Source organism: Rhipicephalus microplus, unplaced genomic scaffold (genome assembly GCF_043290135.1).
Source record: "Rhipicephalus microplus isolate Deutch F79 unplaced genomic scaffold, USDA_Rmic scaffold_15, whole genome shotgun sequence".
Lineage (NCBI taxonomy): Eukaryota > Metazoa > Arthropoda > Arachnida > Ixodida > Ixodidae > Rhipicephalus > Rhipicephalus microplus.
In genome coordinates this window covers 23,713,780-23,857,958 of record NW_027464588.1, presented here as the reverse complement: position 1 = coordinate 23,857,958, position 144,179 = coordinate 23,713,780, and the positions used below count along the sequence as shown (strand labels likewise).

At 45.1% G+C, this 144,179-nt stretch overlaps 2 long non-coding RNA genes and 12 other non-coding genes across 14 annotated transcripts; 1 reads left to right on the top strand and 13 right to left on the bottom strand.

Moving 5' to 3' along the window:
- Positions 1-44,275: 44,275 nt before the first annotated feature.
- On the bottom strand, positions 44,276-53,685 carry LOC142784654 (uncharacterized). Its single transcript, XR_012888712.1, has 3 exons — positions 53,603-53,685; positions 46,353-46,412; positions 44,276-44,434 (listed from the first exon to the last, which is right to left on the bottom strand). It is a non-coding gene; the product is annotated as an uncharacterized LOC142784654 (long non-coding RNA).
- A 23,910-nt stretch (positions 53,686-77,595) lies between these two features.
- On the bottom strand, positions 77,596-77,668 carry TRNAT-CGU (transfer RNA threonine (anticodon CGU)). Its single transcript has one exon. It is a non-coding gene; the product is annotated as a tRNA-Thr (tRNA).
- Positions 77,669-78,050: 382 nt separating this feature from the next.
- TRNAT-CGU (transfer RNA threonine (anticodon CGU)) lies at positions 78,051-78,123 on the bottom strand. The gene has a single exon. It is a non-coding gene; the product is annotated as a tRNA-Thr (tRNA).
- A 383-nt stretch (positions 78,124-78,506) lies between these two features.
- Positions 78,507-78,579, bottom strand: TRNAT-CGU (transfer RNA threonine (anticodon CGU)). The gene has a single exon. It is a non-coding gene; the product is annotated as a tRNA-Thr (tRNA).
- Positions 78,580-78,960: 381 nt separating this feature from the next.
- Positions 78,961-79,033, bottom strand: TRNAT-CGU (transfer RNA threonine (anticodon CGU)). Its single transcript has one exon. It is a non-coding gene; the product is annotated as a tRNA-Thr (tRNA).
- Positions 79,034-79,415: 382 nt separating this feature from the next.
- Positions 79,416-79,488, bottom strand: TRNAT-CGU (transfer RNA threonine (anticodon CGU)). Its single transcript has one exon. It is a non-coding gene; the product is annotated as a tRNA-Thr (tRNA).
- Positions 79,489-79,870: 382 nt separating this feature from the next.
- Positions 79,871-79,943, bottom strand: TRNAT-CGU (transfer RNA threonine (anticodon CGU)). Its single transcript has one exon. It is a non-coding gene; the product is annotated as a tRNA-Thr (tRNA).
- A 382-nt stretch (positions 79,944-80,325) lies between these two features.
- On the bottom strand, positions 80,326-80,398 carry TRNAT-CGU (transfer RNA threonine (anticodon CGU)). Its single transcript has one exon. It is a non-coding gene; the product is annotated as a tRNA-Thr (tRNA).
- An 837-nt stretch (positions 80,399-81,235) lies between these two features.
- On the bottom strand, positions 81,236-81,308 carry TRNAT-CGU (transfer RNA threonine (anticodon CGU)). Its single transcript has one exon. It is a non-coding gene; the product is annotated as a tRNA-Thr (tRNA).
- Positions 81,309-81,690: 382 nt separating this feature from the next.
- TRNAT-CGU (transfer RNA threonine (anticodon CGU)) lies at positions 81,691-81,763 on the bottom strand. Its single transcript has one exon. It is a non-coding gene; the product is annotated as a tRNA-Thr (tRNA).
- Positions 81,764-83,509: 1,746 nt separating this feature from the next.
- On the bottom strand, positions 83,510-83,582 carry TRNAT-CGU (transfer RNA threonine (anticodon CGU)). The gene has a single exon. It is a non-coding gene; the product is annotated as a tRNA-Thr (tRNA).
- Positions 83,583-83,964: 382 nt separating this feature from the next.
- Positions 83,965-84,037, bottom strand: TRNAT-CGU (transfer RNA threonine (anticodon CGU)). Its single transcript has one exon. It is a non-coding gene; the product is annotated as a tRNA-Thr (tRNA).
- Positions 84,038-84,140: 103 nt separating this feature from the next.
- TRNAT-CGU (transfer RNA threonine (anticodon CGU)) lies at positions 84,141-84,213 on the top strand. The gene has a single exon. It is a non-coding gene; the product is annotated as a tRNA-Thr (tRNA).
- Positions 84,214-86,620: 2,407 nt separating this feature from the next.
- LOC119173392 (uncharacterized) lies at positions 86,621-98,307 on the bottom strand. The gene is made up of 3 exons (XR_012888711.1): positions 98,278-98,307; positions 88,665-88,724; positions 86,621-86,821 (listed from the first exon to the last, which is right to left on the bottom strand). It is a non-coding gene; the product is annotated as an uncharacterized LOC119173392 (long non-coding RNA).
- Between the last annotated feature and the right edge of the window lie 45,872 nt (positions 98,308-144,179).

The following is a 144,179-nucleotide window of genomic DNA, read 5'->3' as shown; positions in this document are numbered from 1 at the left end:
TTCCGCATCCTACTTTCCATCTGGCGACCGGAGATCAGGTTACTCGCAAATTCCGATGCACGCAGCTGACAAAGAAAAGACGGCATTCGTTACGACCGACAGACTTCACGAGTTCAACGTTATGCTATTCGGATTATGTAATGCTCCTGCGACATTCGAAAGATTTATGGACTCTATATTGCGTGGTTTAAAATGGCATACATTCATGTGCTACCTTGATGATGTCGTAATTTTTGGACGTACGTTTGAGGAGCACAACACTCGCCTAGACCTCGTGCTCAGCTGCATTGAAAAAGCTGGCCTTTTATTGAATTCAAAAAAGTGCCACTTTGGCGAGCGACAGACATTGGTGTTAGGACATGTCGTCGACAAAGATGGCATTAGACCTGACCCACAAAAGACAGCGGCCGTTGAATCGTTCGAGCGTCCTAAATCTGTGAAACAACTGCGTAGCTTCATCGGGCTCTGCTCGTACTTCCACTGGTTCGTACCCAAGTTTGTGGAAGTCGTTCACCCCCTGACGAGCCTTCTACGCAAGAACAACCTGTTTCAGTGAACCTCCGAGTGTGATGCCGCTTTTCACAAGCTGAAGTGTATGTTAACTTCGCAGCCAATACTTCGGCACTTCAATCCTTCGTCGCCCACGGACATTCACACAGACGCAAGTGGCATCGGTATCGGTGCCGTTCTCGTCCAGCGTTCTGGCAAGAAGGAACACATTTTGGCGTACGCAAGTCGTTCTTTAAGCAAGCCTGAACGCAACTACACTTGATCGAACAGGAATGCTTAGCGGTAGTCTTTGCTGTGCAACGGTTTCGCTCATACATCTATGGTCGCCCGTTCACTATCGTCATAGATCACCGTTCCCTGTGTTGGCTGGTCAACCTTCCTGACCCATCCGGCCGCCTCGCACGATGTGCCATTCGTTTGCAAGAACATGTCTTCACCATCTCATACAAGACTGGCCGTCTACACGCTGATGCGGATTGCCTCTCCTGAATTCCGCTACTATTGACAGATTGTGAAGCCGATAACTTGACCACATTATCGCTTCTCTGTCATCTGGCTTTCGCGATGCCGTGACTTTCGCCGTTGAGAAGCGTGATGACCCAAGCTTAAAAGCTCTCTTCCCTGGAGCGAGAAATTTATTAGGCGAGGCCGATTCTGCGTCCGAAATGGTCTTTACCAGAGAAGCTTGTCTACGACGGGCGCCCACTTTCTGCTGGTTGTTTTTGCGTCCCTCGAAACGTCTGTTCTGCGTCTCACGCATGACGACCCCACCTCTGGCCATCTAGGCACCACACGAACACTTAGTCGCACGAAAGAGCGGTTCTATTGGCCGAAAATAAGCAAAACAATTCAGAACTACTGGGCCAGCTGTACACCGTGCCAGAGCCACAAGCGGCCCTCCTCGGGTTCAGTTGGTCACCTGCAAGCGGTAAAGCCTCTCGGGTCCCCTTTTGAAAAGGTTGGCATTGATCTGATGGAAGCATATCCACGCTCTTCAAAAGGTAACCGGTGGATAATTGTATGCACCGACTACCTGACGCGGTACTGCGAGACGGCTGCCTTGTGCTGTGCCACGGCAGTCCAGGTTTCAGAGTTCCTGTTGCATTCAGTCATTCTCAGGCACGGACCTCCTCGCGTGATAATACGCGACCGTGGACGACAATTTACCGCTGATATTGTCGAATCATTACTTTGTTTGTGTGCCTCCAAGTTCAGACACTCAACTGTGTATCATCCACAAACTAACGGCCTCACCGAGCGCATAAACCGAACGTTGATCAACATGTTGTCAATGTACGTCACCTCTGACCACAAAAACTGGGATGAAGTATTACCATTCGTCACGTACGCCTTCAACACGTCGAAACACGAAACTACAGGCTGCAGCTCTTTCTATCTGCTCTACGCTTGCTCATCCCGACATACGCTGGACACTATCTTTGCTTTTGTCATTCATGACGATTTAACAATTGCGGAAACTTTCGTGCGGAAGAGACACGTCGACTTGCCTGCTTACGTACACTGGCAGCGCAAATGTCCTCCAAAGCTCGCTACGACAGTCAACACAGGCATGTAACCTATGCCCCCGGTGACCTAGTGTGGGTGTGGACCCCAATACGCAGACGTGGCTTGAGCCAAAAGCTACTGGCACACTATGCCGGTCCTTTTTTGATACTCTGTCGTTTCAGCGAGGTCAACTATGAAATTACACGTGTCGCCACTAGTGGCCGACGTTCATGCAAGACAGAGGTGACGCATGTTGCCCGCCTGAAGCCGTTTACACAAAGAATGCAAGAATGACTCGCCCAGAGAGATTTGTCTGAGACAGGAGGAATGATACGGGGTATCACTACCAGGAAAAACAAGGGAAGCGCGAATAGAGACGGAAGACGACGTTGCCTCCACTACGATCTTCCTGAGTGGGCACGAGCCATGGCAGTAGAGATCATCATCATTATACTGTGATCGTGGACTCGGGGCCCATTAAAAAACCCCCATTAAGTTACCTTACCTTGTGTAACAATCAGTTAGAGACAACTTGCAGTTTGGCCTGCAGACAACAAACATAGTTTTCCAGAAAAATATTTATTCTCTTGGCCATCTTGCGCTATAGTACGGTTGCCACCAAGCCATGTAGTGGGAGCAACTTGACATTTTTTTTTCAGGCAGTGTCGAATTCGAGAGGCCATGCCCGCCTCGAGTGAAAACGTTCGGAACTAAGAAAGTCACTGGTGCCACCGTTTCGCGAAGAGCACTTGTTTCCATCATCCGATTTCGATGATTTCGTGTCATTACAAGTTTGCTTTTTTGCCTGAGCTGCTGACGTGCTTGCACTTTAGCGCTGCAATCTAATACAGTCGTGCATGCAAAGTTGGTGGCTCAGCTAGGCTATGCTTAAGTCCCTTGGTGTGAAGATAATTAAGTTTACGTGTGCTGTACTGTTATGCTGTGAACAACGCTGTGCAGTCCACCTAATGCAGAACACAATATACGATCCTCTACGCAAAGACTGTGTTGAAAATAGAAACTAGGATTATTTAAGCCATCACACCTCTTCGTAATCATAACGACTATAAGCACTGATTTCTCGAACACCGAAGCTTCAGTTGAAACCAATATACAGCTGTAGTATAACGCGATTGCCACACTAGAATATCACGGAAACCTCACAAAGACCCCTGAAAAAGTAGTAAATAAATAAATAGGTCACAGCTTTGCTGCAAAGGCGCAGCAATGAACGACGTAGCATCAAGTTGGAACGTCACGTGCAGAATGGCAAGCAGATCGAAACGCACCCCGTGTTTCTCACGCACAAATGACGCATAAAACATGCTCTCAGGTACACTCTAAGGCAAAATTACCCGAAAAAATTCACAGCATATCCGCGGGGTGAATGATGATGAGTGGCCGAAGCTCCGGAGGGGAAATCATCGGTAAAACCGTGACTGTTCAGTGAATGTTCGCCCACTACATCATCAAGAAAGACGTGAGAAGCACTGTGTGTGTATATGTACGTCAGGGTCCTCGCAATGTTGCCGTGACGTTTGGGCCTCTCGTTCTCGAACACTGGGATCTTGGCGGCGGCGTCGCGCAGCTTCACGAAGCGCTTCTGCCTCGCGGGCTCGCACATCGGTATTCTGTCTGCGCGCACGCGCTGCCGCCCACTTGCGCGCTCGCCGCTCTGCGGACTTATCCATCGGGCAACTTCGAGGGCGCGCCAACAGCGAACGGACTTTATTACAACGCTCCCCGCCATCTAGTAAACAATCGAAAAACTAAACTAGAGGTGGCTATATACATACGCCGAGGATGGACAGCCCCACGCCTTAAGGAGCTTCACCCCTAAAAGAAGTAACGCAGCTCAAAAGGCACGCGCGATGAATGGATAGACCGTTGAGGAGGAACCATAGAGGGAAGCGTGTCGCGTGCAAACCACTTAGTCTCCAAGCACGCTCCAAAGGAATGAACCACCAGGGCATTACAGGCAGCCTGCTGAGCGTTGCCAAGGTCACTAGCCATCCTCCTCCGCTCCCGGCTCCGTCTTTCTCTGTATTTTGCTGGCGACGGTTCGCATTGCGTCGCGCTCGGAGTGCTCCACCACGGCCGCCTGGATTCGACGATCTAGGAATTACAACGTGTTGCTTTTGTGTACGCTTGTATCCGCGTGGGCTGCTGCTTTTACGTTTCTCTGCACCCATGAAGTCTGGAGCAAGTCTCGACACGTCACCATGCCGCGCTTTATATCTCTGGCTTCAAGATAGTCACGACCAACACACGACAGCAACAGTTGGAAAGGCCAACATGGCAGCCGAGAAGACGGCAGGCTTATCGGATATATACTTCAGTCCGACTCAGGGCAGAAATCAGCGCTGTATTCTTTCGCAAGTAGGTTACCATTCTTTATGTTACTCTACTTGTCGCATGTGTGATACAGATCACGCTTGCCGGCAATTGCTCGGTCGTGTTGTATATCGCATGCACGAAATGCGCCGCGAAGGTCAGCTTGGGCGTCTGCAGTTCGCCAGTGCTTTGTGACCGCCTAGAAATCGGCCGCCATTGCCGTCGACCTCCCGTACGCGGGCTAATCGAGTGCTCACCTTTCTTCGCAGCCGCGATGAGTTCCGGGCTGACGATATGGGGCTGAGACCTCATCGGTGGGTTGGGAGTCGTCGAAAACACGTTGCGGGTTCTCGCAATGAGCTTGGTTGTAGTATGTCGTGCGCTGTAAGCGCACTAGCACGGTCTGGCGGGCCTTTCGCTGGCATCGGAACTCAGTGATATTTGGTCGCCATTACTGTTGGCTTTCCCGTCAGTCGGTCGCAAGAAGCTCGGCGCCGTCCGTTGGTCACGGCGGCGGACTCGCGTTTGCGTGTTGTACTTACTCTAGTTTGTGGATAAGGGCCGCATTACCGTCGATTTCTTCGGCGCTAGTTCCAAACGAGCTCGGCGCTGTTCGTGGCGGCGGCTAAGCATACGCTCGCTTTCCTGCTCGAAGTTCGCTGGCGGCAGATACTCCACGTGCAGTGCCGTGTTTGGTCTCGCGTTCGCTAGCTCGAGCTGAACGACGTCGCTCGCTTAGGACTCGCTGATTGTTGGCGGCACTGTGGCTCGCGGAGTTGTGGCAGCAGCCGCCGCTTCTAATCTGTTGCGCTACGGGGATCGAAATGAGTCTGACGTTGTGTGACATCCCGACGAAATTATTAGAAGGTCATATCTCACGTATGTTTTTATTTCCCCTTGCACGTATTTTTCATATGCAATTGTGCTTATCCTCTGTCACGTGTGACTCGCTATTTTACATACTTATTGTGCAGCCGTGGGCACACATGGTGCTGAGGGCTGTGTGCGCTGGCTTCTGCGATGCCTGTCATCCATCTCTTTCGCCTGATCAGCTTCAGAAGGACTGTGCGAGATGTGAAGGTAAAGTTATTCGTGTGTCATATTTTACACGCATGTTTTTATATCAACTTACACGCACTTGTCATATGCGTGCATCTTCATCTTCTGTCACGTGTGTCTACCTATGTTTACTATAATATTGTACGCGCAGCCATGGGAACACAACAGGCAGAAGGTTGCGTGCGCTGGCGTCTGCAATGCCTGTCATATATCGCTTCCTTCGGAGGAGCTCCACAAGAAATGAACAAAATGTGACAACAAGCCTGGAATTGTACACTTCACCATGAATTCACTTAAAAGATTGCAGAAACTTCATGTGTATGTAGACAAATAAAAGATTTCGACGTCTCGCTTTTGTCTTTCTTTGTTGCTGTGACTGCGAAAGTAGTTACACATAGGTGGCTAACAACTTTTTTGTGTTCTTTTCTGCACTATTTGTTGCTCACTGGGCAGAAAAATAGGCGAAAAAGTATTTGGCCTGGCGGAAAATACACAAAAACAATGTTTGAACTGGGGATAAAAAGTTTATCTGATTGGAGTCTTTGAGTGGATCAGCCATTCGTCCCGTGAGGTGCAGCTGTGAGCACTAACGGTTGCCAGGTAAGGTGTAAATTTGGGGATTAACAGTCACGCTGTAAGGTGCAAATGAAAGGACTAAATTTTAGTCCTTTGAGGTGAAGTGTGAGACTAACGGTTGCTCGCTAAAGTGTACATGTGAAGACTAAAAGTTAGTTTCTCGAGCTCATTTGTGAGGACTAACTGTTAGACCAGGTGCCGTTAGTCCTTAAAGAGATTATGGATGTGGCAGCCCCGTTAGTCCCCAAAAGAACGAACCTTACACCCTTTTAACGCCCTTTTGCCTTAGAGTGTGCAGATGAACGTGAATAAGCATCTCAGTTCTTACTTCGCTGTGTCTGAAAAATGCGCTCTTTTAGCAAACGGAGAATGCTCATTGATTACAGCGACCTTTGTGTGCCCGGGTACTTCAAAAGAATAATTTGGATGAAAGCCCAAGGCCAGCCAAGGTATACGATTGCCCCCACCGCGAGATTAGCGCATGCGTGAGCATCTACCGTGCCCCCTCTCCACGTGGCAAAGTACGCGTGGGAGAGGAGAGCGCGCGCTACCGTGACGTTACAATGCGGCGACGCTCGCTTATTGCGCCGTTTCGCTGTTAATGCTGAAAACACGATATTTCGCCCCAGGTGCCCGTCACCAACGCTAACTCATAAACTCATAGATATAAATTGTTTAACGTTTAAGTGTTGAAATAGAATCCGTGCGCCGAAGTTTTTTCTGAAGTATTTTTTTCTTGCGTTTTCATATATAGAGATACGTATGCATATATGGTGAGGGTGGCGGTGGTGGTAGAAACAATTCAATACAGGAAATGTACCAGAGAGTTGCGGCATAATGCATGATTGTGTAGCAAGACCCTATTGCAGGATGCCAACGAAGTTGGCAATTGCTAGAGCGCGCCTTTTTTTTCCAGACCACTTGCGTGGTCCGGGTACAGGAGGCGCGAAGCCCGGTAATAGGCAAGAATTTCGCAAATGCGCATCAGATTCGTATTGCCAGATTTCGTGTCGGGACATGGAGGGCCAATGGTCCGGATGAGAAAAGCGCGGGCAGCGGTGTTCGCCGCCTCATCGCCGGGCAGGCCCGTGTGGCCTGGGGCCCATACTATACGAATGAGGTGAGGGTTAAAGCACCAAGAGGCTGCCCGAGGTAGGAGAGCTGCCAGTGGGGCGATGGAACCCTGAAGGTATTGGGAACAGGTTGAGCGCAAGTTCGTCAGGATGATGCGTGAGTTGGCATGCGAGGCGGCCAAAGCAATGGCAACCTCCTCAGCTTGCATCACAGTGTAGGCTCAAAGGAGAGGCCATAAACGTGTTTTCTCTCTGTGATCACGGCGGCCGTGAGGTGACCCGAGGGGGGGGGGGGGCTGAAACGTCTACGCAGAAAACGTCAGTGTGGCCGGAGTGTCGCGCCAGAAGGGCCGCGGAGCGTGCTACTCTACGGCCGGAATGTAGCTCGGGGTTCGTGTTGCGGGGTAGTGGTTCCACCCACAGTTTGTGGCGCCAAATTTCTGGTATGGGCGTCGGAGTTTCTTGATATGATATCGCATTGAGGCCGAGTCTGTGTACTACACGTCGCCCTGAGGGCATCTGCGACAGACGAATAATTTGGCTAACACGATGAGCTTCCCGTAACTCTGCAAAGGAGTTATGTACCCCCAGTGCCGGGAATCGGCAGTTCGAGGTGGCAATCGGAAGGTCGAGTGAACATTTGTATACTGAACGAAAGAGGATGTCCAGCTGTTGCTTGTGGTGACGACGCAGGCGAACGTAAGGTGAGGCGCACAGGACGTGACTGGTCACAAACGAAAGGGCAAACAGCATGGACTTGGTCCCACGGAGGCCGCCATGCTTGGTTAATACCCGCCGTGTCATACAGCTCACTTGTTCAATGGTGTGTCGGCGACTTGCTATTGTTTCCATGGGATCCAAATGTGAAGTGATGGGGAGCCCAAGAACTTCAATTTTCTCAACTGATAGAATGGGACCTGACAGAAGCAAAACAAGGGGTTGAGGTAAGTTAGACACAGAGAGATTTGTATATTTAGCTGGCGAGCACTCTAGGCCATACGAAGCAATGCAGGCGCTCACTGGAAGAGCAGCCTTTTGTAGGCGCTCTTCGATTTGTGCTGGGGAGCCGACGTTGGTCCAAATTGTGATATTGTTGGCATATAATGCGTGGTGTATTCCCTCGACCTTGCGCAGAAGGAAGGGGGGGTTCTTCATGGCCAGGTTAAGAGTAGGGGCATCAGGACTGCACCTTTAGGTGTACCCCGTGTGTCTAATAGGTACAAGACATGTTCGATAGAATCGAGGTGGACGAAAGCGGCGCGATGAGATACAAAGACTCGAGTGTGATTGAAAGTCTTCTGACCACAATTTATGGTAGAGAGGCTAGAAAGAATACTACTATGTTAAACGTTATCAAACGCTGCTTTAAGATCGAGTGCGAAGACGACTTTATCGTTACAGCGCATAGTGGTCGAATCTGTGATGTCGTGTTGAACCTAGATCAGGATGTCCGGCGGCCAAAGATGTGAACGAAAGCCACATATTGTGTCAGCGAAGGACCCCTGGCCTCCAGGTAGACAGAAAGATGTTCGCTGAGCATGGTTTTCATGAGATTTCCGGTGCAGTAGGTTATTGAGATTGGTCTCAGTGCCTCGATGCTTGCCGTTTTGCCTGATTTGGGTATTACTATGACGAGTGATGCCGTCCATTCCGAAAGCAGTGGGGAGCCATCCGTCATCAAGTTTATCAGGTGGAGTAGCGAATGGTGTGCCTCGTCGGGAAGGTTAGTCAGAAGCGCCACTGTGATGCCATCCCCCCCCCACCCCCCAGTGGCCGTGCCGCGTCATATTTTCCCCAGTGCAGCCCGTAAATCTGAAATCGTGTATAGCGCATTGAGCTTGGCGTCAGGCGTGCCTGAAATACATATAATCTGGGTTTATAGGGTCAGTTGTACGACAGGTGAATCGGTCGCACAATTTCGCGTGATTTGATCTGTAGTGCCCTGATAGGTATGCAGATCATGGCGGAGCTGGCGTTGTGTTTTTGCCCGAGTGCTGGAGAGATCCAGAAGGCTACAAAATTGCCGTCAGGTGCCCTTAGAGCTCATCTGGTTCGCCGCCTTTGTGCAGGTGTCAGCCCAATTTGAATTCCCAAGCTGCACACAGTATGCCGCAGCCTCTGCAGTGAGCGCCCATATGCGAGCGCGAAGTTTCCGATTGATTTTGTTACGTTACCAGCTCTTTACAAGCCCGCGGTGAGCGTTCCAGATTTGTAAGAGCTGTTAGTCGATTGCAGAAGTCAAATTAGAGGTTTTGAGAGTGCGAGTGTTTCCCCGCTGCATATGAAGAACGTAGGACGTCCACGCCACGTATTCGACTTAGCTGACCATCATAGCTAATGACTGCATTCTAAATTTAGTCCTGTCTGTGAGATGGTCCAGGCCTCAGTAATGGTGTATTCCCTGCCGCGGTTTGAAGGAAATGCGATGCAAAAAGTATTCACTTCCCAAAGTCTTGCCCAAGTTTTCCAGTGTAGCTTCGCGAATGTTACGAGTCAGGGAGCGGTCGGGGCATTTGTCTCGTGTGACTGAATTGCCGAAACGTGTGGGCTGTGCTGGATTGGTAAGCAACGTGAGGAAAAGCGAGGAGATAAGTTCCTTGAGTTGTTTTCCCTGGGCCTTCTTATTGTGCTAACTCAGTGTTGGCTGGGGGCGTTGAAGTCCCCGACAATCACCAACGTTCGCGGTCTGCCGTGTGCAGCGCCCTATGAAACAGTTTCGTAAAGGAGGCCCTCGCAACACGTGGGGGACAATACACGTTTATTATGTGAAATAATTGTTGGCCTCTCCGTTGAGACAGCACTGAAATCATACAATAGTCGTATGGGAGATCCAGACCGAGGTTGACCTGTATCGCCATGTACGCCTTATACACAAGAAAGCATGCAGTTGTATGAGAGCAGTATCCAGAAAGAGTTTGTGTCGCGCCAGATTTTTGAAGTGCCGACACGACCGGCTGAGAGCCAAGTGAGTGGAGGAAGAAAGAAAATGTGAGCGCTTTCGCCTTTTCCCAAACCCTCTAGAGTTCTACTGTATGATCTCAAATTTTGATGACAACTTGAAAGAGATGTACGGTTGGTAGCCATCATCAATATTGTTTCGTGAAGGCACCCGGGAAACTACCTATTTGAAGACATATTTACACATCGCCAACGCGCAAGGCAAATGGAGAACAAGAGCTGCGCCCTACACCAAAATAAGTCGTCTTTCTTGGCGCCTATCAAACCGCTTTAGTGGGACATTGTCTCATAACATATCCCCTGGGTGCTGAAGCACCATCTCGGTGTATTCTATGATGTTGCAGAGTGATAAAACTTAAGGCGAGATATATGAAAATGTCTGTAGACAGTGAAGGGGAAAGGAGGAAGAACCGAGTGGGGCTATTTCATAGGTCACATCTGTCACCTGGCGCGATACCGGGTAGGCCCTGAGTGGCGGGAAAGCAGTTTTTCAGAAAGTTCAACGCACTTGGAGTCCACAGTACCACAAGAAAACGCGGAGAAAAGGAAACTTGGTGATGATGGGAGTTGTAACGCTGCCGCTGCTGATACTACGATGCTAGAAGGCGCTGACGGGCAACTTCTCGTGCTTTTCGAGCTCTGGTGATAGTATCGCGAGTGTATTCGGTCGTCGAGTCGACGGCTGTCGTAAAGATGGTGTCAAACGGTAAAGTTGGTTCACGGACAAACATGACATAGAAAAATAAAAGACCAGTTGCATCTTGGCGTGAGAAATTATAGGCGACCGTAACGAAGGGCAATGCAACGTCCCAGTCCTGGTGGCCGGACGATACGTACATATCGAGCATATCAGTTAAAGTCCTGGTGAATAGCTCAGTCAGTTCGTTAGTTTGTAGGTGATAGGCTGTCATGTATTTATGTTTAGTCTCGCAGGAGCGAAGCAGGTCATCGACAACTCTGGAAAGGAAATAGCACCCACGATCTGTGAGCAGTCTGCGTGAGGCGCCATGATGAATTATGACGTTGTGCAGGAGACGATCGGCAACGTCCGTAGCACAGCTGTTTGGCAGGGCCCGTTAAATGGCATACCGGGTTGTGTGATCCGTCGCAACAGCTATCGACTTACGCCTAGAAGTGGACGCAGGAAAAGGGCCTAGGAGGTCAAGGCCAAGTCAAAAAAAGGGATCAAAGGGAACGTCAAGTGGTTGGAGGGACCCGGCAGGGCTCACAGAAGGTTTTTTTTTCGGCGTTGACACTGGTCGCATGAAGCGAAGTAGCGGCGGAGCGAGCGCATAAAGACTGGGCCACTAAAATCGAGGCTGTACACGATCATACGTCCGACACTGCCTGAGGTGACCAGCAGTGGCAGGGTCACACGTAAGTGGGAAGATACCATAAGGAGCAGTTCGTGTTCATCAGGGCGGACGTTGTAACGGTGCAATGTGCCCTCTTTGAGCATGAACAATCGAGTAGATGGATCGGGTGCCGCAGAATGAAGCTTCTCGATGTTGTTACTGGAGACAAGATCTCCGCGCTGTTTCTCCGGAGAGAGACAAGACACATGGCGCTTCATTGAGCACCTCAGATTGGTCCACTGGATTCCGAGATAAGCATCCAGCGCATAGTGCAAGCGGCCAGATTTATAGGACACCGAGTGGTTATACTCTTGAATTCGTAATGCCCATCAACCAAGGCGCCCAGTGGGGTCCTTCAAGGATGCGAGCCAGCAAAGCGCGTGGTGATCGGTGGTGACGGTTAAATGCCGACCATGTTAAACGCGGCCGAAAATTCGCTACTGCTCAAACTAATGCAAGGCATTCCCTTTCGGGGATTGAGTAGTTTCTTTCCGCCTGCGAGAGGAGACGGCTGACATAGGCGATAACGCGGGCGCAGCCGCTTCGATGCGGGACCAAACAGAACCAATTCTGTGGCCACTTCCATCTGTGCGGACTTCTGTAGGGGCGACAACGTCAAAATGAGCCAGAACAGGCGGTTATTTCAGCAATGTAATATGTGTAGAGAACGCCGTAGCTTGCGTAGCACCCTATGTGAATGAGACATCTTTTCTCAGTAAGTTTGTGAGAGGACGAGCTACTTTCGCAAACTTGTCCACAAAACGTCAAAAGTACGAGCACAGACCTAGAAACCTGCGGACTTCCTTAGTGCAGGTCGGAATGGGGAAGTGCCGCACGGCTTGCACTTTATCGGGATTTTTCGTGCAGTGAGAGAACAGTGAAGAGAACTCAAGCTTGACGGCCGGGGATAGTAACGCGTGCAGTAGAAACGCCGATAACAGAAGCCGTACCACCATCAGCAACACGAACACTGCGTGAAGGGGCTGGAGTAAGAGCTTCCTTTAGGTGGTCATGTATGTGCATGCTTATCACAGAATTATGGGCGCCAGTGTTTACCAAGGCTTTAACACATAAACCGTCCACTTCAACGTCGATCATGTTCTGATTGGTCGGGAGCGTCAACAGACGAATTCTAGAGCAAGTCGTAGCAGCAGCGTCACCTCCAGGAGCTGCAGCCGTTAGTTTTCTGAATACCGCCGGGCAGAGGATTGGGACAGGGAGTGAGGTGGCGGCGAAGACCGGGAAGATCTACGTCGAGGTGAAGGTGAAAGACTACACGTACTAGGCAGTGGTCGTAGTGGTCGGGTCGTAATTACCTGAACCATCACGCCGTGGCAGTTCCGGACTATAGAGATGTGCTGGTGAGTTTAGATTGTGGAAGCTTGAATTTGCCCGATACGGTGAAACCCACGCGATTCGGCAGAGACGGGAAATGTGTCCCACTCGTTCACATCGAAACCGAATCGGCCTGTCGTCAGGTGCCTTTCACGCATTTGGGTTGCGGTTACGTGGATCCGGGCGGCGATAATGCTGTGGGTGGCTGGAGGTAGATAAACTGACAGCGTCGGGACGGTGCACAGAACAGACCGTGCGAATACCCGTGCTGGCTAGTCCTTGGTGAACCCCGGTCTGTCTTAGCGATATGGTCGGCTGAGCATCACTTAGTGCTAGTGCTCTCAAGGGTGTGTGTGGTATGGCCTCGATATTCCGGCGTACCATTCTCGTGATGTCACCGGAGTGTGAATTGGGCTGGGTCGCTATACGGAGATCCTCGCAAGTTGACATCGCAGCAGTGTTGGGAAGGCGCGTGAAGTTGTGGGCAATGTGACGGCTCTTAGGCTTTTGAAAGCGTTGGCAATCAAAGATAACATCTTGCATAGTGGAACAGTCTTTGCACACAAGGAGCTTAAATGCATCGTCTGCGATGCCCCTGAGCACATGCGCTACCTTGTCGGCTTCAGCCATGGTTCGGTCAACTTTACGGCAAAGTTGTCAGCACATATTTTATATACGTAAGGTAGGCTCTGTGGACGTCTGAACACGTGTTCCAAGTTCTTTCCTAGCGGCCTGCTTGCAGCTGGCAGATTGACCCAACAACTCACGTAACTTGTTCTTTCATACGTCCCAGCTCGTAATCGCGTCCACAATGTTAATAAACCATGCCTTGGCCGTTAATTGCAAATTAAAGATGATGTTTGTCAGCATCAAGGTTGTCTGCCACATGTGATTTTCGCTGACGAGCTCGTAGAGTTCAAGCCACTCATCTACATCCTCGCCCTCCGTTCCCGGAAAAGTTGCCGGAATCATGGGGTGGAGCAGGCACGAGAAAAACAAAGGAGGTCGGTGCCGTTGATGCATTGGGTGTGGCAGTTGACGAAGCGTCGCTACCGGTGGACGTGTTGGAAGCAGCGACTAGGCATCGGCTGCGTAACTCTGTCGTGCGTTGTGACCTAGCACATTCCACTAATTGCGTGAAAGAACCCGGAAAACAAGGCGTTTGAAGACACAGTGCCAACGAACAAGCCAAGATGGAAAACAAGAGCTGTGCCCTACACCAAATTCACGTCGTCTCTCTCGGCGGCTATCGAACTGCTTTACAACGACATCGTCTAATAACAATATCTTAGGTTTTATATTTCGTCTTCCATGTCGTGCTCAGAGGCTTGAGAGGCAGGGAGGGGTACGGAAGCAGTATTGTCTGACGGCAAGGTGGTGACAGCCACCTTACGACGACGTCGGGGAGCTGAACTCGTACTGCAAACCTATGAAGAGCGCGAAAGCGACTCCTTGGGTTGAAACTGGGTGATTGCCCGGGCTTGAATGGCCACCCCACCGATGTGGTCTTGTGGCAAAGGTACTCGGCTGCTAACCCACAGGTCACGGGTTCGTATCCCGGCTGCGGCAGCTGCATTTCCGATGAAGACGCAAATGTTGTACGCCCGTGTGCTCAGATTTGGGTACATGTTAAAGAACCCCAGGTGGTCGAAATTTCCGGAGCCCTCCACTACGGCGTCTGTTATAATCATAAGGTGGTTTGGGGACGTTACACCCCATATATCAATCAATCAGGTTTGAATGGCCTGAGTTACCTCTATTACTATGGTTTGACAGAGAAGTTATCAATGAGGTGACTGATCGACGCTTCGACACGCGTAAGGCGATACTCCACGCGATTGACGCGTTCTTCACTAGGATTAATTGGGTTAGTCGGTAAGGGATCCTGAGGTGCTGCAGTACCTACCGAAGCTTCCTGAATAGGCGCGTCAGCTACTGGAGCCGGAGGGTTATTCAGATTACGCGTAGCGTGAAGGCTAGGCTTGGAGCTTGCCAGCGTAGCCGCCCAGACAGGGGCGGCAGTACCGAGGGGCTTTGCAGAGCCTGCTCGTTGGAAAACTACTTGCTTATTTAAGAGTGCGAGCTGTTTTGTGCAGCTGTTTTGCTGTTTTGCTTTTGAAGCTGCACAACTTACTGGCGAAGGGTCACAAGTTCGGGTAAAGTAGGATTGACAGCGGAGGGACAAATAGGCTTGGGAGCAGCAACCCTTGCCCAACTGCTCACCTGAGGTGCCACCGCCGGTTCGAAGAGCGGTGAGAATGCTTGTGTGTTGGCCGGTTCTGAAGGAGCTGTTTGATTCGGGCGGGTGTCTTCGTTTTGTTGTGTCGAAGATGAGGCTAGCCCTCGATGCGATGTTGAGGGCGGCTTGCGCTTTCGGCACTTTGCAGCACAGGCACTAGTCCCAGTCTCGTGAGCGCCGTGGCAGAGAAGGCACTTGGGGTTGCAGTCATGTTCAGTGAGGCCTTTGAAGGCAAGGGTGCCACACTTGTTACACTGTGTCGGAGTGGGGTACGGGTACTCTTGCGGCCAATGGCAGATAGTGCCGCACCTAATGTCGAATGGAACGGTTTTCTTGTATGGGTGGATAATCGTGGCGACGCAGTGGTAGAAGAGGAAGCGTGACAACTTCGTTCCCTCAAATGTCACCACCACCGTTGCGGAGTCTGCGAGTTTTCGGACCGCGAGGATGGTTCGCCGAAGCCAATACAGTTCCGATTTTATTTTTTCCGTGGTTTCAGCAGGGTTGATGGTGATGGCACCCCTGCACGTATCTTCTGACGCCTTGGCATGGTCTTGGACTGGCAGTTGTCTATCTCCCACTTTCAGCTGGAAGCCACCGAGGAGTTTTTGTGCCATAACAAGCACGGCAGTAGTGCAGAGCAGGAAGTTTTGCTCCCAGATTGGCCAGACTTGCACTATTGTTGTGATCCAGTCATCCAGATAGCTCCAGATTGCGTCGCCAGTGCGATGTGCGCAGCTCGATAGGAACGCGTAGTTATGACTACGATGTAGTTATCTCGTGAGAGACGAAGCGCCTGGCGTGGATGCCACTTGCGTTGCTTCATTGGCAGCGATGAGGGAACAGAGGTAGACGCACCACCAGTGGGTCGGGGCACCGGCGTTCCTTGCACAGATGGAGAATGATGGCCAGCTGCGACGTCTCGCTGTTGCTAGGACCCAGACTTGGATTGCGCTTGCTTGCGTTTCTATATTTGCACCGTGTCCTCGAGATATTCGTCTTCTGATGGCATACCTTGGTCCAGGGGAAGAAATCTTCATGGACACAACTTGCGTTGAGACAGGGTCGTAGCCTGTAACCGCGTCGGCAGCCGCCATCGCTGGGCAGACAGTCGCCACAAGGGGTTCCCCTAGCGAGGTGGCGTAGACGCCGGAGTGAAAATTGTCTCAAAGTGTCGAAGCTGGGTCCACCTGGACAGGCGTGGTGTGTAAGTCAAGCGCATGACATGTTGGTGATGAGAAACCCAGAATAGTAGGGTGTAGAGGTGGTAATCCGCAGAAACTGAAGAAAGTCCATGGAGCCGATGTGGAGTGCGTCCATCACAATTGAGCGCTGTGAGGAGCGTTTATATGGTGAGTGAGAGTGACACCTGCGCCGACGCCGGCGGCCAAATACAGCCGAGAGGTTTGATAGAATCGCTATCACCATAAAAAAAGTTATGATGGTCATATCTTGGCGCCTGAAGCCACTCGTTTTCTTATAGGTTGCTCTGTATTCTGAACCAAGGAACGCTTACCAGTTTGACTGCGAAAAAAGTTACTTGGTCTACCACTGGGGTGGGTTGAAGGAATCGACTACTCGTAAATCCGTACTTCGGCATTGTTGTTGACTATTTTTAATTTCTCTTGATTTTGCAACTAACTTTCAAAATTTTCGTTATTTGCCAAATGCAGTTGTTTGTTTACGGGAGAAGCCACACTTAACGAATTGCCGCCGACAATTTGTAACCGGTTAGATAGCTAACACAGCTTCTGGTACTCTCAATAAATATGCATGCTGGCAACGCTTTCGAGGCATTTATTCGAAAATTGTGCTACCGAATGTATATATTGGGGTTCTACTTGCCCTACCGCTTGAATACATAAATCAGCCTTTTGTTACGAAGTAAATTGAATAACACATCATTTTACCACTTGATTTGAGAAGTATTTCTCAAAATCTGCGCCGCTCTGACATTTATTTTCAAATGGGCACTATGGTGACTGGCCGATTACAAACCCTCAGTTCGAGTTAGGGGGTGAAATAAATAAACGATTGGTAATAATGGAATCTTAGTTCACTAACTACAATTATTGCGGACATAAACAATTACCCGCGCCTACCGCTCCTCATGAGTTACTTCTGACATTTTTGTAGCTCAATATCATAAGCTCCAATTTTTTTAACTCTCGTCAAATCAATACCTGTATTGTAGAGAAGAAAGTAGTGAATCAAGAACAAAACTTTTTGATCTTATTTCATAAGGCGTCTCAAAAAGTTAAGCTGGTTTATCGCTTATTCTGAGCGGGCACTTATACCAATTCGGCGTGGGCGTTCAGCGGCCAACAGTAGTCTTTCTTTTTACAGACGTTATCTTGCACCCTCGCCAGCAGCAAATGAGAGCTGTAAGTGCGTGACGTCATTGAGCAATAAGGCTGCGAAAATGAAGTAGACGATTACGAGTTAAATCCATGGGAAACTGTAAAAGCTTTCCCGATTCTTCAAGCTATTTTTCCGATTACTTACGAGATGTGTCGGGCAAGGCACTGTTTATGGGAGGCATATTAACTTCAAAGATGTAGGCGAGATCGTTGGCCCACAGTAATGAAATAAGAGAATTAGCACTTCAGTTGCGTAAAGCATGCCCAAATAAGCAAATGCCACCTGTTGTTTCAGATTTATAGGCGAAACAATACTGGGCATGGGGAACGAATTTAGTTTTTCATGTTTCAACGCTACTGGTCATTAAGAACGCTCTGCCGCTTCTTTTCTCAGCAAACGGAGCTTGCAAAGTCTCCTGTGCGTTCACTGCATGTAGAAGATGAGTGTGGCGCCTACGTAAATCACTCAATACTAAATCAATTGATGAGGAGATGCAGTGAACATGGTATAACTAGGTTTGTTTTCCTCAGAATACAGGGCACCCAGCAGCGACGGTCGTATAGGCGACCGCCATCAAGCGATATTTTATTACCACTGCTCGACGCTGCTTATTGCAAAACATTCATTGGTCTTCACGATAGGCTTATGTACAAAACGTTTTAGGCCTGTGATAGCCAAGATGGGTGCATAGACGATGGTAAGATGGGTGCATAGACGACGATACGTGATATTCTAGCAAGGAAGACGCAGGAAACCTTCACAACTTCGGAAATTTTTTAACACGGCGTGTGAAAAAACTCTCAGTTGGTGAAACAAATTTGTATGAAATAAAGGAAAGATGGGAATAGAAGTGAAGTTCATCTGTTTAGAATAACCACTATGCTAGCCTACACTGGACAAGTGCCACTTGTATGATATATCGTGACTTAGTCATGAATTTTTGAATCTCGCAGCTATAGAACGAGCCTGATACTTTATTTCTGGCATTCTTTCCTCTACTGAGATACTGCCTAAAGCGGCCCATCAACAGTGTTCGATACCTCATTGTTTTAAATGATTTATTAGCCTGGTACGTACGCTGAAGATGTAAGAGATTAGTGCAGCAATAGCTGTAGCGATAAGAACACGACGTTCTAAGCTATTGAGCCTATAAAATCCAAATTACAACAGCATAGACGGTGACCTTACAGTATAATTTCACGTGGTCACAAGACTATGTTTGCCTCGTTCTGTGGCTGCCTAATCAAAGTAACTCAAAACTTTTACGTACAGGAAGCTTTATGATTATTATCTAAATTCCAACGTAGTAAGGATGCCATTGCGATGATAACCAAATACTGTGGTGCTTGACGAATAGATCGCACATGCGAAACGAGGCAACTCGCGGAAGCGTCCATAATGTTTTGTTGTTGTTTTACCTTTCTTGTTAAAACTGCGTCTTATAATCATTGTTTTAACATTTTTCCCTTCGTATTCTTCAAACAATGGCGCCTAGAGCGCCGTCAGCGCGTTCTACCAGACGCCAAGGATTTCGGCGCCTGCATTGACATGCCTTATAGTTTTCGATCTGGAAAAGTCGCATAGCTTCAGTCTTCTTCGCGTCTAGGGAAAAAGCGTGCTAAAAAACCAAATCAAATATCAATCCCCATTTTGATACAAAGCCGTGATTACGTCCAATGTTACATTGATACAATCGCAGGCGTGCGCCTTCCGTCATTATTTCCGCTCGCATTAAGTCTGGGAAGTGCCATATCGTGTTTATGCCGTCAGCTCCCGTGTTTTGAAGCGTTGCAGAGCCCTCAATTTAGAAGTACAATTTTGAACGCAAGGCTATCAGACACTTCTAGAGCTGTGGCGATTTTTTTGTACCCATTTTAATAATTGCGTATATGGCAGAACACGCATGACATGACATACTTGTAGGATAATTACGAAATACATGTATTGATATAAATATATTCTCATGCATGGAGTGCTTGTCATGAAACAGCGAAACTCAGAAACATCATACGTCGAGACGCCGTTTTGTAAACCAGGTATTTTTGCGAAAGGGCATCGCCTAACGCACAATCGCGACATAAGTGGTGGACCCATGATGATATCAAAGGCATAAATGACGACTTGTTATTGTGAGCACTTCAATAATGGACGTAACAAACTTCACATCGCATCAAGCTGTCCTAGATTAGCCAGCTCTAGAAAGTACTTTGAATTAGTTCCCGCAGACGTAACCTGGCTGTTCATTAGCTATCATCAATTAGCTACCATATAGAAAACACCAATTTTAGCTATATGACTTAAAAGCGAAATCAGTATTGCACATGCAATTTTCCTACTCTGGCTCAATGCAAACACTGCTTCGAACGCTACGACTGTTTTCTATAAAGAGGGTAACTGCCGATTATTATAGAATTAGAATTACATCCATTTTTTTCAGCGTCTAGCCGCAAAACAAATTAAACAAAAAAAAACATATCACCTTGTTATAATTATGTCTTTCTGTCATTATCAGAGTGAGTGGATGATGCTACGTCAACGACAGCAGGATAACAATTGAGCAGGTACCATGAGAGGTAATCGACGGGATGACTACGAAAGCACGATGGAAATAACAAGGAGTGTGCTGAATTGTCAGTGACCACTTAATCACCAATGCGTGCAGGCGTTAGAGGTAATGCCTGCTCCTGCTTTGAACAGACACTGCATCAGCCCCTTCACCTTCAACAGTACCAGATAGTCTTGCAGGACATAGGCTATACAGGCCAAATTTGCAAGACAGCTGTCAGAAGCCCCATAACGAAGACTCGGTGAGGTCCAAAGTTTTCGTCATAAGACTGACGACGACATCAGCCATAAAAATGCAGCCCGTGTGGTTGACAACTCTACAGTGGAGCTTCAGCCTCAACTAAGGGCAGCAATCTAAAGGACAGTGCTAACTGTCACGAAAAGAGCCATAGCCGCGACCGAACACTTGCAGATGTTGTCAGAAAATACAACTTTGTAAAGAGCAGCTGCATTGAAATGGAGCAAGCCCCCGCGGCGTTATGCCTAAGTGAAGGGAATCAAAGGTGACCCATGGCGATATTTCAAGGAACTCCACTCGCGCCACGAATTGCTTCTGATGCTGTTTTAAGCTCATACTTTATGCTTTTTCAGCCGACACCTTCTCAGGGCGGTCTTAAGTTTTCATCTCATGTGGCACGCAATTGTGTAACCCACTTGTTTGAATTTGTCTTTAAAATTTTGATGCCATAGTGAATGTCTGCTTTCTTTTTTATTGTTCGGCTGTTTGTTTGTGGTGTTTAACAGCAAAATTTTCTCGTTTTTTTTATAACCGAGCAATGACCCACACCTCACACCTACAGGAAAAACACACATAGGCACATCTCAGACAGGCGTGCGCTAAAAAAGGTGATGAAATTTTGGGGATGTGAGCCTATAGGGTATAATCTAAATTGAGGTGCGCAGACATAAAGCACTTTACTTGGTCGAGGCTACGAGGGAGACTGGAGAGAAAAGCCCATAGACACGCATACTTCAGTTTCAATATTGGAAGCCCTTTCTTTACTTTTACGCATATTACTCCAATGCTTTCTGGAGTGGCAGCGTGAAATCGTAATATCTTGTAAAACTGCTAGCACATATTTGCTTGCAAGGCTGTATTTACACTTATAGCTTTGTGCTAAAAGCGCGACGACATAGAGTAGTCTTGAATATATTTGTGGAGATAATTTTTTTATTAAAGGAATTGTTTTTTGATGGAATCTATTTTAAAGTGGCACAGAAAAACAATTTACTTTTCTGTGATCATAAAAATATTGAAGAAAAGACCTAAAAAATGCACTCTTCGTAAATCGCTAGTGCCCAGTACTAAGGTTAAAAATGTTTCCATTTTCAAGGAATCTAGAAACAAAAAAAATTGGTTTACATGGGGCAAATGAAATGGGAGAAAAGTGGTGGAAATTTGACAGAGAAGAAATATAAAACATAAGAGGTAAATTGTAGCAAGCAGACACAATTAAAAATAATTATGCATGTCCGCGAAGTGGATGCTCATGATTGAATGAAGCTAGGTGCTAATGTCTATGACGTCTATATCAAAGACGCCAACTAGATTGAAGTGTGCACAACAAATGGACTCCCGCAAGGATGGACTAGTAGACGCATGTACGGAGGGACGCACGAAAGGGCATGTGTACGCATGGACAGACCGACAGGCAGAATGTAGAATGGAGGAGCTGATGCACGGACGAGCGGACAGAAGGATTAACAGATGGACGAATGGTCTGTTTGGAACCATCTGTTTGCTCGGTGTACGAGTTTGCGCACACATGTTTGGCACCCGTGCTTCGACTGTGCATGGCGCATGCGCAGATTGAAACCGGATGAACATCGCGTGGTGTTAACGAGCGTCGCTCCTGAAACTGGGCAAAGATGGAGCATGTAGTAAAGGATGTTTTTTATTGCTACATACAATTGGCCTTGAAGCTTACTATTTTGTGCGTTAAGAGTGTTTCAACTACAATAAGGTAAAACCTGGTAAGGCCCGAAGCGTGCAACGTGGACCGGTGTTTCCCACAACAACAGTGTTACATATGGAAGACGAACAAGTAGCCAGAGAAGATTACGTATAAGAAGAAATACCTGTCTGAGATATTTCGCCACATGGATTTGTGAGAGATTTATTTGATTAGCCACAGGTGGTTCAAACCACCTTGCGTAGAAATACAGCTTACCGTAAGGTGGTTCTGCTTCTGGCCTACAGGCCCGGTTTAAGTTCTTAGCTGCATTTAGGAAATGGTATTGTAGCTCTACTAACGTTATTGGCTCTTTTTTAGGTTAAATGTTGCCTTCTTCAATTTTTTTTATTGGTGGGTGTCACCATCTCTGCAGATTTGTTTCAGGAGGTGGTGGTTGAGGTATGTGGCTTTAACCTATAGTTCCCCCTTTTACGAGCTTTATGTGATCTATATGCAATATTTATTCGAGGATTTCTTCTCCCAGCCATGTTTTGAACACACCTGTGTTCATGTGGGTTTTATGGTAACGGGCCGCTCAAGCTTGTATTTTCGATTCTCTCGGTGCCTTCACCGCGAGACCGTTGACCGCGTGACCTTCACCGCACTGACTATTTTACTGTTTCTTTTCTACAAGCTATCTGCAACCGTAATTGCCAATGTGATTACGCCAATATTAGAACTGAATCAAGCGAAAGACCATGCGTAATTTTATACTGCCTGCTTCACAACAGAACAAAATCGTGCTTTTAATAGGTTGATAGATAAATGTGTGCAATATAACCAACCCATATAGCTATATAGATTAACGTAGAAAATATTAGGAGGAAAAGCACATAAATTCTATAACTTCAAACACAAACATGCCCCGCCGTGGTGGTCTCGTGGCTAAGGTACTCGGCGGCTGACTCGCAAATCGCGGGATCTAATCCCGGTTGCGGCAGCTGCATTTTCAATGGAGGCTAAATGATGCAGGCCTGTGTGCTCAGATTTGGGCGCACGTTAAAGAACCCCAGGTGGTCGAAATTTTCGGAGCCCTGCACTACGGCGTCTCTCAATCTCATATGGTGGTTTTAGGATGCCAAACCCCATATATCAATCAAATCAACCTTCGTTTGGTTTTATGCCTGTGCGGACATGTTCCCACAGTCACTGGAAGTATTTGGCAAATAACTTCGGCATATCTGACGTATTTTGTGAATCAACGTTATGCGAGATATGCGGATAGAAAGTGACCGTGTCGTAACTAGCCAAACGTTATAAAATGACACTAATGGTACGCACCAATGTAGCACACACAAGGTCACAGTCACATGTATTTAACATTACCAGTTAACGCTTGCGCAACGATGTCAACAGCAACATGAGTGTTAGCAACACCAGAAGCGGCAAGCTAATATGAAGTGCTGGTGCTCTGTACACTGTTACATAAATGAGCTGCAGTGGATGAGTGTTTGACTCCAAATGAAGTTAACGGAACGTGATGGCTGTATCATAGCATTGCACATCAAATGTTTACAATATTGGATAGTCAGTATTGCAACCACAATTGACGTTTTGCCAGCATTACGCCTGAATGCCATCTTTCTCCAAAGTCGTATTGAGGGCAGGCGTGGCTTTGTGGTAGATCACTTGATAGTCATGCAGAATGTTCGGGTTCGATTTCTGCTGGGGTCATGATATTCAATCTTCAGGTAAACGCTGCTGTCTGCTTTTTTCTTAACACCCTCGTGTTAAAATTATCAATGTCAATCGTCACCGTGCAGGGTAGACATAAACTGTCAATCACCTGCAGCACATACCCGGAAACCTGTGACACATATTCGCCCATGGTAAACAAGTATGTACCACACGTGTATGGGGGAGAGGGTTCAATGGCGTACAAAACGATGGCGTCACATTCGTGTTAGGACCTGCCGGTCGAATTCACCGGACCATCTTACTATCCTATACTACTTTTGGTTCACCCAAAGTTTGGGGTGATCACAATGGAAATCAGAAGTAGATAGATAGATAGATAGATAGATAGATAGATAGATAGATAGATAGATAGATAGATGGATAGATAGATGGGCGTGGCTTGGTCGCTGCTGCCTCTCCACACTTTCCTGGCCAGACAATGTTAATCACAGCTGTGGCTTAGTGGTTCCTAAGCAATGTAGCGGTAGATTTTTCGGTACCAGACGAATAATTTTTTTTTTCCTTCGAGGTGTGACCACTTAAGCTCATTGCAAACGAACTGACCACATATAACACCGAACAACCTAAATAAATGTGGAGGGTCCGGGATGGTAGAAAATATTGAAGGTAAGTTATAGCGCTTTATGCTCAAGCACTGAGGGATAAAACCTGGTGGTAATTTTCTTAAAACCTTGAAAAAGTTTTGTGGTGGGGTCCACCAGGGCCTCAGTGATGTATCGCCATTCTAGAGATGACTATAAAGAATTTACACTACCAGCAGGAAAAAACGCCAGGCCTGCTTCACAGTCACAGTGAAAGCTAGAAGAGCGGCCTTTCAGATCCTTTTTGAAACACCTATAAAGCACACTTGCTTGATACCCACTAGGATATAAATAGTAAAAACTTTGGTTAGAAGGACTGCATTTGCTATGCTATTATTGAACATTTTTCTGAGAAGCGTAGTATCCGCCCAACAGTTGCAAGGAATTCATGCGCCAATTTTTCCTGCTGTGGCTGATGGTGACGACGAATTGTGGCTGAAGTGGGTATGTGCTACAGTTAATAGGGCAACAATAAAAAGCTTTTGCAATGGGTTGGAGCATTCAATGGCCCATTCGTTAGGCTAATCGCTTTGTACAACTACTGGTTCTTCTTCAGCTCTTTTAAAACGCATTACAAGTCGTACTAACGTGATTGTTTTCCCGGCATCAAGCCTGCCTAAGGCAAGTTTGACAACAAGTCACAAGCACCGGCGTAGCTCAGTGGTAGATTACTGGCCCAACTGTGTAATTGTGGATTGTTTTTTTTATCTAATTTTGCGCGATGTGGTTACGAACAGCGGCGGTGGAGGCGGCGGACAACTGCGTGGGATCGCGTAATTATCTCGTAACAGCTCCCTCTCTAAAATATTCGACAAATTAGATGCATTGTGGTAATCAAAATAGGGCAAACTGCCAGCAAAGTTCAAATCGCGCTTTATATACCATGAAGGACATGATTTATATGTAAATGCCTGTCATTTATGTTTGTCACATCTCGCAATACGAATTTCGGTGCAGCTGAAGCTACAGCCTCGGGTGCGAGCAAACCATGAGCATGACTTGTAACTCGTATTGTCCATCACATGAATGTCATAATTTATTTATTTTCATCCTACAGGCACGTCAGCAGTTGCACGTTTGATGCATATAAAGCTATCAAACTGGACTCGAGTGCATCAGGAGCACTGAAGGTACATCACGCTGAGCATTACGTGCAAGTCATGATTTTATTGTTACCGCCGGCCACTTATGTTCGACATACAGCTATGACGCACAATACCAATATTGGTTTATAACAACTATCAAAACGGCTGGGGGCGTGCCAAAAACGGGGCATAAAATTGTTGCGCATGGCATGTCATGTCTCAGATATTATCGCTTGTCATTTATGTTCGAAATACGGTGATGCCAAGCAATACCAAATTCAAGTAGCGGAACTTGAATTTCTTGCTAGCGAAACAGCCACGAGCGTGCCATGAGTATGGCAAGCAAGTCATGTTGCACATGACGTGTCATGATTGTCATATTACCACTCATCATTTATGTTCGTCAGAGAGTTACTCCACTCAAAACTGAATTCGCGGTATAATATTATAACGAAACGGCCGTGAGATTGTCATTGAATTTTACTTGCGTGAGATTCTTTGCAAGTCACTTTTCTGGTGAAATAATATTACTGCTATATTGCCACTTGTCTATTTGGTTCGTGAAATTCTCCCATACCAAATTTCGTGTATATAAGGCTAGCAAAAACGCTGCCAGCGCACAGTGAGAGTAGCGTGTAAAACATGTTGTACATGACTTCTACGTCATGACTGCGTCATAATTTTCATATTATGACTGAGGTCATGCAGAAAGGCCTCATCATACTAGTTTTTGATGTCAGGTTAGTAAAACGGCAGCAGGAACACCACACCCATGTCCTCTAAACAATACCGTTCTTGACAAGTTATTGATAATTTTTTGATGGGACCTGTCATTCATGTTCACCGTACAGTTATCTTACGCTATATGAATTTCGGTATAAATCCCAAAAATGATACGATTTGGGGAGCACAAATATGAAAGTGGCAGAATAGATAGGTACGCTCAAAGTCCCCAAGTTCGCCAAGAAAAGAGCACTGTCTAAATGAATCAAACCAACAACAATTCATTGCTCGGCAACATATGCCGGGCATGCTTACACTTCACCTCAAAACACTTTTATTTACTTTACTAGGGTCTTTTAGCTTGAACGTTTACTTGTTTACGGTACCGTGTTACCGGATACCAGAAGAAATATGCGCATGCGGGGGCTTTTGCGGAAAGTAAACATTTACGAAACGTAAACTACCCGCCTGATAAGCTTGACGCTTGACTGGGCCACCACGCACAGGGCCAGTCGTAAAATCCCATCCCTTAGAGCATATCCTGTAAACATCTTTTTTTTCGCCGTTATGGACATTAGCGGCATTAGTGGATATGAACAGTGCCGAAAAATGGCGTTTTGAACTGAATGGTTTTACAGTAAAAATATAGTATGATAACGACTTCAATAATAAATAATGCGTGTTAGTAGATGATGCAATTGAGCTGCTAATCCTAGTAGTTAGTCTCTTCTTCATTAATGAAAGTAACAAGTATTTGTGAAAAACTTGTTTTCTGTCCTCGAGATATGTTTTCTGTCTTCGAGATATAATAAACAAAAAGAGAAATATTAGAAAAACAATTGCTACCTTATTTTTGAATCGGCGGGTATTTAACCTAGTTTTTACTCTCGCTACGTTATTAGTTCACCCGCCGGAGCATTTCATTTTCTCAGCCTCTAAGTGAAAGTTACGTATGGCGAAATTTCACAAAACATCTCTGCCGAACTAGAATTTTCAATATATCTGGCAAAGTTGTTTCACCCACTCGTTTCCTTAAAGCCTCGGATGATTGTCTCGCTACACTAACTAGTTCTGAGTCATAGTTTTTTTTATGGGACTAGTATATGTGACTCACGTTCTTCATTCTGCAAACTCCTTCATGCTAAATTGAACTTTCCGAAGGACCTCATCTCCAATGCTGCCATGAGCACCATTTCGCTTCGCCACTTGAAAAACAGTCGAAATAACATGGAGACCTCTTTATAACGTGAGTTTGTGTTCTTGTAATCTTCTAGCAGTCCACTACTCTTCAGCTTTTGTGTATATTGAGGGCCTCTGTAGCATTTATTTTATCTTGTTATATACTTCAGATAGAAGGCTGCTGAGAACATCTGCAAAGCCGACTGGTAAACTTTGCCTACTTCGAAATAGTAGTGCTATGCGCGCACAAAAGAAGCCATGGCATTGGTCTAGGCAAGGCAAATATTGCATCTAGTGCGTATACAAATAAAAGAAATATAGCTAGCTGGTACCCCGCGTACAAAATACAATATATTACTGTGCATCAAAATAAATAGTATTCTGTTTCAAATTAACTACGTTTTTCAAGACAAACTTCTCTCTCAGTACCATGGCACTTAATAGAACCTTAAATTAAAAAAAAAAGTTCTGCAAGTTTAATCATTGTCAAAGCAATGCGTTCTATTAAAAAGATGAGACAATATTGACGTGAGGCTGCAACGCCAGGCTATACGCGTCTAGTAGTATTGTGTCGCAATCAGAGGATGTTTACAAATAAATGCACTGTCCCGATCTTGGTTTCATTATAGTTGAAGAAGCTTTTAGTGATGTAGACAAACAGGTTTTCACATTTCGCCTCATGCATGCTGATAATCTGGAGACTCGATAACTAGTCTTCGATGTTCTAGCAATCGGGCTTGTGAATGACTTAATGTAGACACATGTAATTCCCAAATTTTATGCTTTATTCTTTCCACGCCACGCAGTTATTTCAAACCAAATGCGGGCATTGTTATAGTTGCTGGCAAATTTATACATGTTGGCAACTATCGGCATGCTATTCTTTACTTGCTATAAATTTGCAGCTGCTTGCAGAATTTTCTCTGGTCGAGATATCCACAATACTTGTTTACGCACATTCTTCGCACTTGAACGACTGGCTGGCATTCAGGCATTGATTTTTCTGGAAGATTTGGTCTTCTAAAATTTATATTCATAAATCAATGAGGTTAGTGAACTCCCTGAAGTGTACACGGTTCCTGAAATCATGTTTACCTCGTGCATGACACAGGCAATGAAAAGGAGCTTCCCTGACACACTGCAAGGTAAAATAAAGGAAAACAAAAGACTGATGGTCGCTTTTGTTTGAAGCAGCCATTAGGTGCTTTAGTGTTGCGAACAACTTCGAACTGGACACCCAAATTTCAAGTACTTATGCAGAAAAAAAATGTTAATAAATACAAATAAAATAAAATACTATGACACTTTTGTGCACAACGCACCCTACAATCCTCTTACACAACCTCGATCACACACAAAGTAAAAGTTGAAATAAAGCGACCACTACGCTCTAACAATTTATTCATGTATTTTTATTTATATATTATTTAGTTTTTATTTATTTATTTTCATTTTTAATATAATATAGCAGGTCTGAATTTTAAAGCTTAAGTAGGAGATAGTTTGAAGTCACCACTGCAAGAAATATATGAACTAAGCGCATACAAGCCTTTTGAACAATTTATTCAAGAGTATTTCCAGAAAATATCACTTGGCATGTACATCAGGCAAAATTTTAAAACTGAACACCAAGAAAACCATTGAATTATACTAAACAAATCACAGCATATCCATGCAGTGAATGATGATGAGTGGGGCGAAGCGTTCCTCAGCCAGTTCGTGCTTTCGTCCATCCACGCGACCATCCGTGCGTCCATTCATTCGTCCGTCCGTCTTTCCGTGTGTCTGTCCGTCAGTACGTCTATCCATCTGTCTGTCTGTCTGTCTGTCTGTCTGTCTGTCTGTCTGTCTGTCTGTCTCTGTTCGTGCGTTCATCCGTCCGCACGCCCTCACACCTATCCATCCGTCCGTCCATCTGGTAGTCTGTCTGTCCATCCGTCCATGCGTCCATATAGCGAACACTCCAAGTACCACCATCTCCCATCTCGCATCTCCTGTGGCACATACCCGCTCTAGAGCGGGTATGTGCCACTGGTGGCTACGTAATAGTACAAACATACAAAGGATGTGTGTACTATTACGCCTTAAGGAGCTTCATCTCTGAAACACAAGAAGAAACAAAGCAATATGTCTTTAAACGCAAGTTGCACCTTATACTGAGCGGTGTCTTTTGAAATTCACTAGGATAGTTAAAAACTTCTAGACAAATGAATCATCCTCTCATTTGTTAGAATCCCCAAGGGCATGAAAAAAGTATTTCTCAAAGCTCAATACATATGTCAAGAGTAAATATCGGAGGTCGTAGAGTAGAGTATTGAGCTATGAAAGTTGTTAGCTCGGTCAATGCGTGTTCATTTTGTGCGTTCTGACATCTTGAGCTGCCCGCTCTACGTTTCGATTTAGTTGCCGTTCTTCACGCGGTAATTCAATTGGCTTATATTAGATTCATTCCTTCACCCTTGCGGCAAAATTATGGCTTTTTGTTTATGTTATTTCATAAGTTCTTGTAACATCAGAAGATGAATCAATAGCACTTTAGACACAATTTTTAGGCATCACGAGAACAGCCCTAACAATAATATGCGTCCTTCAGTGTATCGGTACGTCGTTTTAAAGCCCTAGTTGCGAAGTGTGAATTCATATGTCTGGAACGCCAATAAAGCTATTTAGCGTAATTATGAAAATTTGTTTGCAATTTTTTCGGAATTTAGGGTTTGGCTTAGCCGTGCTAAATACAGTTCGAAAGAAAACATTCAAAATACGTAGTTTGCGTAAACTGTGTCACATCCATTTTTTTGCAAACATTTATTAGAAAAAAGTGACTATGGCTTGGATTGATTAATTAAAATAGACGGAGTGCGCTTGAGAAATGCGCTTCGGAGAAATTGTAACAGAAGTAAACATATTTAGTGACAGTAAAAAATATGTTAAGCACTGCAAAATGCAAAAGAAAAGCCTCTTCTGATTGTAAGACAATTATTTTAAACAACCGATGCGATGGCCAATTTGTCTTCGGATATATGCATGTCCACAGTTCTTTTAGCGCAGAACTTCAGGTGGGGCTGGTCTGTCGCAGTGTCTGATCGTATGCTATCATCTTCGCTTGGCGCATACAACTGGAACATATAATATAGCGTAGCCTTTTGAGCACACGTTTGCGCCAAACAGAAGTAGTGCTCCTATTAATATTCGAGTAATGATGATGATGATGATGATGATGATGATGATGATGATATTTGATACTCTGGCGCACACCCACAAAGGGAGATCGGCCAAGAACCGGGCGGCAGGATCTTAACTAAAAGGCTAATGGTTTTTCAAACACAACATAAATTTGGGCTGAAAAAAATATGTTCGAGTGCCTTGATGATTATATTACCGCGCGCAAAACGGCGTATTGAATAGTCATTTCAGCGCTCGCTGCTATCAGACAGAAGTATTCCTAATGTTCGAATGCTCTGACAGTGATACTATGCGTTAGCTCTTCAGGGACTTGAGCTCACATTTGCGGTGATATTCGGTTGTTCTTTGGCATAAAGCTGGCTAAATCTTCCAATAAATTAAAAAAAACGAAGAGAATCAAAAGAAAAAAAGAAAGCAAGATAACAAGAAATAAAAATAAACAAAAATGGACAAAACAAAAATAACATGTATAAAAAGAGGAGGAAAGAAACAGAAAAGCAAACAAAACTAAAGAATGCTGCCCAGTTACGCACTGCTTTCAGGCTTGGCCCCATTATTGCGAAGATACCTTTTTTCAACCACCTAGTCTCAATACTAAACGCGCGTTATACAGTTGAAATATAACGCACCAATCTTGAGCATTAGTTGTAGCATGAAATGGAAGAAAAAGCAGAAACATTTATTGAGCCATCATTGAGCCAACCCGTTTTCTGCATAAACCTCTCCTGAAAATAAATTATTTAACACGACAGTGATTAGCTGAATAATGTGAGATCTGCAATGTAATAATTACTTTGCACATAGTAAAAATAGGGTGCTGGGTTTACGAAGTTCATGAAACTTATATATAGTTTGCGTCCTTAACACTTGTGAGCTTGCACTTATAAAAAACTATTGAAGAATGTTTGGCGCCTCATTTCATTTATCCGGTATAATCCTAGCTTAGCAGTCTCCCTCTTGGCCGTATCGATTTCACCAAATGCTACGCACCCGGAATAACTCATTGCACAAGTCACCAGTGGCTACGAGCATTACCCTTCAGCGACCCTAAAACTCCAGGATAGACGCTAATACATTAGGACACTAGAAGTCCCGTTCCTACTCACGTTCGTGCCACAGAAAGATAAAATTTTTGCCTAATTAACTGGTCCCGGATTCTGCAAGCACGGCTTTAATTACCTACCGGATTCGCAATACGTTGGGCAGCACGACATTAGTTTCTAGGGATGTCACATCACGAGAGCTCATTAGTTGAAAAAAAGTTCTGTGGTGTCGACGACGTTCTGTGTGAGCTGCATTGGTTGGCATATAAATCGCAGCATCGGTAGTTTCCTGGCACTGATAGTATGAACGATTTTCAAGAGGTGTTTCAAAGCGTCCGAAGCTATACGTCATTGCTCTTGTGGATTTTGCATGCTCAAGACGTCTTTTCATCACCTGCTTAGCAGCCTTCGCTCAATGTGCATGTTGTTTTGCTTATAACTTAGTGGTTTTATGCCTATTCAGCAGTAGATTACTGTCTGTCTTTCTCAGTAAGGATAAAAAAAAGAGATGGAGACAATCAGCGAGCACAGCGAGCCTGGCCGGAGGCTGTCGTTTTCCTGTCGTGTGCTTTGACCGCTGCGGTATTGTTGGCAATGTATTGAGTGGTCTTAGCTTTGAGTTTTTGTTTTATAGTCACTGTGGATTATTGGCTTTTGAATTCGCCCGAATCTGTTGTACTGATGTCGACCGATTCGCCTGCTCTGGGGCAATCCGCCAGGTTACCGTCATTGTGACCTGATGAATTGCCGTTAGTCATTTTTCCGCAGTGGGGTCAGCAGCATTACTGCCAAACTGGTGCCTACATATGGAAGTTTCATCAGATTCCTGAACCCCCAGGCAGTCCAGAAGAAACTGAAAGCCACTTTTAAATGCGAAACATTTCTTAGCGAACTTCGGCGACATTGAGCGTATCTATCTATCTATCTATCTATCTATCTATCTATCTATCTATCTATCTATCTATCTATCTATCTATCTATCTATCTATCTATCTATCTATCTATCTATCTATCTATCTATCTAGCCGCTAACGTTTGGGCGCTTTTGTGGTCACCCCTTTAACTTGGCGTGAACCAAAATTACCATGGGAGGATAAGACGGTTTGACGAACGTGACGTGAGGGTCAAGACATGAATATTGTGACAATCCCGCCATGTACGTTATCAAACACTTCCCAACAGGCAGTGGTACATATCCACGGGCGGGTATGTGTCGCTGGTATGCGGGTATGTGCCACAGGTGATTGATATTAAGTATGTACCTATGAACAGCGAGAACACACATTAGAAATTTTAACGCGAGGGCGTTAAGCAGTACTCGACATCGGTAGCGTCGACCCAACGAGAGCATAAACTAAATGTAAGTGTTAAGAAAAACTTGACATAGGTGGCGTGGACCCTACGACGATTGCAAATAATAATTAAATTTCAGGATCCCAGCAGCAATCGAACTCCAGCATTCTGCGGGGCAGTCAAACATTCTACCACAGAGCTATGCCAGGTCTCGGAACTACTTTTCAAATAGACGCTAATCTTCGTGAAACGTCAATAGTCATGGCCGTACTGCCTACCCAATTTTATAAACAATACATAGTATTCCTCTGATACAACGTCAGGTCAGGATAACGCCGATTGTGGTTGTGTAATACGCAGAAGTTGATTTATGCAGCAGTGTCCAGGGCCAGCATCTTCGCGAGCATCACCGCTTCAGATCAGCTTCTGGTGTTTCAAACATGTATGTTCCAGTTGACATCGTTTCGCAAGTGCAAACAACTGGTTATATAAACATCTGCAGCTCACTAACATATGTTCGTGTGTTCAACATTTGTACGTATAATTAGCGTCATTTCATGACGAGTTGCTCAATAAAAAATGCTAACGCGGTCGCCTTCCCTCCACATGCTTCGAATAACGTCAATTTTCAGGTGCGCGGGATCTGCCGAATTTCGACCATTATCGACGTGCGCCCATTCGGACGAGGTGGCATAGTATGTAGGTCACCTGAGCAGGCCTGTGTGCAGGATCTGCGTAAGTGTGTTTTGTTCGCGTCAACCCAGCTGAGTGGTTTCATTCCACCTCACCTTGTGTTTACCGAAGGCTTTCCTAGGGGCACCTATTCCAAACTGAGTCCAGAAGAGACCTCAGTCAGGCTTCCCGGAGCAGGCGTAATATCGGTGTACCGTTGCACTCGCCTTATCAACACAGAGAGGATACCAACTGAACCTGTCATTGCTACGTTTGTGGGCACAACTTGCTCGTCAAAAATAAAGCCAAGGTCTCTGACCTCTCGCGCCGAGCACCTCGCTCCCCGTCGAGACCATTGTAAAACCTGCTGGAGGTTCTGCCACACTGTGGGAGGATGCAAGTTAAAGCTTCGTTGCCGCACCTGCGCTGAAAGCCACGCCTTAAGTAAAGGCGCTAGAACACCAAAAAAGTGCTGCCCTTGTAAAGGGAAAAACTCCCCAGAACGTTTGAAAGGCTCTGCTCGCTCTCAACAAATAAAAGCCTACGGATTATAAACCATCGCTACTGTTCGTGCAGAGAAGCTATTGACATGGTTAAAGACTGGGCCTTCAGATATTCGGGGCAGCAGCATGACACATTTCCAGTATAAGCTCCAACATATGACAGGCCATTTGAATCGGCTATGGAAAAGCAACGGCTAAGGTAGTGTAATAACTATATCGAACCTAATTGACTCGTTAAAGCAAATCATTTCAACTCAGATAACGCAAGGAGTGCAAGCTCAGGTTCCTGCAGTTCCCCGACAGTAAGATATCACCATTGACTACAGTCGACTACGTAGCGTGGAGCTGATTAAACTATCGGAGTGTGTATGTAAGGCTAAACAGCCTGTTTCACAGGTGAAGTCACACCATTGCACACCTCCGCCAAGCACAAGTGAGGCTATAAAAAGAAAATTGAGATCGAACCCCATAAACCTACGAAATCGCCTATCTCTGCAGACATTAAGTCAAAATGTCAAAACAATGAGTTGTGTCAATGCAACAAAAGATACATAGGAGGACGAGGCAGGATCCTCTGTGGTGCGCTTAGCACCAATCCTCAGCTGAACTTATTCAGTGAAACTGCCGTTCTAAGTTCTCTGCCTCAACCAACTTAAATTACCTTTTACACCAGCTTAACGATGCACGATTTTATAATTTTCTGAGAATTGTTTACATCCGCACAGAATAACTTATGTTTCACACTCAGTAAGTTCAAATGATGACAATCAGTACGTGTCTCTTTGTGTAAAGAAGAATTCTGTTTCTTTCACACTTAGTGGTGGATGTTGTAACGAAGAAATACAGCGCCGGAAGTAAAACAGCTATTTATTAATGGCGAATTTGTGCCCGTCAACTAAAATACACAAAGGTTGTAAGCTCACTAGTGAAAACCTCGTCAACTGCTTCTCTTGCGTCTCGCCTCGTGCTGCTCCTTCGAAAAACCGCCAGCCTTCTTTTTCCAGCGCAGGGTGTGGTGACACGTGCAGCCAGCGTTGCGTAACTGCCACCGTCCTATCGGCCTAACAATGGAGGGTCTTCAGTTGTCAGTATATCAGCGGCCTCACCGCCAGAGGTCACTGGCTCTAGTTTTCCCGCCGCGGGCTAGGTGAACGTGGTCTTGGGAGATTTGATGACGGATGAGGACTCGGCGACCGATAGCGCATCGGTGCTGTCGAACGCGATTCCCGTTGTTGCGTGTCTTGAGATGAATAGCGTGAAGACAAGTATTCTTCGATTTCGTAGGGCCGTTCACCGTTCCGTGGGCATGGTGCATTGACTGGAAAACCAGGCAGTCCATATCGACGATACTGGCACGCCCGGTAAAGGTGACCTGCTTCTCCGCAGTGGTAGCAAAGGGGCTGCCGGTCTACAGCGCGCCATACAGCGCTCTTACGTGGTCTTGCTTCCGGCATTGGTAGCGACGTACTCGGAGAAAACGTCGGAGGCATCACAGCAGTTGCAGCCGTCCGATTCATGCGTACGAGGTCCTGTCGTACAACTTGCGCGTACAACAACTGAGGCGGAGGCTCCAGTTGTGTGCGCTGTAGTACCTGAGGTTGTGGTTGAAGAACCGCTTGTCGCACTTCTTCGCGCACAACGTCGGAAAGTGAGGACATCGCTGGATGAGCTTGAGTCATTTGTATTTTCTGAAGTTCTTGCCTTACGACAGCCTTCACCATTTCACGCAAGAGGTCAATGTTACTCGTGAGGGTTGTCGACGCCGCGCTAACAGATGAGACGCTTACGTCCCTGTTGTATTGGCACGCGCGCTGCTGAAGGGTCTTTTCTATCATTGTCGCCTCTAATCTGAACTCAGCAAGAAAGCGGGGTGGATTACGCACCAGGCCTGCGAAAAGCTCCTCCTTCACTTCATGCGTCAGGTTCCGCAGCTTCTTTTCCTCAGCCATGTTCGGGTCAGCCTGGCGGAACAGTCGGGACATGTCTTCAATGTACATGGCGACGCTCTCGTTGTTTCGTCAGTTTCGCGTCTGAAGAGCGGCCTCTGCCTTTTCTTTGCAATCCGTGTTTGGGTAAGTAGCAAGAAACTCTCTTCGAAAGTCGCCCGCGACAATAAGGAAGCTTCGTGGTTTTCAAACCACGTACGCGCAGAATCTTGCACTGTCATGTAGACGTAGCGAAGTTTCCTGTCTTCGTTCCAACCGTTCAGTCTGGCAATGCGTTCAAAACCGTCAAGCCAGTCCTCGGAATCTTCGAAAATATCACCGTGAAATACCTCTGGTATGCGGGGCGGGTCCATGACGATATGAGATGGAAATGAAGTCGCTTGGGTGGCCATTGCAGAGGCTCTGGAACTTACGTCCTCCACTGGTCTCGAAGAATCGAAGAGGGCACCAAACTCGCGCTGCTCACCTCGTAGGCGACGATTCGTGCGTTGGTGTACGAGGGTCAACGTCGCTGGCTCCAACCTTTGAGGTTCAGGGCTCTGTTCCCTATCCTGAGATGTGCTTGGAATCATACCCCGCACCTCCACCAGTTTGTAACGAACAAATACAGCGCCGGAAGCTAAAACAGATATTCAATAATGGTGAACTTGTGTCCGTCAACTAAAATACACAAAGGTTGTAAGCTCGCTAGTGAAAGCCTCGTCAACTTCTTCTCTTGCGTCTCGTCTCGTGCTGCTCCTTCAAAAAACCGCCAGCCTTCTTTTTCCAGCGTGTGGTGTGGTGACACGTGCAGCCAGCGTTGCATGGCGCGTTTAGCTTGGCGCGTTTGGCTTGTCCGTTGGTGTGGCAAGAATTCATAAGAGCAGGAAGCGGCGCAAGACTTCGGTAGGTGCCTAACAACATGCGGCAAATTATATCTCCGTCAGCGCGATTTGACTGCGACAGAATCAAAGACATCTTAATGAGGACCAATGGGCCTTGGATCATCACCGGTGACTTACACGCCCATCACATGCTTTGGGGGAGCACTAGGATGAATTCCAGGGTCAGGAATATTCTTACATGTGCTTCCGACAACGACCTTTCCATCATGAACGATGGTACTTCAACATGTTTGCCGGGTCACACGTATGGCAGTTGCCTTGACATGACAATGGTGTCACGGTGCTTTTCTCACAAAGTTGAATAGGTTAGCGACATTGAGACACATGAGAGTGATCACATACCCACCTACGTGAAGATCGATGGACTCGGAAAAATTTCTCTTCGGTGTTGTAATTGGCACTGACTGGTCGATGCTTACATCGCGTGTTGAAGACGCTTGCCAAGAAGGCCTTGCCTGCAGCCTGGAAAATACCATCGCGGAAGCTATGCAAGCGTCCAAATGTAAACTATCATTCTCGTCTAAAACAACACAGTTCGACATCGAACTGAAAAGATTAAGAGCTATACGAAGGCGTGCCGAACGACGATACTGACGCACAAAATCAATTTAGGACCTGAGGGAAGCAAGACGGCTCAAGAAAAAGACAAGCTGGAGAGCGAACGCTGGAAAACATTTTGCGAATTTCTAGATCCTCATGAACCGCTGTCATATATCTGGAGAACAGTTCGTGGTCTTCGCTCCTTTCCGCAAGAACGGCACATTTTTAACGCTTTGGAACTCCATCACGGAAAAACAGAACTCGAGGTAGCTAAAGAATTTCGCACCAGAGTGGATGGTAATATTGTGAACGAGAACACCAATGCCGTGATCATTCCTGAGACTGTATTACCAAAAATGGACATTTCATTCACGATAAAAAAAGTAAAAGGTGCGTCAGCCGTTTTTTACCGCATGTCATCGCCAGGTCTTCATAGTATTACCTATATTACGTTGGGACATCTTGGACAAAATGCCAGAAGAGAGCTTTTAACATGCTTCAATAACTCCTGGCTCAGCGGCAGTGTTCCCCGTGAATAGAAAATAAGTCGATTAATACCACTTCTGAAATCAAGAAAATCACCATTGGACTTGACAGCGTATCGCCCTATTGGTCTTGCATGCTGCCTCGGAAAAGTGACGGAAAGAATGTTTCTATTTCGTCTCGAGTGGTACTTGGGACGATACACCAACTACCCTTCCTGCATGACAGGCTTCCGTCAGGGCTGGTCTTCCATCGACCGTGTCCTTGACTTATCGACGTTTGTTCAGCAAGAAAAAAGTCGCAAGTGCATATCAGTGGCACTCTTTCTTAACTTGAAGGGTGCATATGATAATGTAGCTCACGATGCCATCCTCACTTCTCTATCAGCAATGGGCATAGGTGAACAAATGTTTCAATGAATAAAAACCAATATGACTGATAAGGGTGTTATTGTGCAAACATATAAAACTACTGAACATTACACCTACTGCGGAGTACCTCAGGGAGGTGTTTTAAGCCCCACCTTGTTCAATGCTACCCTCATTGGTATGGCGGAGGTTCTGCCAAAGTCATGTGCCTATCTATATACGCCGATGATATTTGCCTCTATAGTGCTGCAGTTACTCGCCCTCAGGTTCGTTCACGAATACAGTGGGCAGCAACCCTCACAACAGCCTACCTACTGAAACAAGGCCTGACGATATCAACTGTGAAGTGTACGTTGATTGCGTTTACATGCAAAAAAATGACACCATACCCTGTGTACATCAATAGGCAGAGTATAAAATATGCATGGACGCATCGTTTCCTGGACATAATTATCGACAGAAGTCTTTCGTGGAGCCCGCATTGTGCGTACTTAGGAAGAGACTGCTAGCTATTGTGCATATAATGAAATTCATGTGCGAGAAAGCATGGGGAACTTCTGTGGCCTCCATGCTACAATTGTACAGGGCCCCATTTCTAGGTCTATTGCCCTACAGCTTGCTGGTACTAACTAACACTTGCAAATACAATACTCATTTATTGGAGAGTATGCAGGGTCAGGCGCTGCGTATCTGTCTAGGACTGTACCGATGCGCTTCGGGATATGCCACAATCGTGCTTGCCAAGAACCATACGGTCAGGACATATAGAGTTGTGTATTGCCTCAGAGCGCACATTCGACATACTAGCCGTGTCCCCGACCACCACGTGGCCCTCCAAAAGACCACGTGCTACGCTTTCAGACGTCATAGACAAGCACCTAAACAGCATTCCATCAGGATATACGCCAGCTATGAGAATCGCAGGTCCCTTGTGGTGCCTCGACCAGCCGCAGGTATGTCTAGAAAATTCGGGTGTCAAACACAAAAGCAATCACTCCAGATTAGCATTGATGCAAGCAACACTGCTAATAATATATGAGTTGTACTTGGGCCGAACGCAGATATACAGTGATGGGTCGGTCTCGTCCAGCAGCTCATCAGGTGCTGCTGTGATTCCGGCTGCGGCAACGACAATCAAATTTAAGTTGCACATACGACTACGTCTACGGCATGAGAGCTTGCAGCTATAAGAGCCGCTTTACAATATCTCGTTCAAGAGCGTCTAGGAAAATGGGTCATATTCTGTGATTCGAAGGCAGCACTTCAGAGTTTGCAGTTCGCCGTGTGTAAGAGGAATCATGAACAATTGGTAAATGAAATATGACATTGCTACCATAAAGCTCTAGCTGAAGGACATGACATTATATATTGATGGCTATATGGACATATCGGTAGTACTGTAAATCATTTAACCGATGATGCAGCCCACTCAGCCCATGAAGGAACGCATGTGGTCCCGATTCCTGTATCAAACACTCATGCAGCAAGACCACCTTACTTGCTGGCTCGAGATCTTACACGCACGTTCTGGTTGTCTACCAGGTTCCAAAGTTGTCACTTATAAGAACTGGATCCCTCGCTTAAGATACGGCTACCATCACAACTTTCCCGCTCCGATGCAACACTGCTATGCCGCCTTTGGTTGGGTGCTGCATTCACAAAGGTGTACTTCTTTCGCATCGGTATCGCAGGCACATCTACATGGTACTCCTGCGGAACTGAAGAGACCATCGAACACGTCCTGTGCAGCTGCACTTGCGACGACACGCAGTGATGCCTGCTCCGGATGGTTTTGAACCAACTGGACTCTATACCATTCTCTGTGCAGAAGATTCTGGGACCTTGCGTGTCCTCCTCAAGTGTGCAGAAAGTGACTTAAACACTCCTACCTTACTTGAAGACAACAAACCTGAGCGACCACCTTTGTAGACTGTGTGTGCTCCCTCGAGTGTGCTCGTGATTGCGTGAACCTTTCTTACAAACTCTGCAACCTCTTTTCTCCCCTTCATCACTTCCCCAGTGCAGGGTAGCAAACCGGATGAGCGTCTGGTTAGTTTCCCTGCCCTTCCGTGCATCTTTATATATATATATATATATATATATATATATATATATATATATATTGCGGGAGTAATAATTCAATGGGCCAGTTAGTCTTCGTGCAACAGGAGCATTGCCAACAAGAATAAATATATTTATTTTCAAATATATTTATAAATATATTTCTATATATTTATAAATATATTTATTCTTGTTGACAACGCTCCCGTTGTGCCATATCCCATACCTTCACTATATATATATATATATATATATATATATATATATATATATATATATATATATGAGAAGCTTGACTTACACCTGATAAAAATTTTATTTTACAGGATCTGTTTTTGGTCGATTCAATCGTCATACACCTGGAGGTGATTTAATGAGGAAAGTAATAAGCAAATTACGTCACAGGCTAAAAACAGCTTTCAGAATTTCGAACCCTGATAGTAAAATTATAGCGTTAGATTAGGGGCGAGTATTGGTGTCTAATTGTCCAATAAAATTTGTCTTGAATTCGAGGCTTACTAACAAATATTATTAACAGAATGACGCAATTTGAGCACTATCTGACCAAAAAAGGTTGCCACGTTAAACCCGCTGGGCGTGCGAGGAAAACGCACCTTCTCAATCGCCAAACGCCAACAGCTCATTATGCCCCTAGTAAGATGGTTGGCACAACCACCATCTTACAGCGGCTACGTCTTCTTTCGTGGGCGAGAATTTCCACTCTTGCATGTTTTGTTAAACCTTCTTCGTACCACTCCTTTTTAGTAATAAATTGTTATTTCCCTACTGTTGTTCAAAGTACGAGTCACCTTACAACGCTTTGCCAGTCTGTTAGGAAGAAACGCTTTTAACAGCTGACTTTATTTCCCAAGATTTCTTTTGGGAAAGAAAGACAGACATGTGTGGCATACAGCTGTTGGAGTGGACCACTGTCAAATTTTCCTCGCGTACGACTACCGGGGCGTGTACAGTTGTTCCAGGGGTCAGGCTAGCTCAGTGTTACATTAGATCTTTTGCAATAATGCGAATATGTCATGGTTCATGGTTCACTCTGCAACTAACAGCGACCACAGTCTGGTCGTTTTTGACGTCGCCTGTGTAATAACAACTTAGAACAGCAAATGCGAGTATAAGTCAACCATTAGAAATTTCTAACCTGTCTATGGTCTGCCATCGCGAAACTTCAAAACAACAGTGGTCAGAAAATTACATGTTAGACTGGCTTCATACCAGAGGAATGGCAAAACAATCCTGAGTTTGCTACCCATCGAGTAAACAGCCCTCCTGTCGTTGGTGGAATGATGGATGAACACGCGATTACTGAAGACGGAAAGTCGTTCATAAGAAGCTTCTCTATAATCAATGCCCAACAAATTGGAAAGACTGTCTGTTTTTTGCCTTAAGTGCACTGTCACCATGTGAAAGAAGAATATCGCAGTCTCCATTTCGATTACATTTCCAGATCAGTTAATAAAGTTAATTTGTTTGCATATCTGCTGTCAAGAAAAGTACCGCCAACTCGTTTAACCTTGAAATACTTCATCTTCACGCCGCAAGAAATGAACGCCTCACTGATAGAGATAGCCAGAGCTTTGGAATGTCGCTTCAGTATAAGTCTCTCGGCTATTTGCTACACGCAGGTATCTTCGCATGAACTTACGGAAGTTTATTTACCTGAGGTCGCTCAAACTGACCGACGTTTAGCAACGACAGCCCCTGCGCCAGATGCAATAACAAATTCTATGATAGAAGCTTTATCTGAACAAGTGCATAATCTTCATTTATATATTGTTAAGTACCCATTGAAGAACTCATGGACACCGCTACGCAATGAAGGAGGAGGAGGAGGAGGAGGAGGAAGGGAAGAAATGAAAGGCAGGGAGGTCAACCAGACGCACGTCCGGTTTGCTACCCTGCACTGGGGGAAGGGGTGAGGGGATTAAAGGAGAAGAGAGAGAGAAGTGAAGGGCAACGTGTATGTTGGTGGGACCTTGTCCATTGCACGCTTATAAGCGGTCGCGTAGTCCGGTCGTCTTCAGAAAACTTAGCAGTGCCCGCGTCGCTTTGCTGGCCAGCGACGCGTAGAGCCATGAGCCAAGTATCTTCTCTTCGGAAAAAGGTCTACTGTCTAGTGTCTCCAACGTTTCGCGTAGCAAATTGCGTTCGCTCGCAAAACGTTCACATGAACACAGTAGATGTTCTATTGTCTCGTCAGTGTCGCACGATTCACATCGGCAGCTATCCGCCATTCCTATGCGAAAGGAGTACGCCTTTGTAAAAGCTACTCCTAACCACAGGCGGCACAGTAAAGTTGCATCCTGGCGGGAGAGGTCCGATGGAACTTGAAGCTTTCTCGATGGGTCCAATTTGTGTAGGCGGCGGTTCCTGACACTGGGGTCACTCAGCCAAGTTTCCGACATGGTGTTAGCGAACGAGTGAAGGCCCCTTGCAGCGTCGGTTCTCGACAATGGAATTGGGGTTGTCTGGGCGTCCGCGTGGGCGGATCGGGCAGCATTATCAGCAAGGTCATTACCGACAATACCACAATGTCCCGGTAACCACTGGAACACCAAGTCATGTCCTTTCGATAAAACTTCGTGAATCACTTCTCTTATTTCATTCACTAGTTGTTGGTGCTCCCGCTGTCGTAAAGCTGATTGCAAGCTCTGAAGGGATGCCTTGGAGTCACAGAACACAGCCCATTTTTGAGGTCGGGCCTCCGCAATATAAAGTATAGCAGCACGTAAGGCGGCAAGCTCCGCTGCAGTGGATGTTGTCCTATGCGACAGTTTGAGCTTTATAGTGACCTGGTACGCCGGGATGACAACAGCACCTGTGGAGCTGTCAGCCGAGACCGATCCATCGGTGTAAATGTGGGTCCTCTGGCCGTATTTTTCGTTGAGTAGCGACAATGTCACCTGTCGTAGAACCACTGTTGAATGATGGCTCTTGTTCGCAATGAAAACTAGCTGAAAATGTTCCGTTGCTGAAGAAACAAGTCGCAGGGTATATAGACAACATAAGGCTGATTGCCCTGCCGTCAACTCTGGGGAAATTCAGCGATTCAGTTATTTATGCTCGAATCTGTAAACTTATTTTTGGTAAAGGTCAATTCTAAGTCCCGGAAAATTGGGTTCAGGACCAAAAGGTCAATATGGAATGCTAATGTTGATTTAGGAGGTCGCATACAGCTAGCACTACAGTACAACATATATGCGACTCTAGTCAAATTGAATATCGCAAAATCATACGATACTGTAGTGCGTGGTATTCTGATTGACTGATTGAACTTCCTCAATTTTCTGGCATACATAGTAACACGTATTAACAAATCTCTTTCTAACGGGTTGTTTCAATATTTTAAAGGCGTCTTTTCATTTATTATTCACACACAAATTAGGGGAGTACCGTGAGGCTCAGTGCCGTTCCCGGTTCCATTTAATGTGTACTGAGCACCATTCCACGTAGCCAGGATATACGAACTTGTGTTTATGCAGACGATATCAGCTTCTCTGCAATGGCAGACGCCATTCAGACGTTATACGACCCCTGCAGTCTTATCTTAAAACCTTCGAAAAGTGGTTTGATGACAATCACTTCTTACTGAATATGAGTAAATGTGCGTTTCTTGTCTTCTCCTTGCAATACTCAGTGCACATCTCATGATGTTAACATTCTGAGAACATGCCACAGGTAGAAACTTTAGGCAATTTACAATGCGATTCGTAAATGACGGCAACACATCGAATGACGGAAAATGACGGCAACTCACCTGGGAAAGGTGTATGAGCCACTGGCATGTTGCGTAGGTTAAGCAACAACCGAATAGGCATGAGAAGAGATACAGTGGTAATGATATATCGAATGTGCATTCGTCCTATTCTGAAACTCAGTCACATGTTTTTTCTCTAGTGCTCCAGCATACAAATTCCGGCCTTTAATTCTTTTAGAAAGAGAATTGTTACGCCTACGCCATGGCCTCCCAAAGCGGTTTCTAACTGCGTTTCATACCTAAAGAATCGAGAGTTTCTTCTCTTTCGTGCAGGTTTTGTATCTTGACTGTTCAGACATTTTTAATCTATTATGCTTACGTGCAAATCCTAAATTTAGTAATGATGAAACCAAAAGTTGCGTAGTAAAGGACATCAGAAGCGGCAACGACGTTTCGATTTTTTTTATTTATCAGTTCCACGCTGTCATCCTTCTATTTTCCTTTTTTTAGGCCTAAGCGAAGGGACTACGTACACAGCGGCAAGCCTGATTTCTCACTCCTTCTCCTTTTCTTCGGTCCTTCCCGCTTTGAGAATAGCGTCAAGAATGAAAGAAGGAATCGCTTCGGCTACGTTGGGAGAAATAGTCAGGGCCACTGAAATGGTAAAAAGGCCAGATGTATTAAATATGTACCACCTAATGGATACACATCTTTGCATGGAAACCACTGCTGTTAGTTTTTCTTGAAGTTTTTAATACATCAAACTGTATCACCGTGGGATGTAGTTCAGAAATAAACAACAAATGGTCGGACTAAGCGGATTAGGCATTGACATCTGTCGCGCTAGACGAGTGCAATTGAGCACGGAATGTCAGGCGTCCGTGGCAGTGTTTTGCTTCGCTGTTTGTTTAGTGACGCATGGTTTCTACAGATAAGGAAAAAACGAGTAGCATGTCCGAAAGACAAGACCTAATAAAATTTTGATAGTGCATTTACTGCAACAGCAGTCTTTCATCATTATATAATTCAGGGCATTTCATGCTTTGCTAAAAGAAAAGACATTCCATGATTTCCTTATACAACCCCGCCACAACCTATAAGTGCCTGCTACTTAGACGGCCCATCTTCCTAGATAACCACTTCATGCAATGTTCAGCCTTAAAGCTCCAGGTTTCAGGCTTCTAGGCTGGACGCAAAAGCGGATTCAAACATACTGACGCATTGAAGCACTCTAACACGTTGCCCTTCACTTCTCTCTCTCTCTCTTCTGCTTTAATCCCCTCACCCCTTCCCCCAGTGCAGGGTAGCAAACCGGACGTGCGTCTGGTTGACCTCCCTGCCTTTCATTTCTTCTCTTCCTTCCTCCTCCTTCTATGGGTAACTGAGCCTTTTTATAGCATTCGTTTTGTTGCAAGGGCAATTATAGTTGTTGAAGTGCAACAGTACGCACCTATAAGCGAACGATAAATAGGTATATCCAAAAAACTTTTACATAATAACACCTCAGCAGTTTTAGGAAAGCTAGGAAACGGGCGGCCACATCTCACGGCTAGTTCTATTCCTGTACAGAGTGTTATGTCAAGAAACTGCCTGAAATATTGGCGATAATAATGTAGTGGTAAACTGATAAGATAATAAAAACTATAAATCAGTGTCAAAATGATATGATGCAGAAAGATATAGCATCTCGCTCTTCCGATTGAAGATTTTCATAAACGAAAATTCTTACGTTTTTTTTCGATTTAAAGATCAAACATTACAAAAAGTCATGAAAACAGCAACATTACACTTATAGGACAGATAGCTCTAATACATAAAATATCAATTTAAGTACATTTGAACAGCTGGCTGTATATTGGCGCATTGTAAGCGTGGCGCATTGGCTGCATGCTAGCGAGAGCTGCAATGACATATTCTACGCAGCGCATCCGCGTGCAGGTGTTCCTGTCCTGACCTCCCTTCATCTACATCTCGTAGTCACCTCCCTCTTCTCCTTTCTCAGGGTCTAAAGGCTGCACCGCCATTTAGGCGCTTGTGGCCGGTGCCATTCGTAGTGGTTCAGGAAACACTGCTAGTATCGCTTCAGGGCGAGAGACACGTGCGAGGGCTAGTATTACTAGAACGCCCCTTTCAGGTGAATCAAGGGATGCCAGACCGATCTTCTCTAGCAAAGTTGGCTCTAGCTCACAGCACGGCCACAAGCTGCGACACTTTCTGAAGAGTACATTGAAACACTTTTTTTCCTATATTTCCAGGTTCAAATGATCGCTGTGTGTATCGACCTCCACAGCCGGTCTTTCAATCTAGCTGTAAATATTGGTGACTCAAATTTTGTTTTTAGTGTACCTATAGGCAACAAAGAAACGAGCTAACGCAACTTGGCGTAGTACGCTGAGATTGCCCCGATTGGCGTCCATCATAAGACTTGGTAGTTTTTGGCCTAAGGCAGACTTAATCTCATATGTGTCGCTTGATGATCGAAACTTTATAGAAGTATACAACGCTTTTATAACATTTCCCAAGCCTACAGAAATCGCATTCGTGGAACATTTATAGGAATGTTTTATCTTACCTACTGCCGTAGCATACGCCATGAGAACGCACTTTCCAAGAAATCCGTCCATGTTTCCTTCTGCAAAGACGTAGATTAGAAGGTATTGTAACAAAGTCTGCCCTCTATAGTACGTGACGCACGGCAAGACGAGGGATATAATCTAGCTGTTGAGCATTCAAATTTTTCCTTCATCTGCATTACGTCGAGTATGAACAAATCATTAGGTTTGAACGTGAAGCTTTTAGGAAGCTGAGAACTTTCTTCTCAATTTTGCATTACTAGTAAAACGTCAGAAATAAAAAAAGTACGCAGCTTGCACTACCAATAAAAGGCTGGAATCATAGACACGAGTGTTTTCTTGGAAGTGGCATTTTTTTCTCGCAATACTAAGGGGGGCTAGCCATGGCTAGACTTAGCTAGACATGTCACGTGGCCACGTGTTACGTGATCTTGCAATCTTAGTCACATGGCCAGCTCTTGGGTAATTTCTGGCGAGAACATGTCACCTGAGTGAATCATAGATTGACTGAGTGAGTGAACTTTTATTAGGCCCACAAAACGTGATAAAACGCACACCAGGCTAATCCCACGACGTGGTCGTTATTTCTAGCCTGCTTGTGCGATCATGGGAACGCTCTACGGCCAGACTTTGGTCTTCAAGGGCGGGACACCACAGGAGCACGTCAGATTTTTTTTTATTGGAGGACTTAGGGACCAACGAGCCGCACTTTCAGAACATATGAGACAAAATGGCCGCCTTCCATCAAGCTGCGGAAGAGCTATATGGGTAAATGTCCGGATATATGCTATTGACGGTCACTAGATCTCTGTATGAATAAGTTTGCAGGGGCCTTAGCGTGACCGCCTGCAACCTACTTAGCTTGGATTGAGGCGGTGAAAGTCTGTTCTCTTTAAATAAAATGATTTATTGCACAATGCTGCCTGTTTTTATTCGCATGGCTAAATATTACCCGTCTTTTAGTTTAGTTTACCTGACTTTACGACACTTTTACTCAAAAACAGGGCAGTTCGTGGTAGTTTCTGTAATCCGAGATGATCAAACCTGCGCACGTGTCGTGCGAGCGAAGTAGAACTTTAAAAGGACGAAGCAAGTGAGAGCATGTTCGTCATAATGATGATAATTTTTGTTCATTCTACCCTATGCAACAAAATTCTTAAATTTCCCAAGCGTTGATAAGGTTTTCACCAAAACACACATGAAGCGTAAGTTTGAATTGGTTACACTTGAATCGGTTGCAAAACAAAGCACCAATAACTATAAATATCATCACCTACTGGAGCTGCATGAGCACCTGATTGAGAGTATTTTATTGAAAAATTATTATCGGGCATGATACTATGACACTAAGCAAGACTGTGGTCAGCATTTCCAAGTTTTGATAATTTATTTGGTCGAACTTGCAGCCGGGAAGCGGAAGCTATACAGAAAATATTACACGCTGTCATTGATACCGGCGAACAGTTCATCAGCTGTCTATAGTCTGTCAAAAGTGAAGTGCGTCGGCATTATGCATCTGCCATGGGAGATTCTAGTGTGGTCGCTAGCGGCTGCATAAACACTGGAATAACCTATAATGTTCGCGTTGTGCGAATAATCTCATCTGATGGTTCTCAGATGGTGTAGACGGTTTCGAATCATTCCGGCGCATTCGCCGCAAGAGGACAGCTCCCGTGAAATGAGATGGTAACGTAATAATAGAAAGAAACGAACATGCTTGTCAATATGCAAAAAACTAATGCCTATCGCAACAATCTGGTAGTTTTTAGGAGTGGAGCTCCTCAAGCCGGCATTCCGCCGTCGCCATTGTCGATGGGTGCAGCTCCCAGCGCCGGGCATGCGGGTTGAGCGGAAGAACCGTTGCGCGCTCCTGATGGGCGCAGGCGTGGCGGCAGGTGACGCACGAGACAGTAGCTTCGTCTTGTCACCCACACTGGTTGGTCCGTTGCTGGAGATTACGTCCTGCACCCACCGCAGACGCTCTCCCCACCGGTTGCACATCCTACTTTTATTGTGAAAGCCAGTAACGAGATCAGGTGCGTAGCCTATCATACCTCGGAATTTGTAAAAGAAGCATGCGTCCACAAGGCGCTTCCCGGAGTCACACGGAGAAAGCGCTCGTCGTCAGGCTCATTGTGGGGGAAACAAAGACCAGCGCGGATGTGAGGCATTCAAGCGGAAAATGCGCCACGCCCGGCTTTCGGCAAAACGGACAGTCAGTAGTCCAAGAAATACAGATGAACCGAGCACTTGAAGATGAAACGAAGAAGTGGGCAACCCCGCCTTTAGATGCGAGTTTACCGTCTTTTAGGGGTGAAGCTCCTTAAAGCGGCACCCGTTCGTCCCCCGTCGAAGACGTAGGACGCAATCAGTCTTACGCTTTGACTTGCAAGGTGGTGCCGGTGGGAGATTTCTTCTGTGCGTTGTTGAACAATAAAAAAATCGCAGCATGCGCGTTAATTAAAAGCCGAGTTTTTCTGTCTCTCATTTACAATTAGCAGCCATTGGCATGTACAGTGAGCACTGTCTGACAAGAAAGGGCTGCTAGGTTATTCCCGTTGGGCGTAACCGCCTTGGTTTTAAAAAGGTTTAGCGAGCGTTGGGCCGGAGTGCCATGAATACAGCGAACTAATATATACCATGAACTCAAGGTGGTTAAAGGTCGGAAGTAGACAAGAAGCGCAATCCGTAAGAAAGTGTGCGTGTACCACCTCTCGTTTAGTTCTGGGAATGTCCGCTGGGTGGGGGTACTCCTATATGTAGAATATATGATGAAAAAATGCGAGATGGTGGTACTCAAAGTGTTGACTAGACGGATAAACATACACACAGAGAGGTGCATGGACGGACGCATGGACGGCTGCATGGACGGATGGACACAGGAACGGACGCAGGGGAGGATGCATGGACGAACGCGGCGATGAACGCACAGATGAACGTGCGGACGCACGAACAGACGCACGCACGGACGGGCGGATGGACGCACGGATGGTCACACAGATGGACTCATGGACAGCGGAAGCAACTACGAATGGACGGACGGATGCTTCACCCCACTCTCCATCATTCACCCCGCGGATATGCTGCCATTTTTAGATGCATTTATAGACGCGAGTTTACCGTTTGCACTAGCGGACTGAGTTGCCGCGTATAAAAGCCTAGGAAGAAGTGATTCTTAATTGAAAGAAAAGAAGATAAAAGTGAGCCCCATAACTGTCTGCATCAGAGCGCGACACCTCAACAGTGGCTCACGAGGAAAGGGTATAAGGAGGGATTAAAAAGGGTAGATTGAGAAGTAAAGATAAGTCAGAGAAAATTGGGGACACGTTCGAAGGAGTCCGAGGACGGGGTACCACTGAGCGAGAGCTTCACGGCGTCAGGAGATGGCGGAGGGCGAGCCGGTCGGCCAGAGCTGCGCTGTCGTCGCAAATCGCTGAGGCAGACCCGTTCGACACGGAATTCAGTGAGCGAGTCCCACAACTCCAAGGTGAAAGAACAATCTAATCTAACAGTTTAATCAGTGGTATTCGCAAGGAGGCAAAACGTGAACTCGCAGTCAAGGCAGTCCAGGAAGCGTTCTGCACAGCGGACAACCAAGCCGAGCTTGAAATATGCGGGGCATGGAGTGCTAAATGCTAAATGGTGGCACAACGTGCCACCATTTAGCATAATGAACAGCTTTTTCCATCCGCCGACACCGCATTATTTTCCAAGGCTAAATATTGTAGATGAAAGACTTCTCTTACCCCGAATACTTTTCATATATATTTGTAGGGAGAGGGGTGTTCAGAATTAGAATTGAAAAAAAAGTGATTACCACAACTGTCTGCAGCTAAGTGCGATGCCTCAGCAGTTGTTCGCAGGGGAAAGGGGATGAGGCATAATAGGCTAGAGTTGAGAGAGCCAAAGGGAAGAACAAAGTGAGAAAAAAGATCGAGAAAAAACAAAAGAAAGGGGGAGATAAGTGGCACTCCCATATCCTCCACCGAAATCGCGTGGCGCGAATTCTTCAAAATCGCTCACGCAGTCCACTGCTTTCAACAGAGTCCAGCACTGGAAAAAGAGAGCGTTTGATTTGTCCGCGGCGACTATTTGGGAACAAAAGATGCTCAAATGTGGTCCAAAGCAGGTCGAGAGCTCCATACACAGCGAGCATAAGTTCTCCGTTCGCGTCACCAGCCGGACAATAAAGCAACAGATGGTCCATATATAGTCCCCAGATTGCCGAAGTCTCTGCAATATGTACTGTCAAGCCCAGAGTGTCATTGTCTTCGCTTTGCGGTGTGACTGGCCGATTGTGGTGCGGAGGCAGAGAAGGAAACCGTGGTCACTTCTCAGTAATCCCTTGAGAGGGAGCCGCCTTTTCAAGCTTCGAGGACAATACGGTGTGACAGAAGAGTGCGTCGACAGGCCGTTGGATGTTCAAAATACCCGCAGTGACTTTCTGCGTAACCTGTCTAATTACGTTGACGTGTACGTAAACATCAGGCAGTTTCACATTTCTAGTGAAATTTCGTGCTCGGGACTTTCCAATCAAGCCCCCCCACCCCAAGATACTCCTGCACAAGCAAAAGGCAGCCTTATAAAAAAAACATCAATTGAAACAAAAATATTTGATTAAAATACATTTATCAAGCAGTTTTTAAACGCACATTCTCGTTTGCGACTGATTTCTAACGAGCTTCGCTTATTGTTTCAATGCGTAAAAAAAAACTAGTTCTTTTATATTTTCTGAGTGCTTCTCGCGTAATATACTAATTAAACTAAATCCTAAAGAGCTGCCTTTGATTTCGCACAGAAAGAACTAACATCAAAAAATTTTCGCCATCAATATAGTGAATGCATGATTTTAACAACATTGCCGTATATTTAGGAATATTTAGAATAGAATCAGCTATAAGAAAAGAATACGTGCCTACACTAAGAATCTGTATTGTTTTAACTTGGCAACGGTGTTTCATATAACTGATTGAACGCACATTGAGGAGGTGAAATCTAAGGAGCGTTTCAAAAGTTATTTTTTTAATTTCTTAGGGTGTATTTCTTAAGTCTTCGCCTTTGCGTACTGAATGAACATTCCATGTCCAAACGTGGCTTGCATCACTGTTTCATATAGCTGGTAAACTCCTGCAGGTTCATATGCCATTAGCGAGAAAAAAATACATATCTACTATATGACAGTAGCTCACTAACCATTCGCAAGAGTCATTTCACTTCATATATTACAAGTGCAGAAGTTATCATAGCCCAACTTCAAAGGGTCCTTCGTTTGGACAAACTTGGAGTAAGATGTAAGATAATAATTTATGAATTTATTCTAAAAATGTTGGAATATGTGCTGTACTTTTTTTCAGCCTAACTTACACAGTCTGTACAGCTAAAGAAAATCAGCTAATCACATAAGGTTTCTCACCGGGAAAATGCAAGAACTTCTGCCAGATATTTTTTTTTAATATTAAGCGCCTTTGTATTCACTGGTATGAATGTTTATGTTGAACTATATGTGTCAAGATATGACACTTGAACGAGCATCGAAAATAATTGTTGTGAATACAATCTCGGCTTCCTAATCGAGGCCACTGGCTGTCATGCACCAATAATAACACACATCACAGCAAAAACGGAAAACATGCTCTGACTGATTCAGCGAGTCTTGGGTCGCAAGGGAAGCCTTGCAGAGGCCAAGCTTCTGCGCATATACCACACGTTCCTGATTAGCTAGATCAATTACGTCGCCTCTGCCCACAACTTGATGAAGGAGGTAAAGATAAAGCTAAACACGCTCATGCGAAAAGCATTAAACAAGTCCTCGGTGTACCTCAAAACCCAAGTACTTTCCGTTTCGACCAACTAGGCATGCACAACAACATCGACGAAGTGATCAAGGCCAAGACCACGACCCAAGTGATTCATCTCTCCTACTCCAAGGTAGGCCGTCAACTTCTAAGCGAGGTAGTCATGTCTCTACATCCCTACCTTGAATGTGCAGTAACCCTCCACAAAGCCCTTTTCGCGAAATGTTCAACCACAACACAACAAAGGCGGACGCCTGACGCGTGCTGACGCGATCCTCAACCGTACCGCTGCGAATCGCAACCCTACCGTCTTCGTCGATGCTGCGCAATGCAATAACTCCTTCACTAGCGGTAGTAGGTGGCGACGGATCCCTACGCTCAGCCACCTCGGTTAGGCTAGCAACGAGCGCCATAGCCGAGCAGTTTGCTATAGCCCTAGCGATGGTCGACCCATCAAACACCCATGTCTTCAAAGACTCTCGCGCCGCCATTCGGATTTATGAAAGCAGCAACATCGCTCGGGAAGCAGCCCACATTTTACAAACACGCAAATGCATGGGCTAGCACTACCTCTCTTGGTTTCCTGGCCACATGGGCAAAAAGGTCCACCCACAGAAACTCAACCTCAACGAAATGGCTCATGATCGAGCGCGAGAACTGACCCGCCACGACGATCAATCAGCCACTGAAGAGCTGGGCCCAGACGTTTAGTTTAATGATCCTTTACTCACCCTTCACTAACTTACCTCCTATTAACAAAACGATAGAAGCCAATACCCTTTACCGCTTGAAAAGATCGAACACGCGCAATAGGTAGCTTTTCGCCTGCTACGAACGAGATCATACCAATCTCGGGACCGACTCGGCCATTTCAACTCAGACATAGATTCACAATGCTTACACTGCTCAGAAGTGTACTGTTCACTCGAACACATGCTCTGGCAATGTCCCGCGTTACCTCGGAGCCTCTCACCAGTGAGTCCGACTGGGAGGAGGCACTCAGGAGCCCCAGTCTCAGAAACCAACAAAAGGCGTCCAGAGCGCCCAAGAACTGGCGGAACACCACCACGTTTTCGTCTCGACTCTGGCGTTGCCTACGGTAGCGGCTGCTAGAATGTCCCTCGTGGACACCGTGGTGGCTTAAACTCCTGAGGACCATTTATTAAAGTTTTTGACTGACTGACTTTCTGTGAACACAAAAATATCAATTTTCCGATCGTGTGAAAGGAATACGAGCATCATCTATCAATCTACTTGATATATTCTTTCGCCCTGGTTAGTAATACAGGAGAGCTAAGAAATCTTGTCTGCAACTGTTGAAACTCTACTTGGTGATCTTACAAGTTCTCTTTTACTTTGTGGATCAAATGAAACATATGGTTGATCAAGTATATGGGTGGCACATACTCATTCAATAATAGAGTGAGATACCATGAGAATTGTGTTCGACTTACCACTGAACTCTTCTCTAGAAAGCTTTACGATGACACGAGCGCTGCGCTGCTACTGAAAATACAGATTTGGGGCATCCCTTTTAAAAGGGAGCCGGGAGATTTCCAAATAAACACGATTGCTTCATTTAAAGATGAAGAGTCAAAGAACTAAAATTGAATTTCAGTAGCTAACGGTTGTTGCACGTGCATTTTTTCTTGACAATAACATAATGAAAAATGAATTGTTATGCCGCCACACCTGTGAATAAATCAATAATAAAGAAGGAGGTTATTTCTTGTTTCTTTGTTTTTCTTTCGACTATGCGATGTACAAGTAAACAACAGGACGTTGATTTTTTTAGCTGTCAAGATGGTATTATGCTCTGGGATATCTTTCAGCTAATTCTGAAGAGAAAATTATCCCAGTCACGCATGCAAGGCTATCATGCCGAGCCGGCCATTTCTTCAAAAACACAATTTATTCTAATGGCTATTCTCATAAAGGATGTTATGGTGAATAAGTCGTTTGACCAGACTGGTCGAACGACTAATCCACCATAATTGGGTTTACGGCTCGACCTCTAAATGTTTTCTCCAATAAAAAAAAGCTTAAACAACGTTCGCGCTTGAGTGCTCTGCTTTGCTATCGGGGGACTGCTTTCTTGTAATATTGATTTAGTGCTTATATACGTAGATTGAGCGTACTTCTGTTACATACAATTCGTGCCATTTCCCTGAGCAATCTATTACACATTTCAATAAATACCACGAAGACAATAAAAAAAGGTGGTAGTTGGGCTCTGTGGGGGATCACTTTTTTGCCACGCAGAAAATCTGGGCGCAGCATTTATATTTGTTTATATATATTTAATTTTTCGTTCACGGACAATGCTAACTTTTCAGTCACAATCGATGAGGCTGAAGCGTAATCCGACATCAGACTTTCTGCATAACGGGTTCTGAACTCTCTCAAGTAAAAAATTATGTCGAGTGAATTGAGGCAAGTGTAGCTTCTTGTCCATACAAATGAATTCGCTTCCTTGGTTACATACAGCAGTGCTTGGCCGTCGTGTATCTCCCACATCTTGAAATTACCAAGGGTTTCAAACGCTGCAGCAGCTTTTCAAGAAACATTGCAGCGTTTAAAGCGTAAAGTACACAGGGCAATGTACATTTCAATCCACAAAACAATAACACAATCAAAATCAACTAACCACAAGTCACCTATTCCCAGAACACTGATTTATTGTTGAAGCCTTGTCATTGGTTCATCTTTCCGTCAAGCACGTGGCCAACCAACCGACTAATTACATTCATACAGGAGCAATAGAACGCCACGCTAAAGACCTGAGCAGAAGTTTTTCTGACTGAGTAATAAAGTGCGTCGAGTTGCATTCTTGGATGCTTACGTGAAAAATACGTAGAACTTTTCAACTATTCGGCTACTTTATACATTACAGAATTATTCGAGCACCTATAGGCATGGTTAAGAAGGCATGCGCAATGAGGTTGGATAGTTCAGGGGAAAAAACGAAACTAAAAGGGAGAGATGAGAAAAAACAAACTGCACGTCAGAATTTTTCTCTAGCCACCACTTGAACTGCAGCGTAAAGAGTAAACTGATGTACGCTCTTCCACTGCGAGTCATATGAAGAATGTTATTTTGTTATTTTTTTCATGAAGACCTCGCTCAAGTTAAATGGCATGTCCACCTACATTGAGCCATCTTCTGATATTCATCGCATTACTGTGTATGGCAGGGCATATCGACCAAAAACGCGATTGTTTGATTTCCTTACTGAAAGATTACTCGCATTCTGAGGAGTAAAAGCATTTGTTAACAAGCAAGTGAGAATTCTCAGGGCCATTTACAAATGGCGCCAATGACCAGGCCTACTAACCAATATGACGGCTTATTTGCATCGTGGTTACGCTGTGTATGCATTTTCATTGCAAAGCATTTCTCAGCGAACTTCGGTGACATCAAGCGTATCTATCTATCTATCTATCTATCTATCTATTATTTTTCTATCTATCTATCTATCTATCTATCTATCTATCTATCTATGACTTTCAGTTCTCCTGGCCGTTTCGTTAGTGGTATCAATACCAAATTCAGTATGGCATACCATGACTGTATGACGAGTATAATTGACTGGTCACAAGAATATATATGTCATGAATGTCATGATTTACATTTCATGGCCTTGCTGCTTTTGCGGTGGTTTCCTTCTTATGGTATGTTGAAAACTGGTATAGTATGACATGACTGCATGGTGAACACAAGTGACAAACCACGACGTGGAAATCATGACATGCACGTTATGTAAGTCATGAATCATGACTACACACCCCTCTCAAGGTGCGCTCACGGCCGTTTCGCTAGCTTTACATGTACCAAATTGCGTATTACAGATGGTGAATGGATGACGAAGGTATATGACATGTGCAAACTTGATAATCATGAGCTGCGTGTCATGTAACAACATGACCAAATGCTACGCTCGTGATGCACTCGCGTGCGTTTCACTAGCTTCACATGTACCGAATTCAGTATTACTTCACGTGAACGGAAGACGAAGGTATGTGACTAGTGCAAACATGTTGATCAAGAGATGCGTGTCATGTAACAACAAGACTACATGAAACACTGTAGGTGCCAATATACTTCGATGTGACCTGGTGCGCGTGCGCGCCGGCGTTTGTTTTGTGCGTCACGCCAGCAATTCCACGTCAGGCGCCGATCTGCGTGCCATATACTCGCAGGCGTGCGCCACGCTCCGTTGCTTGGACGCATGCGCGCTTCAGCGTGCCGGTGTCCCTCCATCACAAAGAGAGCGAGACGCAGTGTCATCTGGGTAATGTCATCGACGCGAAATAGCAATGGTAAACAAAGGACGAACCTTTGCATGACCTTATCACTGACCGAAAAAGATATCTTTATCTTAAAAGCAGCCATGTCAAACATTGCAAAACAGGTATCCCCAATAGACAAGCTAGCCGTTTCAAAAGAGTTTGTTTGGACAACAGGAAATTCACTCGCAACTGTGACCAGCTCTTAAAGCATTAACCGAAGAACAGTATCCTTCCCAAATACTCGACGATGCTTTCTGGCGGACTAGTTGTATTGACCATTAAAAGCTCATCAATAAGGACAAGCGATTAGCGCCGCCTTGTCGAACCAACCTCGCTTTAACGGATTCCGCATCTATTCTTAACGTGTCGCATATACTCAGAAATCAAAACAACTTATTGGCCAGAGTGATTGACTTAAGCACATTTTTACTGAATCACTGCGATTTGTATATCGGAGATCAAGGAACTTGCGTGACACTTTAACTTCTTCCAAGACTAGATTCATTGCTCCTGTTGGTTGTCACCCGTGTAACAAACCATGATGTAAAGTTTGCGCGCAGATGACCAATTCGGCTGTTGCTAAAAGCACGGCACATAACGTTTCACTTAAGCTTAACGGGGACTTGAACTGCGATAGCAGCATAATCATTTACTTACTTAAGTTCTCAATCTGCCACATGCAATACATCGGTCCAACCGAAACATCCTTTCGTATCCCTTTCAACAACCACAAATCACTCGTGGATAGTTTCCCACATCTCTCTCAATGTCCAAGCATGTTTATCTACCAGGTCAGTCTTTTGACAAGATTATGGTAACGCTATTGGAATCAGGCTTCGAATCGCCCCATGATCGCGACGTTCGAGAATCTTCCTTCAACCATAAAATCAATAGTGTGTTATCTGGCATTACTAATGTGTGGGCAAAGTGTGATGCCTTTCTACGGTGCCCTGACGTCCGCATTTTTGCAAAATATATAAAAAAACATCCCTGGTGTATTCTTTAATTTATCAGATATATTTGATTTTATGCATGATAATCGTCGTCAATGGTCATTGTAAAACATGCATTTTTGTGCCCATGATTTTGTCTTTGTATTACAATTTATTGGTAGCTTAAAATTTGTTTGCTTTAAAACGTGGTTGGTTTCAAATTTTCGGAACACTCATATGCTGATCGCACGTATTTTGTACTCACGTGTCCATGCCTGCCGTTAAAAGCGGACGTACACTCGTATTTCTGTTCACGCTGACGGAGGCCCGGCTATGGCCGAAAGGTAGATTACAAAAAGGATCCAATATTCGTAAGTCTGCTTCTTTAATAAATGCGAAACCTTTCTTAGCAAACTTCCGCGACTTGGAGCATATCTATCTATCTATCTATCTATCTATTTATCTATCTATCCAACTATCTATCTATCTATCTATCTATCTATCTATCTATCTATCTGTCTATCTATCTATCTATCTATCTATCTATCTATCTATCTATCTATCTATCTAGCCGCCTACGAATTTAAGCTCTCCTAACCGTTTCAATAATGGTAACGATACCAAACTTGGTATGGCATATTATGACTATAATAAGAACATATTAGACAAGTCAGAACATGAAAATCATGATATATAAGCCATGAATGTCATAATTTACATTTTATGGTGCCGCAGCAATTGTGGATGTTCCGTTCACGCGGCATGATGCAAAACTGGTATTATATGACATTATTACATGGCTAGCACAAGCGACAGACCCTAATATGAAAATCATGACATGCGTATTATGCAACAACATGAATACATGCAACGCTCATGATGCGTTCGCGGCCATTTAGCTCGCGTGACACATACCAAATTTGGTATTACGGTACGTGAATGGTTGCCAAAGATATGTGACTGGTAAAACATGTTATTCATGATATGCGTGTCTTGTAACAATATTACTGCATGCAAAAATCATCATGCGTTGACGGCAGTTTCGCTAGCTTCACTTATACCAAGTTTGGTATTACGAGAGGGGAATGGAAGACGAAGTTTTGATACTGTTGCAAACATGTTAAAAATGAGATGCGTGTCATGTAACAACATGACTGCATGCTACGCTCATGATGCGCTCGCGGCCGTTTCACTAGCTTCACATGTATAGTAAAACTCAACCTTCTACTTACTCCTTGTATTCCCTTGAGCATCGCTCTCTCAGCTGCGTAGCAGCTGTTGCTATCGAAGGGAGTGGAAGGTTGGCTGCATGGTGTCTGTCTTGTCTTTTCGCGGCTGCTGCTGCTTGCGAAGGTTGGAGACCAGTGTCTTTCAATACGTTGCAACAACACGACTTTGTGTACAGGAACCTACGTACAAATTTACAAGACTCTTCAACCTTGGAACCGTCGCATGTTTTCTAGGCAGAGCCGCTGGTGCAGAGCACTGTTTTCTGCAACCAGAACGACCATGAGGTAACGGGAGACCGGTTTTAACCCCTTGGTTGCCCCTCCCAATTCTCTTCGCGGCCAACCAAAAGAATTCACTCCGTTTATTATACAGACTGAAGACAGTTGTTGCCGGCCTCTCCTCTCGCTCTCTTAAGCACTCGACCTCTCGGTCTGAGAGAGAGAGATGAAAGGACCGGCCTACAAAAGACGTTCCGCGAACTATGCAAACGCACACGATGGTGGCGCCGTTCCGCTGCGGGCCCATGCCATTACTTCGAGATGACTACGCTGTCGAGCGTGACAGCCGTCCCGGGAACTCCAGTACAGATGGATGGGTGTCGATATACCGGATATTCTCACGTCACCCGCTGGCACTCTGCTGGCCGAGGACCGTCTAGCTGGTTTTTAAAAGCGGTGACCAACGGCGGTCTTCTTACTAAACGGGTGTCCTTACGCTGGGATTATCGTCTCCTGAGGAACGGCTCTGTGGGAAGCGCACCCTTTTGCGACAAAGAAGACTCACTCCCCTAGCCTGCAACGCCAGACCTCACATGTACCAAACTCGATATTACGCAACGCGAATGGACGACATAGGTAAATGAAACATCAAAGCATGATAATCACGAGATGCGTGTCATTTAACAACATGACTACATGCCACACTCATGATGCGCTCGCGGCAGTTTCACTAGCTTCGCACATACCAAATTTGGTATTACGTGTGTCAATGTATGACGAAAGTCTGCGACTGGTGCAAACATAATAAACATGAGATGCGTGTTATGTCAGAATATGACTACATGCCACAGTCAAGGCGCCAATACATTTCGACGAGACGCGGTGCGCGTGCTCAGTGGCATTCATTTCGTTGTGTGATGCCGGCGTTGCCACGCCAGGCAATGGTCCTGCCATATACTCGCATGCGTGCGCCGCGTTGGGTTGCTTTGGCGCATGCGCATTTCAGCGCGTCCGATGTCCCTCCGTCACGAAAAGAGGGAGACGCACTTTTGTCTGGGCAACATCAGCGCGAAATGCTGCATGTTGCATTTCGCACCGGTTGTGGTCGCGCTGCGCCGACGGCAGCGGGTCATGCCTGGCGTCAGACTATAGAGTGCTCGCGTTTTGCTAACGTAGCGTCGATGTGTCCAGCGTGCACGCGCGTTAGCGCTACATTGCAGTATATTGGCCCTTCATGATGTGCTCGCTGTCGTTTTGCTCCACATATACCAAATTTTGTGTCACGTGACGTCAATAGATGACGGAATATATGACTGGTGAAAACATACTAATCCTGACACACGTTTCACATATGAACACGACCACATACCACGCATTAATGTTGTGTCAAAACACGTAAAAAACGAGCCCTTCGGTGTACACTTCTTTCACTTGTTCATTGACGAGGGTCTCGTACTGGCAGACTTGGTGCCGTTAGGTTGTATACGATGGGCTATTGGTCAGCTTTCAGCTCGTAATAAGTTCACGTGCTACGTTACGCCATACAGGCTCATAAAAAGAGGGTGTTGCACTCGCCGCCATGGCTACAGGTGGCGCTGGCTTAAACTCCCACGTTTAAATTCACATATAAACCCAATAAAGTGGCTGGGGGGCATAGCCGTCGTGATAGCTCAGTTGTAGAGCATCTAACTCATTAAACGAAGGTCGTAGGTTTGATTCCTGTTGACGGCAAGTTATTTTTAACCCACTTCTCTTTCTTTCTATTTACAATACATTTGTTCTAATAACTTCCCCTATACATTCCTTGGTATTATTGTCTGTTAGATCTCAATAATATCGTGGGCGTCCCAATCAATGCTATGGCCATGACGTCTGCGAGTTCATTCATGCCTTCTTCGCGCAAACACGTACACGCACAAGGAAAAGAGGCAAACAACATGGGCGCAAACTCACAACTGGTTTATGGTAAACCAGTTGTGAGTTTGCACGTGCCTTTATGGTAAAGGCACGTGCAACATTCCGTCTGCAGATGCGTGAACTCTTCAATTTTTGTTGTGTAGTGGTTCTTATCTTGACGTGGCACTGAATAAGATTTCTTTAGGTTATCGCGGTTGTTCCTGAATCCACCGATGGTGGGGCGTGTGGGCTACGTGAAGATATAAGTACAGTTCGTTGTTCAAAATAAACCAGTTGTGAGTTTGCGCCCATGTTGTTTGCCTCTTTTCTTTGTGTCCGTGTACGTGTTTGCGCAAAGAAGTCATGAATGAGTACCAACTCGCCCAACTTTCAGTACTGTTGTTTGCGAGTCAGAGCTCCTTGCGAGACTTGATTAGGGAGATTGTTCGCAAAGAACTGCAAAGGTTACGTACTCTGGCTGCTGGAAATCCCATCGCGTCGGTCGCTGAAGTCGTACGCGACGAAATCCACCAAGCGTTGTCTACGGCTGGTCCTGATGCTCAGGAACGTCCTATAAGCTGCACTGCCGCTCTCCGATATACACCACCGGCTATGCCAACGCTGTGCCACCAGGTGCCCATGGTCCGTTGGTCTCCGCCGTAAGAGCAGACACTGCATCAACCACCCACGGTACAGCCATACACCCAGCCGTCCACCACCACCCCATGGGCATCGACGCCAGGGGAGATGCTCAGACGTCCACTGACTCGAAAAACAGATGCATGGCGCACAGTAGACAGACGTCCACTATGCTTTCACTGCGGACGTGCAGGCCATATTGCCCGTCATTACTGGCATCGAGGTGATACATTCCGTCCTCATCAACCTTGATTTGACGGTCGACTTGCCAGCCACGAATACACTCCACGCCGTGATGACACCTCTTTCTATTAAGCCCCTTCTCACTTTGAGGACAACTGTACCACTGCAGAGGAGGCAATACCTACTCACTCTTCTCGTTTGAGACGTCGATCCCGCTCTCCGTCTCCCGCGCGTTTGCCTTTGTCGCGTCGCAGCACCTACGCGGACCTTAACACAAAAAGGTCACCTCGCCCATTGCTGGGCAAACTGAGGGCGGTGATCTTCGGGGACAAGATTGCAGGTCATATAGATGACGAAAGAAGCCCCTATCGTATGACGCCGTACAGCCGATAGGCCGTGACAACGAAGAAATTGTGACTTTCGACCTTAGTGTTCTTGTTGACGGCCAGATACTGACAGCTTTAGTCGAAACTGGTGCCGAATTCTCCATTATCAGTCAGGACCTCGCCGACAGCCTCACAAAAGAGAATAAGCCGTGGACGGGCCCTCGTATAAGAATATCAAAGGGCCAGTTATTGATGCCCTCTGGAAGATGTACCACAAGAATTGACATCAGAGGTTCTCTTTTCACTGCGTCATTCGTCGTTATCGCCACATGCTGCAGAGATGTAATTCTTGGTGTGGATTTTTTACGGTAATATTGCACCGTCATCAACATATCAGAGAGCTTGGTTACGTTTTGCAATAGTTTGGGCTTACCCAATTCTCCAGAGGCACGACCAAAACAACTGCCTCTTACTGATGACGACGCAGTCCTCCCTCCTAGGTCATGCATGCTTGTTTCTGTGGCCGCCTCTGCTTAGTTTGACGCCGAAATAGTTGCAGGCCAAATGAGCTCGCTGCTCTTCACCCACGGTATTTGCGTCGCGCAAGGTATCGTCAGAGTTGCTGCTGAACGCACGTACTTGCTGCTGACCAACTTAAGCGCTGAGTGCCGGCAACTTCCAAAAGGAACGGCTGTCGCTTACTTTGAAGATGTATTAGATACTGAAGGCTGTATGGCCGTAGTCGACGAGTCGCTAAACCTTGATTCAGCGCATGTTCTGGACGTTAGCTTTACTTTGCTGAAAGACGATCGACGCAGACTCCTTGAGCTACTCGCAAAATTCAAGACTGCTTTTCAACAACATCAAGGGTTGGCCGCACGTCTCTAACCAAGCATCGAATAATTAATGAAGAAACGGCAAGACATATTCACCAGAACCCTTGTCACGTGGCTTCAAAAGAACGTGAAGCGATACAACAGCAGGCAGACAGATTGCTTGAGGATGACGTCATTCGGCCTTCACAAAGCCCCTGGGCATCGCCTGTAGTCCTCGTTAAGAAGAAGGACGGCAGCCTGCGCTTCTACGTGGATTATCAGAAGCTAAATCAGGTGACCAAGGAAAACGTATATCCACTACCGCGTATAGACGACTCTCTCGACAGACTTCGACGAGATCGATACTTCCCTTCAATGGACTTGCGGAGTGGATATTGGCAAATTGAGGTGGACACAAGACACCGCGAGAAATGTGCTTTTGTAACACCAGATGGATTATATGAACTTAAGGTCTTGCCATTCGGTTTGTGCTTAGCGCCTGCTAACTTTCAAAGAGTTATGGATACTGTGCTTTCTGGGTTGAAGTGGGAAACCTGCTTAGTATAACTGGGCAACGTCACAGTGTTCTCCACAACATTTGACGAGCACCTTGAAAGGCTTGAAGTGGTCTCACGAGCCATACCATCGGTAGGCCTGACGTTGAATCCTGAGAAATGCGACTTTTGTTAGGAAGAGCTGCAATTTATTGGTCATATCGTCAGTCGTGCAGGTGTTCGTTCCGATCTTGAAAATATGCAGCCGTAGAACTGTTCCCTATGCCAACCGATAAAAAGGCTGTCAGACGTTTTCTCGGCCTCTGTGCATATTACCGACAATTTATCACGGACTTCTCACGCATAGAAGCACCGTTGACTCACCTCACGGTAGAAGACGTCACCTTTGAGTAGAATAACAAAGAGGAAGCTACTTTTAATGATCTTCGCCAGCGACTACAAACACCTCCAGTGCTTGACTACTTTGACGAGAGAGCCCCTACGGTGCTTCAAACCGATGCTAGCAATGTTGCTCTGGGAGCTGTGCTTGTGCAGCAGCAAGAGCGCACAGAAAAGGTAATCGCTTACGCAAGCAGAACGTTAACACGCGCTGCGGCTAATTACTTCATGACTGAGAAGGAATGTCTCGCCATAGTATGGGTGGTTACAAAATTTTGTCCGTATTTATATTGCCGCCCCTTCAAAGTAATTTGCGACCACCACTCATTGTGTTGGTTAACAAATCTTAAAGACCCTACCGGCCGATTGGCACGTTGGAGTCTCAGGCTGCAGGAGTTTTATATGGCAGTCGTACATAAGTCAGGGAAGCAACATAATTGATTTGATATGTGGGGTTTAACGTCCCAAAACCACCATTTGATTATGAGAGACGCCGTAGTGGAGGGCTCCGGAAATTTTTGACCACCTGGGGTTCTTTAACGTGCACCCAAATCTGAGCACACGGGCCTACAACATTTCCGCCTCCATAGGAAATGCAGCCGCCGCAGCCGGGATTCGAAACCGCGACCTGCGGGTCAGCAGCCGAGTACCTTAGCCACTGGACCACCGCGGCGGGGCAAGGAAGCAACATATGGACAGCGACTGTTTGTCGCGCTCACCAATTGAATCGGCAACCCTACCCAATGATGAGAAGACATCCTTTCTCGGTGTCCTCGATACGACCGCCATTGCGCAGCAACAACGTGACGACGAAGAGTTGCTTGGCTTAATTACCTACTTGGATGGCAGATCTCAAAAGGCGCCAAGAGTTTTCGCAGGAGTGTTGTCATTCTTTTGTTTGCGGGGTGGAGTACTCTATTAAATAAATTTTTCGTCGACGGGATCTGTCTATCTGCTCGTCATCCCAGCAGCCCTTCGCACTGAAGTACTGGAAGCATGCCACGACGAGGCTACATCTGGTCACTTGGGTTACACGAGAATTTTGGCCAGGGTACAGCAAATGTATTACAGACCAAAACTAACCACAGCCGTGAAACACCACGTTCGTACCTGTATTGACTGTCAGCGACGCAAGTCCCCATCGACTAAACCAGCTGGCCTCCTGCAACCCGTACGGGTCCCAACGACTCCATTCCATCATATCGGCATGGACATTTTGGGCCCACTACCTACTTCTACTGCAAGCAACCAGTGGGTTATCGTCGCGACGGATTATCTGACCCGTTATGCCGAGACAGAGACTATCCAGAGAGGTACGGCAGCAGAGGTGGCAAGATTTTTCATCGAGGATATTGCAGTGAGGCATGGTGCACCAACCCTTGTAATCACAGACAGAGGAACCGCGTTTACGGCAGCTCTTTTGGACCATGTCTTGAGGCTAAGTGGAATGTGACAAAGCCTTCGAACAGTGGGTCGTCCTCTCCAGTGCCTTCTAGTGGGTCGCCTTTTTCATAAGAAGAAGAGCAGCTCGTGCAGAGAGTCGCTCCCCGCATTGGCTGTTGCTGTCGTGAATTATCAGCGAGTGTCCGCCAATAAACGTCTTAACAATTTGGTGGAGGGTGCTGGGCCCTTCAAACATCTTCGGTTCGCATTTGATGCCCTTGGAGCTTCGATCCCGTACCGTGCCTTCTACCATGCACCAGGACGCCGCTCAGCAAACGCTCCCTCCTACGCCGACGCCATGTCCCGGTGTCTTCGCATCCGCAACCCTCCTGTCTTCACCGGCGCGGATGGCACCGACGTCGAGGATTGGCTCGCCATGTATGAACGCCTGAGCGTCCCCAATCATTGGGACGAGGCAGCTAAACTCGGTAACCTGTTTTTATACCTCGCAGGTGTGGCCGGAATGTGGTACAACAACCACGCATCTGATTTCCCGACTTGGTACGCTTTTAAGACCGCTGTCGTCGACGTGTTCGGCCGTCCTGCCGTTCGTAAACTGCAAGCCGAACAGCGTTTACGTGAACGAGCACAGCAGACCGGCGAGTCCTTCACAAGTTACATGGAGGACATCCTTGATTTGTGCAAGAAAGTCGACCTGAACATGTCAGAGGCTGACAAAATTGCGCAAATTCTAAAAGGCATCGCCGACGATGCCTTCTCCATGCTCATGGCCAAGAACTCTCGCACTGTGGCAGAAGTCATTAGATTATGCCAAAGTTACGACGAGCTTCGGCGGCAGCGCTTGATGACCCGTCGACCGCCACTACGTGATGCTGGTCTTTCGGCTTTGTCAGCAGTTCCTGACCACACAACCTTGCTCGCCGAAATCAAGTCATTCGTGCATGAGGAAGTTGTCCGCCAGGTCTCTTTACTGGCTTTTGCTCCGCCGCAACATGCTCAGCAGCCATCAAGTACACTTCTACCTCCGCTCCGCTGAGCCATTCAGCAGGAAATCGCGGCGGAGGTCGTTCCTGAATACCACCAGCCGCCTCCTGTATCTGCGCCACTCAGCTACGCCCAAGTTGTAGCCAGGCCACCCCCACCGATTTTTGTGAATTGCTCCCTAAGTTACACCGACACCACCGCGAGGCCCCAGGCATTCGGAGAAACTGTGTCGCCTACATACGCCGACGTCACCCACGTGCCCCGAGTGCCGCCCACCATGCACTCATATCAGAAGCCGGCTCGCCCATCGCGTTTTACGACATGGATGGGACCCGCGAACAGATGGCGCACTGCTGACAATCGCCCCATCTGCTTTGCTTTTGGTCGCGTCAGTCACGTAGCACGCTATTGTAATCGTGTGCAGCAACGACAGGTCGCCTCTAACTTTCCAAGCCAATCAAGCCGCTCTTATGACCAACCGCCGCCCATGTCACCGTCGTCCCGCCCCGCTCCGTCCACCCGCCGTTCACCATCTCCGCGACGTCGCTCACTGTCGCAGAAGCGGCCATGTCCACTCGAGGGCGACCAGGAAAACTAATCGTCGCAGTCTACGAGGCAAGGGCTGCGACGCTGTCGAACTGTGGAAGCCCTCAGGAAAGCCCATCGAATGTGATAGACGTGCTTGTGGATGGCGTTCGTGCATCTGCCCTTATAGATACTGAAGCCGCCGTATCAGTCATGGACGCAAAACTTAGCCGAATACTGCGCAAAGTGACCACACCACTCTCCGGGCTCTTCCTCCGTACAGCCAGCGCCCAAAGCATTCACCCTACAGCGATGTGCACAGCCCGCCTTAAGATTCAGGACGTGATGTGTGTGGTCGAATTCATCATAATTCCTTCATGCTCCCACGACGTCATCCTAGGATGGGATTTTCTCTCCCGCCATGACGCCGTCATTCATTGCGCAGCAACTGAAATAGAACTCACACAATTCTCTTCTTTGAGGCCAGCCGACAGTCCATCTGCTGCAAGCAAGTTATTCATCAGAGATTACACCCAAGTGCCTGCAAATTCGTCCGCGACGGCGTAGGTCTACTGCGCAAGCCTTTCTGACACCACTGCAATCCTCTCGCCATCGCATCGTGTTTTCCTCAGAAAAGGCTTGCTGGTTCCTTTCGTGACCGTGCAACTCACTCACGGCAGCACCACTATTTTTGTAGTGAACTCATCCCCGTACAGCGTTACGTTGGTGCGAGGGGAATGTCTCGGCACAGTGGAACCCATCGAAGACGAACAAGTTATGGATCAACACGATGACAAGCACTGCTCAAATTACAGTACGCTTAGTGGTGTTTCGACATCTGCTTCATCATCCGATGATGTATTCGGTCCCTCCATTCCAGACAACCTTACGCCAGGCCAGCGTTCCCAGTTTCTGGGCCTATTGGAAGAATTCCGGTCTTCTTTTGATGTCGCCCAACATTCTCTCGGCCGCACATCCACCGTTACGCATCGCATCGACACAGGCACACAGCCACCACTGCGGCAACGTCCGTATCGCGTATCTCCCACAGAACGCCATGTAATCAACGAGCATGTCGAGGACATGCTTCACCGTGATGTTACTCGACCCTCTAGCAGCCCCTGGGCGTCTCCTGTCGTTCTCGTCACAAAGAAGAACGGTTCTGTGTGGTTCTGTGTGGACTCCCGACGCCTCAACAAGATCACTCGTAAGGACGTGTACCCACTACCGCTGGTAGATGACGCGATTGACAGCCTGCAAGGAGCAGAATTCGTTTCATCCCTCGATTTGCTCTCAGGGTACTGGCAAGTACCTATGGCCGAGGACGCTCGACCGATGACCGCTTTTGTCACCCCCGATGGCTTGTACGAATTCAACGTCATGCCGTTTGGGCTGTGCGATGCGCCCGCAACCTTTGAGCGCAAGATGGATACTGTTCTGCGTGACCAGAAATGGCACACGTGCCTGTGCTGCCTCGATGACGTCGTCGTTTTCACTCCAGATTTCTCGACGCATCTTCAACGCCTACGGCATGTTTGAACGCGTCTGCGTGACGCCAGTCTGCAACTGAACCTAAAGAAGTGCCGATTTGCAGCTCGGCAGCTGACAATACTCGGCTACGTCATGTCCAAGGACAAAATTCTACCCTGATCCAGCTAAACTTCGGGCCGTGGCCGAGTTCTCCAAGCCCACATCCGTCAAGGAACTGCGCAGTTTCGTAGGGCTGTGTTCCTACTTTCGGCGCTTCATTCGAAACTTCGCGACTATCATATCACCGCTGACGAAGCTCTTCGGAAGTAACGGGCCTCTCCATTCGCGGTCATCGCAGTGCGACGACGCTTTCACAACGCTCCGTCGTTTGTTGACGTCGCCTCCCATACTCCGCCACTACGACCCTACGGCCCCTACAGAGGTACACACGGATGCCAATGGTGTCGGCCTTGGCGCTGTCCTTGCGCAGCGCAAATCAAGGTTTCTGGAATATGTCGTGGCGTATGCAAGCCGTACGCTTACTAAGGCCGAGACTAATTACGCCGTCACCGAGAAGGAATGTTTGGCAATCGTCTGGGCCCTTACAAAGTTCCGACCTTATTTGTATGGTCGTCCGTTTGATGTTATCACCGACCATCACGCACTATGCTGGTTGTCGTCATTGAAAGATCCCTCAGGCCGTCTCGCCCGGTGGGCACTCCGCCTGCAAGACTACGACATCCGCGTGCTGTACCGCAATGGAAGGCAACATGCTGACGCCGACGCCCTGTCACGCTCTCCCTTGCCTGACGACAATGCCCACAACTCAGCGTCTCACCTTGCCATTTCTTCCATTAGCATTCATACCATTGCTGCTGAACAGCGCAAGGATCAATGGATCGCCTCACTGATAGACTTGCTGGCTGATCCATCCACTCCATCCACTCGCGCGTTGCGTCGTCAAGCCCACCATTTCGCCGTTCGCGACGACCTCCTCCACAGGCGTAATTACAACGGTGACGGCCGCCAGTGGCTACTATTCATACCTCGCAGTATGCGCTCTGACACATGCGAGTTATTTCATAAAGATCCGCAATGTGCGCACTCCGAGGTATCGAAGACTTACCACCGCATTCGCCAACGGTACTTTTGGCGCGGCATGTACCGCTACGTGCAGAAATTCGTTCGTTTCTGCATAGATTGTCCGCGTCGAAAAGCTTCAACGCACCTGTCACCGGTAGGTCTGCAACCTCTACCTTGCCCTGCCAGGCCCTTTGGGCGCGTTGGCATCGATTTGTATGGGCCACATCCACTGACGTTGGCTGGTAACCGCTAAGCCATTGTCGCTGTGGACCACCTCACGCGATATGCCGAAACGGCCGCTCTCCCCGCGGCTACAGCGAGCGATGTGGCCTCCTTTCTGCTCCACCAGTTCATTTTGCGACACGGTCCACCCCAGGAACTGCTCAGTGACCAAGGCCGCGTCTTCCTGTCTGAAGTCGTTGAAGCCATTCTTAAAGAGTGGAACGTTGTTCACCGGAAAACTGCTGCTTACCACCCGCAGACAAATGGCCTCACCGAACGCTTCAACCGTACGCTCGGCGACATGCTCTCCAAGTACGTCGCCGCCGATCACACAAATTGGGATTCCATTCTACCCTTCGTCACCTACGCATATAATACGGCCCCTCAGAGTACCACTGGCTTTTCACCTTTCTTTTTATTATATGGAAGGCACCCGTCGCACACCATCGACACGATACTTCCGTACAAGCAAGATCCGTCTGAGTGGGCGCCTATTTCTGCTACAGCCAAGCTTGCTGAAGAGTGTCGTGAGCTTGCAAAGACCTTTACTGCGCATGATCAAGAGCGGCAAAAAAGCATTCGCGCTGACGCCAGCACTACTGCGCCCACGTTCCTCCCTGGAGCGCTCGTCTGGCTCTCGATCCCTACCACTGCAACTGGCCTATCTTCAAAACTGTTGCCCGAATACGAAGGCCCCTACCGTGTCGTCAAATGCACTTCCCCTGTAAACTACTTGATTGAACCAATCGAACCATCTTCGGACATGCGCCGTAGAGGACGCGACATTGTTAACGTGGAGCGCCTCAAGGCCTACCATGACCCGCTCATTGTAACCACCTGTTAGGTCGCCAGGCGGCTCCCTTTTCGTACCCGGGGTAGTTGTGGCAAAGCCTTGGAACAGTGGGTCGTCCTCTCCAGTGCTTTCTAGTGGGTCGCCCTTGTCATAAGAAGAAGAGCAGCTCGTGCAGAGAGTCGGTCCCCGCATTGACTGTCGCTGTCGTGGATTATCAACGAGTGTCCGCCAATAAACATCTTAACAAGAACAACGCATCGTAAGACCACCGCCTACCAACAGCAAACTAACGGGCTAATAGAGCGTCTAAACGAAACCATTGAAGACATGCTTTCGATGTACGTACACGTTTAACACAAAAATTGGAATGAGATCTTGCCTTAAATAACGTTTGCATACAACACGGCCAAGCAAGAAACGACCCGCATGACTACGTTCAGCCTCGTTCATGGGCGGGAAGAGTTAGATTCAATGTTACCGCACGAAGGCGGCGACATCGTCCCGGACGGCGACACGTTTACGGAACGCGCGGAAGAAGCTAGGCAATTTGCACGTTTACGGATCAGCCAGCAGCAAGAGTACAATGCAGGCCGATACAACGCTCACCGCAGAGCAGTCGTCTACCAAACTGGCGATAAAGTATGGGTTTGGACGCCCGTACGGAAATGAGGGCTTTTTTGAAAGCTCTTAAAAAGATACCTTGGACCGCACCTAGTGCTGCGACGATTGAGTGATGTCACTTACGAAGTTGTCCCCGACAATTCGTATAGTACAAGGCGTCGCCAGCACCATTCTCAACTCTTTAACGTACGCCGCATAAAGCCTTACGTCAGCGAGTGATTGCGCGAAACTTTTCTTGAGAAAAAAAAAATTGGCAGCATATCCACGGAATGAATGATGGAGAGTGGGGCGTAGCATTCGTCCATCCATTTGTTCTTGCTTCCGTCCGTCCATGCGTCCATCTGTGTGACCATCCATGCGTCCATTCGCCCGTCCGTGCGTGAGTCTGTTCGTGCGTCCGTCCCTGCGTTCATCCATGCATCCGCCCCTGCGTCCATTTATGCGTCCATCCATGCATCTGTCTGTGTGTCCGTTCGTCCATCTATTGAAAACTCCAAGTACCACCATCTCGCATCTTTTCATTATATATTCCGCATATAGAAGCACCGCCATCCAGCGGACATTCCAAGGACTAAACGAGAGGTGGCACACGCACACCTATATACGGCTTGCGCTTCGGGTCTACTTCCCACCTTTAACCACCTCGAGTTCATGGTATATGCTAGTTCACTGTATTTATGGCACTGCGGCCCAACGCTCGCTAAACCTTTCTAAAACCAAGTAAGTTACGCCCATCGAGTTTAACGTAGCAAACTTTTCCTGTCAGATAATGCTCAGTGTACATGCCAATGGCTGGCTAATGGGAAATGAGAGACAGGAAAATTCGGCTTTCACTTTCTTACGGCTTGCGCTTCGTATCTACTTCCCACCTTTAACCACCTCGAGTTCATCATGGTAAATACTAGCTCAATGTATTCATGACACTGCGGCTCAACGCTCGCTAAACCTTTCTAAAAATAAGGAGGTCACACCCAGCGAGTATAACGTAGCAACCATTTCTCGTAAGATAGTGCTCAATGTACATGTCAATGCCTGCTAATGGGGATCGGAGCGTGCGCTATAACTAAAAGCCGAATACTCCTGTCTCTAATTCCCCATTGGGAGTCATCGGCATGTACATTGAGCATTATTTTTTATTGTTCAACAACGCACAGAAGAAATCTCTCACCGGCACCACCTTGGAGGTCAAAATGTTATACTTGTTACATAGTACACCGGCTGCGAGGGACGAACGGGTGCCGCTATAAAGAGCCTCACCCCTAAAAAAACTACATTACAGACTTCGCATCAGCGTGATGCTCTTTGAGAGGGAGGCAAATGACGCATGTCTACATGTGGATGAAAACAATGTTGGGGGATTTAGTGAACACGAGGTAGTGGGCCTCTAGCTTCTCTCAAGAGTGAAGAAGACAATTTTGGGGCTCAGCTGTTGAGAACACGCTGCTTCCGTTGTCTCAAGGTGTACCTTGAGACAACGACGGTATATATATATATATATATATATATATATATATATATATATATATATATATATATATATATTGTAACGGGGTTTAATTGCAGCGCAGAACGCAGAAAGCGAAGCAGTCAGCAGCGTCCGGCCAAGCGCAGCAAACACGAGCTTATGCTGATGGCGATGCCCCTGATGCGCCAAGAAATGCCGCTGAAGCTTCTCTTCTTCACTACAATCGCCCTCCGCACAAAAAGACGCCATCCTGGCGGATTAGGGAGAAGAAACGACTATAGGGTCGTAAGATGGCTTGAGACGAGAGACGTGGACAGTGTCGCGGCCGCGGTAGCGTAGGTCTGTGGATGGGATGATGGGCTCCACGATATAGTTGACGAGTGACGTTTGCTCTACAACGCGGTATGGCCCGATGTATTTGGGAAGAAGTTTTGCGGAGCGGCCAGGCGCGGTAGCAGGTGCCCGAAGCCATACTAATGAACCAGGTGGAAAGTTTGGAGCCGAACGGTCCCCAGTCTGGCGGGATTGCTGCTGCCACTGGTCCTCGGTAGAAAAAGAGCGGGCAAGCTGGCGGCATTCTTCAGCATGTCGGGCAGCTTCGGACAGAGTTGTACTTTCGGACTCATAAGGTTTATATGGAAGAATAGTGTCTACTGTATTTGAAGGTTCTCGTCCGTACAAAAGAAAGTATGGCAAAAACCCAGTAGTAGCTTGTACGGCAGTATTATACGCGTAGGTGACGAACGGGAGAATTCCGTCCCAATTTGAATGATCAGAGACGACGTACATCGACAGCATACTGCCAAGAGTACGGTTGAAGCGCTCCGTCATGCCATTTGTTTGAGGGTGGTACGCTGTACTTGTGTGGTGCACGATTCGGCATTTGTAGAGTAATGCCTTCAAGGCGTCAGAAAGAAAAGCACGGCCTCTGTCACTTAAGAGCTCGCGAGGGGCACCATGACGCCGAATGAAACGTTGCAACAGAAACGTTCCAACGTCACGGGTTGTGGCAGTCGGCAGCGCGGCTGTTTCGGCATAGCGTGTCAAATGGTCTATCGCAACATTAATCCAGCGATTACCAGCTAGTGTTGATGGTAGTGGTCCGTAAATGTCAATGCCGACGCGATCAAAAGGTCGACTAGAACAAAGAAGAGGTTGTGACGGTTAGACTTGCCCGGGAGGTAACTTTTGTCGTTGGCACTGAGCACACGAGCGAATGAAATTTCGCACGTAGTTATACAAGCCACGCCAATAATATCTTAGTCGAAGCCTAGCATATGTCTTGAAGAGGCCTGCGTGGGCGCACTGTGGGTCCGCGTGAAAAGCTTCGCAGATGGCAGCTCGAAGATGGCGGGGTATCACAAGGAGACACTTGCGACCGTCAGAAAGGTAGTTGCGTCGATAAAGAAGATCATCCCTTAGGCAAAAGTTGCTAGCCTGGCGGCGGAGAGCACGAGACGGCGAAGGAGTGAGAAGATCAGAAAGAATGCTTATGAGGCCACTGATCCAGGGATCCTTTCTTTGTTCCACCGTCATGTTGCGCAAGGCGGATGACGCAAGTTCAGGCTCGAGGGAAGAGAGGCAAACACCTTCATCCGACATGGGTGAGCGAGAAAGGGCGTCGGCGTCTTGTGCTTACGACCAGATCTGTAAATAACGCGGATGTCGTATTCCTGAAGTTTGAGCGCCCAGCGAGCAAGTCGTCCGGAATGGTCTTTAAGTGTGGATAGCCAACAAAAGGCGTGGTGGTCAGTGACGACGTCGAATGCGTGACCATACAGGTAGGGGCGAAATTTTCCAAGGGCCCAAATAATAGCTTAACACTCTTTCTCGTTCACGGAGTAGTTACCCTCGGCTTTCGTCAAAGTACGGCTTGCGTAGGCGACGACATATTCATCAAACCCTGCCTTTCGTAACGCGAGCACAGTGCCAAGTCCAACACCGCTGGCATCAGTATGAACTTCCTGGGAGCGGCAGGATCGTTGTGGCGAAGGATGGGTGGTGAAGTCAGCAGGTGGCGTAATTTGGTGAATGCATCGTCGCATGCTGGTGACCAGGTGGAAAGGTCCTTGTCGCCGCTAAGAAGGTCCGTAAGGGGCGCACATATGGAAGCGAAATTTCTAATAAAGCGTCGGAAGTATGACGACAAGCCGACAAAACTTCTAAGTTCCTTCAAGTTCATTGGCTTCGGAAAATCGGCGACTGCTCGAAGCTTGGCGGGGTCGGGAAGTATGCCGTCCTGCGATAAGACGTGGCCAAGAATGGTAAGCTGCCGAGCACCAAAACGACACTTCTTGAGGTTGAGTTGAAGGCCAGCGTCGGTGAGACGTGTGAGGACGTGCTCGAGACGATTTAAATGGGTGTCGAAATCGGTGGAAAAGACAACTACGTCATCGAGGTAGCATAAACATGTGTTCCACTTGAGGCCTCGTAAAATAGCGTCCATCATTCTTTCAAAAGTGGCTGGAGCGTTACAAAGGCCGAAAGGCATAACGGTAAACTCGTATAACCCATCAGGTGTGACAAATGCTGTTTTCGGTCGGTCAGATGCTTCCATAGGAACTTGCCAGTATCCAGACCGTAAATCCAGCGAAGAGAAGTATTCTGCTCTCTGCAAACAGTCAAGGGCATCGTCTGTTCGAGGTAACGGGTAAACGTCCTTGCGGGTGATCTTGTTTAAACGTCGATAGTCCACACAGAACCGAATGGAGCCGTCCTTCTTCTTAACAAGAACGACCGGTGACGCCCACGGACTGTTAGAAGGCTGTACAATACCCCGCTGGAGCATGTCAGCAACCTGGTCGTCAATAACACGGCGCTCCGACGCTGAGACTCGGTAGGGGCGCTGCCGTAGAGGCGTATGGCTTCCTGTGTCAATCTTGTGAGATATGTTCGATGTGCGACTGAGGCCAGAAGCGTGGCTGTCAAAAGAAGTACGAAACTTTTGCAGCAGGTTCACTAACTGGCTTCGTTCTGACGAAGACGTTGCGATATCGATGGAGCGGTGGAAAGCGTCAAGGAGTGACTGGTCAACAACAGAGTCAGAAATGAGTGCGCTGAGGTCCGTAGAAAGTAAACTAGATGGAGCGTCAAAAATGTGACGGGCGTCGATCGGATGCACGTAACCGAGACATTCACCATAGAATAAAGATAAAGGCCCTTCTAGCGTATTGTACACGAGCGTCTTCGTGACGCCATGGTAGAGAGTAAGGAGAGCAATGGGCAGTGGAGAACATTTGCGTTGAATGAACAGGGCAGAGGGCGTAAATAAAACATCACCGTCGGAAATAGCGTCACACGACACAGTCACCAGCAGAGAAGAGCGCGGTGGTACGGTGGTGTCGTCGGAAACAAACAGTTTATAGCACGGCAGGGAGGCTTCGACAAGGTCAACATCAGGAAGTGCAGATAGCTCAAGTTCAGCGCGACAGCAGTCAATGACGGCATTATTATTCGCAAGGAAGTCCCAGCCGAGTATCATGTCATGGGAACACGAGGGCAGCACTACGAATTCGACGATACACACAATCCCTTCGATGACGACTCGTGTGGTGCAGGCTGCGAGAGGTGTTACATTTTGTGCGTTAGCCGTTCTAAGAGAGACGCCGGATAATGGCGTCAGAACTTTGCGGAGTTTGCGGCACAAGTTGATGGACAGGACGGATAGAGCGGCTCCGGTGTCAACAAGCGCCATGACGACGATACCATCGACTGACACTTCGATGACGTTAGCTGGACAGGGGCGAGGACTTGTGCATGACGACGGGGACGCAGTTCGTGCCTCGGGAACTGCGGCCGTTAGTTTTCCTGGTCGGTGGGTCCGGAACGGCGACGCATAGGGGAAAGCGAACGTCGACGTGGAGATGGGGAGCGGCGGGTCGGGCCGTGTGGACGATCAGAAGGAAAGGAAGAGGAAGGAGGGCTTGGAGGCGTAGACGAAAACTGAGGGTCGAAAGAGGGCATTCGTCAAATGTTCTGGGCAGCCTGGCGACGACGACAATAAGGTGCCACGTGGCCAGCACCACCACAAGAAAAACATATGGGACGGTTGTCGTAGGTCCGCCATTGGTCGGAGTAGACTCCGACTTGCGGCTGGGGGGCAGAAAACTGCGGCCGAGGTGGTATCGGCATAGGCGGCGGTGAATAGGTCGGCGGTGAATAGGTCGGCGGCGAAAAGGGCGGCGGCGAATACATAGGCGCTGACTGGAACGCAGGCTGTCGAGGTCGAGCAACGGCTTCGGCGTACGTGAGAGGTGCGGCGACTGGGGGTGGTTCACGGGCGGGAAAAAGAACTTGTGCGACCTGGTCTTGAATGAAGTCGCGGACTGTAGACGGCGATCTGCGTGGTTGATCGGGTACACAGGACATCAAAGAGAGCTGACGAGCGACCTCAGCGCGGATGAACTCTTGGATCTCGGAGAGAAGAGGGGCATGGTCTTCTCCTATGCCAAGAGTGGAAAGGCTGGATGAAGAGTCGTCGAGCACCGAGGGACGTCGGGTGGAAAGACGTTGCCTGCGCAACTCGTCAAAACTCTGGCATAACTCGGTCAGTTCTAGGACAGTGCGAGGACTCTTAGAAAGCAACATTTGGAAAGCGTCGTCCTCAATGCCCTTCATGATATGCTTGATCTTAAGCTCTTCGTACATTGACTCGTTCACTCGCTTGCAAAGGTCCAGAACGTCCTCAATATAGCTTGTGAAATTCTCACCAAGCTGCTGGGACCGAGTATGTAAGCGTTGTTCGGCACGGCGTTTGCGTACCTCAGGCCGCCCGAAAACTTGTGTGAGGCTCGTTTTGAAGACCGACCAGGTAGGGAGTTCCGCTTCGTGGTTTATAAACCACAGCTTGGCCACGTCCGACAGGTAGAAAGAGACGTAGGCCAACTTGGCGGTGTCATCCCATTTGTTGTGAGTACTCACTCGCTCGTACATTGAAATCCAGTCGTCAACGTCCTTGTCTTCTGTGCCTGAGAAGACAGGGGGATCTCGCGGACGCAGAGAACCGGCGCAGAGAACAGTAGGCGGTGCCGGTGGAGGAGTTGGAGCGGCGCTTGCGTCGGTAGGCATAATGGATGGTAAAATGCGATTCCGAAGCTCCAGGTTGATCGAAACCCAGCACCTCCACCACTTGTAACGGGGTTTATGTGCAGCGCAGAACGCAGAAAGCGAAGCAGTCAGCAGCGTCCGGCCAAGCGCAGCAAGCACGAGCTTATGCTGATGGCGATGCCCCTGATGCGCCGAGAAATGCCGCTGAAGCTCCTCTTCTTCACTACAATATATATATATATATATATATATATATAAGGGAAAGAAGTGTATACCTAATGGCTCGTTTTTCCGTGTTTTAACACAATATTAATAAGATCTAACAGACAGTAATGCCAAGGAATGTACAGGGGAAGTTATTAAAACCAATAGAATTTAAATAAGAAGAAAGAAAAGTGGATGAAAAAATTACCAACTGTGAGCAGGAATCGAACCTACGACCTTCGAATTACGCGTTCGATGCTCTAACCACTGAGCTATCACAGCGGCCCTCCCTCCATCCACTTTTTTGGGTTTATCTGTGAATTTAGAAGTAGGAGTGACAGTCAGCGCCATCTATAAGCCAAACGACGAGTGTGAGAACACTCTTATGCGCATGTTTGGCGTCACGTAGAACGTGAACTTATTATGAGCGGGCAGCTGATTAATTGTCCCTCTTATACAACCTAAACACACCAAGTCTGCCAGTACGAGACCCTCGTTCAATGAAATAAGGGAAAGAAGTGTATACCTAAGGGCTCGTTTTTCCGTGTTTTAACACAATATTAATGAGATCTAACAGACAGTAATGCCAAGGAATGTACAGGGGAAGTTATTAAAACCAATAGAATTTAAATAAGAAGAAAGAAAAGTGGATGAAAAAATTACCAACTGTGAGCAGGAATCGAACCTACGACCTTCGAATTACGCGTTCGATGCTCTAACCACTGAGCTATCACAGCGGCCCTCCCTCCATCCACTTTTTTGGGTTTATCTGTGAATTTAGAAGTAGGAGTGACAGTCAGCGCCATCTATAAGCCAAACGACGAGTGTGAGAACACTCTTATGCGCATGTTTGGCGTCACGTAGAACGTGAACTTATTATGAGCGGGCAGCTGATTAATTGTCCCTCTTATACAACCTAAACACACCAAGTCTGCCAGTACGAGACCCTCGTTCAATGAAATAAGGGAAAGAAGTGTATACCTAAGGGCTCGTTTTTCCGTGTTTTAACACAATATTAATGAGATCTAACAGACAGTAATGCCAAGGAATGTACAGGGGAAGTTATTAAAACCAATAGAATTTAAATAAGAAGAAAGAAAAGGCGGATGAAAAAATTACCAACTGTGAGCAGGAATCGAACCTACGACCTTCGAATTACGCGTTCGATGCTCTAACCACTGAGCTATCACAGCGGCCCTCCCTCCATCCACTTTTTTGGGTTTATCTGTGAATTTAGAAGTAGGAGTGACAGTCAGCGCCATCTATAAGCCAAACGACGAGTGTGAGAACACTCTTATGCGCATGTTTGGCGTCACGTAGAACGTGAACTTATTATGAGCGGGCAGCTGATTAATTGTCCCTCTTAGACAACCTAAACACACCAAGTCTGCCAGTACGAGACCCTCGTTCAATGAAATAAGGGAAAGAAGTGTATACCTAAGGGCTCGTTTTTCCGTGTTTTAACACAATATAATGAGATCTAACAGACAGTAATGCCAAGGAATGTACAGGGGAAGTTATTAAAACCAATAGAATTTAAATAAAAAGAAAGAAAAGTGGATGAAAAAATTACCAACTGTGAGCAGGAATCGAACCTACGACCTTCGAATTACGCGTTCGATGCTCTAACCACTGAGCTATCACAGCGGCCCTCCCTCCATCCACTTTTTTGGGTTTATCTGTGAATTTAGAAGTAGGAGTGACAGTCAGCGCCATCTATAAGCCAAACGACGAGTGTGAGAACACTCTTATGCGCATGTTTGGCGTCACGTAGAACGTGAACTTATTATGAGCGGGCAGCTGATTAATTGTCCCTCTTATACAACCTAAACACACCAAGTCTGCCAGTACGAGACCCTCGTTCAATGAAATAAGGGAAAGAAGTGTATACCTAAGGGCTCGTTTTTCCGTGTTTTAACACAATATTAATGAGATCTAACAGACAGTAATGCCAAGGAATGTACAGGGGAAGTTATTAAAACCAATAGAATTTAAATAAGAAGAAAGAAAAGTGGATGAAAAAATTACCAACTGTGAGCAGGAATCGAACCTACGACCTTCGAATTACGCGTTCGATGCTCTAACCACTGAGCTATCACAGCGGCCCTCCCTCCATCCACTTTTTTGGGTTTATCTGTGAATTTAGAAGTAGGAGTGACAGTCAGCTCCATCTATAAGCCAAACGACGAGTGTGAGAACACTCTTATGCGCATGTTTGGCGTCACGTAGAACGTGAACTTATTATGAGCGGGCAGCTGAATAATTGTCCCTCTTATACAACCTAAACACACCAAGTCTGCCAGTACGAGACCCTCGTTCAATGAAATAAGGGAAAGAAGTGTATACCTAAGGGCTCGTTTTTCCGTGTTTTAACACAATATTAATGAGATCTAACAGACAGTAATGCCAAGGAATGTACAGGGGAAGTTATTAAAATCAATAGAATTTAAATAAGAAGAAAGAAAAGTGGATGAAAAAATTACCAACTGTGAGCAGGAATCGAACCTACGACCTTCGAATTACGCGTTCGATGCTCTAACCACTGAGCTATCACAGCGGCCCTCCCTCCATCCACTTTTTTGGGTTTATCTGTGAATTTAGAAGTAGGAGTGACAGTCAGCGCCATCTATAAGCCAAACGACGAGTGTGAGAACACTCTTATGCGCATGTTTGGCGTCACGTAGAACGTGAACTTATTATGAGCGGGCAGCTGATTAATTGTCCCTCTTATACAACCTAAACACACCAAGTCTGCCAGTACGAGACCCTCGTTCAATGAAATAAGGGAAAGAAGTGTATACCTAAGGGCTCGTTTTTCCGTGTTTTAACACAATATTAATGAGATCTAACAGACAGATGTGCCAAGGAATGTACAGGGGAAGTTATTAAAACCAATAGAATTTAAATAGGAAGAAAGAAAAGTGGATGAAAAAATTACCAACTGTGAGCAGGAATCGAACCTACGACCTTCGAATTACGCGTTCGATGCTCTAACCACTGAGCTATCACAGCGGCCCTCCCTCCATCCACTTTTTTGGGTTTATCTGTGAATTTAGAAGTAGGAGTGACAGTCAGCGCCATCTATAAGCCAAACGACGAGTGTGAGAACACTCTTATGCGCATGTTTGGCGTCACGTAGAACGTGAACTTATTATGAGCGGGCAGCTGATTAATTGTCCCTCTTATACAACCTAAACACACCAAGTCTGCCAGTACGAGACCCTCGTTCAATGAAATAAGGGAAAGAAGTGTATACCTAAGGGCTCGTTTTTCCGTGTTTTAACACAATATTAATGAGATCTAACAGACAGTAATGCCAAGGAATGTACAGGGGAAGTTATTAAAACCAATAGAATTTAAATAAGAAGAAAGAAAAGTGGATGAAAAAATTACCAACTGTGAGCAGGAATCGAACCTACGATCTTCGAATTACGCGTTCGATGCTCTAACCACTGAGCTATCACAGCGGCCCTCCCTCCATCCACTTTTTTGGGTTTATCTGTGAATTTAGAAGTAGGAGTGACAGTCAGCGCCATCTATACGCCAAACGACGAGTGTGAGAACACTCTTATGCGCATGTTTGGCGTCACGTAGAACGTGAACTTATTATGAGCGGGCAGCTGATTAATTGTCCCTCTTATACAACCTAAACACACCAAGTCTGCCAGTAGGAGACCCTCGTTCAATGAAAAAAGGGAAAGAAGTGTATACCTAAGGGCTCGTTTTTCCGTGTTTTAACACAATATTAATGAGATCTAACAGACAGTAATGCCAAGGAATGTACAGGGGAAGTTATTAAAACCAATAGAATTTAAATAAGAAGAAAGAAAAGTGGATGAAAAAATTACCAACTGTGAGCAGGAATCGAACCTACGACCTTCGAATTACGCGTTCGATGCTCTAACCACTGAGCTATCACAGCGGCCCTCCCTCAATCCACTTTTTTGGGTTTATCTGTGAATTTAGAAGTAGGAGTGACAGTCAGCGCCATCTATAAGCCAAACGACGAGTGTGAGAACACTCTTATGCGCATGTTTGGCGTCACTTAGAACGTGAACTTATTATGAGCGGGCAGCTGATTAATTGTCCCTCTTATACAACCTAAACACACCAAGTCTGCCAGTACGAGACCCTCGTTCAATGAAATAAGGGAAAGAAGTGTATACCTAAGGGCTCGTTTTTCCGTGTTTTAACACAATATTAATGAGATCTAACAGACAGTAATGCCAAGGAATGTACAGGGGAAGTTATTAAAACCAATAGAATTTAAATAAGAAGAAAGAAAAGTGGATGAAAAAATTACCAACTGTGAGCAGGAATCGAACCTACGACCTTCGAATTACGCGTTCGATGCTCTAACCACTGAGCTATCACAGCGGCCCTCCCTCCATCCACTTTTTTGGGTTTATCTGTGAATTTAGAAGTAGGAGTGACAGTCAGCGCCATCTATAAGCCAAACGACGAGTGTGAGAACACTCTTATGCGTATGTTTGGCGTCACGTAGAACGTGAACTTATTATGAGCGGGCAGCTGATTAATTGTCCCTCTTATACAACCTAAACACACCAAGTCTGCCAGTACGAGACCCTCGTTCAATGAAATAAGGGAAAGAAGTGTATACCTAAGGGCTCGTTTTTCCGTGTTTTAACACAATATTAATGAGATCTAACAGACAGTAATGCCAAGGAATGTACAGGGGAAGTTATTAAAACCAATAGAATTTAAATAAGAAGAAAGAAAAGTGGATGAAAAAATTACCAACTGTGAGCAGGAATCGAACCTACGACCTTCGAATTACGCGTTAGATGCTCTAACCACTGAGCTATCACAGCGGCCCTCCCTCCATCCACTTTTTTGGGTTTATCTGTGAATTTAGAAGTAGGAGTGACAGTCAGTGCCATCTATAAGCCAAACGACGAGTGTGAGAACACTCTTATGCGCATGTTTGGCGTCACGTAGAACGTGAACTTATTATGAGCGGGCAGCTGATTAATTGTCCCTCTTATACAACCTAAACACACCAAGTCTGCCAGTACGAGACCCTCGTTCAATGAAATAAGGGAAAGAAGTGTATACCTAAGGTCTCGTTTTTCCGTGTTTAAACACAATAATAATGAGATCTAACAGACAGTAATGCCAAGGAATGTACAGGGGAAGTTATTAAAACCAATAGAATTTAAATAAGAAGAAAGAAAAGTGGATGAAAAAATTACCAACTGTGAGCAGGAATCGAACCTACGACCTTCGAATTACGCGTTCGATCTCTAACCACTGAGCTATCACAGCGGCCCTCCCTCCATCCACTTTTTTGGGTTTATCTGTGAATTTAGAAGTAGGAGTGACAGTCAGCGCCATCTATAAGCCAAACGACGAGTGTGAGAACACTCTTATGCGCATGTTTGGCGTCACTTAGAACGTAAACTTATTATGAGCGGGCAGCTGATTAATTGTCCCTCTTATACAACCTAAACACACCAAGTCTGCCAGTACGAGACCCTCGTTCAATGAAATAAGGGAAAGAAGTGTATACCTAAGGGCTCGTTTTTCCGTGTTTTAACACAATATTAATGAGATCTAACAGACAGTAATGCCAAGGAATGTACAGGGGAAGTTATTAAAACCAATAGAATTTAAATAAGAAGAAAGAAAAGTGGATGAAAAAATTACCAACTGTGAGCAGGAATCGAACCTACGACCTTCGAATTACGCGTTAGATGCTCTAACCACTGAGCTATCACAGCGGCCCTCCCTCCATCCACTTTTTTGGGTTTATCTGTGAATTTAGAAGTAGGAGTGACAGTCAGTGCCATCTATAAGCCAAACGACGAGTGTGAGAACACTCTTATGCGCATGTTTGGCGTCACGTAGAACGTGAACTTATTATGAGCGGGCAGCTGATTAATTGTCCCTCTTATACAACCTAAACACACCAAGTCTGCCAGTACGAGACCCTCGTTCAATGAAATAAGGGAAAGAAGTGTATACCTAAGGGCTCGTTTTTCCGTGTTTTAACACAATATTAATGAGATCTAACAGACAGTAATGCCAAGGAATGTACAGGGGAAGTTATTAAAACCAATAGAATTTAAATAAGAAGAAAGAAAAGTGGATGAAAAAATTACCAACTGTGAGCAGGAATCGAACCTACGACCTTCGAATTACGCGTTCGATGCTCTAACCACTGAGCTATCACAGCGGCCCTCCCTCCATCCACTTTTTTGGGTTTATCTGTGAATTTAGAAGTAGGAGTGACAGTCAGCGCCATCTATAAGCCAAACGACGAGTGTGAGAACACTCTTATGCGCATGTTTGGCGTCACGTAGAACGTGAACTTATTACGAGCGGGCAGCTGATTAATTGTCCCTCTTATACAACCTAAACACAACAAGTCTGCCAGTACGAGACCCTCGTTCAATGAAATAAGGGAAAGAAGTGTATACCTAAGGGCTCGTTTTTCCGTGTTTTAACACAATATTAATGAGATCTAACAGACAGTAATGCCAAGGAATGTACAGGGGAAGTTATTAAAACCAATAGAATTTAAATAAGAAGAAAGAAAAGTGCATGAAAAAATTACCAACTGTGAGCAGGAATCGAACCTACGACCTTCGAATTACGCGTTCGATGCTCTAACCACTGAGCTATCACAGCGGCCCTCCCTGATGGCCCTCCCTGATGGCGCTAGATGGCGCTGACTGTCACTCCTACTTCTAAATTCACAGATAAACCCAAAAAAGTGGATGGAGGGAGGGCCGCTGTGATAGCTCAGTGGTTAGAGCATCGAACGCGTAATTCGAAGGTCGTAGGTTCGATTCCTGCTCACAGTTGGTAATTTTTTCATCCACTTTTCTTTCTTTTTATTTAAATTCTATTGGTTTTAATAACTTCCCCTGTACATTCCTTGGCATTACTGTCTGTTAGATCTCATTCATATATATATATATATATATATATATATATATAGTGGGAGTAATAATTCAATGGGCCATTTAGTCTTCGTGAAGGTATGGGATATGGCACAACGGGAGCGTTGTCAACAAGGATAAATATATATTTATTTCCCAACAGTTTCGGGAGGGGTCCTCCTTTCATCAGGGGATGAGTTATATATATATATATATATATACCGCGCACTAATCTAAACATTAGAAGAAAGTCGGACATGTACAAGTTGCAAAGAAGTGTATATGTATAAATGGTCAACAAGCCGTGGAAGAGCGGAACACAGCCGGGCCAGGACGAGCATCTTGATGTTTGGGGCGGCCTCGCTAGCTAGGTCATTGAATCCCATTATTCGTTCCAAAAAAAGTCACAGCTTTGCCGAAAAGGTGAAGCAATGAGCGCAAGAGCAACAATTTGAAAGGTCACGCGCAGAATGGAAAGCAGATCAAAATGTGCCCAGCGTATCTCGCGCACAAATTACGCACGAAACGTACACAGAGGTACGAATGCACGCGAATAAGCGCTCATTTGTTACTTCGCTGAGACTGAAAAGCACGCGGTTTCTGCGAACGGAGTCTGAATGCAGTGACCTTTGTGCGTCCAGTAACTACAGCACAGTCGTTCTGCGTAAAGCCTGAGGCCAGCCAAAGCGTACGATCCTCCCCTCGTCGCCAACGCGAGATAAGGGTGCGCGAGGAGCGTAGCTCCCCCTCTTGAAACCGGGCAAACCACGCGTAGGAGATTAGAGCAGGCGCCACTGCGTGATGTGGCGACGTGTTCTCACTGCATGATCTTTCTGGTAATGCCAAAAACACAGCAGTGGTAAGCGGTATATATAAATACTTTGCTGTTTGAACAGTAAACGTTCTCCGGGGTGGCTTAGTGGTTAACGCCTCGCTTTCACGACGCAGAGGTGTCACGTTTGATTCCTCGCGCCAGAGTGTTTTTCTCTGCATTTTTTTTCTTGCTTTTTCACGTGTAGAGATACGTATAGATATACGGTGCATCACATCGACGCCGACGTCTACGCCGACGCCGGCGGAAAAATCTAGCCGAGAGTGTCCATATAATTGCTATCGGAATAAAACCAGTATGCTGCCCCTGATTAAGTGCACTGGAGGTGCGAAAGACGAATGTGGCTGCTCAGGGAATGGCTAGAGGTGTCAGTGGATGAAAACGAGTGTATGCAAAGGTGAATCAGAAATCTAGAAGTTGGTGAAAAAGTAAGTTGACATGATGAAGGTAATAGACAAAACAAAAAAAACACAACCATGGTTTTCAAGGCGTAAGCTTCCTATGTATCATAAGTTCGTTCATGTGGCACTGTTGCCAAAAAAAAACAGGAAGTCTGCGCGAAAATCGCAGGCGAGTCAAAGCGAAAGCTAAAATGGCGGCATCTTTAAATGATGATTGTGTTTCTTACATTACTTGCCCTCACCCATAACATTCATGGAGCGAAAATTACAAATACACTCTCAAGGTACCAACTGTGCTACCAATCTTTCCATGTTAATCTTCAAAGTATCCACTACGACATTATTTGCTATTTGGTGGAAAAATTAGCTTATCTTTACACATCCGCAAGACGTTATGTGAACTTTGTTGACGCGGTGCCTGATGACAGCGACCAAATTTTTCTCTACATTATTACTCCTAAATGCGATAGCTTTTTGTTTATTTTTTAGCCTATAGGAAACTGGGTATGCCCACACGTTGTGAGCGACCATGCCCTGGGTGCACTACTGTTTTCTCTTTATTAGTTCTCTTCAATCTTTCTCTCTAATAGTTCCAAAAATGATTGTTGCTCTTAAATTACAAATTTTTTTGTATATTGTAAACATAGATTTAGTTGTATTCAGTCACAACTTTTGCTCAATTTGTTAAAATCTGTTTTCAGCTCCACATGTTTATTTCGATTTGGACAATTTGTACAGCAAGTTTCCTGACTGGATAATGAACTACATGATATGCTGCTGGAAGTGCATGGACGAGCTCTGTCCAAAGAGCAAAAGCAATTGCTTTATTATAGCAATTTTCTTATTTTTTGTTTAAAATGAAGGAATTGCTCATTGCCCTTCGCGGATGAGTATTTGTGTTCAAATAGAATTTAGTACATCACTCCTTGAACTTGTTTATATAAAACATACCTGTTTATGGCTAACACATGCTGTAAATATTTAGGATTTTCATTTCGTTGGCGGCCCAGTTATTAACCCTACGTGCAACTTCATAAATACATTTATGAATAAATTAGAAGTTGCGTAGCAAAGGGAATCAGAAGCGGCAACGAAGTTTTGATTTCTTCCGATTTATTTGTTGCACGCTGTCATGTCACTTATTTCGTTTTATCCAGCCTAAGCGAAGAGACGACGTAGACAGCCGCAAGTCTGATTTGTCAATTCTGGTTTTCTTCGGTCCTTCCTCCTTTGAGAACAGTATCAAATATAGAACCAGGAATCGCTGCAGCTGCGATGTGAGCCATAGTGAGGGCCACTGAAATGGTCAAAAGGACATGTTACGCTTCATTTTGTACTACCTAATAGAAACATGGCTGCGTATTGAAACCGCTGGCGTTGATTTTTCTTTGTTTATTATCTCAACGGTTCTTAATGAAACATACAACTGCATCGTCTTGCTGTCTAGTTCAGAAATAACCAACAAATTCTCAGACTGAACGGATTAGGATTTAAAATCCGTCGCGCAACACAAGTGCAATTGAGCACGGAATGTCAGGCGTGCGTGGTGCTCTTTTGCGTCGCTATTTGGTTATTGACTTACGGTTTCTACGGATAAGGCCCAGAGGAGTGTGATGTCCGAAGGACAAGACCTCGACGAATTGCGATAGTGCATTTAGTGAAACAGCGGTGTTTCATAAGGTATGATTGAGGGCGTCTTCATACTAAGGAAAAAAAAGACATTCTCAGCTTTCTTCGTTCTACTCCCCCCCCCCCTATATCCCCCTAGAATAGCCCATAGGTGTAGGGTTCTTGGACGACACATCTTTCTGCATAATCACTTCATGCAATGTTGATCTTTGAAACTCCAGATTTCAGGCTTCTAGGAGAAAGCGGACACCAAATTGAAACATACCGACCTAATGAAACACTAAGTACTAACTTAGGCTTTTTCTTTCTCTCATTCATTTCGTCGCAAGGCCGATTATAATTGTTGCGGAGCAACAGCTTCTACTTAGAAAAAAAAACAATAAGTGGGAAACTTTAAATGAGTAAACATCCAGGATACATTTACATAATAAAAACACAGCATTTTAATAAAAAATGAAGGCAGGTGGCTACAACTCGTACCTAATTTGAAAACAATATTATCATTTAGTGAAAAATATTCCTGCCCAGAATGTTATGTCGTAAAACTGCCAGCTTAAGGTTGTGAAAACCCGATAAGATATCGAAATACTCCAAATCAATGTCAAGTAATATTATGACGCAGAAAGCTATAGCATCTCGCACTTCTCTTGCAAGACTTTCATCAACGAAAAACCTCGAGCTCTCAACAACATGCAAAACAAGCATTGCAAAAAGTGACGAAAACAGCAAAAATTGACCTATACGCAGCTCCAATACATAGATTTTCTTTAGAGCAATTTTGAACAGTTGGCTGTATACTGGTAGATTGTAAGCGTGGCGCGCCGGCTGCATGCTGATGGGAGCAGTAGCAGCACATTAAGCAAAGCACATCTGGGGGCACGTGTTCCTGTCCTTACCTCCCTTTCTCCACCTCTCCTTGTCACCTCACTCTCCTTATTTCGAAAAGGGCTAGAGGCTGCCCCACAATTTCGGCACTTTCTACCAGCCGAGAGCATGGTACGCTGCCGGAGAAATTAGTAGTGGTTCTGGGAACAATAGTGCAAGTGGTTCGAGTTGAGAGACCAGGGTTACGGCTAGCATTGCTGAGATGCGCCTTTTCGGTGAATAAAAGGACACCACCCCGATCTGCTCTAGCTCACAGCGCATCCAGAAGATGGGACACTTTCTGAATATAAAATATAAATCCCCGTTTTTCTATATTTTCTGCTTTGAGTGATGGCTGTGTCTATCAATTCTAGCCCGCGGTCTTTCACTTAGGCTGTAAATAGTGTTAGAAAAACTTTTTAGTATACTTGAAAGCACTAGGTAATGATCTAACGTAACTTGGCGGAGAACGCTTGAATTGCCCCCTTTGGTGTCCATCGTACGACCTGGTAGTTTTTGGCCCAAATCAGACCTAACTTCAATGGTGTTTGTCACTTGATGATTGAAAATCATTAAAACTTTTCAAGCCTTATGAAGCCCGTCGAAGTCGTGCTCAAGGAACATTTAGTTGTATTACTTTCTCTTACCAACTGCCGTAGCACATGCCATGAGAAGGTACTTTCCAAGAATTCCGTCCATGTTTCTGTCTGCAAAGACGTGGATGAGAGAATAGTGTAACAAAGGCTGCCTTCTAGTATGTGACGCATTGCAACACGAGGCGTATAGTGTGGCTGTTTAGCATTCTACTTATTTACTCGTCTACGCTTACATTACGTATAAACAAATAAGTAGGTTTGGACCTCAAGTTTATAAAAAGTGCAGGAAACGTTCTTCCGAATTTTGCATGTACTAAGAAAACGTCAAAAATAAGATCGCAGCTTGCGCTACCGACCAATACAAGGCTGAAATCACCACACGAGTTAACGTTTTACCTAGATAAGTTTCGCTACAGTAAGCACGAGCGTTTGCTGGCTGGGCTATTTTTTTCTCGCAGTACGACAATGCTGTCTAGCCACCCTTATAAGTGTGGCTCGACAGAGCTATAGTTCGCTAGACATGTCGCACAGCTACGTGTTATACGTGACGCTGCAATCTTAGTTTCATGGCCACCTGTTAAGTTTTGTCTGGTGAGAACATGTCACGTGAGTGAATGAGTGAGTGAATCAACCTTTATTGGGTCCAGCGAAACGCGATAAAACGCACACTTGGCTAATCCCACGACACTATCGGCAGTTCTAGCCTGCCGGAGTGATCACGGGCACACTGGACAGCAAGGATTTGCCCTCCGAATTCAACCAGTATTCGGCCTTCAGAGCATATGAGACAAAGTAGCAGATTCGCCATAGGCTGCGCAATAGGAATTGGGGCAAATGTCTGGATATAGCTATTGACGGTCACTGGATTCGGGTTGGAGCTTATTTGCAGGAGCCTCAGCGTCACTGCCTGCGACCTGCGTAGCTTAGATTGAGGCTGCAGGAAGTGTCTTCTCATTGGGTAAAATAATTTTTTTGTTCAATGCTCCTTGATTGTATTCGCAGGTCTATGTATTGCCTGATTTTATTTCAGTTTACGTGACATACGGCACTTTTAGTGAAATATTAGACCCGTTCCTTCTAGTTTCTGTATTCCAAGACGGGTTATCCTGTGCACGCTTCGTGAAAGCAAAGTAGAAGTTCATCATCATCATCATCAGCCTGACTACGTCCACTGCAGGACAAAGGCCTCTCCTATGCTCCGCCAGTTAACCCGGTCCTGTGCTTGCTGCTGCCAATTTATACCCGCAAACTTCTTAATCTCATCTGCCCACCTAACCTTCTGTCTCCCCCTAACCCGCTTCCCTTCTCTGGGAATCCAGTCAGTTACCCTTAATGACGAGCGGTTATCCTGTCTACGCGCTACATGCCCTGCCCATGTCCATTTCTTCTTCTTGATTTCAGCTATGATACCCTTAACCCCCGTTTGTTCCCTAATCAACTCTGCTCTCTTCTTGTCTCTTAAGTTACACCTACCATTTTTCTTTCCATTGCTCGCTGCGTCGTCCTCAATTTAAGCTGAACCCTCTTTGTAAGTCTCCAGGTTTCTGCTCCGTAGCTAAGTACCGGCAAGATACAGCTGTTATATACCTTCCTCTTGAGGGATAGTGGCAATCTACCTGTCATAATTTGAGAGTGCTTGCCGAATGTGCTCCACTCCAATCTTATTATTCTAGTTACTTCAATCTCGTGGTTCGGCTCTGCGATTATTACCTGCCCTAAGTAGATATAGTGTTTTACAACTTGAAGTGCACTATTACCTATCTCGAAGCGCTGCTCCTTGCCGAGGTTGTTGTACATTACTTTCGTTTTCTGCAGATCAATTTTAAGACCCACCTTTCTGCTCTCCTTGTCTAACTCCGTAATCATGAGTTGCAATTCGTCCCCCGAGTTACTCAGCAATGCATGTCATCGGCGAAGCGCAGGTTACTAAGGTATTCTCCTTTGACTCTTATATCTAACTGTTCCCATTCTAGGCTTCTGAAAACCTCCTGTAAGCACGCGGTAAATAGCATTGGGGAAATTGTGTCCCCCTGCCTTACACCCTTCTTGATTGGTATTCTGTTGCTTTCTTTATGAAGCACTATGGTTGCAGTTGATCCCCTTTAGATTTCTTCCAGAATGTTTATATATACTTCATCTACGCCCTGATTCCGCAGTGTTTGCACGACGGCTGATATTTCTACTGAATCAAACGCCTTCTCGTAATCTATGAAGGCTATGTATAGTGGTTGGTTATGCTCTGAGCATTTCTCTATTACCTGATTGATAGTATGAATGTGGTCAATTGTTGAGTAGATTGTTCGAAATCCTGCTTGTTCCTTTGGTTGATTTAATTCTAATGTTTTTTTTTACTCTGTTAGCAATTACCTTTGTAAGTAGCTTGTATACTACAGAGAGCAAGCTGATCGTCCTGTAATTCTTCAAGTCCTTGTCATCTCCTTTCTTATGTATTAAGATGATGTTAGCGTTCTTCCAAGACTCTGGTACTCTTCCCGTCAGGAGACACCTCGTAAACAGGGTGGCTGGTTTATCTAACACAATCTGTCCTCCATGTTTCAGCAGATCTGATGTTACCTGATCCTCACCAGCAGCTTTGCCCCTTTGCATGCTCTCCAAAGCTTTTCTGACTTCTTCTACCATTACTGGTGCGGTGTAATCTGGGTTACTGCTAGTTCTTATAGTATGAAGGTCGTGGTTGTCTCGGCTACTGTACAGATCTCTGTAAAACTCCTCCGCTATTTTAACTATCCTATCCATATTGGTAGTTATTTTGCCTTCTTTGTCCCTTAGTGCATACATCCGACTTTTGCCTATCCCAAGTTTCCTCTTCAATGCTTTGACACTTCCTCTGTTTTTCAGAACGTGTTCAATTCTCTCCATGGTATACCTTCTTACATCACATACCTTACGTCTATTAATCAACTTCAAAGTCCTGCCAGTTCTATTTTGTCTGTTGTACTTGACACTTTCATGATTTGACGCTTCTTAATTAGGTTCTTCGTTTCCTGGGAAAGCTTGCCAGTGTCCTGTCTAACTACCCTGCCTCCAACTTCCACTGCACACTCCGTAATGATACTTGTCAGATTATCATTCATCGTATCTACGCTAAGGTTGGTTTCCTCACTAAGAGCCGAACACCTGTTCCGCAGCGACACTCTGAATTCCTGTACTTTCCCTCTCAGTGCTAGCTGATTGATTGGCTTCTTGCGTATCAGTTTCTGTCGTTTCTTCTTCAAGTCTAGGCGAATTCGAGACCGTACCATTCTATGGTCACTGCATCGTACCTTGCCAATCACTTCCACATCCAGTAGAAGTTCAAGAGGACAAAATAAGTGAGCGCATGTAACAGGTTGTAATCGCACTGGCTATGCTAGATAGTCGCAGAAAGTCAATATACAGTGACTCCAAGGCGGCTATCAAAGCCTACGAAAACGGGATGGTAGCCCCTTAGGCCCCCCGCATTCTCCAAAGCGTCAAGAGTATCACGCCCCATTCTCTCACTTGGTTTCCCACTCACCTGGGGTCGATTGAGGGCTCTACCTCAAACCCGAACGAGGGCGCACACGAGGCCGTGCGAGGACTCACTGACCGCGCTGCCTCCGCAGTCCCTCTGCCTCACTGAAAACCCTTACTTACGGTAAATGAAATAAGAGAGCACTTTTATCTGTCAAGAAGGGTATTCCTTCTTTCATACCCTGCATTGTGCAGAGCGCAGGCTATTAGACTTAGACTATTGCAAGCCAGTGCGTATCCTAACCCTGCGGTTCTTCATGCCATGTACCCTGAACGGTATCCAAGTGCGGATTGCCCCGCTTGTGGACTGTTAGCAACATTCAACCATGTGTTGTGGAAATGTGAAGCAATCGGCCCACCCTCAGGGAGGACAGGTGGGCTGCGCTCTTACGCAGCACGAACTTAACGATCAAACCCTGGCCGTCCAGAGTGCCCGTGAACGCAAGCTCGGCTTGACGGTTCTTACGTGGGAATAGCCGGGTGCATGGAGTCTCCCCTGCGTCTTCTCAGGACTAAAATAAAGTTTTAATCAATAACAGAATTAAAATAAATGAGGCACAAGTCAATTATTCACAGAACGTTGATTCTTTTCCTAAACGCTTTTTATTAGTTACTACCTATGTCTTGAACGTGGCCAACCAAACAACCAATTACTTTCGCACTGGAGTAATGGAACATCACGCTCATACACTAAGCAGCAGCTTATAATGACCGACCTAATTAAAGTTTGCCGACGTGCATTTGTGGACGCTTCCATAAAAAATACAAAGATGTTTTCAATTACTCGACTACTTTACTTGTATATCATAGATATATTCAGGCACCAAAGGATGGTTATTAAGGCGTGCACAAGAATGAGTGACGGTTCAGGAAAAAAACTCAACGAGAAAGAAAAGATGAGAAAAATGAACAGCACGTCCGTAATTCTGTGAAGTCGCCACTTGCGCTGCAGCCTAAAAAAAGGATGTACTACGTTCCTCCAAGGTGACTCATATAATGAACGCAATGTAATTATATTTTTATGAACACGGCGCTCAAGTCGAATGACATGTCCACCAATGTGAGCCGTCCTCTTCATCGCATTAATCTTCATCGCATTAGGATGTATGACAGAATCAATCGACAAAAAATACGACTGTTTGATTACTTTACTAAAGTAAATACCATTCTGACGAGCAAAAGCATTCGTTAGCGAGCAAGTATGAGTGCTACAGGCCTTTTTCAAAATAGTTTTAAAATGCGCACCTATCCTCTTTCCCGATCGCCAACAGCTGCGTGTTACTCTCTCACACTTGTCTCCTTCCCCCTGCAAGCTCTCGCATCCCCCTCCCTCACCTCTAGGCAATTCTCCTACTAACCAACATGCTGGCATTTTTGCATCACCGTATCACCGTGTATCTTACTAGCTCAGTTGAACTCTTGCTAGCTCGGTTAAATGTTGGCGCAAAGCATTTGCCTGCTTGTTTTGTGCGCCCCACCATGGTGGTCTAGTGGCTAAGGTACTCGGCTGCTGACCCGCAGATTGCGGGATCGAATCCCGGCTGCAGCAGCTGCAGTTTTGATTGAAGCGAAAATGCTGTAGGTTCCTGTGCTCAAATTTGGGTGGCCGATAATAACCAGGTGATTGAAATTTCCGGAGCTTCCGACTGCGGCTTCTGTCATATTCACTTTGTAATTTTGCGGTGTCAAACGCCACATGTTTTTTTGTGCATACCGACAACCACGAGCCCATCGTCTTATCATATCTCTTGGTGATACGAAACGTGTCGCCATTTATCTAGAATCATAGTGGTCCGGCACTTGGCTTTCAGATAGTTCGAGATTGCCGCCGATGGTAGTGAATGTTTAGAGGACGTACCTAGAATGTTATATGTCGCCGTTAGTTTTAGTGAAAGCGACTACGGCACGCATTCCTACTCACCGACGATCTCCATATGCGCGTTGTTTGCTGCCGCCGCAGCCGCGTTGCTCCGTATATTTTAGTTGGTGCAAGTGAGCGAAATATTTTAGTTTTTTTCTGCTAGTGTGGCCTCTCAGACTCGTGTCTTCGAACTTCCGTCACGGTTTCGTAACAATACATGCACTTCCTGACATTTTCACACTTTTTGGTCGCAAAATTTTCATAAGGATATTTTTAGCGTAACTATTGTAGTACGTTGTGAGCCCGTTCCACTAGTGTCTCTAAACATGTAATTGCGTTCTTATTATGAACAGTTTTTTTTTAATTCCAGCCTCAATCCCCATTTAACTATCCTTCCGATTAGCCCAAACTTTCTCAGAGTGCTTCTGAATCCTTGCGACAGACTCAGAACGTTAAAAAGTGCTCACGTTGCATTTTTTTTACTTTTGTGCATTCCCGTCCTTAAAAGATCATATGGTTTGCAGTACTTTATAAATGAATACATAAATAAAAATATAATGACGCTAGTTATGAAGGGCCCGCTGAAAAGAATAAAATATGGTCCTTGGGCGCTCGGAAAAACTTGTAAAAATGGATAAGACAGTAATTTTTTTATCATTCGTTACATTCACAGAGAGGCCCGTAATCTGAAAAAATCGCCAGCAGACATAAGGTTTATGTTGTTTACTTTGTCTCCAAGGAGCTGGCTAGATTGCGTAGGGTAGTTAACCCTAATACTCGGCCGGTACATGAGGAAAGTCTTTCGCCTACCAGTTCCTACGCGAGCGAAGCCAGCGACATTGCCTAAGGTCTTTTGCCCTCAAAGTCTTCTTTTTGCAGAGCAAAAGAAGGTCTTGCCATAGCATATACTCTATATTGTAATAACGGTATAAAAAAGCAACTAGCAATATTCTCCGCTAATATTTAGGATAAGGTCCTTGGCCTGACGGGTATACGCAATCATTTTTTAGGAAGTGCTACTGGAAGCCCACTGAGATGGAAACACTTTCTTGGCAAACGTGAGCACATTGTAGGTTTCACGCTGTGTCTTATTGCGGTAACATGTGAGGACCACGAACTCAACGAAGAGTGAAGGTCCGTCACATGGAAGAGCAATACGCTGACCAAGATGGGCCTGTCAACAATCCTGTAGTACTGATATGCTCTCTAAGACACAATACCAGTAGTCAGAAAGTTATACGAGATGGCAGGTAGTAATATATTCCCTGGAAGCGCTCGCAATGTTTTTACCTGGCTATAAGTCTTAATTGAACACAATCTATTTGGGTTAAACAACTTTATTAGAAACTCGAGGCGTTACCCACCTGCCTTCGCAACGAAAGTGTTGGAGCTTTATCGACTGATTTCAGGAATCTCAGTAGCGCGTGAGTGCGTGGTACGGAAACTCCGACCGTCAGAAGACGACTACCTCGACGGAACAAGCACGAGATGGTCGCGCCCCTTCTTTTTAGCAACTACACAAACGGCTTCATAAAGATACATGATTTGTGTTCTTGAGTTGTTGCTATTCCTGACCATTCTTGAGTTCTTGCTGCTCTACTGACGTTCCACGGTCATCGAGCCCACTGGAAACCTTCAGTCGTGAAAAGAGCAACTTTGTTAGCTCACACCGTGCTGCTGTTTCGATAGATTTGATGGTGCGCTTTCACAGGTCTTTGAATGATGGTCTTTTGACTCATGATTACAATTTACGATTGCAAGTGAGCTGTTCAATATTTCACTGAAGGGCCAACGCACTGCTGCAAGGCTGGCGCATTGAATAAGACAGTGCGCACCCCATCCACTTACTATGGTGAGACCAGGAAACCGTGTCAGAATTGCAGCAAGTCTCTAGCTTAAAGAAAACTGGCGAAAATGTCCCTGGACACCTGAAGCAACAATATCCACTCAAGAACGCCACCGTCCGTGCAATATACCGCAGTTCAACAGCTTGCGCTCGCAGGCAGATTCGGGTGACAACCATGGTATTGGCAACGTGATTTCACAGCCGCCTTTGAAGCCGTGATTTTTGTACATTCGAAGTAGTACCGAACGTATTGAAACCATGACACCGCCAATGGGGGATTTAATAAAACATTACGCATCTACCGCTAAAGGTAACCAGGTGTAGATAGGAAATAGTGGGCGCCAATGCTTACACAGGCGGTGACGCTGACGCTGGTGCTCAGTTTGGCGTGACGCAGAAGAGCAACTCGAGGTGAAAAGCAAGCAGTGATGAACCAGTGTTTTCTACTGCAACAGGCAAATCGCTGCTAATGGGCAGTGAAAGACAAAAAACTCCATTTGGGCACAGAGACACGCAGTGTGCTTGCGGTTAATGCGCAAGCTCCGAACTTTATTGTTCAACAACGCACAGGAAAAATATCCCATCAGCACTACCTTCGAGTACAGGATCCATTGCCTATACGAACGACCATTTGAATGGTCGTGCAGCTCGAGCATTCATTTTAGGGGCGAAGCTTCTTATAGCCACACCCATTCGTCCCTCGTAGTTGTAGTGTGTAACAATTGTTACATTTTGACCTCTGAAATGCCAATGGGAGATTCATTCTATGCGTTGTCCCCATTATTCTATCCCCATTAGCAGCAATTGACATTTACATTGTGCACTATCTGACAAGAAAAGGCTGCTACGTTATACTCGCTGAGTTTAACCTCCTTAGTTTTCAGAAAGGTTTAGCGAGCGTTGAGTCGCACTGCCATGAATAGAATGAACTAGTATATACCATGAACTCGAGGTGGTTAAAGGTGGGAAGTAGATACGAAGAGCAAGCCGTAAGAAAGTAAAAGCCGAATTCTCCTGTCTCTCATTTCCCATTAGCAGTCATTGGCATGTACGTTGAGCACTATGTGACAGCAAAAGGTTGCTACGTTATACTCGCTAGGCGTAACCTCCTTGGTTTTGGAAAGGTTTTGCGAGCGTTGGGCCACAGTGCTATGAATACAGTGAACTAGTATATATCATGAAATCGAGATGCTTAAAGGTGGGAAGTAGACCCGAAACGCAAGCCGTAAGAAAGTGTGCATGTGCCACCTCTCGTTTAGTTCTTGGAATGTCCGCTGAATGGCGGTGCTTCTATAAGGGGAATATATGATGAAATGATGCGAGATGGTGATACTTGGAGTGTTGAATAGATGGACGAACGCACACACAGACAGACGCATGGATTGAGGCATGAACGGACGCAGGGGCGGATGCATGGACGAATGCAGGGATGGACGCACGAACAGACGCATGCACGGACAGGCGGATGGACGCATGGACGGACGGAAGCAAGAACGAATGGACGGACGAATGCTTCGCCTTACTCTCCATCATTAACTTCGTGGGTATGCTGCCATTTTTTTTTATCATCGCTTCACAGGGTCAAGTGTGAGGCACATTAGACGGCTTTCAGCTTTTCCTTAGTAAGGTACCTGTACTCTAAATTGTTCCCCTCTGTTATGGGCGAAGCTCCTCAGGCCCTGAGTCGTATTCTCCGTGTCATCGTCGTAGTAGCCAGCTCTCGTTTAGTCCTGAGAATCACTGCTGGGTTGCAGTACTCGTATATAATGAATATAGGATGAAAAGATGCGAGATGCCGGTACTTGGAGTGCTTGCTAGAACGACAGACGAAAAGACAGACAGCCGGACGGACGCATGGCTGGAGAGGCAGAGAGATGTTCGGATGCATGCATAGATAGGCAGAAGGGCGGACCAACAGACAGACAGAGACAGACGCACAAAATGGTATGTTAGCAGTATTCAAATCTTACTCCCTACTGAACAACACATCTGTGTTCAGAAACGTTTTTTTTTTCTGGGAAATCTAACTGTGGAACCATAAAAAAAAGCTCATCAGGGCATCTGAAGCCGTAGGTGGGCGCGCTGCTTCGACGGCGGCTCGGCATTAAGTGTAATGCCATTTATTTAGTCATTTAACGTGAATGACGTCGTTCGAGGTTAGATTTCAGAACTAGATGTTTTTGTTTAAAACACCCAGGAAGCAACACTTTATAAGAGCCTGCTATATTGCACAAAATAAATTGATTTGAAGTACTCCAACAATATCAATGACTCTTTCATAACGAGCGTTTTTTTTGAACACGAGGCTATAAAATATAGATAGCCGAGCTGATCAGACTACTACAAATTTATCTCCCTAAACTAAATGTTTTGAATCTTGCAGTTCATTCTCATCTAAAGCATTCACTCTGTGCGGAGCCACCACCATGTCAATGCATACTCACAAAGGTAGTCTGTTGAAGACGAGACAGATGCCTTCTGTACAATCCTTTCTGTACCTGCAGTGTTTATATACTGCCCTAAACTTTCGTAACAGGCATTTTAGGATGCAATAACAAAAATAAATAGTCATAATTTAGTCGAAAGCAGAGTGGCAGGCAATTTTTTCGCCGGAAATATTCAGGTCGAGCACAGCTGCAAAAGCGGAGGCTTTGTAGAGAACGTCAGTGTAATTTGAAAAGAGAAATTATAGCCAGCATGTAAAGGAGAGTGCATTGTAGTGAGATATATGTGCTTTTTGTTTACTTATCTTAAAATGTGAACTATTTTACTGATAATTCATAGTCGTACTTGGAGGCAGCCTCGTACTGATATTAGGCATTAACTTTGGACTTTTGCTTTTTTGGAGATCAAAAAGGTGGCTTTCATTCCAATTCATATGGTCTTATTGTAGAACCCATGAGACAATATTTTTAATGAAACTATTGCAATATATACACAATCACATGAAACTTTAATTTGATTTAGGGCTGTGGAACCACTTCTTTGTCGAACAATGGTTAGCTTCATGCGTTATAAAATGTCGAATATCCGCCCCAGACATATGGACTGCATGATCCCGTCCTTCGTTCAATGCTTTCTTGGCGAGGCTGTCAGCCTCTTCATTTCCCTTTATCCCAATATGACTGGGTATTCATTGGAATACGATGTTGTGGCCTGGTACTGAGGTATATTCCACAGTTCCTGCAATACATCGTGCTATTTCACCATTTTTATAAATTGATCTCGCATTTTTTGATTAGCTGAAGGGCAGGTTTGCTATCTGTGCATATCACCCACTTTAATCGCTCAGAATTCTCGCAGATAAGTTTAACTGCTTCAAAAATAGCCACCAATTCTGTTGCCGTTGATAAAGATTCGTGCGATAATTTGTACATTCTATTTTTCTGAATTTCGGGTATAAACACCTCACAAAATGACGCTTCTTCAGTGCATGGCCCATCTGTATATATTGATACAAGTATGGAACTGTCACTCCGGCACAGATGAAATGGCACCCAAAAGGAGGAAGAAAACAACGTGGTTTTTTTGAGTCGGACACTCGAGTTTTCCCCGTTGGCCTGCATGACTGTTCGCTCTTTAAGCCACTAGGAAGACCCGCTTTCGGTGAATAAATCTTCCCCGTAACGATATCTTCGTTTTTATTTTGCATTATATGAAAATGATGAAGTACTATCTGTGCCACTAAAAGAAGCACCATGTCTGCTTTCTTCCGTATGCCATTCATTTCACAAATAACGTTGAGAAGCGGTAGCGTTGAAGGTGATTTTAAAGGTTTCTATCGTTTAAATTCTGGTACTACTGCTCGGAATGATGATACACTACCCTGTAGTTGAGTTGCGATCCTTTGTATTAGTGCACCAGATAAAGGATGCCTTTCATGAAGCGTGAAGGTTTGAAATAGATTTATAGATGTTGCTTTAGCTCGGAGTACTACCAAAAGTGGTCGTCGAGTTACTGCATATACTAAAGCACTGGAAGTTGACCGTGGCAACTCAAGACATACCCTCAAACTCCTTGCGAATAACAAGTGAATTCTTCTTTCTGTAGAGGCTGGAAGTCCGTAAAGCAGGGGCATTGAGTAAGTCATGATGGGCCTATCCACGCAATGTGTAGGGCTAATAGCTACACTGTACTTTATGAGGTTGATCCACAAAGAAAATTTTTTATGGTGACAGACCAACCACGACACTTGGAGACATTATTCGACAGATTTCGCTTGGAAGCAGCATACACAAACAGCTTCCTGCACAAAATACTACGATACAACTCACCGTAATGCCTTGTGGTCGTGCAGAAGAAAATGTTTCCAATATTTTTTCTGGATTGCGTTAAATACGCGAGAGAAAGAGAAAAGTTAAGGAACAAATTAGCAAATTTAGACAGACGTTCCCTCATAATAAAAAAATTACTTGGACCAAGGTCTGCGATGCATCTTCAGAAAAGGGCAAACATCTTCCTGACATACTTTTTAGTGGGAACCGGACGGGATAACGACCTGTGATAGACAGCCAGGAATTGCTGTATATGAAATGTTTGACACAGCGGGTACAAAAAGAAGGTGTGCGTGTAAACAGTTTGACAGTGTAAACTGCTGCATGCAAGTCAGCAAATTCTTTTCCGCATTCACGATCGGTGAGCGTCGATGGTGGGATCAAGTATTTCGTATGGCAGATCCCACGTACAGTGAAAATCGATGATATGCGAAGCACGACTAAGGAAGGGGGATAGGTCACTTTAAGATCAGCACCACGTTAACAGGCGGATGTAAGCTATGCCGTACTTGACTTCCACGCCAAGATTACCTTGCTTGGACGTTTTATTTACCTTCGCCATCTATTAGCGTCACCTGATACCAACTTTGGTACATATGGAGCTTGCGAAACGCCCGCGAGCGTGCTATGAGCGTAGCATTTAGTCATGTTTTACATGAATTCCATATCATGATTATCATATTTGGACTGTCATTTACATTCATCGTTCATTTATGCAAGTATTACTAATTTGGTATATCTGGAACTTGTGAAACGGCCGCGAGAACGCTCTGAGCGTGGCATGTAGTCCTGTTTTACATGAAACACATAATATGATTATATGGTTTGGACGTGTCATTTATATTCATCGTTTATTCACAACCCATGATACCAAATTTCGTATATGTGGAGCTAGCACAACGGCAGCGGGCACGTCATCACGGGCCAATTATACTCCGACGCAACGTTGACGCACGCGCAGGCTGGGCGTAGCGAAGCCACACAAGCAAAATGCGAGCACTCTATAATGTGACGCCAGGCGCGACCGGTGCAACCAGCGTCCGTCGGCGTGGTCCGGTGGACACCGCCGTGAAATTCGACATTTTGCATTTCGCGCCGACGACGTTACTTAGACAGCACCACGTCTGTCTTTCTCCTGATGGAGGGACGCCGTGTGCGCTGAAACGTGCATGCATCAAAGCAACGCAGGGCGGCGCTCGCCTGCGAGTATATGTAGGGAGCCTACATGAACGGCCGTTTTTAGGGTGGAGACATCTTAATAAGTGCCTTCAAAAAACTCAGCCAAAACCAGCGGGCAACGGGGCACGCTGTTGCCAGCTTCCACCAAATTCAGGATAGTTTTCTGTGCGCCGCCATTTTGGAGCCAGTCGCCGCTCCCTTGCAACAACACACAACACCTGGGCTTTTGACAGCGGCGGTTCTCAGTGTCGTGTAAGCGACCCATATCTCAAAGTTAGCGCACGAAGAAATTCGCAGCCCACACACAAACACTTGCGACATAATACTGAGGTTACGCTGACACGAACGCAAGCGTGGCAACAGCTCAGACTAGCGAGCGCGTCTCCGTACGAACGCGCGGACGCGTCCCGTTTGTGGGCTTCCTACTCGCAATGCGTGGACGCAGCAACGACAACTTCGGTTATCTACTCATTCGCCAACACCATGAAACACATATACGTGTGCTGCTGGAAAAAACAATGAACGAAATACACAGTACTCACAGAGAAAATACGAGACGCACTGGTGGGCTCCCAGCCGTCTCGCTTCACTTGAGCCAGCCATAGTTGTCGTCGGCCAGGGCTCGCTGGGAAGCGGAACATTCGCACCCCCTTTCTGTTGTGGTTAGTGCAGAGCGGTACGAAGCATCCAGACATTCTAACGCTTCACCGGCAGCGTTTAACACGCTACCGCAACGTTCGACGCCGTATTATTGAGAACTAAACGCAACCGGGCGTAGACGCAGTGCGGGCACCAAGATGGGGCGACAGTGTGGCGTTGCTGTCTGGCAACATTGTGTTTTGCCGGGCGGCGGCGCGTTGGCGGCATGTAGTGGATCAAAGGCTGACATCACCCTAAAAACGGTCGTTCATGTAGGCTCCCTAGGTATATGGCATGCAGATCCACAATGAAGGTCAGTAGGAAGATCCACTGATCTCTACTAGGGGGTTAGCGGCGCCTTGCGGGGAATCACCGGCGTGACGCGATAAAAGAAAGGGCGGCGCCATGCGCACTGGTTCACCTAGATATGTGTTGGCGCCTTGAGTGTGGCGCGTGTAATGTTCTTACATGACACGCATCTCATGATTATCATACCTTCGTCATCCATTCACGTGACGTAATACAAAATTTCGGCCTATGTGAAAATACCAAAACGTCCGCCAGTGCATCATGAGTGTGGTACATAGTTATGCTGTTATTTGACACGAATCTCTTGATCATCATGTTTGGACTTGTTATTTGCCTACGTCATCCGTTCGCTTCACGTAATGCTGAATTTGGAACATGTGAAGCTAGCGAAATAGCCATAAGCGCATCAGGAGCATGGCATGTAGTCGTGTTTTCACAAGACACGCATCTCATTATTCACATGTTTGCACCAGTCACATACCTTCGTCATCCATTCACGTCTCGTAATACCAAATTTGGTTCATGATAAGCTAGTGAAACGGTCTCGAGCACATCATGAGCATGGCACGTTGTCATGTTGTTACATAACACGCATTTCATGATTATCATGGTTTCACCAGTCACATACCTTCGTCATTCATTCACGTCCCGTTATACCCAATTCGGTATATGCAAAGTTAGCGAAACCACTGCGAGCACATTATGAGTAAGGCATGTAGTCATGTTCTTACATGACAGCATGTAATGTTTTTTGATGTTAGGGTCTGTGGCTTGTTTTTGCCATGTAGTCATGTCATACCATACGAATTTTTCACCATATCTTGTGTATGAAACCCCCGCAAGAGCAGCAAGACCTTGATATGTAAATCACGACATTTATGACATACATATTATAATTTTTATACGACAAGTCAGTTTTGTTGGCCTTGCAGTCATGGTATATCATACCAAACTTGGTACCATTATCAAAACAGTCAGGAGAGCTAAAAGTCGTTGGCGGCTAGATAGATAGATAGATAGATAGATAGATAGATAGATAGATAGATAGATAGATAGATAGATAGATAGATAGAAAGATAGATAGATAGATAGATAGATAGATAGATAGATAGATAGATAGATAGATAGATAGATAGATAGATAGATAGATAGATAGATAGATCCGCTCAAGGTCACCGAAGTTCGCTAAAAATGCTTCGCATTCAAAAGATGCCCCAAAAAGCGCGCCAAGTGTCGTCAGGGCTGGTGCCGGCGCCATGCCGTAACGGTGAGACCACGAACGCGTGTGAAACTGACACCGATTAGTGTACAGCATCTCGCTTGAATTCTTCATAAAAATACAAATATAAAGGAGCTCCCGTGCCGTTCGCGTTTTATTTTTTCTGTCCAATTTCATTCATATGCTCAACAATAGAATCTACAAATTGCACATTGCCTCTAATACTTTTTTAACTTGCTGAGTTAGGCTCCTGCAATGCTCTATATAGCCAGAAAACGCGACACTTTTCTTTTTCGTCTGGTTTCCATGATATAGCCACCAATTCACCAGAACATGGTTAAGAACATATTGTGAGCGAGGTCCTAGCACCAATATATACGTAAAGGAGCAACGTAAGAGCAATACCATTTTTTGTTTTTGTAGGTCACCCTTTCAACCTTCAGGGGTGTGCTTTAACAGAAGAAGGGAAAGTGGCGTTCAATTTCACATTTCCTGTCTTCCGCGGTTTTCTACCGTTGCAAATCTTGACAGATTTATTCGTGAGATCCCAGTGCAGGCAATAAAATTTTCAGCTCGAAATGCCCAGACCTAGTAATGGGGCTCTTTAAGGTGTTCACCGACAGGAAAGTTATTGGCCCTATGTGAGTAGACCTGGCCGACACGAGGCAATCATCATTTCTGGCCTTTTAGCGACCAGCCTATTTGCTCTTGTGCTTCCCTTCTCACCCACGAAGAAAAAAAGAGACCCAGCAGTGTCTGCATTCAACCGTGGAAACTTTAATTATTATGCTAGAGACAAAAAGAAAAACCGCGTTACCAGAACAATGCATGAGATTCATGGCTATGTTCAACCGCTGGCTATGTTATGTTCTGCCCTAGAATGACATTACTTCGTTCCTGTCATTGATACAGGCGACGCATGTCCTTAGTTCAAATAAAGTGAATGTAAGTGAAAATTTGTTGTGCCTTTATTTATACTTTTGGAAGCCTAAAACCGTGTTTCATCTATATAGTTCTGGCGCCTAAAACGCGATTGTTTGTGCCAGAAAGTCCGGCCTCTATTATTCACTTACACCGAAAATGACAATTTTTTGACAGTGCAATGAAAGGCACGCTGATGCAGTGACTATTACTCTTAGCCATTTCTGCTCCTTCTACCATTTTTCGCGTGTTTTAGTCAGCATGAATGAAAAAGCACTGCACATTTTCCGAATTCCGGCATACAACCACAGCTTTGGCGGAGCATCGCCACGTGATATTGCAGACATAAAAAGGCATTGTTGACGTGCTCCTTGAGATGACCGTTTAACCAGCGCCCTTTCTGCTCACATATTTTCTGCCACATATTAAAAGAAACTAACCAACAAATTAGTCTTTACATTATCTAAGCGCACACAATGCTTCGTAGAACGCGTTCGCCCTTTATTAGTGCAATGCCGAATCTCCTTCCAGAATTACGTGCCATACGGCTTAGGAAAAGAAATTCACTAGATTCACCAAGCCACTCAATTCACTTAATTTGACAATAAATTCACTATGGTGCTATGTAGAAAAGAGAACTAATCAACTTTTCTATGTGTTTAGCCTTTTGACTATGTATATAACTCACATACGTTTGAAGCTTTTGCCGGAAATACTGAATTAAATGCACTTTTGCTATCAAGATACGTCATTCTCTTTTATTGTTACTTCTTTGGAGCACACACTGCAGTATTACTGATACAAAAACACCAATGCTTCTACCAGTACTGTCGTAGTCAAGCACTTACAGAACCTTTTCATCCTCAATTTCCGCAACACAACAACGTGACAAACGTCAGAGTAGAACTTCAATTTCTGGGCGCTTATTACAGGATGTGAGAAATACCATGGCCGTCACACTACAACGCAGGGTCAGCAATAAACAACTGACAAACGTTACGGCTCGCGCTATGAACGAGCTGATGATCGTACGCGAATGGTATAAAAAATTCAAATGTGAATGTGACTGGTTGAAATGCACGAAGGAAACGAACGTCGTATGTGTAGTGCAGGCCATTCATCATCATCATCATCATCATCATCATCCGAAATACGCCCACTGCAAGGAAAGACCTCTCCCATGATCAGCAAATCAAACCGGTTTTGTGCTTTCTGCTGCCACGATGCAGCTGCGAACTTTTTAATCTCATCGACCCACCTAAATTTCCCTGTCTCCTCGTGCGTTTGCCTTCTCTTAGAATCGAGTCTGTACAATTGTTAGGGATGTAACTTTCCACGTGATTGGTGTATACTAATGCTGATGCGCGGGAAACATTTCGTAGGCTTTGAAGCGTAAAAACAAATGTAATGAATTCAAAAGCACATTCTGTAGAAACAATACACGATAGGACAACTTATTATGCGTACATTGTGAAAAACAAAACGAAGGTTATTGCTTTGTTAAAACTTGAAAGAAATGCGATGTCATAGCGTCTCACACTTTTTTGTTCTGCTGCCAGAAAACATGCTGACAAGTGGGGTATCATTTTCTCTCAGCCATGTTTGGATTTTATAAAGATGATTTGGTTTTTGTACTAGTCTACAAATTGTCTACTGGAAAGTGTCTTTGCTTACTTCCCCATAAGTCTGTGATCTGAAATGACACCTCTCAAACGAAGGGTAACGCTCTTGCGCTGGTCCTGAAAGAACACGTAGTAACATGGAATTGTCTGTTACCCACAATTTACAAGTGACTCGGGATCTTTTTTGTAGCCCTGATAAATTATTAATATTATATTATCGATTCCCAGCCCTTGAATTCACACTGTTCTGATACCTAATTTTTCGCTTGTTCTTGGTTTCACAACTTGTCCTGAAATACCCCGTTGTACTATACTTTCTTTTAACTCTTTAGATGATGCAGCCCGCTCAGCCCATGAAGAAAACCGTGTAGTCCCGATACCTCTATCAAGGAATGATGCAGCAAGACAACTTTACTTGCTGGCTCGGGATCTCACACGCACGTTCTGGTCGTCTACCAGCTTCCAAAGGTGTCAATTTTATGAACTGGATCCTTCGCTCAAGCTAAAGCTACCATCACAACTTTCCCGCTCCGATGCGACACTGTTATGCCGCCTTTGGTTGGTGTTGCATTTACAAAGGTGTACTCCTTTCGCATTGGTATGGCGGACACTCCTACATGCGACTACTGCGGAGCTGAAGAGACCATCGAACACGTCCTGTGCAGTTGCGCTTGCTACGACACACAGCGATGCCAGCTCCGGATGGTTTTGAATCGACTTGACCCCGGACCATTTTGTGTGCAGAAGATATTAGGACCTTGGGCATCTGCCTCAGATGCGCAGAAAGCAACAAAAGCACTGCTACTTTACCTCAAGTCAACAAACCTGAGCGACCGCCTGTAGACTGTGTGTGCTCCCCGAGTGTGCTCGTGATTGTGTGTACCTTCTCATCTTTCTGCAACCTCTTTTCTCCCCTTTATCCCTTCGCCAGTACAGGGTAGCAAACCGGATATGCGTCTGGTTAACCTCCCTGCCTTTCCTTGCATCTTTATCTCTCTCTCTCTCCTGGCTGGAAGCTCTGCATTTGCTTTCATTTGAAAGGCCTGTATCAGGCTTATCTTTGTTTTAGCCGAACATGTTCTTTGCTTTCGAAAAAGCCACTTTCAACTCCTAATTTGCTGTATTAAGCTTGGCCTTCAATAAATGTACTCAATGTTGGGAACTGTATTCGGGACGTCGTGTTTGTTCTGGTGATGGTGGTAGTCAAAGATTGATTAGCCAATAAATTGTTACAGAGAGGTGATTGGGTTAGGGCCTTAGTGGCCTCCTCCCCTCACAGTACTAGGTAATTTTTTATTTCGAAGCTCCATTGGCAAGCAACGCCGCTTGTTTCTGTTGAACCAGGGCCTTTTGGGTCTTCAGATCCTGACAGGTCAGTAGGACCGCCTCCCAGTCCACTTTCGTGGGGTTGGGATGGCCGGCGATGACTGGATTAGACTGGCATGCTCAGAATATGTTGAAACTGTTAGTCACCTCTCCACTAAAGTCCTATGTGCCATCAAATGATGAATTGAAAGGTTTTAGCAACGTCAGCCGTAGTCCAATGTTGGTAAATAGTTTAGTTCTCAACAGAATATTATCTGTGTTGAAGCTAAGTGCTACTTTTCGTAGACCTTTCGTAGACTTCGTAGACGTTTCTATGCGACGTGCAATAGGCTTTGAAAAAATGCACGCCATAATTTCCCGGCTGAGAAACGAAATCGAATGATAGAATTTGGAGAGCAACGATAAGTAGCGCGTTCAAACAGAACCTTCAAAAATCAATAGCCTTTTTAACAACCTTGGTGCTAATGATTAACGATAAACATTTCCACTTTAAAAAACAATTGGAGCGCGTTGATAATGAAGATCAGCAACGTTGACCCACTGTATGCTGGATCTGCCAATATTTTTTTGGAACAGCTGCAGCAAAATAATTTTTTGTCTCAGGCCCGGAATAGATAAAAGACGCATATTTTTGCCTTCGGAAATAATGCTGTTATTTGCATTCACCATAGCGAATGCAATGCCTTCAATGAATCTATGCCATCTACATTCAGATCTATTTGTATTCTACGGCTACGAATGTCCTATTCACACACCTTCACGACTCAAAGCTACGTATCCCCTAATATATGAATTGTGCAGTCTTCTTTTTATCGTTCCTGCTGACAGTCAAGTTCTTAAGTAGTGAGTGTAGCACTTGCGAATCCAGTTTTCGTTGTTCAGTGTTCTTTCTGGGCATCTTCACAAAAATGCTTGTAACTGTGTGGCCAGACATATAAATTTCCCTGCCAAAATAGGGTCTCCAAGCTGCGTATCAAGAACACACAATGCTGATGCTGCCTGTTAGGTAAGATCGGTTGAAGTAACAGAAATAAACTTTATGAAATGTAGCGTAATGGCCGCGAGGGCATCCCCTAGAGAGGCCAGTGCTGCGATTTGTTCAACGTCACACATAGGATGCCTAGCTGGGGAATACGGCAGCATTGCTTTCGCGACACCACTTGCATCGCTCCCCATGGCTGCACCGGTTCTTACTCACGATAATACAGTGCAAATTAGACACGAGAGTGCCATCGAGGGCACCAATTCGTAGTTTGCTTGCCCGTATCATCAGGTCTTACCTCTTCTTCAAGCCCTGAGCTTCATAGCAAAGGGAAGCACGCACGATTTCCGCAGCAAAAGCGCTGGAAAAGTGGTGTTCTACCATACAAAGCACAACCGCCATCCTATGAGTGATGTCATCACGTACGTGGTGCCATGGTATGTTCTCGAGGCCAATAGCTTCCACAATGTTATGACTAGGTTCTCTGTTTGATGGTATTTCAATCAATTGACCTTGTTACATTCATTACATCTGTTCTAGTCTATTTAAAAGTATGTGAAATTGATATGACAAGATTATTCCTAGTAAAACAATTTGCTGTGGAGTCATACATCTTTCCACAACCATTGTGCAAGAAAGATTGAAAATTGACTTGTGCTTGATGTAAAATCATCAATCGCTGCGTCGCACCTATATGATGAGCACAAACCGTAGAATGGAGTTGACAGTTATCAGAAAGAAAAAAACAACTGATACCCGCAGTAGGTACAGTATTATTGGCATGTAAACCATTTTTGCACTAGCACCACACGTGAGCATATGTTCTGCATAGGCCAGAAAAAGTATTATTTGTTTATTTTAACGGCAAATAATAACGACAACTGAGAACAGGTGAAATTATTATTTATAGGTGTATTTAAGCAGTTTGATTCCTTTCTGAGGTTAATGTTGAGTTGACTGGTGAAATCCATTTTCTCATAGCCAAAGGCACTGTTGAATGCAAATATTGATTACGTGTTAATTGTATATATTGTGATTTGCTGGAACGCTCGTGGTCCTTTAGAACAGGTTTCTCTCGGAGAATTCTCCGCATGAAAATAAAGTGACATCACAACTCTGAACTTCAGGGTTATTCACTATATTTAGCCACTGCTCTCAATTTTCAAGTGCTCTCGAAAAGGGTCTGGTCAGGTGAACCCCCATAAATAAACTGTAATTTTGACACCAAGAAATCTACTGTAATTTAAGAAACAAACACGTGAAAGCCACTCCAAGCAGTTTTAATGCCGCGCCTAAATGCCCCATGCACCCTCTGTCGCAAACGGTATGCGTACGTAAAACATCGATTTTCCAGAAATGCGTTTACTTCATAACTTTTTACTTCAATTTACGTTTTCTCAAAAAGTATTGAATCGATTTCGATTCAACTTTCCAATCGTGAGCTACAAAAAGTTAGAAACAATCTGAACTAAAAAAGATATGTCATTTTTTCGTGTTATTCTAGCTGTCAGACACAGTGCCGAATATTCAAGGCCTCCATTCATGATGTACATAAATGTTGCCTTAACTCACCGTGGCCTCGTCCACTCCGTCTATTAGCTTTGCGCAAATCCAGTCACGAGCTGAGACACGCATTACCCTACAGGCTTTCCTTACTTCCTCTGTCGTTACTGGTAGAATGTCGAATACCTCTAGACTATTATTTTTCTCACGATATCAACCTCCTTCTTGTCGCTTTTGTACAGCTCTCTGTAGAGCCTCTTGGCCACCTCGACGATCCTAATGACATTGCATAACGCTGACAACGCTGGCAACCAAATAATGTTTCTCAAAGTAACTTTGGCGCTGCACGACTTCTGTAAACTAACCGAAGCACTTCCCCACTGCTTAGCACTTCGGTGACAAGAGATGCACCGACCAATCGTTATACAAAAAGATTATTGGTGAAAATTTTCTTTGGCCTTTTATTATAACCGCTATTGAATTTGTTCTTGCACCCATTTTAACATGCATGGTCTGGCTGGAGTCAACGTCGTATCTGGGACACACCATCGAAGTAGGTAATCATGCAAACCACGCACCCATTGCTTTTATTATTTTGCACAAGATTCCATCCTTGCAGTATCAAGATATCTAAGCAATATTTATGAAAAAAAAACTCTCACGATGCACACAACTTTGTGAGAGCATATGCTCTTTTGCTGTATGCAGGCAATAGAGGTTGCAGCACGCTGATTTTCTGAAACCTTCTCGTTTCTTTTTTGCCATTTCAGTTTTTTTAAAGTACGCTTTCCATGTGAACAATTTTGTCATTTACTGTTAATATTTAGAAGTACCGCTTTCGACATCATCTGATTTCATCTGCGGTGTCTACAACCATTTTATATATATTAGAGATCCATGGGGTGAAAAAATAAAAAATAAAATTTCAGTTGATTACATTTGGTGCAAAATGACATAGCAAATCCATAGAAAGGACGAGTACATCACTGAAATAGCTAAAACAGTAGTGGTCATAATGCGTTTGAGAAGTTGTTTTAGCTAAAATTAATTTAAACAGGCCAAGAGAGTGAATATTCAAGCCTACTTTAATTTACCTGAGAGTAAAAAGGGAGCTGATTTGTTTTTTTTAAGCTGAAGCTTAGCCTTGTATGTTGATCATGTAATAGCCAGAATGCCCTACCTGTGATTCTCTGTGCGTTTGTGTGTTATTATGCGAGCACATGCGTTTCTTTTGTCTTCTTTCTATTCTATCTCTCCCTTATTCTGCACCAATTTCTTGCCCTTCTTTTCTCGCCTAAAAGCTCGGTTGCGAACCGGATGCTATCATCTTAATAACCTCCCGGCCTTCCGGATCACTTCGCTTTCTTTTTACATAATGTATATTATGCTGGATGTCAGTGAAATTTGCCCATATCATCGCAAACAAAAAAATGGCAGATCCCACGTACAGGGGGAATCCATGATATATGAAGCATGAATGAGTAATGTTGATATGTCACTTTAAAATCTGCACAACCTTACAAGGTGGAGGAAAATGATGCCATGCATGACTTCGTGTCATGGTTATCACGTTTAGATGTGTGGTTTACCTTCGTCATCTATTCACGTCGCGTGATACCAAATTTAGTATATGTGGAGCTAGCGAAACGGCCGCGAGTACGCTACGAGCGTTGTATGTTGTCATGTTCCTACATGACACGCGTGTCAGAATTATCATGTTTGCACCAGACATATAATTCGTCATTCATTGACGTCACGTAACACCAAATTTGTTGTATGTGGAGTTTGCCAAGCGGCCGCGAGCGCATAATGAAGGAGCCAATATACTCCGACGTCGCGTTGACGCACGCACACGCTAGGAACAGCGACGATACGTTAGCGAAACGCGAGCACTCTACACTCTGAGGCCGGGTGCGACTGGTGCGAGCGTTCGTCGGCGCGGCCCGACGCAACCGGCGCGAAATACCACGTGCTGCATTTCGCGCTGATGCACTACCCTTAAAACACGGCGTCTCCCTCTTTTTGTGACGGTGCGACCCCGGACGCGCTGAAACGCGCATGCGTCAAAGCATAGCATCGCAGCGCGCACCTTGAGTATATATATGGCAGGACCGGCGCCTTGTGAGGCAACACTGGCGTGACGTGACGAAATAAATTCCGGCGAGCAAGCGCACTTTGTCACGTCTAAATGTACTGGCGCCTCGACTGTGGCATGCAGTCATGTTTCCATATGAAGCGCATCTCATGATTATCATATTTGCACCAGTCACATACGTTCGTCATCCATTGGCGCCACGTGATACCAAATTTGGCATATGTGAGGCTAGCGAAACGGCCGTGAGCACATTATCAGTGTTACATGACACGCAGCTTGTGTTTATCCTGTTTTTACCAGTACCATAACTTCGACATACACTCACGTGCCATAATACCTCATTTGGTATAAGTGAAGCTAGCCAAACGGCCACCAGCGCCTCATTATCGTGGCATGTAGTCATGTTGTTACATGTCATGCATCTCATGATTATCATGTTTGCACCAGCCACATACCTTCATCATGCATTAACGTACTGTAATACCAAATTTGATATATGTGAGCAAGCGAAACGGCCGCGAGCGTATCATGAGCGTGGCAGGTAGTCATTTTGTTACCTGACACGCATGTCATTAGTTTCGTATTGGGGTCTGTCGCTTGTGTTCGCCATGCAATAATGCTATACCATACCAGTTTTGCAACATGCTATGTTATCGAAACCACCGCAACAGCTGAAGGACCACGAAATGTAAATCATGAGATTCATCAATCATGACAATCATGACGTATTACCCTCAAATCAATTTATGGTACATTAAACTTGGAAGCTTGTTGTGACTGCTTGTGTTTTCGTAAATATAATAAATTTTAGAATCTTCTGCATTTTACAGGTCATAACTCACTCCCTACCGAAAGACAAATACTGGTACTACTACTAAAAGTTGTTTCGACTTCCTTTGAATTTTTCATTTCCTATTTCAATTTTGATCAAATATTGTGCAGGTTAGTTAGGTGAATATAATTAAGCCCATTATTCTTTATATGTCATTTATACTATTTGAATTCAACTCAAAATTATATGACCAAAATTGTTATTCTCTTACAGTTCGCTTCAAACCTGAAATGCACTAACGCAAGCCTACATTTATGACATACATATCATTATTTTTATGTTATGACTAGTCAGGTATGTTCTTCATACAATCATGTTATGCCATACCAAGTTTGGTATTGATACCATTATCGAAACGGCCAGGAGAGCTAAAAGCCGTAGGCGGCTAGATGGATGGATGGATGGATGGATGGATGGATGGATGGATGGATGGATGGATGGATGGATGGATGGATGGATGGATGGATGGATGGATGGATGGATGGATGGATGGACGAACGGACGGACGGACGGACGGACGGATGGACGGATGGATGGATGGATGGATGGAAAGATGGATGGATGGATGGATGGATGGATGGATGGATGGATGGACGGACGGATGGGCGGACGGACGGATGGATGGATGGATGGATGGATGGATGGATGGATGGATGGATGGATGGATGGATGGATGGATGGATGGATGGGTGGATAGATGGATGGATGAATACGCTCAATGTCTCCAAAATTTTGCGCGCATCTGAGGCACTCCGTTCACACTGTTATATACTGTGGCGTGTTACATACATAAGTAATAACATACCTATGAAAAGTACATACACAAGTAATGCTTATAAACGTAGCGTTAATTACGCCAAGCTTACACTGCAATGCTATGCACGAAAAGTCGGGTGTTTCTGGTGGTTTGCTAAGACTATATGGTGGTGGCAAAATCCTTTTGCGTTTTGCGAGAGACAGCTTTCAGCTCTCCCATGAAGAAGTACCTAGTACTCTAAATCATTAACAACTTATTCTAAACACACTCACCAATTTTCTCGCACTCAACATCATAATTTACATTATTCACTCTCTCCAGGCGGAATAATATCGTCATTCGGCGGCATTTGCAGTGAAACAGGCAGAGACATGGTGAATGTGTTTCTAAACACATGTGTATGTTCATGTCTATATTGATTTATATATGTGTCATCAATTCTGCGTTTTTGACGTTTAATAAATTGGTGGACTCAATGCCTTATTGCACCCGTCAGCTTCTATTTTTTTTCTACCACCAGAAATACCTAAAAAATAACCCCTAAAACATAAAAAAGGCAGCAAAGAATTACGCTCTCTATAGTCGCTCAAAAACTTCAATAAGGTCAATAATTACTACCCTTCCAACATTTGAAAAGTTCATTTCCACTAGGTGACGTATACCTCAGCATGTAGGCAGTAAAAGACACAGAAAAAGAATTCTGTAGAGGACAGGCAGTTTACCGCGTTTCTCGGGTTATTTAAGGTTATTTTTGTTTAGCGTGAATGCTGGCGTGCGAAAAACATTTTGATGAGAGTGAGTTATTTCGCGTGAACCAGTGGCTAATCGGTGGTATTGTGAAGACACCGCCGGATGTTCCTAAATTTTGCCCGACGCTGTGCCGAGAATTTTCCACGCCCTCCCGGCGTGCTTGTCTAGTGCAAAACGGTTCAGAGCTCGCCCACTTAGCCGCGTCGCCGGGAACCATCAGCTGGGCTGCAAACAGTCGAGGCTGTAACAACACTGTGCACGAGCCCCTTTTTCACAGTTGCCGTGGATAACGCCACAGTTAATGAATGTGAACATAGTGGCTGCCTCTTTTTTGTGGCATCTCAGTAATAAAGGAGTTTGATGAGTGAAATAGTCACCGTTTTTTTTGTACAGTAACTGAGATGACGAAAATTGTAGAGGTTACATGCCAAACGGAGAGCGATACATGCAGCTCCTCACTTCTTCACAAATTCCTGGCTCGTGCATGACAGAAGTCCTCACTCGTTTCCTTAAAGGTGGTTAGCAACAGTGATGGAGCTCTCTGCTTCATTTTTCCCCCTCTCTCTTTTCTTATTTTTCACAATTTGACACTTGTACCATTCATTTTTTATTTGGTAGCCTGCAATGCTTCGGTGCAGCAGGCAGGGTATCATTCATGGTTTTATTTTTATTGTTTTAAGATTGAATATTTCCCACACAAACCGGTCTGTCTATCTTTGCAACCACTGCACTTCTGATTTGCAACCAATGCACTTCCGTGACACATTAAGATCAACCAGAGTTGTTCAAGGACTCTGTATTGTTCACAAGTATTGTGTAGATGCTTGAGGAAAAAACGGCATCCTTTTATGCTGTTTTTCGTCCATTCATGACTCACATTTAGGACTCAATTTTATGACTCAAGTTTTGTAACTAAATTTATGCAAAGTTTCACGGTATTAGAGTTCTCCAATTTTCTTGAAGGTACGATCAGTCTAAAGACGTCACCAACCTTCTCAGGTATCTTTAATAAAATATTACGTGTGCATTAGAGTTTCAGGGCACGGGCCGCACTTCTCAACTAGCAATGCAATGTAACTAGCAATCCGCAGTTAAGGCAACCAGCATTTTTTACGTAATCCTATGCATTTCGAATATATTAAAAGTTTATCATTTGAATATCCTTTCACAGTTCTATACCAGCTAGATGTTTCGCTTGAATGGTTTATTTGCAGGTTACATTAACAACTACAAGCAATATCTTCAACAACGACCTCGCAAATTTCTCGGGTGCCGTTAAAGGAACGCGTGTTGTTCCACTGGTCAAACTTCCCTACACACAGGACTGCCGGAACGAGTTGGCTCGGTGAGTCTTCTGAAGAACTTGTTACCGCGCGACCGCCTTTCTAGAAAATTGAGTTTTCGCACCAGTGCTCCGTATAGGTTCTGCACTTCGCGTTGCGACGTAGGCCTTAGACGCATGGCGAACACAATGGCTTCGCCCATTCTCGGTTAATTCACGTTGAGAGCATGCTGAAGTGAAGTCGCAAACATTGCAAAAGAGGTAAGTCTAGATCCCTTGTTAGCCACTCATTTTACTACCACGGGTGCTGTAGAATGTGGAACTACGGTAAAGTGGACGTGCTATTTTCTGTAGTTGCCAGGTTAGAAAATATATTGGGTAAGAGGGGCGGGGGGCACAGAGTGTTTAGTACGTGAAATTGCTGCCCTTACAAAAAAAAGATTGGTACCATACGGCATCATCTACGGTAAGGAAGTGAGGGCCGCTTACTCAAAGGTATGCTAGGTTCAGTATTAGGGATTAAGAACAAAGCCGCGTCAGGTATGAGAGTTTTGCTATTGGAATTTTATAGAACACCTGAAACACCTAAAACAGTTAACATACTGTCCAGCTGCGGCCTACTTCTCATTTGTTTGAATCGCGCAAATATTTAATAATTAGGTTGATATGCTGAGCTAGTTCGATGGCTTTTATGGTGAAGTTTGTGCAGTGCTTATGAGAGAGATCTAGGGCCTTACGCAAGGACCATGTACTCGATCATGAAATACTAGAGGCAGTGGAGCATTGCCGAAGAAACAACAAAACAATATTGTGTAATGAAAATAGGCAAATCACAGACATAAACATGGATGATCTAACATGGGCACTTATTGATGCATGTGACAAATATTAAGTTTGTTTCCAGTTCTCGTCGTTATTATTGGTTACTGTATTCCTTTTTGTTTTCACTTTTCGTTGTGAACAGTGATACATCAGAGCACAATATATGTGGCTAGCATCACTGCCATCCTCTTATAAGCACAATGTCTCTTTATCCCTAGAATGAACAAATTTCACACTGTTTAATCAGGCCTGTATTTTCTGCTTTTGTAAGTTTCTTTTTTTGTTGGCAGTATGCGGTAGCCGTTGAATCAACTATCTCTTCAAATTTCTTCCCTAATAGCAGGTAACGTTTGTGCATATACGCATACTTACGCCCAAATCAACCCTAAAGATTTATGGCAGGCTATTTATGGCACACTTACGTCGGCTTGCTGAGCATAAAAAAGCTTGATTGGCTTGACTGAACGAGCATCTAGACTCATTATCAGTGCACAACGCACTTCGCAATGACCTGCCTAGGTTAAAATGGCACCCTTAACACAAGGAAACCCTATCAGTTTTTGTGCGCCAGAATTCGTTTCAATTAGCCATTAGTTTACTTGTTTTTGTATTATTCTATATAGCATGGTTAGTGTCAAGTTTTGTCTAATCTTGTGGTGACCGATTTCTTGCTCATCGTTTTCGAAAACGACACTTTCGTTTTTTTCTTAGTCATCCGCATCGTGACGAATTTCCCGTGGAGGCTAGGAGGCATTAATCAAGGCCCGAGCAAGCAAGCAGACAACGCAGACCTACTCGCAGTATCTCTCTGCTAAAGTTACTAGCCGCACACTTTGAGTCTCCTCGAAAAGATGCCCTACAAAGCAAGCAGCACATTGCTAGTGCAGAATAAAAACCTGAACGTAGCAGGCCTGACTCGGACATCCGCCCAACAAATGCTATTAGCAGAGGGCGTTCTAGCTATATAGCGAACGTATAACAAAAGACGCTGCATCGTGCTATTAACCCGAGCCTGTTCACGAACCCTAGGTCATGTTGTTTTCCTGAGTTCGCCACACGCGTGATTCATTAAGGAGCTGATGCGGATGGAAAGAGAAGGTTCATTTTTAGTTAGCATCGAACCCTACTACTACTACACTCAGGAATTCAGAAACCGGATAAAGTGAAACTCGAAGAAGCAGATGGTTCTTTCAGCCTGGAATTTCAGCGTGAAAAAAAATATGGCAGCATATCCACGGAGTGAATGATGGAGAGTGGGGCGAAGCATTCGTCCGTCCATGCGTCCGTCTGTGTGACCGTCCATGCGTCTGTTCGTGCGCCCGTCCCTGTGTTCGTTCATGCATCCGCCCCTGCGTCCTTTCATGCGTCCATCCATGCATCTGTCTGTGTGTCTGTTCGTCCATCTATTCAACACTCCCAATTCGTACCATCTCGCATCTTTTTATCATATATTCCCCATATAGAAGCACCGCCATTCAGTGGACATTCCAAGGACTAAACGAGAGGTGGCACACGCACACTTTCTTACGCCTTGCGCTTCGGGTCTACTTCCCACCTTCAACCACCTTGAGTTCATGGTATATACTAGTTCACTGTATTCATGGCACTGCGGCCCAATGCTCGCTAAGCCTTTCTAAAACCAAGGAGGTTACGCCCAGCGAGTATAACGTAGCAACCTTTTCCTGTCAGATAGTGCTCAATGTACATGCCAGTGGCTGCTAATGTGAAATGAGAGACAGGAGGATTCAGCTTTTAATTTCATACGGCTTGCGCTTCGTATCTGCTTCCCCCCTTTAAGCACCTCGAATTCATTCATGGTATACACTAGTTCATTGTGTTCATGGCCTTGCGGCTCAACGCTCGCTAAACCTTTTTAAAACTAAGGAGGTTACACCCAGCGAGTATAAAGTAGCAACCCTTTCTTGTCCGATAGTGCTCAATGTACATGCCAATGGCTGCTAATGGGGATTGCAGCATCTGCGTTGACTAAAAGCCGAATGCGTCTGTCTCTCATTTCCCATTAGCAGCCATTGGCATGTACTTTGAGCACTATTTTTATTGTTAAAGAACGCACAAAAGAAATCTCTAACCGGCACCACCTTGGAGGTCAAATGTTATACCTATTTCGGGTATGTGCCACTGGTGGTTACGTCCTACGAGGGACGCACAAGCCGCGCCATAAGGAGCTTCGCACCTAAAAAACAAGCATAAATATTGGTAAGATTAAGTTCTCAATATAATGTCTTTTGAAACGATACTCTTTGATCCCGCTGAAGAAAGTTGGAAACTAACCGCTCTGACTGAATTCTTTAAAGATATTTATTATGGAAATTATAGCTGCAACACCATGTATCTTTAATAAAACCGACGTGGGGCAAATATACCGGCAGCGAAGCATTGCGTAAAGTACCAAATACTTTTCTAAAATTTGGTATAAAAAAGAAACTAAGTGCGGCCAGATATACGCTTTAATGCCTGCTGAGTGCGCCTGGGAATGTTTTCTACTTATCATTCAGGAAATTTGTCCACGCTCCTTGTTTTATTATGTATGTTGCTTAGTTGTTCCATCCAGTTTATTACTAAGAACTACAAATTTACGAACATAAGTACAAACATTCTGCAGAAATCAGTTTGGTTGCATAAGATAGCTCTGGATGCGGAAATCGTGCCAATCAAATTTGCAAGAGATGGGTTCTTTCAAATTATGGAGCTTCGTAAATGTTTTGTACAATTTGCTGCCATCTTGTCCTATCTTCAAGCGTTGACTGCATTCCTTGTAAAAGCAACACTCATTGCGCTGTTTTAACTCTTTTTACTCGACTGTCCAGGTGTACTTGTCTTATGGTCATAAAGCATACGAATCAATTAGCGGCAGTCGTTTTGTGTAGCGTTCTGAGTTATTGATTGACACTCATCATTTCTTTGAAATAAAGTAGCAAGATTATCGTTGCTGCTGCCTGAGTACACACTCGAACTGGAACGTAGCTGAGTGTACTTCCCGTGTACGCTACGTCCGCACGGGAGTCGGACTGTGGGCCAGGACTGAGGACATGCGGTCGTAGTACTATATGGACTTTTTTGCCTAAAATGATGTGATTACGAGGTAAACCATGTATAAGGCTGCAGTATATTTTATCCCCAGCTCGTAGCTAACTTACACTGATTTCACACAATACACGTGTTTGGCGTTCTTGCATTTCATCTCCGCGAAAGTTCACCCGCCGCAGCAGGGATCGCTCCCGTGACGTTTTCCTTATTAGCCAAGCACCATTGTCATTGAAACACTGAAGAGAATGTGAATGCAGAAGTCTCCCCCACTTAGCTTTTTTTGCGGGCGGAAGGTGGGAAAATGCACCTCCTAATTACTGTTTTACGCTTTGTTAACGTCCCCTAACATTTAAACGTGCTGATTCTGTTTGATTGTCATCATTTTAAGCAAGTAGCTCCTCAAATTCTCGAGTGTTCATCACAGCAGTGAAGCTGGTGTAGCTGGCTGTCATGTAAGACATAGTAAAGCTTTTTGTTTTAAGCATTCTTTTGCTTACAATATCAATTTCAACAGCGTTTAGGTGAATTACTATTCTTACGGTGTGTTCCGCAGAACCGAAATAAAGTTAGTTTTCTACCTTCCCTTCCTTAATTCCTGGCGCATTCTCAAACAACCTGCTATAATTTTGATGTTTCATTTACCCTGTTTTTTTGCAGAGTAGGACAAAAAGCAGGAAGACCATTTATTAGTTGCCATCGAGGTCTTTCTAATATCACAGATATATTTGTTATCTAGCCCCATGCACTGTGTCACTTACAATACAGAAGCTTATTTTGCATGCCTCACATTACGAATATAGCAGACTACCCAGCCCGCACAACCATGCAGTTGGACATTGCTTGCATGTGCTGAATATTCCAGCACAAACCAGTGTGTATTGCTTCCTCTTTTTTGTTAGTGAAAGACTAGGCCTTCATAAAATTGGGCATGTGCCTCTATATGACGTAAACACGTATTTTTGTTGTATCCTATGGAAACCTCGGATGCTCATTTGTGTCTTGCGATGAAAATGGACTGGTCATTGACTGCTCCTCGTACAATCCCTATCTGTATTTCATATGTGTGTCTAATAGATCATAACAGGAATTAGGATCAGTTCAATACGTCTCGTAATTATCGACCGAAACGGGGCATTGGCTGAAGAACCAACTGTGATACACTGTATTTACCTTTCTGCAAAAAGCAAAACAATTCATAAAATGATTATGCATTTTTGTGGTAATTAGGAGACGATAGTGCCCAGATAAATACAGATGTGCTTAGAAATAATCGAAATATAATTGTGAAAAAATGGTGTAGGAAAACTGAACTAAGCTCGCTTTTGGGTCCCCTTCAATTGTTTCACATCGACATTACTATTACTTCTATAACACTACCCATCTTTGCCGTCATCCTTTCTAATTCTCATTAATATGGTGTTAAAAAAACGCAACGCCTAATTTCACAGTTTACAAAGGTCATTTTACTACCGTCGAGCTGTAAACTACGAAAACTCATTTTCTAAGCTCCGTGAAACTATATCTTTGTTAGACAGCGAGATCGTAATTCACTTTCGTGCTTTCAAGCATCTGCGTCAGTTGAATGCATTCTGATGTACATATATAAAAAAGTAGGAATCATATCTGAAAATGCCTTAAGCCGAATGGTGAAGGCGACAACACGCAAGCAGTGCTGTTGATTGACGAAATCGAAGGAATTCTTTTTACAGTGATAGCCTGTGGGATATCACACAATGGGCTGATTCTGGCACTATAGTTGCCCGCAGCTGTCACCCCTGATGTCCCCACTATCGCACAATATAAGAAAAAGACAACGAAATAATGAAGCATAATTTGGCCACATATTTGCGTGATTTCCTGCAAAGAATGCTGGAAGACGGTAGTTTTAGGTCTGGAGGCATGAAATAAATTGTTTATTTGTCGTTCTGCGCGAGAATATCGGCGAGTGAAGCATCTCATTTTGTGTCATCGTGCAGTAACGTCAAGAAAAGGGAGCCCTTCAGAATGGACAGGTACTGGTAGGTCGCAGGACCACGTCGTTTCAGCTAGGAAGCCTACATGAACGCTTCCTAGTTTTATCGAAGCATAGGTAACACGCGCTTTTTGTATATTGCATCGTATGGTCAGCGCGGCGTAATAAGTACCGCAATTAGAATAGCTATGTACGTATATTCTAAATAGAGAAACACATCTAAAACTTACGCATCACGGGACAGGTCAATTGTGCATGATTTTTACTTTTTTTATTTAAAATGTTTGCAAATATGAACACAGCTACACGATCAAGAAGGGTGGGCGATGCGCGCAGGCCTAAACTTTCGCCGGCTGTCTAAATCCTTGTACACACATGTCAATAGACAGACAGAACAAAATTTCTGCGTTGAAGTATGCCAACAAAGACTATCATCTTCAAAAAAATTAATGAGACATTCTTAAGCATAAACAGTTGAACGCAATAAGGCTATCCTGTGCCTACGTTTACTTTAAACATTTAGTGAATGAAATTGAACTTGCTATTGACTGGCTTTAAGCCGGTAGGCGCATTAACGTGTGTGCTTTTGTAGTTCCCGACTGGATTTAAACAATGAAGACATTATAATAACCACGAGCTCTGACGTCATCATTCACCTCCTGGATATGCTGTGATTGTTTTTTTTGTGCAAGTAAACCACTGTTGAAAAAGCAATAACTACTGTTGGGAAAATTCGGTGTTGCATCAGGAGCTCGTTTAAACTCTTCAAAAAGGTTTATAATTATAATTTCGCTCATGGGGCAGCATGCCGAACCAGTTTGCAGAGATTAGTTAGACTGACATTCTACAAAAGCATACTGGAGTGCCCCTATAGATGCATATCAATTTAGTGCTTGCTACTGAAACGAACGCGTCCCTATGCTAGAGCGGCAGACACTGGCATTAATCCCATATCAATTTTCAATGTTCGGTTGAGCCAAAGCATGTAGTACATTTTTAGAAACAAATATTTACTATGGGTTGCAGCTTATTTGTTAAGACAGGTTCTATGTGTGACGTTTCCATCGTCTTCGTGCAACTTTAGTATGTTCTTCAATTTTTCAGTCTATGTGTCGCGACAACATATTTAGGAGAGTGAGTTATAGAAGATTCGGCTTATTATAGAAGGTTCGGATCTATGGGAAACAGTTTCGCAATTGTTGTTTTTAGTGATAGTTCACAACTCATCATTCGTTCGTTCTTGCAGGCTGCAGTTGTTATTTCCTTACATGACATTGTTGTTTCTTCAAACTACTTCATGCGACCGTACTTGTGGGGATATATGGAGAAAGTTAAATCTGCGCTTCGATTTCTTAAAGCCCACTTTTCAATGAAATATTTGTATACAGTTTCACGCAAGGCACTACATAGAGATTTGCTATCAATGTCTCGGTCACGCCATAGATTATAATTTTATTCTCACAACCAACGATGCCGCTGGCAACATCGCTATTTCTACAAAACAAGGTCTTAAGATCTATCGCATTTAAGATATCGAAACGGGATAGCGTGCAACGCCATCAAACTCTGCGCTGGCATGGCAGTTGCTTTATTTAGCACCAGTTTTTACCACCAAGCTTGAAACCTGTATATGTATATATATATATATATATATATATATATATATATATATATATATATATATATATATGTGTGTGTGTGTGTGTGTGTGTGTGTGTGTGTGTGTGTGTGTGTGTGTGTGTGTGTGTGGTGTGTGTGATTAGGTTTACAAATAGCATGACATATAAACGTTCTTATGCTTGCAGAAAGGTTCGGTTGTTGTTTCAGTTCTGCCGTATTGGCAGTAAGGTAATCAGTTGTTTCCGGCTACCCAGACGCCTTGCTAGACTGCGATTGGGAGCTTTGCTGTTTTTGTTAAAGCATACTACGCTGTACGACAAATCGAAACAGTCAGAATAGTTCTTTCGTGGAGCACTTACACCAAAATTACAACTAGCTTCCATGGGAATTCCAGGCAGTCACGGCTTGATATTTTCTTCTCAAAAATTATTTCTTTGGTTCGCTGGCCAAATTAAGAAGACCGGTAATAATTGCATGGTTTGGCTTTTCGTATACGTGCTTTCCAGGGAACACTTTCATATAATATATTTTTCAAGGAGTGAATTTACAAGACGTTCTTAATTTCTCCTGCCTCGATCCTGGCATTTCAAAGTGTTGTTCCAGACGTCCACTGTCTGCATAAAATGCAGATCCAAGTTTAAAATCAGTGCCTAAGATGAAACGGGCTATGAATAACCACACATTGCTTAAGCTTCTGCTGAGCACAGTATTTCAAAAAGAAAAAAAGAAAAGGGCATCAGTTTTAGCACGCAGCGCAATTTGTTGCGTGGGTGGCAAACAGGCAATTGCTGATGCTTGATCTGCCACGCCATTGCAAGCACTGACATTCCGTAAGGAACTGTTCATGAACACTCTGGCTTCTTAAAGCGAATAATCCTATGTCTTATGAATCAAGAAATATTCGCGTTATGTCAAGACCACACAATTTATGTGACCTTTGAAATAGCAGAGAAAAACCGTCAGTCACAGAATACTCAGCCGAATGTGTGTGTGGCATTGACGTTCTGAGACCACATGACCTCAATAACACGTGATGACACTTTGTGACGCCTGCTGACCCGCGGGTCGTGGGATCAAGTCTCGGTTTCGGCAGCTGCATTTCCGATTGAGGCAGAAATGCTTTAGTCCCGTGTGATCAATATTGGGCGCTTAGTGAACCCCAGGTGGTCAGAATTCCTGGAGGCCTCTCCTACGGCGTCTCTTATAATCAGATGGTGGTTTTGGGACGTCAAACCTTACAAATCATCATCATTACTTTATGACGCATTCCAGGGACGTCAGATACTTGACTACAACTGGACAAATTTTTACGAAAGTATCAGGTCTTGTAATATGAGTGCACATAGTTACACGATCCCATGACATGGTCGCTACGTCGAGAATCAGCTGAAATAAAGGAAATGAGAGAGATGCAGATGAATTAATAACGATGGAAAAAGTGTCATAATATCGCTGCAAGAGCGAAGCGATGAATGCGATAGCAACAACGAAACAGTTGTGCCACTGCTTCTAAGGCCAACGTCGACGTCGAGCCCACGCCAGCAGCGAAATCCAGCCGTGATTTTTTATATAATTGCTATCGCGATAAAATGCAGTTTACTGAGTTATTTATTTTGCAATTTATTGTATAAAAAAGTCGTTACGCAAGAGAATTTCGCGTTTTTCAAGTATCAACGCGTTGACATCCAAAGAATATTCTTTGTACAGATCGTCGATCTTTTTTTTTTTCATCCCCCAACAAATCGAGTACGGACCGCTATCACCTTGGCCGCCATGCGTCCTTCAAGCAATTAAAGCGGAAATTTCTAGTTGAAGAACAAACCAATGAAAGCAACACCCAGCACGGTATGTTTTGGCTACCACGCTCGTATCTAACCCGTTCCCCGTGTTTATCAAGCTACATAACAAACAAAACAGAACCTTTTAAATTTGCAGACCACAACTTCCCAATGAATCAAATATGGGGCGCTTCTCAGTCCTTGTATCTCAACACAAGCAGGTTGTGCAGTTTGTACTTTCATTACCTCTAAATTTGCAACACTTTTAGCACTACCTTATCAGCACTTTAAGTTTATTTTGGGTTATACATTTTAACGAGCAGTATCCAGAGCTTTTTATTCGAATCAGTCAGCCAAATAACGTTTTAACGCGATAGCGTTAGAGAGCTCATGTCGCAGAAATTCTGCCGTTGGCGTCGGCACCGTTCGTTGTGAGCGAGTTTGTCTGTAAGTGAAAAATTGAAAAAGAAGCAAATGAAATAAACAATACATTTTTTGTTCCCATTGTGGATTGAACCCAGGCCGTTCACATGGCAAGCAGGTCTCCTACCAAAAAGCCACGATGTTACTTGCAGCTGCTTCGTGGAAAAAGAAGAAAAAAACACTACATAAATGCCATCTAGTGGAAGGAGTCTCCTTAAGAAATTTCGTTTGACCGATGGCACGACGAAAACGAGCCCATTCGGTGATTTGTAGTTGAATTTGAAAGGCCATGAAACTACGTCGAAAAAGGTCGGGGAAGTGCAGTTATGGAGCTTTCAAAGAGCTCTAAAAAAATGAAAAACTATGTCCACCTAGCAAAAAACATCACCTTCCATTCCAGAAGAATTGATCAAGCAAACAGCTTAAAGAACCCCAGGTGGTCAAAATTTCCGGAGACCTCCTACGGCGTCTCTCATTACTCAAATGGTGGTTTTGGGACGTTAAACCCCACAAATCAATCAATCAATCAAGCAAACAGCAAACGCTACATAATGTATTGCCATCTGTGAGGCGTTTTGAGACACTTTATGGCCTCCGAGATGGCAAGTGCACGACGTATATCTTAGAGGCTATGCGACTCTTGCTTTAGATCAAAGACCTGTATGTACCAATCGCGCGCGCGCGCTGGTACAATCTACTGTGTCTGTGCGTGTGTAACAAAACGTGTTCATAAATATGCACTTATCGGTTTAAGGGCGCACTATGGGCCGGATTCCGCTATCTCGTTCAACTCGTAAAGGTGAAGCTTAAGAGTCCTTCAATTTTTAAAGAAAACAGTCTTTCTTGGGGACCTTCGACGCAAAAATATTAGTATTACTGTCTGTACATTTGTCTGTGTGTCCGCCCTTAACGGTATCTAAACGGCACCAAACGATACCCAAAACTCCCGATTTCATCCACAGCGCTCACCAATATTGTTCAGGCTTCAGCGTTCACAATTGTGCGTGTGTCAATTAAAAAGTAATTATCGCGAATATCTGAGGCACCATAACAACACGTCAATGTTCTGTATGTCTTTTACTACAAACGGCATACGTAAGTAATTCTAAGGGCCGTAGCGTTTATCACGCTGCGCTGATCATGCAGCGCTTCCACGAAAAGGTAAGTGTTTCCAACGCTCTGCTAAGACGACATGGTGGTGGCCTCTGCCCGTCGCCTTGCGTTCTACACCTTATCACCTCTGAGACGGTCGCGCATGCCACGCGCTTCGTTTTCCAAGATAACTGCCAGTTAGCGCTCACGTCTCACGTGCGACGTGACTTGATGCGCTTGTTCGCCTTCGCTTCACGCTCGAGGCACTCTAACGAAGCGCCTCCCGAATACCACTCACCAATTTTCTTGCGTAGAACATCAAATAAACGTTTTGTTCACTCTCTCCAGACGCAAGAATACCATCTTTCGATGGAATTTGCAGTATAAAATGCAGATACAGGGACCATTTTCTTTTCTACGTTCTCGACTTTTTTCTTTCAGCTTACATAAGATGACTCATAGCTCTGAATTTTCCCAAATGTTTAATGCACTTTGTTGAAAACTTTCGTGGACGATATACATTTCAAACGAAAGCTTCGAGTGAGTAATGCGGACGCTTTCGCAGCGTTGCTCAGCAAATAAAGACAAACTTGGCAAGACATCGCTTGCGGAAAGAGAACCTAACTGGAAAGAGAAGCCGAAAGCATTTCAGTCGCTCAATTGCACGTGGTTTAAAGCATACTACGCCTTACACAAAAAAATGCAGTCATACGAGACTGCTTCAACAACTCAATTCACTGTCAAATATATTTATTACATTGAAATAATCCACAATTTAAACTTCTCAAGCAATATCATACTGTAAAAGGTATACCTTATGTGGTTTGAGTACGCAGCATAGGGGCAGGGTATCACTATGGCGTTTAACTTTCCCTCTCTCCCGTGTATGGTAGCAAGCTGAAATCAGTCTAGTAAACCTCCCTACGTTTCTGATATTTTTTTCTTCTCCATCTCTCTTAAAGCCGAAACATAAAAGTTCACCGATTTTCTTCCTTTTTATTGTAGGATCTGGCATTGTAGTTCGTTGCTGCGCTATTTATTGTGCTCCGGTTCTCTCCGTATTTCTCGTTTTGGTTGGAGCAAGAACGTTCGTTTTTTTTGGGGTTGCGAAAATTTTTGTATGGACCAGTACATCCATTCTGAAGGGCTGAATACGAATTGTATAGGTATCGTAACTAGCAGTAGTATACTCGTAACTAATACGCTTGCGCTACCTTAAGACGAAATAACCCGAACACACAGCCTGAAAAATACCATGCTCTGGCACTATTCCGGAGGCAAATCAGTCTATAGTCTGAATATAATATTGAGAAAAGAGCCTGTCATTGGTAGTGCTTTGAAAGAAAAAAGAACGATTTGAGATTTCATCACCTAAAGTTGTCTCGCAAGTCATGGTGTTAATGTAGATATGTTTATTTTTTTCTATTCTGTCGTCTATATACATTCACCCCGAATCACACAGCCACTACATTAAATTTTCCCGATGTTCTCTTTATAACGACGTCCTGGAATAACGCAATTTTAAGTATTCTGCTGCAAAAACGCCTGTTCTGAGCAAAGTAAAAATATTTGAGATTTTATCCGCACATTCAGAGTGCCACCGATGTTATAGCCACTTCTAGCTATAGTGAAAGGCATCCCCCATGGCGTTGTTGCCGGGCAGAAAGGCCATTTGCATTCGTTGACCTCAAGCGAAAGCGAAGTGCATTCAAATGTGTGCCCATCGAATGTACCGTAACATCTGCCTCGAAAAGTGCGTAGAGGGGTCACGTGCACACGTGAGTGCGAACGACATGAGGGCGTCAAAAAAATTGTCGTTCAAGGCATGACCTACTTCACTTCGCAGCACTTCGAGCGGAATAGCAAAGGTGTTCGTTGGCATGTTTTGGTCGAATGGGGGAGCAATGAGAGTGAATCTCGGATCAACGAGCGCCTTGTGCTTGGATAGACTCACGAACAGCTGTTGCGGTGGGCACACACCCCTTCACTACATTTCACACATAGCGAACTTTCGCGCCCTGTACGGCTTTCTTACGAGGCGCATTTCACATAGATCAAATGTGTTCTATGTCTACTTCGTAGTGTGACTCTGTCTTTCCAACAGAAAGAAAACGAACAAAAAGGAACCAAGGGTGAAATAAAACGTAACGACAGCGTCCAAAACAAGACCACTGTACAAAGATCTCCATGATGACCTTTCTTGTCGGCCATACTTAGGTCACTTTTGTGCCTTCTTTTGTTTTCATGAGTTTGTGCATTCGCTGGAAGCTCAGCTCTCGAGAGCTCTTTGCTGGAAAGGTGAAAACGTGTTCAGTTTTCAAGAATACGATGGCTACATTAACAGTGGCACCTATCCCCATATGAACAATTCAAGTGGTACCCCATTTCAAGGCAAATTCATTTTTTCATTCATACTTGGGTAAAATATTAATTCTTGTACCAGTAATTTTGCATTTAAGCATGAAAGCCGGAAGGAATCAAGATAGTGCACCTATTCTATGGTTCATTATCTTGTGTTCTGCAGTGCAGACATCTTCCAGAGAAAATTAGCTGAACTACTCTGTAAGCCTCTATTTTATTTCAGGTGCAGCAATTTTGGCACATAATATATCTTATTTGTATCCCTAAGAGGAAAACGTAAGCATACCGTCAAAACATACTGAGACAGCTTTCAATAAAATAAGATTATTTAAGACATAAAGAGAAACACACACTGAGAATTATCTGTGCTGCTCACACCCAAAAAAAATGTTAGTACTATCCTTATGTGATCTGGTATTGTGAAACTTACGGGAATCCTTGGGGAGTGTAGAAGGCCTCACCGTTTATGCAAGTGATGCAAGAATAAAGCTAATTTACCCAGCGATCAGAAATTTGCGTTCTTATATTCATAAAAGGAATGCCTCTACGGAACATTACCAACGAATAAATCAAGGGAAGAAAAGAGCTGAAGTCAGAGTGTGCTTTAAAATTTCTAGCTATGTCTTTCTTTATTGGGTGAATGGTGGTTTTGCGTAATTACGATTTGTCATCTTAGTTACATATTTGTAACTGCATCTGTGTAATTACTCTAGACATTTTTAAAAATCTTCTTCATAGATAAGAGTTCAAGGTTTCAGAAACTTTAGGTATATTGTTTTGGGTGCTTCAGAGATACGTTACAGAATGAACCTCACTTCTTCTGGCTGTAGCTAATGAGAAAAGCACAGACTCGGTGACGCTTTGAGCTCGATTCCCATTCTATGTAAATGCCGCCCTTCTCGGTAGATCCCGGATAATGCCAGTGGTCAATGCACGATAACAAACTCCAGTAGGAGACTTATGCAGGAGCCCTACACTAGACCTTGCCTCGAGATCCTAGCATAGTTTTAGATGCGAAGCATATCTTCGCAAACTTTGGTGACTTTGAGATATCTATCTATCTATCTATCTATCTATCTATCTATTTATCTATCTATCTATCTATCTATCTATCTATCTATCTATCTATCTATCTATCTATCTATCTATCTATCTATCTATCTATCTGTCTGTCTGTCTGTCTGTCTGTCTGTCTGTCTGTCTGTCTGTCTGTCTGTCTGTCTGTCTGTCTGTCTGTCTGTCTGTCTCTGTCTCTCTAGCCAGGATATACATCAAAATTTGTTTGGCATAACATGACTGTATGACAAGCATAAGTAATTTGTAATAACGCAAAAATCAAGACATGTATGTCATGAATGTCATGACTAACATTTCATGGTCGTGCAGCTTTTGCAGTGGTATCGTTCACATGATATATTGCAAAACTGGTAAGGTATGACATGACTGCATTGTGAACGAAAATGACACTCTTTAACTTATGACATGCATGTCATGTAGTCCTGACTAGACGCTATACCTATGCGGCACCAACAGTCGATTCACTTGCTTCACAAATATACCAAATTTTGTATTACGGGCGAAGAATGAATGACAAAGGTGTGTAGTTGGTGCAAACATAAGAATCATGAGATGCGTGTCATGTAACAACATGACTACATGCCACGCTAATGATGCGCTAGCGGCTACCCCGATAGCTTCCCGCATATCAAATTTAGTATTACGTGACGCTAACGCACGACGAAGGAACTTTACACGTCTAAACATGAGAATTATGACATGCGTGTCATGTAAAACTTGACGACGGTATACGCTAATAGTGCACTCGTGGTCGTTTTGTTAGCTTGATATATACCAAATTTTGGGTTACGTGATGTCAATGGATGACGAAGATATATGATGCAAACAAGATAAACATGACATGCGTGTCATGTAAGAACATGACAACACGTCATGCTCATGATACGGTCGCGGCGGTTTCGCTAGCTTCACATATACCAAATTTTGTATTACTTTATGTCGATAGACGACGAAGATAAATTACACGTCCAAAGACCGTAATCATGGCATACTTTTTATGTTAAGCGTGACTACATGCTACGCGCATAGCGTGCTCGTGGCCGTTTACTAGCTCCACGTATACCTAATTTGGTACCACGTGACGTAAATAGATGGCTATGGCAAATGACACGTCCAAACAATATAATGACGAAAGGAAAGTCACGTGCGGCATAGTTTACGTGCGCCTCGTAACGTTGTGTCAATTTCAAAGTGCTATATCAACCTTCCTTATTTGTGCTTCGCATAGCAGCATTTTCCACTGTACGAGACGTCTGCTAAATTTTTGTGCGTAAGAGCGCGCAATTTATTATAACGAAGAAGAAACTGCAAGACAAAGGGATCTAAAATTTTCTATGTGTTTCTCCATTCAATAGGTCATTATAGCGCTTTAAGTAATATACTACAGATAATGTTGCCTCACATATACATATTGTTACGCACTAGGAGGACCAGGACGTATACGGCTGAAGGGGGCCGTTTATTTTGGTCGCGAAGAGAAGCGCTGGAGTGGCCAACTGGTTGATGATCGCAGTGTCGTCGTCTTCTTTCTTTCTCCAGCTTCGGGCAGCAAGCCTGTTCACCCATCTTCGTTTTCTTCTCAGGCATGCGCAACATTCTTCCTCGCAGACGAAGCCCGCCGGGCATGGTAATTGATTCATTTTGGTGTGTACAACTTCAGTCGAGCGACATGGACTGCTTAGGTCTTAGCGGCTCTTCTACCACTTCTCGTGAGGCGAGCTATTGTGTATGTGACTTCCGTGATTTTGTCAAGAAGAACAAACGATCGGTCATATGTGGCCAAGAACTTTTGGCATAACCCACGTCTTTGTACCGGAGTCCACAGCCACACTAAGTCGCCTGGATGGTAAGTTACAGGCCGGTGGCGGACGTCATAGCGTGCCTTCGACTTTTCCTGTGATGCCAAAGTGCGTAGGCGAGCAATACGACGCGCCTCTTCTGCAATGCAGAGAATTTCGGTGACTGAGAGGTTCTCGTGCGCCGAAAATGGCAAAACTGTGTCGTGTGTGTGCCGTGGTGGTCGTGCGTACATAAAAAAAGGCTATAGCCTGTTGTCTCGTGCTTAGCTGTGTTGATCGCTTACGTTATAAATGGTGGCACGTCATCCCAGTTCTTGTGGTCAGATGCCACATACATAGAGAGCTTGTTTACAATTGTTCTGTTAGTGCGCTCCGTGAGCCCATTTGTTTGCGTATGGGACGGCGACAAGTGACGAAGGCGGAACTCACTCAATCAAAGCAGCTCTTCTACTATATCTGCTGTAAATCACCGTCCACGATCACTGGTGATAACGTGAGGTGGGCCATGTCAGAGGATAACGTGCTGTAGCAGGAGCACAGAGACGTCGCTGACAGTTGCGGTTAGTTTGGCCAACGTCTTGCAGTAGTGCGTGAGGTAATCGACACATACAATTATCCAGTGATTGCCCTTAGCTGACTTTGGAAAAGGGCCCACGAGGTCTATGCCCATTTGTTGGAAAGGTGTGCTTGGAGGTGGCAAGGGCTGTAGAAGACCAGCCGAAGCAGTAGATGGACGTTTGTGACGTTGACACTGCGTGCAGCTGGCCACGTACACCACGACTGGCTGCTGCATTCCCAGCCAATAAAAGCCTTCCTTAGCACGGTAAAGTGTCCGCTTAGAACCTAAATGGCCGGACGTAGAATCGTCGTGCATAGCACATAAAATCGCTGTCCGAAGGCTTTCTTGCACTAGCAGGAGGAAACGTGCGCTAGTGCTGAAAAAGTTCTTATACAGAAGTCCGTTGCGTACATAGAAATGACATGCCGTAGGAGCTGTTCAAAGCGATGATAGCCTGGTGTCCTTTTGCTGTTCATCTTTGAAAGTACTGAGGTCGGGAAAATTTGGGGACACAGAAGCTACGAGGTGGTCGAGGTCATCGGCGTCACACTCTGTAGTGCTCAGTGGCATGCGCGAAAGGCAATCTGCGTTGGCTTGTCGTCGAACACTTTTGTACGACACTATGAAATTATACTCTTAGAGCCGAAGTGCCCAGCGCGCTAGACGACCGCAACGGTCCCGAAGTTTGACGAGCCAACACAATGAGTGGTGGTCGGTGATGACTGTAAAAGGGCGTCCGTATGGGTAAGACCAAAACCGCTGAATCGTAATACTACCGCGAGGCATTCTTGTTCTGTGACAGTGAAATTCTGCTCAGGCCTACTCAAGAAGCGACTTGTGTATGCAATCACGTGCATACGCAAGTCGCTCGTTGAGTAGGCCCGATGAGAATTACACTGTCACAGAACAAGAATGCCTCGCGGTAGTATTTGCGATTCAGCGGTTTCGGTAACCGCAGTAATCACGTGCTCGCGGTTACCATAAAGTTGAATTAAGACGGCACCAATTCCTCTGCCGCTGGCATCCGTGTGCAAATCTGTTGAAGCTGATGGGTTGAAGTGTTGAAAAACAGGCCGCGACATCAGGAGGAACTTCAGTTGGCGAAAAGAGGAGTAGCACTCCGGAGTCCACTCAAAGGGAGTATTCTTCCGTAGCAAACATGTCAGCGGATACGCGACATCGGCAAATGTAGGTATGAAGCGGCAAAAATTGGAACAAAGCCCCAAAAAACTGCGGAGCTCCTTAACAGAGCGCAACACATTGAACGTTTCAACAGCTGCTGTCTTCTGAGGATCTGGACGGCTGCTATCCTCATCGACTAGGTGTCCGAGAACAAGGGTTTGTCAGTCTCCTAAGTGGCATTTATTTGAGTTAGGAACAAGGCCAGCGTTTCTTATGCAAGTCAGTACAGTATCCAGACGTGAATTGTGTTCGCTGAAGTTGCGGCCAAAGATGGCGACGTCGTCGAGATAGCCCATGCAAATGCTTCACTTCAAGCCACGAAGAACAATGTCCATAAATCGCTCGAACGTCGCCGGCGCGTTGCGCAGTCCAAATGGCATCACGTTGAATTCGAAAAGGCCGTCAGGGGTTACAAAGGCTGTCTTTTCTTCACCTTCAGGATGCATGGGAATTTGCCAGTAGCCCAATCTTAAGTATACAGAGGAAAAGTAAGAGGGCGAATGCAGACAGTCTATGGCATCATGAATACTTGGAAGTGGGTACAGGTCTTTTTTTTTGCAGCATTCAATCAGAGATAATCGACGCAAAATACCCAGGATCCGTCTTTCTTTTTAACTAGAATCACTGGAGCTGCCCTTAGACTTACCGACTCTTGAATGACTCCGTTTTCAATCATTTCGTTCATCTGCTCATTAATAATCCGCCACTCGGATGGCGAAAGACGGTATGGCTTTTGTATAATCGGATCAGCCAAATCCGTGTTGATAGTGTGACATGTCCGAGAAGCAGGTTTTAAGGGCGCTTTGTCTTTCTGCGTGAAGTCGAATGCACAGACGTGCTTCGAAAGTACATTGACCAATGTTCGGCGTTCACTTGTGCTCAGCGACTTATTCACCGTTGACAGAAGAGCCGTATCAAAACTGTGACTACGATGCCCTTCTGGCGCATTTTTAAGCTCGGTCACCAGTAAGGACTCGTGTTGTCCATTGACGACGGCTAATTTTAGACTATCTGGTAATATCACGGGTTGTGTGGAGCAATTGACAGTTCATAAACCAGGGCGTCCACGTCTGACCGACACCACACAATGTGGGATCAACACATTTTTTTTTTCATGCAGTTGGTGCACACTGGTTCTACATCGGCATCAAAGTTGGCGGAATAGCTCTCTCTGCAACCAACAGGTACACGAACGATTGATAACGGTGGTATGATAGTTTGGCCACAGACACACAATGCCATCTCACCATCCACAGTGTTTTCCAAGAGTGCTGGCGGAACGTGATCACTCAAGACCCTGTGTGGCAGTCGACAGTCGCACCACCCTCACTCAAAAAGTCCATACCTAAAATAACATCATGTGTCGCCTTCGGAATAATCACGAACTCCGTTGGAATAACGCGGCCTCCAAGAAACTCGTCAGCTTGACACACACCAACAGGATGCAGTGCCTCACCACTCACTCCACAAAACTTCGAAGCTTTATTTCACTTAAATGAAACCTTCCGCCCCAGGATATCTTTAAAACAAGCACTCATGACCGAAATGGTTGCCCCCTGTATCCACCAAAGCCATCAAAGGCACATCGTCTACAAAAACATGTACTTTGTTCGTGAGCATCAACACAGGAGTTATTTCTGATATTTGCACGTCTCCGGCGACCTCACCTCCATCGGCAGCGCTTGCTAGTTTTTCTCTGGCAAGGGAGACGTGTTGCGACACCGTGGTGAAGGAGAACGGGGAACACAAAATGGTGGAGCTCCTGTCAGATGTAGGGGAGTGGTTCCGAAAGCTGCGTGTCCAGTAGTCCTCGCGAGGCAGCAAGTGTGTTGGCCTACGGTCGTCCTACGGTCGGTCAGACGATCGGGTGGAGTGTTGTGATGGGCCATAGTACGTTGCTCGCGGGTCGTCGCGAAGTCGTTCGGAAGGCCGCGCAAAGTGTGGTGGGTGGCCATACCGTGGGGTTACACGTCCATGGTTGCAAAATCGCGAAATATGTCCTGGGACACCACAAGAGTAGCAAACCATGAGAGGTCGAAACTCTGTTCATCAATGAAACGAACATCGTCTTCCCTGGTGTAGTGGTTTGGTTCGGCCCGTATATCAAAAGGATAGACCGGGCGTAGCGAAGAAGGCAAACGCTGAGGGTGCCGGTCATGGCGAGGAGCTGGCAAGCATGGTGCTCGTCTTGGTTGTGGGGTTGCGCTGTACTCAACAGCTGCTGCACTGACCATCGATTGCCAAGGTGTTGTAGAAGGCGGTGGTGCACGCACAGCCTCACGTGGCACATATACGGAATGTTGGTCGTTTATAGAATGGTGATCAACTGCTGAATGTGTCTGTTCTCTATAGCGAAAAAGTTCTTCGCGAACGACCTCTCAAATCCTCGAGGACAGGTCTGGGCGGGAACTCGTGTCGATGCTGGCAACCTTTGTAACATTTGTGAGCCGGCCGAAGTTTGGAGCAATCCTGCGCATTTTCAGCTGTCCGAAATTTCGGCAATACCGAATCACGTCTGACACCGAGCTCAGGTGCTCTTTTTTGATGAGAAAATTATAGACATCTTCGGCTATGCCTTTCAGCAAATGCCCTACTTTGTCTTCTTCTGACAACTGATCATTGACCACCTTGCAGAGCTTCAGCGCATCCTCTATATACGTGGTACATGTATCACCTGGAAGCTGCGCGCGTTGAGACAAAGTCTGCTCAGCCCGCTTCCTTTGGATGCTCGAGTCGCCGAAACACGCTTTCAGCTCCGCAAAAAAATGCCCCACGTCGTCAGCGTGTCTTCGTGATTGTCGTACCACACGAGCGCAGTGTCCGTAAGGCAGAAGACCACATTACTGAGCTGAGCGGTGGCATCCCAGGCGTTGGACTTGCTGACTCGCTTGTACTGGACGAGCCACGCGTCGACATCTTCTCACGATTTTCCTCCTAAGGTTGGTGGGGCTCGGTAGTAGGGCACGGTACCCACTGTAGTTGGCCTTGAAGCGTTAGATGACTGACCGTGGGCCATTAGGAACAGCGCTGGCGAGAGTCTGGCCAGACGGCGGCTGCGGTAAAGTCCTGGAAGTGAAGCTCCCGTCGTTGGGTTTGTCTTACCCAGCACCTCCACCAATCTGTTACGCACAAGGAGGACCAGGACGTATACGGCTGAAGGGGGTCGTTTATTTTGGTCGCGAAGAGAAGCGCCGGAGTGGCCAACAGGTTGATGATCGCAGTGTCATCGTCTTCTTTCTTTCTCCAGATTCAGGCAGCCTGCATGTTCACCTATTTTCGTTTTCTTCTTAGGCATGTGCAACAATATCTTGCTTCATTACTTATTCACAGATGAACTCTGTGTGAAGAAAAAATTCAAGTATTTCGTCGAGCATACTCATTTACGTCGGGGTTTGAAATGTTGATAAAGCGGAAGATAAAATTCAGATGAAAACGTTTGTCGCACGAGAGCCACGGCAACAGCAACTGTGTTTTTTTATTTATGACAACGTGTTATTTCACAGTTGATATTCTTAAGAATTCTGACAGGATGTTTATATAAGCTTCATCGATGCCCTTATTCCGCAGTGTCTGCATGGCTAGTGATATTTATACTGAATCAAACGCCTTTTCGTAATCTATGAACGCTATGTATAGTCGTTGGCTATATACTCAGCATTTCTCTATTACCTGATCGATAGTATGAATGTGGTCGATTGTTGAGTAGCCTGTTCGAAATCCTGCTTGTTCCTTTCGTGGATTGAATTCTAATGTTTTCATAACACTGTTAACAATCACTTTTGTAAATAGCTTGTATACTACGAAGAGTAAGCTGATTGGCCTGTAATTCTTCAAATCCTTGTCATCTTTTTTATATGTATTAACATGATGTTAGCATTCTTCCAAGACTCTGGTACTCTTTCCGTCAGTAGACACCTCGCAAGCAGGGTGGCTAGTTTTTCTAACACAACCTGTCCTCCATCATTTAGCAGATCTGATGTTACTTGATCCTCACCAGCAGCTTTGCCTCTTTGAATGCTCTCCAAGGCTTTTCAGACTTCTTCTATCATTACTTTGGTGGTGTCATTTCGGTTACTGCTAGTTCTTATAATATTAAACGTCGTGGTTATCCCGGCTACTCTACAGATCTTTGTAAAACTCCTCCGCTACTTTAGCTATCCTTTCGTTATTGGTAGTTATATTGCCTTCTTTGTCCTTTAGTGCAACAGAATACCAATCAAGAAGGGTGTAAGTCAGGGAGATACAATCTTCCCAATGCTATTTACTACGTGCTTACAGTAGTTTTTCAGAGGCCTAGAATGGGAACAGTTAGGTATAAGAGGTAATGGAGAGTACCTTAGTAACCTGTGCTTCGCTGATTACATTGCATGCAGAGTAACTCAGGAAACAAATTGCAACTCATGGTTACGGAAATAGACAAGGAGAGCAGAAAGCTGAGCCTTAATATTAATCTCCAGAAAACGAAAGTAATGTACAACAACCTCGGAAGAGAGCAGCGCTTTGAGTTAGGTGATAGTCCACTTCAAGTTGTAAAAGACTATGTATACTTAGGGCAGGTAATAACCGCGGAGCCGAGCCACGAGATTGAAATAACTAGAAGAATAAGAATGGGAAGAAGCCCATTTCGCAAGCACTCTCAAAATATGACAGGTAGATTGCCACTATCCCTCAAGAGGAAGGTATATAACAGCTGTGTCCTGCTGGTACTTAGCTACAGAGCAGAAGCATGGCGACTCACATAGAGGGTTCAGCTTAAATTGAGGACGACGCAGCAAGAAATGGAAGGAAAAACGGTAGGTGTAACCTTAAGAGACAAGAAGAGAGTATAGTGCATTAGGAAACAAACGAGGGTTAAGGATACTATAGTTAAAATCATGAAGAGCAAATGGACATAGGCCGGGCATCTTGCGCGTAGACAGGATAACCGCTGGTCATTAGGGGTTACTAACTGGATTTTCAGAGAAGGCAAGCGAGTTAGGGGGAGACAGAAGGTTAGGTGAGCAGATCAGATTAAGAAGTTTGCGGGTGTAAATTGGCAGCAGCAAGCACAGGACTGAGTTAACTGGCGGAACATGGGAGAGGCCTTTGTCCTGCAGTGGATGTAGTCAGGCTGATGACGATGTTATTTCAAAATAGTTATCCCCCCCTACATATCTGAACGAGGCCGCACCATCGCATGAATTATTTGTATTGGGCTTTGTTCTAAGTTGATGCGTTAAGACGCTCGTGGTGCCTAATAAATATGGTCAGCTTCATTCTAATGGGGAATTATTATTTTAATTTATTTTTCTTTGTCTCTAGGGCTGAAGTTCTGAATATACAGAATGACAAATTTTGTGACTTGTTTCTCTTGGAGATAACTGGCGAAGACTTTATTCTATGACCACTGCCAGCCCTTCACCTGTAATAACATAACCAAAACTAAAACAGCACGACAAACAGAAATAAAAAAGTTGGTGTGATAAAAATAGGAGAAAAATTTGCAGGAAGGACATTGGAGAATGAAGCAATTGGACTAGAAGCGAAAGATCTTCCGTGTGTGACGTGTGCATTAGATATTCCTTCTCAGATTGACGGCTCCTACAGGGACGTTGCCTAATGTAATTTGCGCCCGCCCCAACGCTTTGCGCCGTAATAAGCTAAAGCTGGGTTAAATTTCGCTGCGTTCTCTTGAACTTGCCCAATCTACGTACCTGCGAGATAAGATAATAAAGTCTTTTCCTAAAGCGGTAATACCAGAAAACAAGTTTTAAGCGAGGATGTCATTACACGAGTCAAGAAACTAATCACCAAACCTGACTTATGCTCTCACGAAAAGTGAGCCAAAGTATTTTATGGCGTTAGCCAAATTGAATCAGGGAGATTGAGGTGGTGTTGCCAAGGTTCCTGCAACCAAAAAAAACTGCCCAAGCACTTTGCACCAGCGAAAACTAGTTAATCATCGAAAACTGAAAGCGCGGCCCCGTTATTTAGCAGTGGGTTCAGCCGATGTTGCACTAAAGCCTTCAACATTTATTGGTTATGTGTTTGTCCTTCTTAATAAGGGCGGGCATACGTTTGGCTTGGATTTACCGCAGTGTTCATTTCATATGCAGCACATTGTGCCTGGCGTCATCGCGGTCATGGAGGAGTGTAGCGAGAAGGTATATGTGTTTCGCAAGGCCTAAATCACAGTGATTGTTCCCAATCACAGGCGATCGCATACGTTACAGCAGAAGCTAGAGTGCAGCTGTTGAGTACTCGTGCCCAAAGCGGGTGTTTCCCCCACAAACAAACTCCCGCAATTATCACGTTGGCGCTGGTGTGTGCGCAACGCCACTTGTTCAGCGCGCGTTGTTGCGTCACAAGCTGACGTGGTTTACACGATCCGCCCGACATTGTCGCTTGTATTTCCGTTCGCATTTTATGCCGGCTTAGATGGCTGCCGCATGATCGGTACGCAGCTGTAGTCGGCACTCATCTTCCCGGGCCTGTTTTTTTGCCCGGACTGCTCCATCGGCCTGGCGAATGCGAGCTCTCTCACGTTTCAACTGTTGGCGCTCATCTAGAGTTTCGCGTAGCTTACCCTAATGGAAGGTCACAGTAGAAACTGATGCACGCGTGCTCGGCGATACGGCTGCGATGAGATAAAGAACGTCATTCACAACGCAGCCAGTGAAGACTGCTCGTGATACCGATGACGAACAGTTCTTTTGTTCCTTCTAGTCATATACAGCTCTGCCTGTAAGAACTCTAAAACGTATTTAAATGAAAAATTGCTTCCTTGAATTTTGGCTGCAGTATTGGCATATTTTTTTCGTTTGGCTGAACCTGTGAGGCTGTTTAACAGAACAACTGTTTAGTATGAGCCCCTAACATGACATCGTTAAATGTTGCAACCTCCCATGTGCTGTATTCACTGTCTCACTGCTGAGCACTTGTGGGGCAAAGCCGGATACTTGGCTCAACAAAAGTGGACGTTCCTAGATCTAGTGACGCAAGGCAATATACAAAGCGGCGCTGATCGATACCCTGCTGATACTTCTCAAAGCTGAGTGCTACTGGCTACCGCTAGGCAACACTGAGCTCGTCTGTGATGCTCAGTACGTTAAACTGAAAACTGGCCCAGGGTGAAAGAGTGCGATAAGTGAATCTACGCTTCATCTTGTAACAAATTGTTCCACTTAGCATATACGGAGGAAGACTTACCATATTGTCGCATGGATGGATTAACAGAGATGTATTAATCATCTAGCATGTTTTAACAGAACCCAGACTTAGGCCTCCCACGAAGAAAATGTCAAGGCCTTGCCTAAGCGCCATCTTGCGGGCTTTCAGGACTACCAACGTTTGGATGCTGAGGTCTGAGCTGCGCAGAGTGGTGACACACCTCTACGACAAATTCTTCGGAGTAGCCGACATCATTCTGACATCCATACTACAACCACACAGCGTGTGTCGGAGTGCTGCTGGTCCTTCTTGACACAATTTGCACGTAGTTGTCTTGGAAAAATCTCCGCGAAAATTTAAGAATGCCCCTCGAATTTTAGCATATCCTCGCAATGCTTAGCAAATCATACCAAAATTTTGCAAAGCTTCGCAAATCATAGCAAATGTTAGCAAAAACTCTGTTTCTAGCCTTACGTCGGTAGTGGCAGGCAGACTCAGTCTTTGTGGAAGCTGGCTTCTTAGAACAAGAAACCATTCTATTTAATTAAAGACTTGGCTGGGGTAAATTCTTGAGGTTTCCACAGATAGCGCCAATGAAGAATTTCATGATGGAGCAAGAGGATCAACGTGTTTAGGAATAAGTTGACAAAGAGCTGAATCACTGGTGCACTTGTACTGCTGCCCAAGGCACACCTCAAGAAAATGCAGAAGGAATGCGCTTTAGGGTGCCTAAGAATCAGAATACATCATTAACAGGGCATTCTCACCTGTGTGTACTTGTATATGTAGTACAAGACATTAAAATGTTGAGCTTGAGTCATTGTTACTATTCATTTTTGAACCTCTAGTGTAGCCTTGATAAAATATTCTCTAGGCCTCTCTAACTTTCATAACAAATGCAAACAGGTGCGCCTATATTTCTGCCAAAAATTTCGTTTTATAACATACGTGTCAGCCAATTTTCTGACAATATTTTCGTCTCTTCTCTTCTCTCGTTGCATAATGAAGACGAGATGGCATGTGTCTGGGTAGCCTACCTGCCTTCTCTCTTCTTCTTTTGTCCTTTTTTTCTTATTTACGAACCCTGGACAACGACACGCTATTAATTGGGCTGCTTTATTATACTATTGCTAAAAGTAAATACGTTTTTTGCAGTCACAGCAGAAAGTAATATTGGACTTTCTTCAAATGAACAATTTGCTACTACGAGCAGTTGTCAAGACACTCTAGCGCATGAGTCAATTAAGTAGCTTAAAGTAGCTCTAGAGTAGCTTGACGCTACCGTGTGCGTCAGTTCACCGATTAAGGAACGTACAGGACAAAAATATTCTTACTTCCTCAAAAGTGGTAGGATGATCCTTGAGATAACAGGCCTTTCACTCTACGTAGGAGGGTCAAGGTATTATTTTTGAGTACCTTGACCCACTTATTGGTTTAACTCGGACTTCGCCTTCTCTGACCCACCAAGTGTGGTAACGTGTCGCTTTAGAGTGTCATATATACGTGGCAAATCAGAGCATTGAGTGGCAGAGTCTGCTACAAATTAGCAAGAACTCCTGCGCTGACTCTACCAAAGAAAGTGTCCCTCGGTCCGTCTCTGCGTTGCAGAACATGATGATAGTCTGAAAAAAAAAGATGCATAAAAAAGTTTTGGTGTGGTGCTAGACAACCAACTCACGCCCCACACACTGCTGATAGGTAGTATTTTAATCGATGGTCTCAAAAGTAATGTTTTTTTTGTGTAAACATTTTTGCTGAAAACAATGCTATAGCGAAGATGGCGCCTAGAAAAATTTTTACGCTACCCGTTTGAAAAATAACTTTTAGAATAACTTTGATAAGTAATCATTCGGCAAAATGTCCTATTCATTTATCGTCTGGGCGATTATTGTGAGTACTTCTAATTTGAAGAAGGATTATTCAGTATGTATCATATTTACATATCAAACAACTGCTGCATATTTGACCCCAGTCACAGCGCAATGTTTCTTGTCATAATATCTCGAAAAAATGAACATGAAAAATAAAATACTTTCTTTAGTTGTCCGAGCTTATGCAAGCAAAAATACGAGCACACATTTTTGAACAAAAAGAATCCTAAGTATTATTCACAAAACAGACCCCTTCGGAGAGTGTGAAATGAACAGGGAACATCAAGCCGGGAACTTCATTATGCAGATGACCTTCCGTGATACGCCTTCGTCTACTCAGCAAAAACACCCGGGAATATGCTCGTACAAACTGCTTAGTTAAGCGCCAATTTGCGGAAAGTAGGCAGGAAGTGTGTGTTAGATATGCAGCCTGCACTTCCGCAAAAGGAATTTCGAGCTTGCGCTGCTCCTTTTGGGATCTGTATTTAGAATTTCTTTTTTGGAGATCTTAGCCTGCTAAGCAGTCTTTCATAAGTACAAGTTTGGTTCTTAGAAAACTTCGGCAACATTACTCTGAAAAGTGTAAGATTGCTTGTGGCAGTACAGAACAATGAATACAACAAAAACTAATAACACCACGTTGTAAAACTTTCATGATTCAAGTCCTACATTGAAGTGTGCCACGTAATCCCATCATTATTTTGGTACGTATAATGCTCAAGATATTCTTATTACCATATTTCATTTAGCAGCTCATTTCCCTCTGTACTTTACGTCATTATCATACATGTTAGCATGTTCCAACTATAGTACAATGCATTTTACCGTACGCATAAAGCTGCCTGTTTTTTACGCAAAAAGAATATATATCAATTTCTAAACTGCGCGCGTACTCCCTCACTCTTTTTAACACGGAAGTGTTTTTGCTAGGGTCTCCCACACTTTAGTAACACATTGGAATCACGGAAAGGACGTTTAATAAAACGCGAACAATCGAAAAACAAAGAAAAAGGTTCTGTTGACAGAAGTCGAACCTATGACCTTTCGATCTGAGAGAAACGGCCGTGCAAGCAAACCACTGCGGCCCGTTCACACAACTTTTGAAATTTTCAAACGCGTTTTTTTTTTCATTTAACAGTGCGCTTTCACAGGGTTCTTGGTAGAGTGTAGTAATACATGATGAACTTGAAATCCACAATTAGTTCTTTAACGAATCATCAATACGCGTCTGTGCTGTTCGGAATATTTACCGTAGTAGCAATGCAATGATTTCTAAATTATATAACGCAACTCCAGGCGGATATATTACCCTTTACCTTTGCCTTGTTCTGAGTATACACCTGTACCAGCAAAAGCTCTGCGTCATGTGGCTTAAACTCCGCGTTCTCCACTTAAGCTCACCCAGGCAATAATCCCGGCTAGCCATCAGTGTAGGCACAACGTCTTTTGTGTTTCCACTGGGGCTGTGGCATTTTACTGTAGCGTGTCACGCATAGACAGACAGACAAAGAACTTTATTGGGTCCTGAGACAATCTGCTCCTTTAGAGCAACGTCGCGGGCCGCTCCCACGTAGGAACGGAGAGGTCTAGCCTCACCGGCGCTTCGTGGGCTCTCTGGACAGCCCGCAGTTCTGGTAGCAACTCTGAACTTCTTAAGGCAGAGTCCCAATCTTCTTCTGTGAGCCGACTTGGGCCCCGTAACGAGGGGTACTGCCAGAGCATATGTGCTAAGTCACTAACCTCACCACAATCAGGACAGGTAGAGTCAAAAGCCTTTGAGGAGACTATGCTGAGGAAAAATAGGCTTGGATAGAACCTGGTCTGAAGCATTCTAAACGTGATGGCTTGAGGTCTAGACAACTTGTGTGGTGGAGCAAATGACCGCCTACTCAACTTGTAGGCA